Consider the following 121,896-nt stretch of genomic DNA (forward strand, 5'->3'; position numbering starts at 1 on the left):
TCTTCCTTCAAGTCTGAGTGAAGTCCTGGTGGCCAGCAGACTTTGAAACGGCCCTTTCCACCTACGAGAGAGGGAATCCTTTCTCATCGTCCTTACATACACCATGTCTCCTGGCTTAAAAAGGATGGGTGTTTTCCTCACCCGGCTGAGGTAGGGCTGCTTTCATTGTTTTTGTTTCTTCCTGAGCACCTCCCTAAGAGTCTTTTCCATTTCTAAAGTTTTCTCAACAGCCCAGATTAAGGGTGTGTTCTGTCCTTCTATGGGGAGGGGGGAACCTGCAGGTAGGGGTCATTCCATTATGACTTCAAATAGGGTTAACTTCGTGGTCCTGTTGACAGGGTTCCACAAGACATAGAGGACTTCTTCTTCGGTTGTCCATCGAAATTCAATGATGACGTCCACTCCTTTAACGATGTGATCTTTGATGACTATACAGTCCTATCCTGGACCCACAAGCTCTATTGTAGGTGGGACATGTATATATAGTAGTGGTGGCAACCATGGCTGCATTTCTCCTGGCTCTCTTGTGCCATCTTCTGGTTGTTCTTTCCATCTCCAGAATACAAACCCCATCCCTACACAGCTGTCACCAAGTGGACTACCGGCAATGTTCCCTCTAGTTTTTAGTAGTCAGTGTGCGCAAAAATCTTACGTTGTGCAAATTTTTTTCCTGTGACAAAAGTATGTGCGCACTGAATGCACACATGGCACAATTTAAGTAGGTTTACAAAATATTTGACATAAAACTGCACAGAATAACAACAAAATAACATACATATTTAAGTCACTCAGTTATTTTTTCTCTCTCCTGTCTTTGGCATTTACCCATTCTTTGTAAACTCTATCTAGACTAATAGAACTTCCATCCAATTGATAGCTTATGATTCTCATTAACATATCCAAATCACATTCACCTAACGGTTTCTCAGCTTGTTTTCGAGTTGATTCATTAGGCTAAAACCTCGCTCACAGTCCGCACTAAATGCAAGAAAGGTTCCCTTAATGTCCATTGTCATGTGTGAAGACAAGCAGGGCTGCAGAACGGATGCTGTTAATGAGAGAGAGATAATGAGGGACAAAGGAGAGCCATTCAAAATGCTAATAAGAGAGAAAAGAGAGATAACAAGAGAAAGACACATAATTCAGTATGTTGGCATCTGCCACAGACAGTTTGCTTTGAACCTGAACTGTTCATTAACAATCCTGCTGAGACAATAGGAAGTGTGAAGTTTGGTGGACAGGTGATACCCCATCGGGGGGGGGGGAGTAAAATAGCACAGGACGCACGCCACGAGACCCTGGAAAGAGCATTGTGCGCCACAAGTTGGTGGAGTTTGGAGGACCGATTCGCGGAAATCGGTCAGAGGCTCACAGGATGTAAAGGTACGACCGGTGGGAACCTGTTGTGTGTCCGCCCTTGCCTGGGTGCCGGGTTCACCACGGAAGAATGATCACATCTGGAATGGCGGGGTCACAGTCGGTACCACAACGGGATCAGAAGGCCTCGAAAGGTCTGCCTGAAACCTCAGCTGTATCTCTCACTCTCTCTCTCTCTCTCTCTCTCCAACGGTACAACAACAGCGATTACTTCGAACTACACTAGACTGAACTGAACTCTGCTTCACCTTAAGACCGATCATTTTACCCCTAGACTGCGATAGAGGTTGGCTGATTTCTATTACCCTATTTCTGTGTATATGTGTATACTATCATTGCTAACCTGTTACATTCATATCCTTGCGGTTAGTGTACTGTACTGTTTATTTTTTAATAAAACTTTATTAGTTTCTAGTAATCACAGACTCCAACGAGTGTTCCATTTCTGCTGGTTTGACAACCCAGTTACGGGGTACATAACATAAGTGGGGGCTCGTCCAGGATTTTGAACGCCAAAATTGGGACTGGTTAAATTGATTGGATTAAATTCCCGTATAAAAAAAGGGGCAAACAGCAGAAGTGGAGATTGAGGAATTTCTAAAGGCGCCAACCTTGGAGCCAAGAAATCAGAATTGGCGACTGTTGCAAAATGGTTGAATCTTTTGAAGGGGAAGCAGACAATGAGGGGAGCGGAGATGCACAGAGCCATCGTTGAGTATTATGTATCTGAAGATGTGTTTCCCCACGGGGAGCTGGAGATGGTGTCTATGAGTAAACCTGGTGGGGAGGCAGTGCAGCTGCAGATGGAAAGATTAAGGCTCGAGCATGAATTCCGAGTAAAGCAGCTAGAAAGGGAAGAGAGAGAAAAGCAGCTAGAACGGGAAGAGAGAGAGAAGCAGCTAGAAAGGGAGGAAAGAGAGAAGGAAAAGGAGTTTGAGCTGGAGAAATTAAAGATAATGCTAGAGGGGGGCCAAATGCCGGACCAAGGTGGAGGGTTCAGGGTGACCTAGGAGGTTAGGTTGGTTCCCCCATTTGAGGAAGCTGATGTTGATTGGTACTTTCTACATTTCGAAAAAGTCGCTGCAAGTCAGGACTGGCCGAGGGCTAAGTGGGCTGTTTTACTCCAGAGCGTGCTTAAGGGGAAGGCTCAGCAAACTTACTCAGCGTTGTCAGCAGAAGATGCACAGAAGTATGATGTGGTAAAAGAGGCTATACTCAGGATTTATGAGTTCGTCCTGGAGGCATACCAGCAAAGATTCTGGAATGTGAGGAAGCAGTGTGTATTTAGAGTTTGCCCGTGAGATGCAAATGTATTGTGAGCATTGGTGCGCCTCGAAAGGAGTCACTAGGGATTACGACAAACTGCTACAGCTAATACTGATTGAGCAATTTAAAGGTTGTGTCTCTGAGGGTATGAGGCCCTATCTAGATGAGAAGGAGGCAGAAACCTTAGCCGCGACTGCTAACTTAACGGATGAGTACGCGTTAACACACAAAGCAAAGTTTACCCCAAGTAAGAGCTACCAGAAGGGTAGTCGAGAGGGCAGAGAAGGTCCACCAGCAAAGCCAGAAAGTAAGCCGGGGACTGGTGAGAAGGTATAAGGAGGACGGGAAATAGTTTGGTAGGAAGTCTCCTGGTTTCGTATGCTATAATTGTGGGAAAGCCGATCACATTGCGTCCAGGTGTTTTGCCCCAAAGAAGGAGACGGGGAAAGGAAAAATGATGACTCTGACTGGCTGTATTGAGCCGGCAAACAAATCGCTAGGGAAGAAGAGGTCTGATAGAGTTCAGGAAGGACGTGAGAAGTTTACTTCGGCCGGATTGGTGTCGGTGAAGGAGGGGTCAACTCCAGCTCCAGTACGGATCTGGAGAGACACTGGGGCTTGTCAATCATTGATCTTAAGGAGGGTGTTAGAATTCAGTGCAGAGACCGAGAGTGGGGAGGTCAGTGTGATAAATGGCATTGGGAAAGGGACTGAAGCAGTACCTTTGCACCAGATATACCCGAAAAGTGACTTGGTCTCCGGACCAGTCACGATAGGGGTGAGGCCCAAATTACCGATAGAAGATGTGGAGGTCTTACTCGGTAACGACCTTGCAGGTGGAGATGTGTACCCAGCAGTAAAGCTGATGAGCAAACCTGCCAGGACTGAGGACCCGCCCATGGACTCATAGGTTTATCCCGCTTGCGCAGTAACTCGACGCATGACGAGAAAGGCTGCCGAAGCGAATGTAGATTTAGCTGAGACGTTTTTACCAGCCTTGTACCAGGAGGGATTAGAAAGTGAGAAGAAGGAGCATAGTGGAGTGGAAGGAAGTGAGGGAGTTGAGGCAGATTTATCATTAGTGAGGAAGGAATTTATACAGGCACAGGAACGAGACGAGGAGCTGATGGTTTTGACGGAGACAGCTCTCTCTGAAGCAGAAATAAAAAGGGAACTGGTGGGCTATTATATGAAGGAGGGAGTACTGATGAGGAAGTGGAGACCGAGTACCGTGCCCGCAGATGAGGAGTGGGGGGTGGTACACCAGGTGGTAGTGCCGGAAATTTATAGGGACGAGATTTTTAACCTGGCCCACAAGATACCCCTCGGTGGACATTTCAGGGTAAGAAACACAGTCGATAGAATTATGAAAGAGTTTTACTGGCCAAACATGAGGAAGGATATTATTGAATATTGTAGACGGTGTCACACCTATCAGGTGATAGGTAAGCCGAACCAGGTCCTGCCTAAAGTGCCCCTTCGACCGATACCCGCTTTCGAGGAACCTTTTTCCCGAATAATTGTGGATTTTGTCGGTCCCCTGCCCAGAACTGCGAGTGGGCGAGAGTATGTGATGACTATGATGTGTACCGCCATTAGGTTTCCGGAGGCTGTGCCCCTGGCAAGCATCAAGGCTCCCACAGTGGTAAAGGGCGCTTGTGAAATTTTTCACTACGGTGGGGTTGCCAAGGGAAATTCAGTCAGATCAGGGGAGTGTCTTCACATCTCACACCTTCCGACGGATGTTGGATGAGATGGGAGCAAAGCAGAATTTGGCCTCCACGTCCCACCCAGAGTCCCAAGGGGCGTTGAAGAGATTCCACGCAATGTTAAAGACCATGATTAAAACTTATTGTCATGGGAACACTAGAGACTAGGATGATGCCTTGCCTCTCTTGTTACTTGCCATAAGGGACACGGTTCAGGAGTCACTGGGGTTCAGCCCATTCGAGCTCGTCTTCGGTCATAGGCCCAGAGGACCTCTGACCTTACTGAAAGAGCAATGGTCCAGCCCGACAGTACAAGTCAATGTGATTGATTATGTTTTAAAATTTCGTGAGAGGCTTAAAAGGATCTGTGACCTTGCCAAAGGAAATCTACGAGACTCCCAAACAAAAATGAAACAGTGGTATGATAGATGAGCCCCAGAGCAAGTGTTTCAAGTGGGCGATAGGGTCTTAGTTCTGTTTCCAGTGGTAACCAACCCCCTCCAGACGAGATTCCACGGTCTGTACAAAGTGATTAAACAGATAGACTCTTTGAATTATGTTATTGAAACGCCGGACAGACATAAGCCGACACAATTAGTGCATATCAATATGCTAAAAGCTTACCACGATGAGAAAGCAGATCTAGTTGGTGCTATCACAAAAATAAATGAGGCTGTGGTGCCAAATGATAAGGGGAAAACACGTCTTGAAAAGATAAACATGGTGCCGACCAGATTGGAGAACTCTGTTGTTTTGGCCAACTTTGCTGATAAAGTCTCTCACTTAACCCCTGAACAGAGCGAGTCGCTGATAAAGCTAATTAACCAGCATGCAGATGTATGTCTAGATGTCCCGAGGTGATGCAAGGGATGTTATTGTTACGTCAGATCAGCCTATTAAGCAACACCCCTATAGGATGAACTTGGAGAAGGGCAAGCTAGTGGAGAAAGAAATTGAACACATGCTAGCCACAGGCATTATTAGGCCAACCAAAGTGGAATGGGCCACTCCCTGTGTGGTTGTCCCGAAACCCGATGGGAACATAGGATTCTGTACAGATTACAGAAGGGTGAACACCATCACAAAAACTGATGCTTACCCCATCCCAAGGGTAGACAATTGCATCGATAAAGTGGGGAGAGCTAAGTACATCACAAATATCGATTTGCTGAAAGAGTACTGGTGTGTTCCTTTAACCAACCGGGCTCGAGAGATCTCAGCATTTGTCACTCCATCTGGGTTATACGAGTATAACGTTTTACCTTTTAGTATGAAGAATGCCCCAGGGACCTTCCAAAGGATGATTAATTCAGTGATAAATGGGTTAAAGAACGCAGAAGCGTATATTGAGGATTTAGTGGTCTGGAGTGACACATGGGAGGAACACATTGTGGCAGTAGAGGAACTGTTTAAACGGCTGTCTGAACCCAACCTGACAGTGAACCTCGCAAAAAGTGAGTTCGGCCACGCTAAGGTCACAAATCTGAGGTATGTGGTAGGACGGGGGCAGCTGGCACCGATGCAGGCTAAGGTGTAGGCTATCTCTGAAGTTCCCATCCTGACAGACAAGAGGGCCCTGAGAAGGTTTTCGGGGATGGTGGGGTACTATCGGAAGTTTTGTAAAAACTTCGCGGATATTACCTTCCCTCTTACTAAGCTCTTGCCGAAGAATGAGAAGTTTGTGTGGAACGACCTTTGTCAACAAGCCTTCGAGAGTCTGAAGGTGATACTGTGTCACCACCCTGTATTGAGTGCGCCTGACTTTTCAAAACCCTTCTCCCTAGCAACAGATGCTAGCAATGAAGCGGCAGGGGCGGTGCTGCTGCAGACAGACACGGAGGGAATTGAACACCCAGTGGCTTATTTTTCTAAGAAGTTTAATGTCCATCAGAGAAATTATTCCACTGTGGAAAGGGAATTACTGGCAATCATTCTGGCATTACAACATTTTGAGGTTTATATTTGTCCGGCACGGAAACCGCTGATAGTTTACACTGATCACAATCCATTAGTGTTTTTGATCACATTGAAGGATAAAAAAAAACGCTTGTTAATTTGGAGTCTGATATTACAGGAATTTGATATAAAGATAAAACATGTAAAAGGAACCGACAATGTGATTGCTGATTGTCTGTCCAGGTGTTAAAATTTAAAGTTCTCTGTATTAGCCGAATAACTGATGACTATTTTGTATCTTGTAATATGCATTCATGCCCGTAATTTTTACCCCCGGTAAAAATTCTTTTAAGGGTGGGGGTGTCATGTGTGAAGAGCTGCAGAATGGATGCTGTTAATGAGAGAGAGATAACGAGAGACAAAGATAAGCTATTCAAAATGCTAATAAGAGAGAAGAGAGAGATAATGAGGGAGAGACACATAATTCAGTATGTTGGCGTCTGCCACAGACAGTTTGCTCTGAACCTGAACTGTTCATTAACAATCCTGCTGAGACAATAGGAAGTGTGAAATTTGGTGGACAGGTGATACCCCATCGGGGGGGGGAGGGGGGAATAAAATAGCGGGTTTGCTAAGGCACCAGGACACACACCACGAGACCCTGGAAACTATATCTCTCACTCTCTCTCTCTCTCTCTCTCTCCAATGGTACAACAACAGCGATTACTTCGAACTACACTAGACTGAACTGAACTCTGCTGCTTCACCTTAAGACTGATCATTTTATCCCTAGACTGCGATAGAGGTTCGTTGATTCCTATTACTCTATTTCTGTGTATATGTGTATACTATCATTGCTAACCTGTTACATTCATATCCTTGTGGTTAGTGTACTGTATTACTTATTTTTTAATAAAACTTTATTAGTTTCTAGTAATCACAGACTCTAACGAGTGTTCCATTTCTGCTGGTTTGACAACCCAGTTACGGGGTACGTAACACCATAAGCTGTGCGAGATCGCAAGACTGTTCATTTTGAAGTACAAATGCCACCATTTGAGCAAAGTTTGAAATCAGTTTGGATTTAATTTTTTCTTGCACGGAAAATTTGAAATCATTAATCTGTCTAACTATTACAGTATTTTCAGCTAGATAATCATGATATTTTAGACATAAGGCATTAAGTTGTTCATTGCCAAATGTGAAGTCGCAATCTGCAATTGTGGAAAAATCAAAAGCTGATCATTCTTGTACCTCATCTTCAGGAAACCTTTCTTCTAAATGAACACAAAGACTATTTATAAAAGTCAACTGTGAACTTGTATCTACTATGACATTTTCTTCATGTTGTTGGCTTAGCAAAACTTTAACTTTGTCACTCCACGAAACATTGTCTCCCAGATACTGCTTTCTTATCTTGTTAATTTTGCCTCGCACAAAATGAAGTGAATCAATCGGTGTCAGGCCACTCTTGTACAGAACCTTGCAGTGCGGCCAGTTCATCAAACACATCACTTAGAACCTGTAAAGCTACTTTGTATGTGATGCTTATCAATTTCTTGTGTCAGTATTTAGCCACAGGGTCATTTGACTGATCTTTTTCAATGAAAACTTAGTAAGCTATCTACAGGATTTGAAACAGATCTTTGTAAACTTTACGATATGAACACTGTCCGCCAAAGATGGCTGCCGCCGTGATGCAGCTGTATAAACCGGAACAGGAAAGGTGAGGTGACGTAAATTAGTGATGTGCATTGTGGTATTTAAAAACCGACTAACTAGTTAAAAGAAACATTTAGCTAAAAGATTATTTTCAATAAGTATGATTATTAATTACTACATTATTTTAGGTAACTAACCTTTTGTGCACACATTAATTTCCTTTGTGCACACGCGCACAGTTTAGAGGGAACATAGACTACTGGTAAGGCCTCAGGCCATTTTAGTCCAGTGTCCTGATAGGTTTTCATCAAGGTTTCTTTTAATACACCATTCATTCCTTCTACTAACCTGGAAGATTGGGGTTGCTATGGGAGATGATACTCCCAACTAATCCTAAGGCCTGACTCAATTCCTTAATCAATGTCCCCATGAAGTGCGTTTTATATCACTGCTGATCTGGTAGGGGACTCCAAAACAGGGGATAATCTCTCGCTTAAAGGTCTAATCTACAATCCTAGTAGCATTTCTGCGAATTGAGAAGGCTTCTATCCATTTAGAGAACATGTCCTCTATCACCAATAAGTATTTAAACCTCCCTGGTGTATGTAGCCTAGGTACGTAGCTGTTAATCGGCACTACTGAAGTTTAGATACAGAAGGAGTTTGGTGATTTGAATGATTGAGTCCTGTCTGCAAACATGCAGACTCATGAACGCCAGCAACAGGTCGTCGGCATACTGCAACCACACTGTTTCCTCTCAAAGAGGAAAATCAGATGAACAGCTGCCACATAAACTGCTGGACTTTCTGTGTATCCTTGGGGAAGACGCGCCCAGGTTTACTGCTGCCTGTTGTAGGGAAAAGCAAATAGATATTGGCTATCTTCGTACATTTCTCATAGAAGTAGAGGGTGCAATAGTTCAATCTAAAACCTGTGTATTATTCCTAAACAATGGAGACTACAATGGGATGAGGGAGGATTTGGCAAGTGTAGACTGGGAACACAGGCTATATGATGGGACAGTTGAGGAACAGTGGAAGACTTTCAAAAAGATTTTCTCAGTGCTCAACAAAAGTATATTCCATATAAAAGCAAGGACTGTAAGGGTGGGGAGAGCCAGCCTTGGATAACTAAGGAAATAAAAGAAGGCATCAAACTAAAAGCTCATACATAGAAAATCGTCAAGAGTAGTGGGAAACTGGAAGCTTGAGAAAACTTTTAAAAAGCAACAAAGTACCACTAAACAAGCAATAAAGAAAGGGAAGCTGATTATGAAAATAAACTAGCACAAAATGTAAAAACGGATAGTAAACGTTTTTATAATTATATAAATCGAAAAAGGGTGGCTAAAGTGAATGTAGGTCCCTTGGAGGACGAGAAGGGGGAATTGATATTGGGTAATCAGCCAGAAGTCTTGGTACACGTTGGTACCAATGACATAGGTAGAAAAAGGGAGGAGTTCCTGGAGAGAATTCAGGGAGTTAAGTAGGAAGCTGAAAGGCAGGACTAATCTCAGGTTTGCTGCCTGTGCCATGTGCTAGGGGTGCAAGAATAGCATGATCAAGCGTATTAATGTGTGGGTGAGAGACTGGTGCAGGGGGCAGGGATTCAAATTCCTGGATCATTGGGACCTGTACAAAAAGGACAGGTTACAGCTGAACCCAAAAGGGTCTAATATCCAAGCCGGCACATTTAATAGAGCTGTTAGGGAGGCTTTAAACTAATTTGGCAGGGGGATGGGAACTGGAGTGATAGAGCTGAGGAAGGGGAAAACAGAAATAAATCAAACATAGTGTGCAAAAGAGATGATAGGAAGAACAGGCAGGAGATGAGGCATAATCACAGCCAGTGGGATGAGTTACAGGGCAATAGAGGCATGCTGCAGTCAAAACAGAAAACAACAAATATTGTACTGGAAATGTTATATTTGAATGAACACAGCATAAGGAGTAAAATGGACAATCTTGAAATTCAGTGACAGATTGGCAAGTATGACGTTGTGGCCATCTCTGAAACTTGGCTAAAGGATGGCTGCCATTGGGAGCTGAATGTTCAAGGATATACGGTGTATCAGAAAGACAGTTTATTAGGCAGAGGAGGTGGTGTGGTTCTGTGTATAAGAAATAATATTAAATCATTGGAAAAAGATGATATAGGATTCGAAGGTATAGAGTCTCTGTGGGTTGAGTTAAGAAATGGCAAAGGTAAAAGGACCCTAATAGCAGTTGTATACAGGCCTCCAAACAGCAGCCAGGATGTGGATTACAAATTACAGTAGAAGATAGAAAAGGCGTGTCAGAAAGACAGTGCCATGATAATCGTTGGGGATTTTAACATCAAAGTGGATTGGGAAAACCAGGTCAGTTCTGGACCTCACGAGAGAGAATTTGTAGAATGTCTAAGGGATGGCTTTTTAGAACAGCTTGTTGTTGAGTCCACTAGGGATCGGCTGTGCTGGATTGGGTGTTATGCGGTGATCCAGAGGTGATAAGAGAGCTTAACGTTAAGGAACCCTTAGGGAACAGTGATCACAATATGATCGCGTTCACATTGAAATTTGAGAGAGAAAAAATACAAAGTAAAATCCAATGTGTCGCTATTTCAGTGGAATAAAGGAAATTACAATGGCATCAGAGGGGAACTGCCCGAAGTTGACTGGAAAGGGACATTTGCAGGAAGGACAGCAGAGCCGCAATGGCTGGAGTTTCTGCGAAAAATGAGGGAAGTGCAAGACAGATATATTCCAAATAAGAAGAAATTTTCAAAGGGAAGAAGGACACAACCGTGGCTGACAAGTGAAGTCAGAGCCAAAGTAAAAGCAAAAGAGAGGACATACAAGGAAGCCAGAGCTAGTGGGAAGATAGAGGATTGGGGAGCTTTTAAAAACTTGCAGAAGGAAACTAAGAAGTTAATTCGGAAGGACAAGATGAATTATGAGAGGAAGCTGGTGACTAATATCAAAGAAGATACTAAAAGCTTTTTTAAGTATATAAAGTGTAAAAGAGAGCTGAAGGTAGATATAGGACCAATACACAATGACGCTGGAGATATCGTAATGAGAGATGCAGAGGTGGCAGAGGAACTGAATGCGTATTTTGCATCAGTCTTCACAGTGGAAGACGACTGCAATAGATTTAGATTTAGATTATGAAGACACGCAGTCCTCTTTTATTGTCATGTAGTAATGCATGCATTAAGAAATTATACAATATTTCTTCTGGTGTGATATCACAAAACACAAGACAGACCAAGACTGAAAAAACTAACAAAACCACATAATTATAACATATAGTTACAACAGTGCAACAATACCATAACTTGATGAAGAATAGTCCATGAGCACAGTAAAAAGTTCAAAGCCTCTCAAATGTCCCACATCTCACGTAGACGGGAGAAGGAAGAAAAACTCTCCCTGCCATGCCCGATCACAGTCCGACTCTGAGTTGTCCGAAAACTTCGAGCCTCCGATCAGCTCTCCGACACCGAGTACTGAGCACCATCTCTGTCCGAACAATTCGACCTCAATTTCGGTCACCAACAGCAGGCAAACCTGGGGATTTTGAGGCCTTCCCTTCAGAAGATTCTCAATCGCCCAGTAACAATAGCAGTGAAACCTGTGTTTCAGAAATTTTTCCAGATGTTCCTCTGTGCTTTCACGTCTGTCTCCATCAAATCAGAATTGTCCACGGCCCCTATTTAATGGATACAATATCATTTTCACCGAAGGGCTGCGCACGCAAGGCGCACTGCTATATTCTCCTCCTGCCTTTTACCGGATATTCAAGGCTGTCAGGGAACTAAAGTTTGTGCAGTGAAAATTTTCAACTGAGAAGGTGCTCAGTAAGCTTAATGGTCTGAGGGTAGATAAATTTCTGGACCTGATGGAAGGCACCCTCGGGTTCTGAAGGAAGTAGCCGGAGGGATTACAGAGGCATTAACAATGATGTTTCAAGAATTAATAGATTCTGGCATTGTACCGGATGACTGGAAAATTGCAAATGTTACTCTGCTATTTAAGAAGGGTAGGAGGCAGCAGGAAGGAAACTATTGACCTGTTAGCCTGACATCAGTGGTTGGGAAGTTGTTGGAATTGATTGTTAGGGATGAGATTACAGAGTACCTGGAGGCACATGACAAGATAGGCCAAATCCAGCATGGTTTCCTGAACATAAAAACAGTACGGGGGGGGACTTCCGGGTCATCAAGGGAATGGCGGCATAAGGAAAAGGTCTCTCGACAAAAAAAGAAGGTAAACTGCCCCAAAATCGAATTTAGACAAATACTTAATATTGCATAACTATACTAATAAAAGGGGCAAGGATGATGTCTAAGAACAAGAATAAAAAGTCCGCTTCGAAGGCTGATAAACATAAAGAGATGCAGCAAGGCGACGGGCCTAGCTCCCCCACGGCAAGCCAGGACGGAGATAATGAGGGGGAATCGGCGACTCTGTGTTTGATTCTCGGAGAGATTCGCGAGTTCCGACAAGATAACAGCAAACAGCTGGAAGATATTAAAGGAGAAATAGTAAAAACTAACTCGCGGATAGATGAAGCCGAAGCGAGGATTGTTGGAATTGAAGAGAAGCTACAAAATGCAGAGGAGGTGATAGCAGAAATGCTGAAGCTACAAGACCAACTCCAGTGGAAACTAATAGATCAAGAAGGCCGCTCGAGAAGGGAAAATGTGAGGATCTATGGAGTTCCCGAAGGAACCGAAGGTAAACCCGGATTGATGATTCCCTTCGTGGAGAAGCTGCTTAGAGAGAACCTTGATATACCGGCCGCAAAAGACCTACAGATAGAAAGGGCTCACCGTGCGTTGGCGCCACAGCCCTCAGCAGGCGCCCAGCCCAGATCGATTCTGATCAGATTTCTCAGTTACAGAACGAAGGAAGAGGTGCTTAAACGGGCATGGCAAAAGAAAGGTTTCATGTGGAACAACTGCAAAATCAGTTTAGACCACGACTACGCACCGGGGATTCTTGCCAGACGGAAGGAATATAGGGAAACATGGAGAACCTGAAGGAAAACAACATCAGATTCCAGACCCTGTATCCAGCTCGGCTGAGAGTCTTTTATGACGAAGGGACAAAAACTTACGCTACGGTGGAGGAGGCAACGTCGGACCTGGCGGACCGGGGACTACCTATTAAAGTTATCACCCAACCGGAGTCGCTACTGGAGAGGATTCGGCAGAAGTCGTGGCAGTTAGTGGGGCGAGGACGCTCCACTCGAACCAGAGTGTCAAACTACAAGGAAAAGCTGCAAATATTCAGACACGAATGTACAGAGAATACAGATTAATTAAAAGAAATGACTGAAAAGAGTAAATCGGACTTAAAAGTAAAATGAAAACTGGTAATTGAAAATAATCTAGGCGGAATAACTTGAATGATAGCAATATGGTCGAGACATAAATAGGAGAAAATTCTCTATGATTATTCAAACTGCTGAGGTCCCGCTAACACAGGGTGAAGATAGAGGTTATCCCTCTGAACTGAGGCGGGTCGGTGCTCAGGCCTCACTGTGGGAAGTCGGGGAAAATTTTCAAATGTTATACGTTCAGAAATGTCTAGGGTGTGGTTATATGTCTTGGTTTACTGTTGAGAAGGGATTGCTTACTGTTTGGTTAGAAAAGGAGAGTGCTTTTTTTCTACTAGAGAAAAATGCAAACTGAATTGGTAAAAATAATTTCCTATAATGTTAATGGGGTTTTGAATCCAATTAAAAGAAATAAGATTATGTCTAAATTGAAAAAAGAGAGGGCACAAATAGCTTTCCTACAGGAAACACATATGAGCCAATCTGAACAACACACATCAAAGTTGCTGGTGAACGCAGCAGGCCAGGCAGCATCTATAGGAAGAGGCGCAGTCGACGTTTCAGGCCGAGACCCTTCGTCAGGACACTGAGCCAATCTGAACATGGAAAATTAAAAAGAATGGGCTTTAAGCATGTATTTTATTCATCATATAAATTGAGTCACAAAAGAGGGGTAGCTACTTTAATATCAAGTACTCTTAATTATGAACATATTTCAGAGACTAGAGACAAAGAAGGACGGTTTGTAAAAATCACAGGAAGAATAGAAGGTACAGAAATAACATTGCTGAATGTTTATGCTCCTCCAGGTAGTGAATGGTCATTTTATAGACGCATTTTTGACCTAATGGTCAGTTCTCGAGGGGTAGTAATTTGTGGAGGGGATTTTAATATTAGATTAAATCCTATATTAGATTCTTCAAGAATAGTTACTCAGAATAAACCTCTGACTCGGAAAGTGAATTCATTGATGGAGGAGTTGGGAATTATAGATGTCTGGAGGGAATTACACCCTACTAGTAAAGATTATACATATTACTCTTTCCCTCATTCAGCCTATTCAAGGATAGACTATTTCTTTATCTTTAATACAGATAGACTCAGGATAAAAAACTGTAATATTGCAACAATTGATCTGTCGGATCATAGCCCAGTCTCTATGTCTCTAATCCTGGAAAGGAAAATGAGGAAAACACTATGGAGGCTAAACTCACATATACTTAATAACCCAAAAGTAATGGAGAGATTAAGGGGAGAAATCAAAGAATATCTAGACCTTAATGACACGGGAGAAACATCACCAGTGATTTTATGGGATACATTGAAAGCTGTACTGAGAGGGAAAATTATTTCCATTACTACTCACATGAAAAAAATCAATGCACAAAAATTAGCAGACCTTCAAGGAAAATTAAAACAACTTCAAGTTGGAGATAGCAACAAAAGTAATTCAAATCGAAAACAGGAAATTAGGAAATTGCAAAGTGAAATTGATGATATTTATACGTTGGAAACTCAAAGAAATTTTCTTTACCTGAGACAAAAGAATTATGAAGTAGGAGGTAAATCAGCTAGATTATTAGCATATAAATTACGAAAACAACAAGCAGACAATACAATTCATAAAATAAGGAATCCAAAGACAAAGCTTGTGGAGAGTACAATAGGGAAAATTCAAGAGAGTTTTGAAACGTATTATCGAGAGCTGTACTCCCAACCCCGGGCCCCCAATGAGCCCTATATAGACAGTGTATTGAATTTTTTAGATCTACCTAAACTTACAGATTTACAAAATGAAAGTTTATTAGAACCAGTAACTGTCAAAGAACTGAACGTGGCCATCTCTAGGTTAAAGGCTGGAAAGTCCCCGGGTTCTGATGGGTTTACCTCAGAGTGGTACAAGTCCCTGAAGACACAGTTAGCCCCATTACTACTTAACACCTTTAATTGGATCTTGCAGAGAGGAGAAACTCCACCTTCCTGGAGAGAAGCGATTATTTCAGTTATTCCTAAAGAGGGTAAAGATAAACTAGAATGTGGCAATTATCGGCCAATTAGTGTTCTTAATTTAGATTACAAACTATTTACATCTATATTAGCGCGCAGATTGGAAAAGCTTTTACCTGGCCTAATCCATTTAGACCAGACTGGATTTATTCAACAAAGACAAACACAGGACAACATAAGGAGAACTCTGCACATATTAGAACAGGTTAATAAGAACGAGACAGAGACAATGGTAGTAGGATTGGACGCTGAGAAAGCTTTTGATTCGGTTAGTTGGGCATTCCTATACAGAGTGTTAGGAAGATTCGGCTTTCAAGAAAGGTTTATTAAAGTAATTCAGACTCTGTATGACAGCCCAACAGCCCGAATTAAGATAAATGGGGACCTCTCTGACTCCTTCATTTTAGAGAGAGGCACTAGACAGGGATGCCCAATTTCTCCTCTCCTTTTTGCGCTATATATTGAACCACTTGCCCAACTAATAAGACAGAGCGAAATCATAAAAGGTATCAAGGTGGCAGGGATTGAACAGAAAGTGGCGTTATTCGCAGATGATGTTTTGGTCTATCTGAGTGAACCAGAAAAATCATTTATAGGATTGTTTACACTGTTGGATGACTTTGGGAAAATATCAGGTTATAAAATAAATGTAAAGAAAACGCAGGTTATGTCCCTAAATTATACACCATCCAAAAAAATTGCAGGATACATACGATCTTAAGTGGGAAGCTAAATCATTAAAATATTTAGAAATAACCCTGCCGAAGGATCTTTCAACACTGTCACAGGTAAATTATGGGCCATTAATCTCAGAGATAAAAGCAGATATGCATAGATGGAATCTTATCCCCTTTTTAAGTTTAAATTCAAGGATAAATACTATAAAAATGAATATTCTTCCTCGGTTATTATATCTTTTCCGTACTTTACCAGTGGAGGTGGATGATAATCAATTCAGGGAATGGGACAAATGGATTTCCCGCTTCATTTGGCAAGGAAGGAAACCTAGAAGTCGATATAACACCTTACAGTTAGGGAAGGAAAGAGGAGGTATGGTTCTTCCTTGCCTGAGAAATTATTTTTATGCCTCACAGATAACCCCTCTGTTATATTGGTGTAATAGGGAATATAAGGCTAGATGGAAGGAAATAGAATTTGGATTAGTTGACAGTTTTCCTCTTCAGGCCTCAATAGCTGACAAAGGATTGATGGCCCAGTTGGAAAAATTTAATAACGCTTGGATAAATCTTACATTAAAAGTATGGCAGAAGGTGGTTAATTCATGTGGAATTAATAACATGCTAAAACTCTTTAGATGGTGTGCATATGATACCGAATTCCTTCCCAACAGAGGAGATAAAAGATTTGAGCTATGGATAAAGAAAGGTCTTACAACCTACCTCTCATTTATAGATAAAAGAGTATTACAAAGTTTCCAAATCCTGCAGGACAAACATGGCCTAGAACATAATGACTTTTTTAGGTACCTTCAAATACGAAACTATGTTAACCAGAGTTGTAGATATACAGACCTATCAACAGTAGAACTAGAATTTTTCAAGATTCTGAATTCGGCTTGCAGTTCAATACCTAGTAAATCAGTTTCTCGCCTATATAATGCACTCTCCCATGCTAAAAATGTAAATACACTGTATATTAAAGAGAAGTGGGAGAAAGAAGCGGGGTTGGTACTTTCAGAGGAGGCTTGGGGGAAAATCTGCAGCTTTCAATGGTCCTCGACTAATTCTTTGACTTGGAGAGAATATTGTTGGAAAAACATTATAAGATACTTCAAGACCCCATATCAGGAAAAATATAAAGATACAAATGTGATGTGTTGGAGAAGGTGCGGCTCTAAGGAGGCAGATCATTTTCATATTTTCTGGGATTGCCCTAAATTAAGTCTATTTTGGGAAGGTATTCATAGAATATTAGTTAAGGTACTTAGGTCCCAGATACCTCTGAACTTTGAGACGCTCTATTTGGGGCATGTATTGTTCCTTGAACAGAAGAAAGATATAAAGTTGCTGCAGGCCCTCTTAGCGGCAAGTAAGAAATCAATCACTAAAAAATGGCTAAATCCAATACCACCTACATTAGAAGATTGGTACGAAATTATCTTGGAAATATTTAAAATGGAAAAGTTGACCTACTCCCTGAGTACTCAAAAAGAAACATTTTATCAAATCTGGAATAAATGGATTGAATATATAACCCCAATGCGAGCAGACTTTAGATGACTCTCCTAATGATTTATATTGCTCTTCTCATCAACACAGTAATATTGCTAACGTAAGCACCCCTAGTCTAAATGTTTGTTGTTGTTTTTTTTTGGAAAATAGAGAATTAACACAAGTAAAGGGAAAGATTTGGGAAAGGGATAAAAAAAAAAGAAAAAATTAAGTAAATAAGTACATAGGGATTGGATAATTATGTCTGCGGGCAGGAACAAGCATGAACAAATTGGGATATAAACACCTACAATGGTTGGTATATAGGCTTGTATGCAACATTTTGGACCAGTGGAAATGGTCCAGAAGGGTTGTATGGAAACTATTATTACCATTTTTCTTAACAACTAATTTCATTACTTAGCCTAATAGGTTAGATTTACCACAGTACATAATTATCTATTTAAATGTTTATTTTGCTTTTATATCATCTCAATGTGTACTTAAGAATGTATAAATAATTGTAGTTTTATACATATAAAAAAATGGAAAAGGTTATATGTGTGAAAAAAGTACATGATAATTGTGAACTCCTTATCCAAATAAAAATAAAATTAAAAAAAATTAAAAAAAAACAGCACAACACAGGAAGATGCCTTTCAGCCCACAATATAGCATCAAACTAATTTAATTAATAACCAAATGATCAACTGAAACTAATCTCTTCTGCCTACACCAGGGGTCCCCAACCTTTTTTGCACTGCGGGCTGGTTTAATATTTGGGGGGGGGCCGGGGGGGGTGTAGGGTTGCCAACGGACAACAGCAGCAGTCAAATATGTTGCGTTTACCCAGAGAAAGGCTACAATGACCATGAAGCCTTGTGCGGGCACCAGTGCGCATGCGTGACCTGCCCACTTGTGTACCTGCCGATTTTTTTCCCCCTGCGAATCGATTTTGGCAATTCTGCTCGGGGGGGGGGTGTTGTTAATCACAGCCGGAATATAGGTGAGAAGTGGCTAATACACTCAATTTCGTTTGTAAAAGGGTTTATCTAACGAATTTAATATTAAACACACAGCACATATTTTCCTCGCATGAATATAGTGATAAGTCAATTATCGGGGAGGACAGGGGAGCTTGAAGTAAGTGTTGAACGAACTTCCAGTAGAAGTGGTAGAGGCAGGTTCAATATTATCATTTAAAGAAAAATTGGATAGGTATATGGACAGGAAAGGAATGGAGGGTTATGGGCTGAGTGCAGGTCGGTGGGACTAGGTGAGAGTAGTGTTCGGCAGGGACTAGAAGGGCCAAGATCGCCTGTTTCCGTGCTGTAATTGTTAAATGGTTATATAAGTAAGTCAATAGCATCATAACATTTTAAGTAACGTTTGGACATTAAACATACAGCACATATTTTCCCCGTATGAACATATAAAATCATTGCAACACACCAATATCGCTGAATCGGTGGGAGCCCTGGGCTTGTTTCCCTGCCACAAGGCGGTCCTATCGAGGGGTGATTGGAGACAGTGATACTTGAAGGGGGTTCCTTATGAAAACAGGTTGAGTGAATAAGGTTACTTATATTCTGCAATTTAGTTTTCGTTGCATTCATTGCAGAAAACTCCGCTTCGCAGAAAAATGTTGGAAATGGAAGCAACATTTTCAGTGCTTTCGTGGCAATCTCAGGATATCTAGCCTTGACTTTGATCCAGAATGCTGGCAGAGATGTTATGTCAAACATACTTTTCAGCCCACTGTCATTTGCAAGCTCGAGGAGTTGATCTCCTTCCCGCGCTGACATGGATGACGCGCGGGTCATGACCTCGCGTGTTAATGGCTCAACAGTGGCTGTGACAGGGAGGAGGAAAGGTGCAGCTGACTGATATCGCCAGTTTCCTCGCGGCCCAGTGGTTGGGGACCGCTAGTTTAGGGGAATTTTCCGATGATACGATGATAGGTGGAGGAATGGGTAGTGTTGAGGAAACAGAGAGACTCAGATAGTTCAGGGGAATGGGCAAAGAAGTGGCAAATGAAATATAATGTTGGGAAGTGTAAGGTCATGCACTCTGGTGGAAGAAATAAATGGACAGACTGTTATTTAGATGTGGAGAGAATTCAAAATGCAGAGATGCAGAGGGACTTGGGAGTCCTTGTACAAGATACCCTAAAAGTTAACCTCCAGGTTGAGTCGGTTGTGAAGAAGGTGAATTGTTGGCATTCATTTCTAGAGGTATAGAATATAAGAGCAGGGATATGATGTTAAGGCTCTATAAGGCACTCATGAGACCACACTTGGAGTATTGTGTGCAGTTTTGGGCTCCTTATTGGAAAGGGTTCAGAGAAGATTCATGAGAATGATTCCAGGAATGAAAAGGTTATCATATGAGGAATGTCTGGCAGCTCTTGGGCTGTATTCCCTGGAGTTCAGGGGATCTCATAGAAACATTCTGAATGTTAAAAGGCCTGAACAGATTAAATATGGCAAAGTTATTTCCCATGGTAGGGGATTCTAGGACAAAAGGGCATGACTTCAGGATTGAAGGACGTCCTTTTAGAACTGAGATGCAGAGAAATTACTTTAGTCAGAGGGCGGTAAATCTGTGGAATTTGTTGCCATGAGGAGCTGTGCAGGCCAAGTCATTGGGTGTATTTAAGGCAGAGGTTAGCCAGGGCATCAAAGGGTATAGGGTTGAAGCAGGGGAGTGGGGTTGACTGGAAGGATTGGATCAGCCCATGATTGAATGGCGGAGCAGACTCGATGGGCCGAATGGCCTACTTCTGCTGCTACACCTTATGGTTTTATGGTCTAAATGGTAGAAGCCTTGAATGACTATATTGTGTCAGTCTTCACAGTGGAGGACACGTCTAACATGCCAAAGAGAGATGTCAAGGATGCAATGGGAGGTGAGAATCTCGACACAGTAGCTAAAGAGCTAGTGCTGAGCAAACTTGTGGGCCTGAATATAGCTAAGTCCCATAGTGCTGATGGAATGCGTCCCAGGGTGCTGAACAAAATGGCAGAAGTTATAGTCGAGGCTTTAGTGATAATTTACCAAAATTCTCTGACTCTGGGCAGATCCTGGTGGATTGGTAGACCGTGAATGTCACACCACTGTTCAAAAAAGGATGTAGGCAAAAGGCAGGTAACTATAGGCCAATTAGTTGAACATCTGCAGTTGGGAAAATGCTTGAAACTATTATTAAGGAAGAAATAGCAAGGCATCTGGAAAGAAATGGATCCATCAGACAGATGCAGCATCAATTCAGCAAATGCAAGTCTTGTTTGACAAACTTACTGGAGCTCTTTGAAGATATAACAAATGCAGTGAATAGAGGGGATCAGATGGACATTATTTACTTGGATTTCCAGAAGGCATTCGATAAGATGCCACATAAGAGACTTATCCATAAGATATGGATGCATAGAGTTGGGGGTGATGTATTAGCAAGGATAGAGGATTGGTTAACTAATAGAATGCAGAGAGTTGGGATGCATGGGTGTTACTCTGGTTGGCAATCAGTGGTGAGCATTGTGCCACAGGGGTCAGTGCTGGGCACACAATTGTTCACGATATACATTAATGATCTGGAAGACGGGACCGAGTGTAGTCTATCTATGTTTGCTGATGAAACTAAATTGAGTGGAAAAGCAAACTGTGCAGAAGGTATGGAGAGTCTGCAGAAGGATATAGAAGGTTAAGTGAGTGGGCAAGGGTCTGGCCGATGGAGTACAATGTTGGTAAATGCGAGGTCATCCATTTGGAATGAAAAATGAAAAAGCAGGTTATTATTTAAATGGTAAAATATTACAGCATGCTGCTGTGCAGAGGGACTTGGCAGTGCTTGTGCATGAATCACAGAAGGTTGGTTTGCAGGTGCAGCAGTCTATCAAGAAGGCAAATGAAATGTTGGCCTTCATTGCTAGAGGGATTGAATTTAAGAGTGGGGAGGTTATGCTGCAACTGTACAGGGTACTGATGTGGCCGCACCTGGAGTACTGCATGCAGATTTGGTTGAAGACGAATCTACTGTTTTGGAGGTGGTGCAGAGGAGGTTCACCAGGTTGATTCCAGAGACGAGGGGTTAGACCATGAGGAGGGATTGAGTTGCCTGGGACTGTACTCACTGGAATTCAGAATAATGAGGGGTGGTCTTATAGAAACATAAACAATTATGAAAGGGATAGATAAGCTAGAGGCAGTTTCCACTGGGAGGTGAGACTAGAATGAGACTAGACCTGAGGAGAGCTAAGGTACCGGTGACCCCTGTTTCCATCCAGGGGGTCAGTGTGGACATAGTGGAGGATTACAAATACCTGGGGATACGAATTGACAATAAACTGGACTGGTCAAAGAACACTGAGGCTGTCTGCAAGAAGAGTCAGAGCCGTCTCTATTTCCTGAGGAGACTGAGGTCCTTTAACATCTGCCGGACGATGCTAAGGATGTTCTATGAGTCTGTGATGGCCAGTGCGATCATGTTTGCTGTTGTGTGCTGGGGCAGCAGGCTGAGGGTAGCAGACACCAACAGAATCAACAAACTCATTCGTAAGGCCAGTGATGTTGTGGGGATGGAACTGGACTCTCTCATGGTGGGTGTCTGAAAAGAGGATGCTGTCCAAGTTGCATGCCATCTTGGACAATGTCTCCCATCCACTACATAATGGACTGGTTGGGCTCAGCCAGAGACTCATTCCACCGAGATGCAACACAGAGCGTCATAGGAAGTCATTCCTGCCTGTGGCCTTCAAACTTTACAACTCCTCCCTTGGAGGGTCAGTCACCCTGAGCCAATAGGCTGGTCCTGGACTTATTTACTGGCATAATTTACATATTACTATTTAACTATTTATGGTTTTATTACTATTTATTTATGGTGCAACTGTAACGAAAACCAATTTCCCCTGGGATCAATAAAGTATGACTATGACTATGACTATGTTTACTGATGAAAATAAATGAAAATGAACATAGCTTCAAGATTCAAGGGAGTAGATTTAGGACGGAGATGAGGAGGAACTGCTTTTCCCAGAGAGTGGTGAATCTGTGGAATTCTCTGCCCAATGAAGCAGTGGGTGCTACCTCAGTAAATATATTTAAGACAAGGTTGGATAGTTTTTTGCATAGTAGGAAGATTAAGGGTTATGGGGAAAAGGCAGGTAGGTGGAGATGAGTTCATGGTGAGATCAGCCATGATCTTATTGAATGGCGGACCAGGCTCGACGGGCCAAGACCTCCACCTACTCCTATCTCTTATGTGCTTATGTAAAGGGATGGAGAAGAAGCCAGAATACAAGTGGACCACTGTGTACCAGCGACTCTGCAGGGGGACAGAAGTCCGTAGAATATTGACAGCCAGCACCACTGGCGAGGTGGGTTGTACTATCTGGTTACTACCCTGCAGGTCTTGGACGAAGAGCTGCGCTTCAGGTCACCCTTGTTTCTACACTGTCAATATGAGTGCCGTACTGGCAGGGGCTTTCTGTCCATCAGAGAACCTCTTGCTGGAGCAGGATCTCCTCCACTGATTTGATTCCGAATAAGGTTTCTGGTGACAGGCAGTACTGACGGATGGAAGGCGGGCGGCAGTTCCGCTTCAGGGCCGCTGACTAGTCCCACATGATTTTTCTGTTTTGCCCAAAGTTCCAGATTTTACCCAACTAAGGTCTGCTGGCTTCATCCACTGGCCAGTGGATGGGGGCTGTCGGCGCGAGAAGATTCCCTCTTGCCGCACCCCCATAGTTGTCACTATGATTCCAGAGTGAGGAAATGGACTCTGGGAGTAAGGCACCGACCGGGGTACATGCCTGCTTGCACTCTCTTTACCATCAGTCCCAGGTCTTTGGGTGAAAACAGGGGTTTCAGGGTGACGGACACATGCGGGCTTGAAATCTCTGCCTCGAGAAACAGCTGGAACTGAGCGTGTTGAAAGCCAGGGTCCATTCTGGACTGAAAGCTACAATTCCGCAGAAGATAACTGTCCCAAGCTTGCCCTCATGTCCAACAGCCAGTTTTCGATAATGGTCCTGTGGATTGGGATAGTGAGAGGTGGTGGTACAGTGCAACATAGTGGCCACACAGCCACGAACAAATTCCACCACATACATTTTCCCTTTTATTTGCGTTAATATGTCCTGCAACAACCAATTTCCCCACAGGACACCTTTTTTGTGTCAGGCGTATAACACAGTTAGGTACCTTGTAGTATGAAGCTCAGGGACCTTCTTATCAGGTAACGCAAGAAACAAGCCTTCGGGGGTGCAGTGGAAAACAGCGTTCAATTTACAAAGGGCCTGTCGGCCTGACAGATTTACAGGTGAGTTATTAGCAATGTCTTCCTGCTCCCTCCCCTCTACCCTAACTTCCACGGGATCAGACACCATGGAGACGCCGGCTATCCCCACAGTAGTGACCGTTTCCACACTGTTTTGGGAGTGCCACCGTAGGGCTTACAGACGATAAGGAGGTGTCGGAATCAAGCAGAACAGGTAGTCTGCTACCTCAGTTTCCAGGAGAGGGTACTCTTGGATTTCCTAACAGCCTGATCGTAGCCACCTGTATCGTCGGCCCACCTTGACTGCCCAATTGGGGTCCGAAGGGATGGTGGAGCATAAAGGGGGTACTCTGTCAAGTATTACTGTGGTCTGGGCCCTTGTCCTAGCCCCTATTATCCTTCTCTGTGAATGTCCCCTCCTTCCACACTTCCTGTAAACCCTGTTTCTGCAGTTCCTAGCCCAGTGTCTCTTCGCCCGCACTGATCCTGTGACCCTTTTGGTCAGGAACAAAACCCCTGACTACCATTCTTTGCACATATGGATCCTTTTCCATGGTCCCTTTAAAGAGTCCATTGCGCTCCATATTAATCAGAATTTGGGTCTTCTGGGGCCAGGTCTGGTTCTGCCAATTAAGATTAGTTAACTTTAAAGAGTGCGCAATCTTGGATCTGAGGCAGTCAAAAAAATGTCTGCATTGTCAGCTGGGCATTCTGAACACCAAGGGATGTAAGACCATAAGACCATAAGATATAGGAGCAGAAGAAGGCCATTTGGCCCATCGAGTCTGCTCCACCATTCAATCAAGGGCTGATCCAATTCTTCCAGTCATCCCCATTCCCCTGCTTTCACCCCATACCCTTTGATGCCCTTGCTAATCAAGAACCTATCTATCGCTGCCTTAAAAACATCCAATGACTTGGCCTCCACAGCTGCTCATGACTAAAAATTCAACAGATTTACCACCCTCTGACTAAATTAATGTCTCTGCATCTCAGTTCTAAATGGACGTCCTTCAATCCCGAAGTCGTGCCCCCTCGTCCTAGAATCCCCTACCATGGGAAATAACTTTGCCATATCTAATCTATTCAGGTCTTTTAACATGCAAAATGTTTCTATGAGATCCCCCCTCATTTTTCTGAACTCCAGGGAATACAGCCCAAGAGCTGCCAGACGTTCCTCTTACAGTAACCCTTTCATTTCTGGAATCATTCTTGCGAATCTTTTTTGAACCCTCTCCAATGTCAGTTTATCCTTTCTAAAATAAGGAGCCCAAAACTGCACACAATACTCCAAGTGTGGTCTCATGAGTGCTTTACAGACACATCCCTGCTCTTATATTCTATACCTCTAGAAATGAATGCCAACAATTTGCCTCCTTCACAACTGACTCAACCTGGTGGTTAACCTTTAGGGTATCCTGCACAAGGACTCCCAAATCCCTTTGCGTCTCTGCATTTTGAATTCTCTCCCCATCTAAATAATAGTCTGCTCGTTTATTTCTTCCACCAAAGTGCATGACCATACACTTTCCAACATTGTATTTCATTTGCCACTTCATTGCCCATTCCCCTAAACTATCTAAGTCTCTCTGCAGGCTCTGTTTCCTCAACACTACCCGCTCCTCCACCTATCTTTGTATCATCGGCAAATTTAGCCACAAAACCATTAATCCCACAGTCCAAATCATTGACATTCATCATAAAAAGCCGTAGTCCCAACACTGACCCCTGTGGAACTCCACTGGTAATCGGCAGCCAGCCAGAATAGGATCTCTTTATTCCCACTATCTGTTTTCTGCCAACCAGCCAATACTCCACCAATGCTAGTAATTTACCTGTAATTCTATGGGCTCTTATCTTGTAAGCAGCCTCATGTGCAGCACCTTGTCAAAGGCCTTCTGAAAATCCAAGTACATCACGCCTACTGCATCTCCTTTGTCTACCCTGCTTGTAATTTCCTCAAAGAATTGTAGTAGGTTTGTCAGGCAGGATTTTCCTTTCAGGAAACCATGCTGGCTTTGGCCTATTTTGTCATATGCCTCCAGGTTCTCCGTAATCTCATCCCTAACAATCGATTCCAAATCCTTACCAACCACTGATGTCTGGCTAACAGGTCAATAGTTTCTTTTCTGCTGCCTCCCACCCTTCTTAAACAGCAGAGTAACATTTGCAATTTTCCAGTCGTCCGGTTCAATGCCAGAATCTATTGAGTCTTGAAACATCATCACTAATGCCTCCGCAACCTCTCCAGCTACTTCCTTCAGAACCCAAGGGTGCATTCCATCAGGTCCAGGAGATTTATCCACCCTCAGACCATTAAGCTTCCTGAGCACCTTCTCAGTCGAAGTTTTAAAAAGCTTCCCAATCCTCTATCTTCCCAGTAGCTCTGGCTTCCTTGTATGCCCTCTCTTTTGCTTTTACCTTGGCTCTGATTTCACTTGTCAGCCATGGTAGTGTCCTTCTTCCCTTTGAAATTTTTTCTTATTTGAAATATATCTGTCTTGCACTTCCTTCATTTTTCACAGCAACTTCAGCTACTGCTGCTCTGCTGTCCTTCCTGCAAATGTTCCTTTCCAGTCAACCTCGGCCAGTTCCCCTCACATGCTATTGTAATTTCCTTTATTCCACTGAAATAGCGATACAATGGATTTTATTTTTTCCCTCTCAAATTTCAATGTGAACGTGATTATATTGTGATCCCTGTTCCTAAGGGTTCCTTAATGTTAAGCTCTCTTATCACCTCCGGATCATTGCACAACACTAAATCCAGCACGTCAACAAGCTGTTCTAAAAAGCCATCCCTTAGACATTCTACAAATTCTCTCTCTTGAGGTCCAGTACTGACCTGGTTTTCCCAACCCACTTTCATGTTAAAATCCCCAACGATTATCATGACATTGTCCTTCTGACATGCCTTTTCTATCTCTTGGTGTAATTTGTAATCCATATTCTGGCTGCTGTTTGGAGGCCTGTATACACTGCCATTTGCCTTTTACCCTTTTACCCTTTTACCCTTGCCATTTCTTAACTCAACCCATAGAGACTCTACGCCTGCCGATCCTATATTCTCTCTTTCTGACGATTTAATATTATTTCTTATACACAGAGCCACACCACCCCCTTTGCCGTATCTCCTTGGATGTTCAGCTCCCAATGGCAGCCATCCTTTAGCCAAGTCTCAGAGATGGCCACAACGTCATATTTGCCAATCTGTAGCTGAATTTCAAGATCGTCCATTTTATTCCTTATGTTGCGTGCATTCAATACAACACTCTCAGTCCAGTATTTGTTGCTTTCTGTTTTAACTGCACCACGTCTCTATTTCCCTGTAACTCATGCCACTGGCTGTGATTAAGCCTCATCTCCTGCCTGTTCTTTCTATAATCTCTGTTGCATGCTATCTTTGATTTATTTCAGTTTTCCCCTTCCTCAGCCCTTTCACTCCAGTTCCCATCCCCCTGCCAAATTAGTTTAAACCCTAGCAGTCCTAACAGATATACCGGCACTGGACTACGAAGTATCCTTAAAATGAGCTATAAAGTCCACAAGGGATTCTCCTTTTTTCCTGTAGTCGTCAGGTAACCGCTCCAAAATCTTCGTGTTGTTGAGCTGTCATTGCATTGGTTTCTGTTACCTTAACGATCCACTGTTCCATGGCTTGCCTTGTATCGCCCCCTCTTGCGGTTCCCAATCGCCTTCAGGGCCTGTCTGGGAAAGAGGAACACCCTGAGGAGTGTGCGCAAGTCCCCGGGCAGGGCTGGAAAGTTTGTCAAGTAAGTCTGTGTGACAGTGAGCCAATTATGGAATGCCACTGTTTTTTTAGCAGGTCAGGGGCATCACTAACCATCTTCCGTACTTCAGCCAGGCTCCAGGGGTTTCGAATTGGGATTTCTCCCACTATTATTCAGGGAAACTGACTGAAATCTACTGCAGTAGACTTGACGAAGGGTTTCAGCCTGAAACATTGACCTTACTTCTTCCTATAGATGCTGCCTGGCCTGCTGCGTTCCACCGGCATCTTGTGTGTGTTGCTTGAATTTCCAGCACCTGCAGGTTTCCTGGTGTTCCCGGTAGAGCTACCTGCTGCTTCAGCTCTCATTCCCTTTGATTCTGTTGCCTGTCGTGTCTGTCGCCGGCTAATAGGTGTTAATTCAGGGAACCGTTCCGTCCCGTCACCTCCGGGCACGAAAACCATTGCCGATGCAGAGGGTGCCCCGGCGGGTGGCTGTCGAGGCCGGTGTTGGACGGCTGCAGCTGCTTCAATGACCTCTGGAAGGTCTTGAGATGGATCATACGGGGGGGGGGGGGGAAGGGGAGGCAGAAGGAGTTGGCAACGTGGCGGGTCCTGGAGCCACGTCCATCAGTGTTTGTTAGAGGTAGTTTCTTCCTTAGGGTTCATTTTAGTTGATTGGTGTCGCTTGGCCACTTCTTCCCATTTATTAAACACCACATCGTCTAATTGAGGTCCCAAGTGGGATCCCGGTACCTGAATCAGTTGTCTCCTTCCAGTATTTTATTCTTACCTGGTTGAAAGAACCTCCATAAGGCCAATCTCCTTGACTCCAACCATACAAACAGGTTCAAGTCAGGGTTTCCTGATAAACAGGTGAAACGCTCCAAGCATTTGTGAGACTGAATAAAAGTAGTTTTTCACAACGAGCCCTGCAGCTGGGGCAGGGTGGTTAGTAATAAGCTCAGCGTCTTGCTGGAATGTTTTAGTAATACATATCTTTCCACACTCACTTTTATCATATCGACATTTTCTGTTCCTTTCTACTAGAACATTCAGCAGTCATGAATTATCATTAATCCTCTAAATTCCCTCACAAATTGGTTGTTGACGGAGTAGTGGACCTGACTTGGTCCAACCAAGCAGAGTTCACTGCCAAGAAGGCCCACCAGCACCTTTACTTCCTGAGAAAACTAAAGAAATTTGGCCTGTTCCCTAAAACCCTCACTAATTTTTATAGATGCACCGTAGAAAGCATTCTTCTAGGGTGCATCACAACCTGGTATGGAAGTTGTCCTGTCCAAGACAGAAAGAAGCTGCAGAAGATTGTGAACACGGCGCAGCACATCACACAAACCAATCTTCCGACCTTGGACTCAATTTACACCGCACACTGTCGGAGCAGTGCTGCCAGGATAATCAAGGACACGACCCACCCAGCCAACACACTTTTCGTCCCTCTTCCCTCCGGGAGAAGGCTCAGGAATTTGAAAACTCATACGGCCAGATTTTGGAACAGCTTCTTTCCAACTGTGATAAGACTGCTGAACGGATCCTGACCCGGATCTGGGCTGTACCCTCCAAATATCCGGACCTGCCTCTCGGTTTTTTTGCATTACCTTACTTTCCATTTTTCTATTTATGATTTATAATTTAAATTTTTAATAATTACTAATTTTTACTATTTTTAATATTTAATATTTGTAATCCAGGGAGCGGGAAGTGCAGAATCAAATATCGCTGTGATGATTGTACGTTCTAGTATCAATTGTTTGGCAACAATAAAGTATAAAGTAAAGTAAATGCCCATCAGAAGTCAGATTGCAGAAGGGAAGAAGCTGTTCCTGAATTATTGAGTCTGTGCCTTCAGGCTTCTATACCTTCTCCCTGGTGACAGCAATCATTAGAGGGCTTGTCCTAGGTGATAGAGGGTTCTTAATGATGGACGACGCCTTTTTTGGGGCATCGCTCCTTAAAGATGTCCTGGATGCTACGGAGGCTAGTGCTTGTGATGGAGCTCTCTAATTTTACGACTCTGCAGCTTATTTCGATCCTGTGCGGTGCCCTCCCCCCATGCCAGACGGTGAAGCAGCCAGTTAGAATACTTTCCACAGTACAACCGTAGAAAATGTGATGTACCAAATCTCCTCAAACTCCTCACGGAATATAACAGCTGTAGTGCCGTCTTTGTAGCTGCATCAATATGTTGCTTTCCTCAAGCAACACACACAAAATGCTGGTGACCACAGCAGGCCAGGCAGCATCCACAGGAAGCACAGTCGACGTTTCAGGCTGAGACCCTTCATCAGGACTAACTGACGGGAGAGATATCTCAAGAATGTGCTTCTTCCTATGGATAGTCATAGTCATACTTTATTGATCCCGGGGGAAATTGGTTTTCGTTACAGTTGTACCGTAAATAATAGATAGTAATAAATCCATAAATAGTTAAATAGTAATATGTAAATTATGCCAGGAAATAAGTCCAGGACCAGCCTATTGGCTCAGGGTGTCTGACCCTCCAAGGGAGGAGTTGTAAAGTTTGATGGCCACAGGCAGGAATGACTTCCTATGACGCTCTATACTGCATCTCAGTGGAATGAGTCTCTGGCTGAATGTACTCCTGTGCCCAACCAGTCCATTATGTAGTGGATGGGAGACATTGTCCAAGATGGCATGCAACTTGGACAGCATCCTTTTTTCAGACACCACCGTGACAGAGTCCAGTTCCATCCCCACAACATCACTGGCCTTACGAATGAGTTTGCTGATTCTGTTGGTTCTTGCCTCAAGCAACACACACAAAATGCTGGTGACCACAGCAGGCCAGGCAGCATCCACAGGAAGCACAGTCGACGTTTCAGGCCAAGACCCTTCGTCAGGATTAACTGAAAGCAGAGACATCTCAAGAATGTGCTTCTTCCTATGGATGCTGCGTTCCACCAGCATTTTGTGTGTGTTGCTTGAATTTCCAACATCTGTAGATTTCCTCAGCAATCAGGCTGTTTGTGACACAATAGATTCTGCAGATGCTCGATCTGGATGAACAGGAATTCAGGAGGAAATGGGGTGCTGACCAGGTGAAGGGGCTCACCCACACAGGCGGACTGCGCATGCCCGCCACCCGGCCCGGCCAGCACTCTAGCGTTGGTTGGGCGGGGTCAAGGCGGCGCACTCTGTGACGTCAAGTCGGCGTACATTGTGACGCAGATTGTGGGACCAGGGCGGCCGCTTTGCTCGGCGACGCCATTTTGTGAGGAGCGAACGGTCATCTGGAGCGGCTGCCGCTTGTAGCGAGGTACAGGATCCCGCTCCGCTGGCCAAGTGGTGCTGAACCTGCCCGGCCGTGCCCCAGCGGACAGCAACGAGGCCCCGGGCGGGACCCACCGGGCAGGGGCCCGCCTCAGCACAGGGCATCGATGGCGGCTGACGGCCGTGACGACAAAGGTAAAAAGAGTCGGCACCATGCGCAGGGGAGGGGGAACCGCGAGCGGTCCGAGGATGTGTGGGCCGCAGTCATCGGCCTAGGCCCGGAGGAGCCTTGAGATGGGCTCGGTGGTCTGGCCCCGAGGTTGTGGAGTGGTCTCGGCCCGGGCTTGGAGGGAGCCGCAGTCACATCTCGGCGGGGCCCGGGGATCCGCCCTGGCGCTGCCTGGCTCGCGTCCGCTTCCCAGTGATGGGCGGCTGTTGGTGTCTCCAGCCCAGGCTGTTTCCATGAGCGGAGGGGTGGGGTTTGTCGAGTTTTAGGTTTACGGTTGAAACACGGCAGCATTTCAGTCCTTTTATTTATTACCTGGATGTACTTGTGTATGGCATAATTTATCTGGATGGCACACAAAATATTTCCATTGTAGATCGGTACATGTGACCAATAGGCCAATGCCAAAAGTATTGTTTATCGATGTGGTAAAATACCATTTATTGTCCTTTAACAAACACAAAATGCTGGAGGAACTCAGCAGGCCAGGCATCAAGTAGATTTATTGTCCTTCCTCGGTTTGCTGATCCTTCTGCTGTAGGCTAGGGAAGTTCAAAGTTCATTAGTTCTAAAATTCTTGGGCTAACTAGATGTAGTCAATGATACATGGGTGCAATGTAAGATCTTTATGCCTCTGTGGTTCTTAGAACTAGGTAATGTTCTTGTACCATAAAGTTGCTCCTTGACCAAATAAACAATTTTTATTCTAGTTTCTAGCAGTCCATGCTCTAATTTGTTTCCGACCACTAAACTTAATCTTTACCTCCCCTGTGCATTCCCTTGTCCATTCGTCCCTCCCCACTAATATCCCTTCAGGCACTTATCCCTGCAAGTGAACTACTTGCTACATCTGACCATTCGCTTCCTCCTCACTTCTATTCAGCGGCCTAAACAGTCCTTCCAGGCGAGGCAGCACTTCACCTGTGAATCTGCTGAGGTCATCTATTGTGTCCGGTGCTCAGTGCTCCCGATGCAGCCTCCTTTACATTTGTGAGACCCATCGACCACTTCGTTAGCACCTTTGCTCCGTCTGCCAAATGTTTCAATATCAATTCCCATTCTGATGTGTCGGTCCATGGCTTCCTCTATGGCCACAATGAGACCACCCTCAGGTTGGAGGAGCAACACTTTATATTCCGTCTGAATACCAACCTGATGGCATGAATATTGATTTCTCCCTCCTTTCAACAAATCCTCTCTCCCCCCTCCCCACCTCTGGCTTCATGCCTTTTCTCACCTGCCTCCTTTCCTTTCTCCTATGGTTCACTCTCCTCTCTATCAGATTCTTTATTCTCCAACCCTTGACCTTTCCCATCTACCTGGTTCAACCTTCCAGCGAGCCTCCCCCAACTCCCCACCTCTTTTTTATTCTGACATCTTCCCCCTTCTCGGGCAGAAAGGCTGACTGTTTACTTTTCTCATAGATGCTACATGGAGTTCCTCCAGTGTTCTGTGTTTTTTGTTTTGTTTAGCCTACTCAATGTGAGGGATTTTCCACTTTCTGCTGTAAAAAGGAAAAGCACTTACTCTTCAACTGCTGTGAATTTTGGTAGTGTATTACAACATCTGTATGGATTAATGCCTGGAGGAAGCTTGGTGTGTGTCTCACTATTTAACAATTTTAATAGTGGGAAGCCTGACTCCATTTGGTGTTAGTTGGTTCCCACCATTCACATTTCCACGGGGACTTCCCAGCAGGTTGTTTTTTCTTAAATTTTCATCAGATTACTTAACCTCTTCAAGCACCTCTGCATCACCTGACCGTGTCCCCTCCAAAATGAATTGATCATGATTTTTCTAGAATCACTTGATTCTGGCATGGAGCTGGAGGACTGGAAAATTGCAAATGCCACTTCACTCTTTAAGCTGGGGGGGGGGGAGACAAAATAAATGAAATTATAGGCCAGTTAGCCTAAATTCAGTGGTTGGGAAAGTGTTGGAGTCTATTATTAAAGGATGAGGTTTCGAGGTAATCAAGAGACTACTGATAAAATAAGTGAAAGTCAGCATGGTGAAGGGAAATCTTGCTTGACGATCTGTTAGAGTTCTTCGAGGAAGTAACAAGCAAGCTGGACAAAGCAGAGGCAGTGGATGTCATTTACTTAGATTTTCAGAAGGCATTTGATAAGGTGACTCACATGAGACTGCTTAAAGATAAAATCCTTGGTGTTACAAGAAAAATACTGGCATGGATAGAGAAATGGCTGACAGGTAGGAGGCAGCGAGTGGGAATAAAGGGGGCCTTTTCTGGTTGGTTGTCAGTTACTAATGGTGTTCCTCAGGAGTCAGTATTGGGACCACTACTTTTCACGTTGTCAGTGATTTGGATAATGGAATTGATAGCTTTGTGGCAAAGTTTGCAGATGATATGAAGATAGGTGGAGGGGTAGAGAGTGCTGAGGAAGCAATGCAATTGCAGCAGAACTTTGACAGATTTGAAGAATGGGTAAAATAGTGGCAAATGGAATACAGTGTTGGGAAATGTACAATAATGCATTTTGGTAAAAGGAATAATAGTGCAGACTATTATCTAAATGGGGTGAAAATTCAAAATTCAGAGGTGCAGAGGGACTTGGGATTCTCATGCAAGGCTCCCAGGCTGTTTATTTACAGGTTGAGTCTGTGGTAAAGAAGGCAAATGCAATGTTGGCATTTATTTCAAGGGGAATAGAATATAAAAGCAAGGAGATAATGCTGAAGCTTTATAAGACATTAGTCAGGCCGCACTTGGAGTACTGTCAACAGTTTTGGGCCCTATATCTCAGAAAGGATGTGTTCTCATTGGAGAGAGTCCACAGAAGATTCATGAGGGTGATTCTGGGAATGAAGGGGTTAACACGAGGACCGTTCGGCAGCTTTGGGTCTGTACTCACCGGAATTTAGAAGAATGCGGGGTGGGGGGATCTCACTGAAACCTGTGGGGGGACTAGATAAGATGGATTTGGAGAGGATGTTTTCAATGGTGGGGGTGTTCAGAGATAGATGGTACAGCCTCAAAATTGAGGGGCATCCTTTTAGAATAGAGGTAAGGAGGGTTTTGTTTGCCATAGAGTAGTGAAACTGGAATGCTCTGCCACAGAATGTGGTGAAGGCCAAGTCTGGGTATATTTAAAGCGGAGTTGATAGTTTCCTGATTGGTCAGGGCACCAAGGGATATGGTGAGAGGGCATTTCTGGAGTAGTCCAGAAATGAGGTCCAACATCTATGTGTGCATTCGACTAGTTTAACTGTAATGGGCCTTTGAAAATTTAGTAAATATAATTTTATGCTGATGTATGATTTTCTGGGCTACCGATATCTGTGTATGGACCTTATTTACACAGCATTTGCTATTACCTAGGTTCCTTAATTGGAACATCCTAACCTCAAATCAAACTGACCCTGGATGTATATTTATGAAAGGTGGCATTCTCACTGGTGAGTCACATGGCTGTTAGCAGAGTTGGGTAACGAGCCAAGTTTATATATGAGACCTGGTGAGAGGGTTATGTCCTTAACTATATTTCCCCCTGGGATCAATAAAGTATGACTATGACTACTATATACTTTCTTTCCATTTGACCCACCAAGGTGTAGCACTTCACATTTGTCCAGGTTAAACTCCACCTGCCATTTCTCTGCCCATGTCTGCATCTCATCTATATCTTGCTGTATTCTTTGCCAGTCATCTACGCTACCCACAGCATCAATCTTTGTGTAAACTGCGAACTTACTATCCACCCATCTACATTTTCATCCAGGTCATTAATATACATCACACACAGCTGCAGTCTCAGTATAGGTCTCTGTGGAACACCATTAATCACAAACCTCCTGCTAGAATATGTCCTGCGACCACTACCCTCTCCTATGGGCAAGCCAGTTCACCATTGATCCCATGTAATCTCCCCATTAGGGACCTTGTCAAACTGCTTACTAAAATCCATGAACCCTACATCCATAGCTCTTAACTTCAATCACCCTTGTCAAAAAAAACTCATCAAGTTTGTAAGACATGACTTGCCTGCAAAAAGCCTTGTTTATTCTCCTTAATTTAGTCATGGTCTTCCAAATTTTCATTAATCCTATCCTGAAGAATTTTCTCCAATACCTTCTCTACTATTGTGCGAATCACTGGTCTATAGTTTTCCAAATTATCTCTGATTCCCTTCTTGAAGAAGTAGCTACTTGCTAGTCCTCTGCAACTTTGACCATTAACTGTGTCCTCTCTAGCCACAGGCTAGAAAAGCCCCAGCAATTTCTTTTCTTGCCTCTCTCGATAACCTGGTGTTTATCCCATAAGGTCCTGGGACCTTATCCATCGTAATGCTCTTTAAGAAACCAAACACTATCTCCTACTTTACTTCAAAATGCAATATTAATACTTTCTGCACTGATCTCCTTTATCTCCACATCCTATTCCTTGATTAATCCTGATGCAAAGTACTCATTAAGCACCTCACCCACTTCCTCTGTATCCAAGTAAATGTTCCCCCTTTATCCTCTTGCTCCTAATGTATGTATAGAATGCCTTGAGATTCTCTTTAATCCTACTTGTGAATAACTTTTCATGGCTGTTTCTGGGTTTCCTTATTCCCTTGAGTTATTTTCTGGCTTTATAATCAAGTTCTTTGTTTGATTATAGCTTTCTAACCTTTACATACATTTGGCATGGATGTCAGTGAGTTAGACCGGCGGGAAGAGTATAAAAAGAAGACAGCTTTATAGAGCAGGTGTTCGAGTAGAGGTAGCCAGAGTAGAAGGGCTTCGGTGATAATGGGTCAAGCCGAGGTAGGTTACCTGTGAAGAATAGAAACAAGAAGTATGTCTGTGAGGCTGGTGTTCTGTACTGGATATCAGATGTGGGAAGTCTGGGAGACTCCCAGTCTCCCAGAAGGCCACATCTGCGCCAGCTGTGTCGAGCTGCAGCTCCTTAGGGACTGTGTTAAGGAACTGGAGCTGCAGCTCGATGACCTTCATCTGGTCAGAGAAAGTGAGGAGGTGTTTGAATGGAGCTATAGTCAGGTAGTCACACTGGGACCTCGGGAGAAAGATAAGTAGGTAACAGTCAGGGTAGGGAAGGGCAAGGGTCAGATACTAGAGCGTACCTCTGTGGCTGTCCCCCTTAACAATAAATACTTCTGTTTGAGTACTGTTGGGGGAAATGGCAGTGGCTGCTCCTCTGGCACAGAGTCTGGCCATTGGCTCAGAAGGGTGGAGAAAGGAAGAAGGCAGCAGTAATAGGGGACTCTATAGTTAGGGGGTCAGACAGGTGAGTCTATGGATGCAGGAAAGAAACACGGATGGCTGTTTGCCTCCCAGGTGCCAGGGTCAGGGATGTTTCTGATCGTGTCCACAATATCCTGAAATGGGGAAGTGAACAGCCAAAGGTTGTGGTGCATATTGGTACCAATGTTGTAGGAAAAGGGAGGAGGTCCTGAAAACAGACTGCAGGGAGTTAGGAAGGAAGTTGAGGAGCAGGACCTCAAAGGTAATAATCTCGGCATTACTGTCTGCCACGTGACAGTGAGCAAGGAAAAAAGTGAGGTGGAGGATAAATACTTGGCTGAGGGTTTGGAGCAGGGGGCAGGGATTCAGATTTATGGATCATTGGGACCTCTTTTGGTGCAGGCGTGACCTGAACAAAAAGGACGGGTTGCACTTGAATCCCAGGGGGACCAATATCCTGGCAGGGAGGTTTGCTAAGGCTCTTGGGGAGATTTTCAATGAGAATTGCTAGGGGGTGGGAACCAAACCGAAGAGACGGTAGAAGAGGAGGTTGGCTCACAAATAGAGAAAGCTTGGAGACTGTGTGAGAGGTAGGATAGGCAGGTGATAGAGAAGGGACACACTCAGACAGATGGTTTGAACTGTATTTAGTTTAATACTAGGAGTATTATGAACAAAGCGGATGAGCTTGGAGCAGGGATCAGTACTTGGAGCTATGATGTTGTGGCCATTACAGAGACTTGGATGGCTCGGGCAGAAATGGTTACTTCGAGTGCCAGGGAGGGAGGCAAAAGAGGTGGGGCGTGGCACTGCTGATCAGAGATAGTGTCACGGCTGCAGAAAAAGAGGAAGACATGGAGGGATTGTCCACGGAGTCTCTGTGGGTGGAAGTTAGGAACAGGAAGGGGTCAATAACTCTACTGGGTGTTTTTTATAGACCAACCAATAGTAACAGGGACAATGAGGAGCAGATAGGGAGATGGATTCTGGAAAGGTGTAATGACAGGATTGTCATGGTGGGACATTTTAATTTCCCAAATGTCGATTGGCATGTCCCTAGAGCGAGGAGTTTAGATGGGGTGGAGTTGGTTAGGTGTGTTCAGGAAGGTTTCTTGACACAACATGCAGATAAGCCTATCGGAGGAGAGGCTGTACTTGATCTGGTATTGGGAAATGAACTGGTCAGGTGTCAGGTCTCTTAGTGGGAGAGCATTTTGGAGATGCTGATCACAATTCTATCTCCTTTACCATAGCATTGGAGAGGAATAGGAACAGACAAATTAGGAAAACATTTAATTGGAGTATGGGGAAATATGAAGCTATCAGGCAGGAACTAGGAAGCATAAATTGGGAACTGATGTTCTCGAAAATGTACGGAAGAAATGTGGCAAATGTTCAGGGGATATTTCTGTGGGGTTCCATATAGGTTCGTTCCAATGAGACAGGGAAAGGATACTAAGTTACAAGAACCGTGGTGTACAAAAGCTATTGTACATCTAGTCAAGAATAAAAGAAGAGGTTATGAAAGGTTCCAAAAACTAGGTAATGACAGAGATCAGGAAGATTATAAGGCAAACAGGAAGGAGCTTAAGAATGAAATTATGAGAGCCAGAAGGGGCCATGAGAAGGTCTTGGCGGACAGGAGTGAGGAAAACCCCAAGGCATTCTACAAGTATGTGAAGAACAAGAGGATAAGATGGGAGAGAATAGGACCAATCAAGTGTGACAGTGGAAAAGTGTGTATGGAACTGGAGAAGATAGCAAAGGTAGTTATTTAATACTTTGCTTCAGTATTCACTATGGAAAAGAATCTTGGCGATTGTAGGGATGAGTTACAATGGACTGAAAAGCTTGAGCATGTAGATATTAAGAAAGAGGATGTGCTGGAGCTTTTGGAAAGCAACGTTGGATAAGTGACCGGGACCGGACAGGATGTACCCCAGGCTACTGTGGGAGGTGAGGGAGGAGATTGCTGAGCCTCTGGCAATGATCTTTGCATCATCAATGGGGATGGGAGAGGTTCCGGAGGATTGGAGGGTTGCGGGTGTTGTTCCATTATTGAAGAAAAGGAGTAGAGATAGCCCGGGAAACTATAGACCAGTGAGTCTTACTTCAGTGGTTGGTAAGTTGATGGAGAAGATCCTGAGAGGCAGGATTTATTTGGAGAGGCATAATATGATTAGGAATAGTCAGAGTGGCTTTGTCAAAGGCAGGTGGTGCCGTACGAGCCTGATTGAATTTTTTGAGGATGTGACTAAACACATTGATGAAGGTAGAGCAGTAGCTGCAGTGTATATGGATTTCAGTAAGGCATTTGATAAGGTACCCCATGCAAGGCTTATTGAGCAAGTAAGGAGGCATGGGATCCAAGGGGACATTGCTTTGTGGATCCAGAACTGGCTTGTCCACAGAAGGCAAAAAGGGTGGTTGTAGACGGGTCATATTCTGCATGGAGGTCAGTGACCAGTGGTGTGCCTCAGGGATCTGTTCTGGGACCTTACTCTTCGTGATTTTTATAAATGACCTGGATGAAGAAGTGGAGGGATGGGTTAGTAAGTTTGCTGATGACACAAAGGTTTGAGGTGTTGTGGATAGTGTGGAGGGCTGTCAGAGGTTACAGCGGGACATTGATAGGATTCAAAACTGGGCTGAGAAGTGGCAGATGGAGTTCAACCCAGATAAGTGTGAAGTGGTTCATTTTGGTAGGTCAAATATGATGGCAGAATATAGTATTAATGGTAAGACTCTTGGTAGTGTGGAGGATCAGAGGGATCTTGGGGTCTGAGCCCATAGGACACTCGAAGCTGCTGCGCAGGTTGACTTTGTGGTTAGGAAAGCGTACAGTGCATTGGCCTTCATCAATCATGGGATTGAGTTCAGGAGCCAAGAGGTGATGTTGCAGCTGTATAGGACCCTGGTCAGACCTCACTTGGACTACTGTGCTCAGTTCTGGTTGCCTCACTACAGGAAGGATGTGGAAATCATAGAAAGGGTGCAGAGGAGATTTATAAGGATGTTGCCTGGATTGGGGAGCATGCCTTATGAGAATAGGTTGAGTGAACTCGGCCTTTTTTCCTTGGAGTGTTGGAAGATGAGAGGTGACCTGATAGAGGTGTATAAGATGATGAGAGGCATTGATCTTGTGGATGGTCAGAGGCTTTTCCCCAGGGCTGGAATAGCTAGCACGAGAGGACACAGTTTTAAGGTGCTTGGAAGTAGGTACAGAGGAGATGTCAGGGGTAAGTTTTTTTTACGCAGAGAGTCGTGAGTGCGTGGAATGGGCTGCTGGTGACGGTGCTGGAGGCGGATACGATAGGGTCTTTTAAGAGACTCCTGGACAGGTACATGGAGCTCAGAAAAATAGAGGGCTCACTGGTCTATAATTTCCTGGGCTATCTTTACTCCCTTTCTTGACTAAAAGAATAACATCTGCAACCCTCCAATCCTCCGGAACCTCTCCGGTCCCCATTGATGATGCAAAGATCATCGCCAGAGGCTCATCAATCTCCTCCTGTGCTTCCCACGGTAGCCTGGGGTACATCTCATCCGGTCCCGGCAACTTATCCAACTTGATGCTTTCCAAAAGCTCCAGTACATCCTCTTTCTTAATATCTACATGCTCAAGCTTTTCAGTCTGTTGCAAGTCAGCACTACAATCACCAAGATCCTTTTCCATTGTGAATACTGAAGTAAAGTATTCATTAAGTACCTCTGTTGTTTCCTCTGGTTCCATACACACCCACTGTCACACTTGATAGGTGCTATTCTTTCATGTCTTATCCTCTTGCTCTTCACATACTTGTAGAATGCCTTTGGGTTTTCCTTAATTCTGCCCGCCAAGGCCTTCTCATGTCCCCTTGTGGCTCTCCTAATGTCCTTTTTAAGCTCCTTCCTGTTAGCCTGATAATCTTCTAGATTTTTAACATTACCTAGCTCTCTGAACCCTTTGTAAGCTTTTCTTCTTGACTAGATTTATTACAGCCTTTGTACTCCACGGTTCCTGTACCCTGCCATAACTTCCCTGTCTCATTGGAACGTACCTATGAAGAACTCCACACAAGTATCCCCTGAACATTTGCCACATATAGAAACCATAGAAACTACAGCACAGAAACAGGCCTTTTGGCCCTTCTTGGCTGTGCCGAACCATTTTCTGCCTAGTCCCACTGACCTGCACACGGACCATATCCCTCCATACACCTCCCGTCCATGTATCTGTCCAATTTATTCTTAAATGTTAAAAAAGAACCCGCATTTACCGCCTCATCTGGCAGCTCATTCCATACTCCCACCACTCTCTGTGTGAAGAAGCCCCCCACTCAATGTTCCCTTTAAACTTTTCCCCCCTCACCCTTAACCCATGTCCTCTGGTTTTTTTTCTCCCCTTGCCTCAGTGGAAAAAGCCTGCTTGCATTCACTCTATCTATACCCATCATAATTTTATATGCTTCTATCAAATCTCCCCTCATTCTTCTACGCTCCAGGGAATAATCTTCCGTACTTTTTCCTGAGAACATCCGTTCCCAATTTAAGCTTCCAGTTTCCTGCCTGATAGCCGCATAATTCCCCTTACTCCAATTAAACACTTTTCTAACTGGTCTGTTCCTATCTCTCTCCAATGCTATTGTAAAGGAGATAGAATTATCACTATCTCCAAAATGCTCTCCCACTGAGAGATCTGACACCTGACCAGGTTCATTTCCCAATACCAAATCAAATACAGTCTCTCCTCTTGTAGGCTTATCTACATATTGTGTCAAGAAACCTTGGTGAACACACCTAGCAAACTCCACCCCATTTAAACCCTTTGCTGTTGGGAGATGCCAATCGATATCTGGGAAATTAAAATCTCCCATCATGACAACTCTTATTACGCCTTTCCAGGGTCTGTTTCCCTATCTGCTCATCGATATCCTTGTTACTATTGGGCAGCCTATTAAAAAAAATGGTACAGCTATTGACCCCTTCCTGTCCCTAACCTCCTGCCACAGAGATTCCGTAGACAATCCCTCCATGATGTCCACCTTTTCTGCAGCCGTGACACTATCTCTGATCAACGGTGCCACGCTCCCCACCTCTTTTGCCTCCCTCCCTGTCCTTACTGAAACATCTAAAACCCGGCACTTGAAGTAACCATTCCTGTCCCTGAGCCACCCAAGTCTCTGTAATGGCCACCAGTTCTGATCCACACTCTAAGCTCATCCGCTTTGTTCACAATACTGCTTGCATTATAATAGACACATCTCAGACCATCTGTCTGAGCGGGTTCCTTCCCTATCACCTGCCTGTCCTCCCTCACAGTCAAAGTCCCCCATGATAACTGCTGTTTCATTCTTACATGCCTCAGATATTTTTTTGTTTATTGCCTGTCCACTAATTTTATAATTTGGTCGCTGATAGACCTCTCCCACCAGTGATTGTTTTCTTTTACTATTCCTAATCTCTACACAGAATGATTCAACATTCTGCTCCTTGGATCTTATATCGTCTCTATTGCCCTGATCTCATCCTTATTGAATTGACTTTATTTCTTCCATCTTTCACATGCATGATGAGTAAAAATCTTTACATTATGTCTCCATCTAAATGTGCAGTGTGCAATCATATTAATTTATAATAAATAGAAAAGTTGATGAAACATAGAAATACACTCAAATCAGCATGAGTTAATCAGTCTGATGGCTGAGTGGAAGAAGCCTGTTGGTCTTGGCTTTCATGCTGCGATACCATTTCCCAGATGGCAGCAGCTGGAATGGATTGTGATTGGGGTGACTCGGGTCCTCAATGATCCTATGGGCCCTTTTTACACACCTGTCTTTGTAAATGTCCCGAATCATGGGACACAACTATAGATGTGCTGGGCTATCCGCACCACACTCTGCAGATTCCTGCGATTAAGGGAGGTACAGTTCCCATACCAGGCAGTGATACAGCCAGTCAGAATGCTCTTAATTGTGCCCCTGTAGGAAGTTCTTAGGATTTGGGGGCCCATACCAAACTTCCTCAACCATCTGAGATGAAGTGCTGTTGTGGCTTTTTCACCACACAGCTGGAGTGTACAGACTATGTGAGGTCCTCGGTGATGTGGATGCTGAGGAACTTAAAGCTGTTTACCCTCTCAACCCCAGGTCCATTGATGTCAGTAGGAGTTAACCTGTCCCCATTTCTCCTGTAATTCACAACCAGCTCCTTTGTTTTTCCGACATTGAGGGAGAGGTTGTTTTCTTGACACCACTGTGTCAGAGAGATGACTTCTTCCCTGCAGACCACCTCGTTATTGTTTGAGATTAGGCCAATCAATGTAGTGTTGTCGGCAAATTTAATTAGCAGATTAAGAGTTTTGGGTGGCAACACAGTCATAGGTATACAGGGAGTAAAGGAGTAGACTTTGTACACAGTCCTGAGGGGCTCCTGTGTTGAGTGTTGCCCCACCTCCCTTACCTTCCTGTCTATCCTTCTGTATTACCTGATACCCTTGTATATTTAATTCCCAATCTTCTCCACCCTGCAACCATGCCTCTGTAATGGCCACTAAATCATACCTCTTTGTACTGATTTGTGCCACAAATTCACTGACCTTGTTTTGAATACTACAGGTATCCAAATAAAGTGCCCTTACACTCATTGTGCTTTTAAAATTTTGGAATCTTTTACTCTTTTTCACTTGACTTTTCTTCATTCCACTCTTACTTTTCTCTCTTTTAACTTTTGTTTTTTCTTTATCTTTATCCACACTTTTCTTTTTCACTTTATCCATACTTTTCCAATCTGTTGAACCCACCCCACTACTATTTAGTTTAAAGCCCTATCCACTGCCCTAGTTATGCAATTCACTAGAATCCAGGTCCCATCATGGTTCAGGTAGAGCCCGTCCCAATGGTACAGCTCCCTTCTTTCCCGATAGTGGTGTCAATTTCCCATGAATTTAAACCCACTTCTGCCACACCTATCCTTTAGCCACACATTTAACTCTCTAATCTTCTTGACCCTATGCCAATTTGCACGTGGAGCAGGTAGTAATCCAGAGATTAATTACTACATTTTTGGTTCTGCTTAATTTAGCCCCTAGCTGCTCAAATTTTCTCAACAGTACCTCTTTCCTCGTTCTACCTACTTCGTTGGCACCCACATGGATCATGATAACTGAATCTTTCTTCTCCCACTGCAAATTCCTCTTCACTTAGATAAGATGTCCCGAATGTGAGCACCAGGCAAGCAACATAGCCTTAGAGATGCTCTGTCCTCATGACAGTGAATCCATTTACCACGTCTTTTCTCTTCTTTCCCCCTCTTGAATGGCTCCCTGAACTATAGTATTGTAATTAGGTTGCTCATCCTTCCTACTCTCATGCACACAGGGAGCAAGATTCTCAGACCTGTTGGATATGCTCAAGGGCTGAGGCTCCTCCAGCCCTCTCTTGGATCCCACTACCCACCTCACTCGCAGTCACACCCTCTTGTCCCTGACTACAGACCAGATTTGAGGCAGCTAATCTAATGGGTGCGACTACCTCCTGAAACAGAATCCAGTAACTCTCCCTGATGTGCTGCAGTGAAGCTCAGATTCCAGTTCATCAACTTTGAGCCTGAGTTCCTTGAGCAGCCAACGTCACTTCAGATGTGGTCACCAGGGACCACAATGGGGTACACCAGCTCCCACATCATGCAGCTACAGCACATCACCTGATCCTTCATCATCCTTACTTAATTTAATTAGCTGTAACTTAGTGACTTTTTATTCAACCATTACAAAAGCCTTACCTGCTACTTAGCTGTGCCTCCTCACCAAAGCCTCAAGTTCCCACTCCTACACTGGTCCACTCACATAATGGCCACTCTGCTTTGACCCTGCTTTACTTTATTTGCTTCTGCTAACGATTGGTCCGCCGCTAATGCGAGGATCCCCGCGAAACACTTTTTTTGGTGTGGTACAGGCAAATGCTTTCATAGTAATAAATATGTCAGTGTTTGCATGTATTCATTTCCACATGCAGTCTTGTGGTAATGAAAAGAGAGTTTGTTTTTGTCACATACACAATAGGCGGTATGCTTGCGGAAGGTAGATGGAACCAACATATTGACCCAAGTGAAAGTAAGTGACCAATTATCTTCCTTTGCTACAGTAGAACCTAAGTACCTTGATGTATTGATTTTAAGGTACCTAAGGTACCCCTCAAACTTGTGGTGAATACAAAATCAATATGGAGATTTGTATCTGGATGCTGAAATCTGGAGCAAAACGATAAATTTGTGTAAATAATCCCAGATTAAAAGATAAACTCATTTTAACCCTCTGAGTTCCTTCAGTTTGTCCATCCTTTCCTGTGGCTAAACCCGCTAATCCAGGTAGCGTCATGGTAAACCTCTAATGAGCCCTCTGTGTCCTTCCTGTAATGGGGCAACCAGAACACCAGATAATTACTCTCAAGTGCCACTATCTACTTAGTGGCATTGCTACTTCAAGGGAGATATGAAGTTGGATGCAAAGATACCTCTGTACAAAATGCTATAAAGAGATCTGTTGTTACTGTCTTATTAACTTGATTGAGTTTTTTTGACAAGGTAACAAGGGTGACTGATGACAATAAAGCTGTGGATGTTGCCTACATGGATTTTAGTAAGGCTTTTGACAAGGTCTCTCACGGTAGTCTCATCCAGAAGATTAAGATGTACAGGTTTCCCCCGCTATCCGAATGTAGAGTGTTCCTATGAAACCGTTCGTAAGCCGAAATGGCCTAAAGCGAAGAAGCAATTACCATTAATTTATATAGGAAAATTTTTTGAGCATTCCCAGACCCAAAAAATAACCTACCAAATCATACCAAATAGCACATAAAACCTAAAGTAACACTAGCATATAGTAAAAACAGGAATGATATAAATATACAGCCTATATAAAATAGAAATAATGTATGTGCAGTGTAGTTTCACTTAACAGAATCGGGAAGTTTGAGCCAAAATGGATTTGTTGAAAAAAATCGGCACGTACAAGCATGTGCACGTCATGCATTCGCACATACACACACGTCACGCATGTGCACACACCTGCCCGTGCAAGGCTTCATGGTCATGGTAGTCTTTCTCAGGGTAAACACAAGTTTAAAGCGAGCGTCTTTTTTCATAAAAGCAGAAATCCTGTTTCGGTTAACGAAAACAGGTACTAATGCAGGTCTTTCGTAAAAACGAAATGTCGTAACTAGAACGTTCGGAAAGCGGAGGACACTTGTATCGGATCCATGGTGAATTGGTCGCTTGGATTCAGAACTGACTTACCCATAGAAGACAGGGTAGTGGTCAAAGGGGCTTACTCTATCTGGAGATCTGTAATTAGTGCTGTTCTGCAGGGATCTGTACTGAGACCTCTGCTGCTTATGATGTATATAAATGTCCTGGATGAAAATGTTGATATGTGGATATAAAGTTTGCCGTCCTAATGCATGAATATGAAGATTGGTGGTGTGGATAGCTTAGGGGACTGGCAAAGAATACAATGGGATATCATTCAGTTGCAGATATGAGCAAAGAAATGGCAGATGGAGTTTAACCTGGCTAAATGTGAAGTGTTGCACCTTGGTATGTTAAATGCAAACAGGCAATACACTGGTAAGGGAAGATCCTTAACAGTGTGGATGAGCAGAGGGATCTTGGGGTCCAAGTTCATAGCTCCTTGTAAGTGGCTACAAGAGTTGATAGGCTGGTTTAGTAGGCCCACAATGTAGGCACATAGAATAGTACAGCAGAGTACAGACCCTTCGGCCCACATTGTAGGCACATAGCATGCTTGCCTTTATTAGTCAAGGCATTGAGTTCAAAAGTCAGGACATTATGTAACTGCAGTTAGGCTGCATATGGAGTATTTCATACAGTTCTGGTTAGCCTATTATAAGAAGGATGTCGAGGCTTTGGTGAAGGTTTAGAGAAGGTTTATCAGAATGTTGCTTAGATGAGTAAACGTGCAATAACAAGATGTTTTCTCTGGAGCGGCAGAGGCTGATTGGATATGTTAGATGTTATAAGATTATTATGAGAGAGATAGAGTGGACAGACAATATTTTTTCCAAGGGTTAAAATATCTTAATACCAGAGGTCATGCATTTAAGATGGGGGGGGGGTTATTTCAAATGAGATGTGAGGGGCAAGTGTTTTACATCGTATGGTTGGTGCCTGGAGTGTGCTGCCTGGGTGGTGGTAGAGGTAGGAACATTAGAGGCTTTTAAGAAATGTTTAGATACGCACATGAACGTGAGGAAAATGGAAGTATGTATGCATAGTGTAGGCTAGCGGTTTCCAACCACTGGGCCGCAAAGCATTTGCTACCGGGCCACGAGGAAACGATATGATTTGGCGATATGAGTCGGCTGCACCTCTCCTCATTCTCTGTCATGGGTGGCACCTTTCCCTGTCAACGGCACCTTTCCTCATCCCTGTCACGGCCACTGTTGAGCCATTACGCATGCGAGGTCATTACCCGCGCGTCATCCATGACAGTGCAGGAAGGAGATCAACTCCTCGAGCTTGCAAATGACGGCGGGCTGAAAAGTATGTTTGACATAACATCTCTGCCGGCATTCTGGATCAAAGTCAAGGCTAAATATCCTGAGATAGCCACGAAAGCACTGAAAACATTGCTTCCATTTCCAACATTCTTCTGCGAAGCGGAGTTTTCCGCAATGAATGCAACGAAAACTAAATTGCGGAATAGACTGGACATAAGGAACCCCCTTCGATTATCGCTGTCTCCAATCACCCCTCGATAGGACCGTCTTGTTGTGGGGAAACAAGCCCAGGGCTCCCACTGATTCAGCGATATTGGTGTGTTGCAATGATTTTATATGTTCATACGGGGAAAATATGTGCTGTATGTTTAATGTCCAAATGTTACTTAAAATGTTATGATGCTATTGACTTACTTATATAACCATTTAACAATTACAGCACGGAAACAGGCGATCTTGGCCCTTCTAGTCCCTGCCGAACACTACTCTCACCTAGTCCCACCGACCTGCACTCAGCCCATAACCCTCCATTCCTTTCCTGTCCATATACCTATCCAATTTTTCTTTAAATGATAATATTGAACCTGCCTCTACCACTTCTACTGGAAGTTCGTTCAACACTTACTTCAAGCTCCCCTGTCCTCCCCGATAATTGACTTATCACTATATTCATGCGAGGAAAATATGTGCTGTGTGTTTAATATTAAATTCGTTAGATAAACCCTTTTACAAACGAAATTGAGTGTATTAGCCACTTCTCACCTATATTCCGGTTGTGATTAACAACCCTCCCCCCCCCGAGCAGAATTGCCAAAATCGATTCGCAGGGGGAAAAAAATCGGCAGGTACACAAGTGGGCAGGTCACGCATGCGCACTGGAGCCCGCACAAGGCTTCATGGTCATTGTAGCCTTTCTCTGGGTAAACGCAACATATTTGACTGCTGCTGTTGTCCGTTGGCAACCCTACACCCCCCCCCCGGCCCCCCCCCAATATTAAACCAGTCCGCAGTGCAAAAAAGGTTGGGGACCCCTGGTGTAGGCAGAAGAGATTAGTTTCAGTTGATCATTTGGTTATTAATTAAATTAGTTTGATGCTATATTGTGGGCTGAAAGGCATCTTCCTGTGTTGTACTGTTTTTATGTTCCATGTTAACTTTATACAATTAACCACTCAAAGTGCAACATCTTATACTTTCCCAGAATAAACTTAGCCTCCCATTGCTTCTGTCATATCTGTAACTGATCTGTATCCACCAGTATCTTTGACAACCTTCTTCACTGTAACATCTACTAATTTTAGCTTTCAGTGGAGGGTCAATCCCCCAGGTACATGATCATTAACATTAAAAAAAAAGTAACCTACTTGCAAGCCCACCTTCACAAATCTTTGGAAGTATGCTGAGGTCTCTATTCCTCAATACTCGCTGAAATTTATCAGAGTATGTATATTCTAGCCTCATAGATACTGCTGAAGTGCATTGCCTCGTATTTATCTGGATTAAACTCCACCGATCGGTCTCTATTCCTTAATTTCACTGACACCTTTTAAGTCGGCCCGTGTTCTGCAAATGCTAGAGATCTGGAGCAATGCATATGAAATGCAGGAGGAACTCAACGGGTCAGGCAGCATCTATGGATGGGAATTACATCCATTGGAGGTTCCGGTCTGAGACCCTTCATCAAGAGTAGTAAGGAAGGAAGAGAGCAGAAACCAGAAAACAGAGGTGTGGGGAGGAGGAGTATAATCTGGCAGTTGATGGGTATGACTGGGTGATGGAACTGGTGGGTGGGGGAGTGCTACACCTGCCCCTACATCTCCATTGCCTCCATTCAGGACCTTAAACAATACTTCCAGGTGAAGTGACACTTCACATGCAAGTCTCTTGGGATCATGTATTGTGTCTGGTACTGCTGGTGCAGCCTCCTCGATATCAATGAGACCCAGTGCAGATTGGGGAGCTGCTTTGTTGTGCCACAAAAGGAATGATCTCCAGGCACCCTTCCTTTCCAGTCCTGAAGAATGGTCTTGGCCAAAGAAGTTGACATTTTATTCCCATGGCTGTTTTACCACATACTTGCATGTTTATTTTTTTTACTTCTCAATCTATTATGCCAAGGTTTGACTTATTTGCATTAATAATTGTTTTTCAATGCTTCTGAAAAAAGTTATCTCCACTTGTTAAACTGCATAAATTCACATTTTCCTAAAATAATGTTTGGAGAGCAAAAAATCTGAGCTCAGGAATGAGGAGACTTAGCATGAAGAAAGGAATGGGTGGTCAGAGAAAGCCGCCATATACAGGATACATTGAGTTTGTTCCTGCTGAGATAAGTAAAGTTAAATGTTTCAGGAGCAAAAATCAAGTGAAAATGTAACTTTTTCTAAAAGCTTATCATATTGTAAGACTCAGTAGTAGTTTTATAGCACCATATTAGCTGTACAAGTAGGAATATGACATATGAGAAGTACAAGGTAACGGATGAATTTCTTGTCTTTTAGATGGTGAAGTCAATGTTTTGGATGATATCTTGACAGAAGCGCCTGATCAAGATGATGAGCTTTATAATCCTGAGAGTGAACAAGACGTTAGTGAGAAGAAAGGTATGATGTAATAGTGATGGTGCTCGTGTTGCTTGCATTGACAGCACCGCCACTTAAAGCTTTGAGTTAATCGTGGCTGGGTCCAATTGGATTGTTTGTGTTGCAGATAATTTCTTGGTTTTGTATTAGACGAGATTGAGCTGGTTCTTGCAGGTTTATTCACCTTCACTATCTTAGTTCATTTTTTTGAAGAATTGTAGGAACTTTCAATTTATTTCATTATTAACTGTGATTTGAATAATTTATAAAGGAAATTGTTCTAGTTTTAGATTTTAATTGAATTGTCAGTCTTAACAGTTTTGTGTTCTAGTTTTCATTGCCATTTTGCTTAAGCAGTCTAGGGTTCAATAAAATTTTTGTGTTGAATTTGAGTGGTCAGTATGTGGTAAAAGACACTTTGTTCTTCTGTACAGTGTCATTAACAATTCTTTAAAATATTTGTTACGTTTGTCTTCCCTTGTGACACCTAGTACTTAATAACTACAGTGAGATTGGATTGGGTATTCTTACTACATATAATACAATGAAAGCAGTGTATTTAACAATGTTACATGTGTATTGATATTTCTACCAATCACTTGGAATTCTATTTTCACTTTGATTTTGTATTTAACTTTTTTGAGTCATAAAGAATATTCACCTTTATTGAACAGCATCAAAAAGAAAAAATGAAAAGGAGAGGGCTGACAGTGGTGATGGGAAAAGGCAGAAATCTTCAAGCCATTCAGCACGACAAGTTAGCAAAAGATCTTCCTGCCCTTCTGCAGGAGACAACATAAAGGCTTCCCTTTCAAAAGGTAGACATCTGCCAGCCTTTAAGAAGGATGAATACATGCGATATGAACGAAGCAAAACTGCAAGCAGTGATAGAAAGAACCTTGCACAGGGTTCTCGGGAGTCGCAGAAAGACCGAACAGATAAAGGGGGTAGCAGAAGAAGAGAGTCTGACAGAAAAACCAAATCAGCAACTCCTGATGAGTCAGAAACTTACAGCATGGTAAGGCAAAACTGGCTAGTTTATAAAATAGTAAATGTTTGCATTTGCATGTTTTCTTTGTATCCATGCCCAATCCTCCAGTCTACAATTGATCCTGGCTATTTAGCCCCTTGAATTTGTTCTATAATTCAATAAAATTCTCTGCTGTCCTTGGCAGGCTTTCAAATCTTTATATATCATGAATCTATGCACTCTTACCTTCAAATGCTATTGCCATTGCTTTTGAGTAAGTGCATTCCAAAGACACTCGACCCTCTGAGAGAAGTTGGTCACGAGAAAACAATCTTCCCACATTGCTTCTCATGTGAAAGCATTCTTCCCACATCCCCCCTGTCACGACCCCTCAGATGTTAATATATTAAAGTCATCCGCTAACTTGAGTGGATCTAAATCTGGTGCAACTTATGGTAAGAAAACTAGCACATTCTATTTCAGGCATGTCTTGTCAGAACTTTCCAATTTCAGATGTGTCCTGTATACTGGAGTGTAGTCTCTCACATTAGCATTCTGTTCTTTTTAATAAGTTGTAACATTGTTAGCATTTCTAATTACGCCTGCATATTAGCCTTTTGCATACAGGTCCTCCCCAGCTTATGAATGTCCATCTCGTGTACAATTGTTTGAGAGACTGCCGTGAATGGATTTGCTGTTTCTTTGAGTAATCTTCATATATTATACTTTGTTTCCAAGACCTTTGTCCTGTTACTTCACCTGTGTGTATTTCTTTTGTAGCAACATTCCTACCATCTTTGTATCACCAGCAGATTCAGCATCAAATCTCTGGAACCATTTTCAAATTTCTTCGATAAATGAAAAATTAACTGATGCCCCAATACTTCCCAGCCAGTTATGCATATTTTACTTTCTGTGCCAATATTTTGTTTCCCATGTAATGAACATAAATTTCTGAAATAATCTTTGATGCAGCACCTTATCAAATGCCTTCTATAAATACAGCTACATCACCTTGTTGAGCTGAAATAGTTTGGACAAGCATGATTGCCTTTTCACAAATTCACTTTTACTTCAGCTTGCAGCAAAGACTACTGACAGTAGCTGTGCAGAGTCCACTCTCCTGGGCCAGCCTTTCCTGGTTGTCCCAAGATGTAGCCTATCTTCAAAGATCCTTCCTCTCAGGGGTGAGGTCTTTGGAGCTCCTGCTGACGTTTCTCTGGCACTGGGTTTTTATAGAATGGGGCTGCTTGCCCCATGCCCAACCCTCCTTTCGCAGCTGGGCTTGGGGCCATCTGTGGTGGACTTACTTTAGATTTGAGTAAAGCTATTTATCAGTGGAACTGTTCCCGGATTAAAACCCACTTGTTTATCTCGAGCCATTTCTTTTAATGACCTACAATGGTCCATTGGGACCTGGACATGTAAGCTCCAATGTGATTGTAATTTCTTTAATCCTTCCTTCATCTTGTAGCTATTTGTGAGTATCACTTGTAATTTTTTATAGAGAGTGCCACTAACCTTTCATTCACCTTCCTATTTTCCATTATATACATTTTGGAAATCACTAATTCTCTATAAATGGTATTATTAGTGTAAGATTGTAAAATTCAATTTGCTGTGTATAGACTGGTCATTAAGGAATAATATGGCAATGTTAGAGATTTGTGGCTTTATTGTGGGCAGTGAACTTGCCCTTTATTGCATTCTAGATTGCAAGTGTTTATTTGACAGTTTGCATGTTGGGATTTTACTGAAGGAGTTTGTTTTGCCGTCTTAACATTTGAGTGGTTTAGAGCATTCAAATGTTTGTGCAGTAAGAGTTGCAGATATCAAAATAAGGTTATTAAAGCAGTTTTGCCATTGAGGTCACATCACTATTCAAACATTCCAGTGTAAGCTGGGAAAAGTATTATCCATACAATTAATAAACTTTTATTGGCTAAGGTTATTTTCCCTCCAATTTAAGTGCACCATGTGGCTTTTGTAATTTCAGTCCAGCTGAGCAATTAGACTACTCATAACTGAGCCTCACTATCTGTACATCAATGGATATACAGAGGTTAAAATATTGAAGGACACTTTTATCTTTTGATTTGTTGGTTCAATGATTTGCATGTGTTATCAAAGCCACCCATTCCTGTAATTTCTGTATTTCCACTGTTATGTAACCGGCAACAATGAATATCAACCGAGACAGGTTATATAAAAACAACCAAACATTTATTAAACACGGATAAACGATAAGGAAAAAAACAAACGAAAATTTTAACTGGAAGTTAGCCGATATGCAGCCGTTCACCAAGTCGTCACTCGGCACTGGTTCTTAAAGCGATAAAGTCAAATATAGTTCTTAAAATGATGAATTCAGAAGTCCAACAGACTTATACGTTCAATTGGGAGAGACTTCTCCGGAGAAGGATTTCTTCACAGATGCAACTTTCCTGCTGGTTCTGTCCACAGAATTCACGTGGCAGTAAATAAACAGTTTAAACCAACTGACCTTAAATTCTTTTACAGAGAGAGCAAACCTTTGCATGAACTCTTTGCTCTTTTTGGGAAGTGTTATCCTCGATGCAGGTCACTACTCCTTCCACGAAGACTCAATAAGGTCGATCCTTTATTAAACTGCCAAACGATGCCGACTCCTCTTGATTCTTCGGTTCTGTACTTCGGTAAATCCTTCACTCTCCCTTCTACTGTTGGAATTGAGTAAATCAGCACATCTAGCAAAAATTTCCAGTCCAATAATATGGTATTTTGCAATAGAACGCAATACTCAGTTTTAAAAATGAAACTGCGTCACAAAAGCAAACATGCAACAGAAACAGAGACACAGCACATTCTACCTGGAAATCTCCAAACTAAAAACCTACTGCGTCACCTGGGATCTCCCCTTATATACCCATGGTGCACGTCATCATGTGACCTCACATCGGCGGGAAAATCACATCATTGACCTCCAAAAGATCATTACATCATTCTCACACAAAAAAACAGGATCTCCTTGAGCATGTAACACCACATGAGCATTGCATAGCATTATTGCACAACCTAGTTAGTAGCTTTTGAGGAAGAAGTAGTCCCAAGAATCAAGAACATTGAAAATTTTCAGTCGTAGTATAAAAGCAAGGGAATGTAGACCCATGATTTGAATCAGTACAGTGAGTGGACTCTGATTCTCATGGGCCTTAGTCAGGGTTCGTGACAAAGCCAGTTTCAAAATGAGGTCTAGATTTCCTGCATAGAGATGGTATTTAATGCAGACAAACAAGTGTGATATGTTGCACTGCGGGAGGAAATCCAGGGTGGGACTGACACAGTGAATGGTAGAGCACTGAGTACTGCAGTAGAACAAAAGGATCTAGGAATATCGATCCATACTTCCTTGAAAGCAGCGTTCGTGGGTAGTTAGGGTTGGTGAGGCCAAATTTGGAGTATTGTGTGTAGTTCTGGTCAAGATATCAATAAGATTAAAAAAGTTCAAGAACCATAAGGTAATGTTACAGCTTTATAAGACCTTAGTTAGACCCCACTTGAAGTACTGTGTTTATTTCTGGTCACCCCATTACAGGAAGGATTGTGGATGCTATACAGAGAGTGCGGAGATTTACAAGGATGTTCCCTGGATTGAAGAACATGCCTTATGAATAGGTTGAGTGAACTTGGCCTTTTCTCTTGGAGTGAGGGAGGTTGAGAGGTGACCTGATAGAGGTATATAAGGTGAGAGGCATTGATGCTGTGGATAGCCAGAGGCTTTTTCCCAGGGCTGATATGGCTAACATGAGGGGACATAGTTTTAAGGTGCTTGGAAGTAGGTACAAGGAGAAAGTCAGACCCAGGTTTTTCACACAGAGAGTGGTGGGTGCGTGAAGTGTATTGCCAGCAAAGGTTGGTAGAGGTGGATACAATGGGGTCTTTTAAGAGACTCTTAGATGAAGCTTCAAAAAATACAGGGCTATGCAGTAGGGAAATTCTAGGCAGGTTCTAGAGTAGGTTACATGTTGGCACAACATTGTGGGCTTAGGGACCTGTAATGTGCTGTAGATTTTCTATGTTCTAATATAGTGAACATTTACAAGGATGTGGCCCTCAACTTGAGGACCTGAGTTATAGATAAAGGTTGAATAGGTTAAGACTTTATTCCCTGGAATGAGGGAAGATTTGATGGAAGTATACAGAATTATAAATGGTATAGGTGCTGCAAATGCAGAAGAGGAACCTGAGGGGTACCTTCTTCATTCAGGTGGGCGCGATTGTGGAGTGAGCTGCCAGCAGAACAGGTGGATACAGGTTCCATTGCAACATTTAAAAGAAATTTGGATAAGTACATGGATAGGAGAGGTATGAACACCGTGGTCCAAGTACAGATTTTAGGGACTAAGCAAAGTAGCTTTTGGCATAGACTTGGGCAACACATTAGCATTAAAATTAGTGTGATGCCATTACAGACTGGGTCGTCGGGAGTATATTTCCAGTGCTACCCATGGGGAGTTAGTACATCTTCTCCACAAACACGTGGATTTTCTCTGGGTGCTCCAGTTTCCTACCAAAGTCCAAAGACCTACCGGTTAGTAGGTTCATTGATCATTGTAAATTGTCCCGCGATTAGGCCAGATGCTGGAAATTTTGAGCAACACGCAAAGTGCGGGAGGAACTCTGCAAGTCATGCAGCATCTGTTGAGGGGTTCAGATTTCATCAGGACTGGAAAGGAAAGGGGAAGAAGCCAGAATAAGATGGTAATAAGAGTTGGGGAGCTTTATTTATCATGTGCATCAGAACAGTTGGTTAGAGAGACTGAGAAACACAGTGGATATGACAAAATTGTACTCAGTTGGATGGGTTGAAGTCTTTCTATTTTAATGTGAGAAGTTGCAGTCAGAGGTCATCCATGAATGAGGGAGAGTCAGATTTTTGGATTATTTGGCTCTTTTCAAGGGAAGGTGGGACCTGTAGAGATGAGATGGCGGTTTGCATCTGAACTGGAGGCGAACTATGGGGTCCTTTTCTGGTTGGCTGCCAGTAACTAGTGGTGTTTCTTGGGGGTCAGTATTGGGGCCGCTACTTTTCACTTTGTTTGTCAATGATTTAGATAATGGAGTTGATGGCTTTGTGGCAAAGTTTATGAATGATATGAAGATAGATGGAAAAGTGAGGAAGCAGTGAGATTGCAGCAGGACTTAGACAAATTGAAAGACTGGTCAAAAAAGTGTGCAGATGGAATACAGTGTTGGGAAATGTATGATAATGCATTTTGGTAAAAGGAACAATAGTATGGACTGTTATCTAAATAGGGAGAAAATTCAAACATCACAGGTGCAGAGGGACTTAAAATTCCTTGTGTAAGAAGGCATGAAGAAAAGAAGGCAAATACAAGGGACATAGATAAGTATGCTCACAGACTTTTCCCCAGGTAGAGGAGTCCAATACTCTATAAGAGTTCAAAGTATGTACGTTTATGGAGAGAGGGGAAGATTTAAGGTGGACCTGAAGGGCAAGTGGTAAAGAAGGCTAATACAAAGTTGGCATTTATTTCAAGGGGAATAGAATATAAAAAACAAGGACATAATGCTGAAGCTTTATAAGACATTAGTCTGGCTGCACTTGGAGTATTGTTAATAGTTTAGGACTCTATAATCTCAGAAAGGATGTGTTGTCATTGGAGAGAGTCAAGAGGTGGTTCACAAGGATGATTGCAGGAATGATAGGGTTAACATAAGAGTAACATTTGGCAGCTTTGGGCTTGTACTTAACTGGGATTTAGAAGAATGTGTGGGGATCTCTTTGAAACCTGCTAAGTGTTGAAAAGACTAGATAGGTGAATATGGAGAGAATGTTCCCCCAGTGGGGGTATCCAGAACTAGGGGGCATAGCCTCAAAATTGGGTGACCTTTCAGAACAGGTAGGAGGAATTAATTTTTTTTAGCCAAAGAGTGGTGAATCTGTGGAATGCTTTGCCACAGACTGGTTGAGTCCTAGTGTGTGAGGGTACTTAAAGTAGAAGTATAGATTGCTGATTGGTTGGAGCATCAAGGGATATGGTGAGGGGGCAGGTGTATGGGGTTAAATGGGATCCGGGATCAGCCATGATGAAATGGCGGAGTGGACTTGAATGGCTTAATTCTACTCCTGTATCTTATTGTCTTCTGGTCTAACCTTAGGAGGCAGTGATCACAGTATGATTGAGTTCAACTTTAAATTTAATAAGGAGAAAGTAAAGTCTGAGGTGTAAGTTCAAACTCGCCGGACCAATAACTACACCACAAACAGTTCTTTACTTTAACCGTTTCACCAGTTTATTTGTTCAAACTCAGCTGGCGAGAGGTGCGGAGCCGCACACCAGCGGGACAGATTTCCTCTCCCTCTGGGGGCTCATATCTGACTTCTGTCTAACATGCAGAAACGTTACAATTTATAGAACAGTGAGACAAGGAGCACTTAGTTCAACTGGTATTCCCACCAAGACTGTTGGAACAAAACTTAATTACTTAGATACGAGAGTCCACTAAATCAAGGTATTAATTACAGATGGATGTACTATCCAGCCCTTATCAGTTATTCCCTTTGCTAGGCCCTGACTTAATTAGGCCTCAGTTATTCCCTTTGCTAGGCCCCAGCTTCCCAGGAGGAGAGGAGAAGATGGCAGCGCGATGCAGCTCGCAGCGGCCACTCCGGTGGTGATGTCTGTTATTTGTCAAGTAGGGTACCGTGCACAATCCTGATTTGATGGAGACGGACGTGAGAGCATGGAGGAACATCTGGTGAAACTTCTGAAATGCCTGCTTCACTGCTGCTGCTGCTGTGTGATCCAAAATCTCTGGAGGGAAAGGCCCAGAGTCCTCGGCTTTGCTTGTTGCTCGGCGGCCGGGGTGGGGTTGAAGTGTTCGGGCAGAGGATGGTGTTTGGTGTCGAAGGGCTGGTCGGAGGCTCGAAGATTTCAGACGGACTCAGAGTCCGCTGCGGTCGGGTGCTTCCATGGTACTGCATCGGCAAGTTTGCGGCGCTTGGAGGTTCATGGCAGGGAGAGTTCTCCCTTCTACCATCTGCATGAGATGATGAGGCTATCGGGACTTCGAGACTTTTTTTTTTTACCGTGCCCATGGTCTGCTCTTTATCAAATTACGGTATTGCTTTGCACTGTTGTAACTATATGTTATAATTATGTGGTTTTGTTGGTTTTAGTCTTGGTTTGTCCAATGTTTCTTGTGATATCATTCTGGAGGAACATTGTATCATTTTTTTTAATGCATGCATTTCTAAATGACAATAAACGAGGACTGAGTGTCCTTATCTTAAAAAAACGGCGAGAGGAGAAGATGGCGGTGTGCCATGTGTGCGCAGCGCTCTGGTGAAAAATGATATCGTATCTGTTAAATAGGGGCCGTGGACAATTCTGATTTGATGGAGAATGGACGTGAAAGCACAGAGGAACATCTGGAGAAATTTCTGAAACGCCCGTTCACTGCTGTCATTACTGTGTGGTCGTTTATCTTTGGGAATCCCCGGCCTTGCCTGCTTTTGGCGACCGAGGAGGTCGAATCGTTCGGACAGAGATGGCGCTCAGTACTCGGTGTCGGAGAGCTGATCAGAGCTCGAAGTTTTCGGATGACTCAGAGTCGGATTGTGGTTGGCATGGCAGGGACAGTTTTCCTTCTCCCGTCTGCATGAGATATGGGACATTTGAGAAATTTTGAACTTTACTGTGCTCACGGACTTCATCAAGTTATGGTATTGTTACACTGTTTGTAACTATATGTTATAATTATGTGGTTTTGTCAGTTTTTTCAGTCTTGGTTTGTCCTGTGTTTTGTGATATCACACCGGAGGAAATAATGTATCATTTCTTAATGCATGCATTACTAAATGACAATAAAAGAGGACTATGTGTCTTCATAATCATCATAAGTAAATTACAGACATGTTCCTTCCTGTCCTTGTCAGTGAGTCCTCCCTTTCCCTAAACAAACGAGGGTGCTTAGCTCAATTCTTGCAAAACCATAAGGCAGGATGTGTTTGATGGATCAGCGGAACCCAACCACCAGAGCATAGCATTCTCAGGAGACATCTGCAAGGTTGTTAATCTGAAACCAGCCTCAGGCGGATTACTCAGAGCAGAATAAACAGAAGTTTGTACCCAATTTTTAACCTGTTATCTACAAGCGTCTAAAAATGATTTCCTACTTCCCCAATACCCTTGAAACTTCATCATTTCCTCCTTTTTTTTATCATTATATGATAACCTTTTACAATCGATTGTCTCTTCTACAACAGGATGCAAAACCTGGCTAAAGGCACTGTAGGATACAGACAATAATCAAAATTAATTCAATCAGACTTCTGAAATGCCAAAACGCCACTATCAACCAATATGTTTTCCTTTAGTCCAAGAGAGTTTTTCTCCTCAGTTCCTTCAGTAACATGTTTGCAGTCCGTTCGATGTATCCACCGAGATTGCCCCTTTAGTTTCACAGCTGTGGGAGTGGTCAGTAACACCGGATATGGTCCTCTCCACTGAGTGTCCCTCGATCCCAGTTCTTGATCAGGACAAAATCTACAAGTTCAATTGTGGGATAGTCACCTTTGGGCTGGGTTTCGTCTTTCCGATACCCCTGCCACACCTGTGAATGCAAGCTTTGGAGAGTTTTAGTTAATTTGCATAAGCATTTTCCCATCTCCTCCCCCAAGGTATGCATATCTAATTTGGTAGGTAAGCTCTTAGGGAGGAGTGGCAAACAAGGTTGGGGTCCCCTTGGGGTTCTTATAGGCTTCCCGTAGATAATTTCTGCAGGTGATAACCCTGTCTTGATGGCGTGATTCTCATATGGAATAGGGCTAAGGGTAAAACCTTCAACCAGGTCAATCTAGTTTCTTGCGTAAGTTTGGTCAACTTATCTTTCAAAGTACCATTGGCTTGTTCCACTATGCCAGCTGCTTTCGGATGATGGGTGCATTGGAACTGCTGTTTTATAGCAAGTTCTTACAGACTTCCTCATTTATTTTGGCAACAAAATGTGGTCCATTGTCCAAGCTTATCATTTCTGGAAGTCCGTAGCGAGGAATTATTTCTTTAAGCAATATTTTCACAACAGTCATAGCAGTATTATTAGTTGTGGGAACAGCTTCAATCCATCTGCTGAATACATCTACTATCACTAAGCAATACTTATAACAATGTACTCTAGGTAGTTCTGTAAAAGCAAGTTGCAAACAAGAAAAAGGTCCACCAGGCAAGGGGGTAGTTCCGGAAACACAAGGCGTTCCCTTTCCAGCATTTGTTTTTTTTTCCACAAATTAAACATACTGTGGCTCGCTTTTCAGCTGCTTTCTGGAAACCTGGGTGCCACCAAGATTGTAATAATGTATTAACCATTCCCTCCTTGCCCACTACTACTACGTCGACTCAGGCGTAGGGGGCTGGCGTCGGGCACGATGACGGATTCTCCACTTCTCCCTCTCCCTCATCAGTGTGTTCAGTTCATCTACATTAGCCGCGCCGCTGTCTTCTAGGAGTGTGTTGACCATAGTCTTGGGAGGGCGCCCAGGGTTCATCCTCCCGTGCTTGGGCTCCCATATGATGACTAGGCTGGCAGGTAGCTCGGGGTGGCGTAGACAGTGCCCCGCTAGTTGCAGTCTTCTCGCCTCGATTTTAGTGGAGAGCATCGGTAGGTTGTTATAGAGCTCAACGTTCGTCATGTGCTGTTGCCAACTCACATCAAGAGCCTTCCGGAGCATTCTTGTATAGCAACTATCTAGAGACTTCCACATCGTTTTGGTGAGTGTCCACGTCTCGCATCCGTACGTGAGAATGGACTCTATGACTGCTATGAAAATCCTCTTTTTAAGCCCTCTGGTCAGGTTTGACTTCCAGATTTCCTTCATGTTGTTCATAGCCCTCCACACCAGCACCTTCCGTATCTTTATGTCCTTCTCCGAACTCATCATTCTTGACCCGAGGTACATGTAGTCAAAGACTTACTGGTATCATTCTTTACGGTCTTCAGAGTACCATCATCACAGCTAAACGCCATGTACTCTGTCTTTTTAGTGTTTAGGTGAAGTCCAACTTTATTGCACTCAATTTCCACTTCTGTCAGTAGCTGCTGTGCTTCCTCCATCTGGTCGGAGAGCAGGACTATGTCATCTGCAAAATCTAGATCTGTGAGTATAACTGGTCTGACACTTTTGGTTTGTCCTGATTTTATGGTAAAACCAAGCTTGTCATGATCTTTGGTAGCTTGACGCAGAGCGTAATCAAGGACAATTATAAAGATGTAGGGTGCCAGAGTGTCTCCTTGCAGCTCACCAGTTAGGAGCTCGAACACTGCTGTTTCTCTGTCTGGTGATACAACTTTCACCATAGTTTTGGTATAGCTGGACTCTATTGCTCTCAGTAGATGGTCTGGCACTCCGTAAGCTTTCAGGATCTTCAGCATTTTACCTCGGTGAATGGAGTCAAAAGCTTTGCGAAAATCGATGTAAGTAAGCAACGGCTGGTCGGTTGTTCTTGACTTCCTCAGTGATCCTACGGAGAGCAAGTATTTGCATTGCTGTTGTGCGCTTCTGCCGAAAACCATTCTGATTGCCTAAGTGTATACAGTTATGTACATAATCTATCAAAATAGGTAAGAACACAGAGGGAACACAGACCTGTCCTGCAGGGGTCACCCATAAATTGGTCTGAGGTCCAAGGTGGCAACCCATTTGGGACCATAGTTTGTGCTCTCCTTCAGGGGTGTCCCCCTGGAACGCACGCATTTCCCCCATATCTGGCATACCCTTCCGTGGTCACGTCGACTAGAGGCCTGCTTATTTCCCAAGGGGATCAAAAGTGTGGGGTTCAAGGCTGTCTGTTTGGCCGCTGCATGAGCCCTAGTATTACCCTTAGATATCTCATCAGATTCCCCAGTATGGGCTGCACATTTAATAATAGCCAAAACTCGAGGTAGCTGTCGAGCAGTGAGTAAGTTGTTTACAAAGGTAGCATTACTAATGGGGTGGCCAGAGGAAGTCAGGAATCCCCAAAATTCCCAGAGAGCCCCGTAGTCAGTGCATAATGGAAATCTGAGTAAAGGTTTACACTTTAGTCTGTTGCTAGGATACAGGCATGAGTCAGAGCAAACAGCTCAGCCTTCTGGGCAGAGACAGCTGTTTCAAAAGAGGCCTGCTCAGTTACTTCACTGTCAGTCACTATCGCATAGCCAGAACATTGTTTCCCTGCTGGATCCACAAAGGAGCTTCCATCCCCATAAAACAGTGCCTCGGGAGGGGGTATTGCAGAAGGGATGGGAGAGTCTGTCTTTCTTTCATGGTGATCCGAACGGGGGGGGGGGGCAGTTGGTGCGGCCAGCTTCATGGCCTGAAATTGCCCAGAGATGGGGTACAATGTCTTGGGTTCGGTCATTATTAAAAGAGTGTCTTTCCAGATGTCCCGTCTTCACCTCTGACTCCTTCCAGTATCGGAATTGATCCGCGGCCAAGTCTTGCCAGTCTCCCTCAGTGCTTGAGGCTTGTTTCGTCAGGGTGTAGGCAAGGAGCCCTCAGCTCTTTGGCTGGAGCCCAGGGCAACCCCTAACGGTGGTATGGGGAACCACCAGTCCTGTCTGTCGCCAAAGGAAATCTGGAACTTTGACCAGTAATGCACTGCCCTCTTTTCCTTTAACCTCTCCAATCACTGTGACTGGGAACTTCTGTCCCTCGAAGGGTGCATAATATTGGCTTTCCTCAGTTGAACACCCCATAGGATCATAGCACAGAGTCACATGAGGGTCGGCCACTGGCAGAGGGGATTCAAACACAGTGGAGTCCAGATTAAGTGCCCACCACTGGGGGATCGTAAATTGGAGAAGCTGTTGGTTGTTCGCTAGTCCCAGGGTCATACCCTTGTCTGTGCATAGAATCTCGACTTCCAACGAACCGAGCAAGTCTCCCTCCTAGATTACACACCAGACTGGTGGTGATTGTAAATGAAACCTCACACTGATTCCCGTGGAATTCCACCTGCGCACGTACGTTCTGTGCCTTCGAACCCAAGTCAGAGTGATTGTAGTGTCTGATAGCTGTAATCCCTGTTCCGATACTATTTCCTGATTGAGAGTGGATATGGTTGCCCCCGTATCAATCATAAACGGAATTGGAATTCTAGCCATTTGTAATATTACATTGGGCTCTTCCTGAGGGGTGGTATTCACGGTAGGGAGCATCCTTGCTTGTCAATTTCTAAATGGGTTGTTGTCCCCACCCGTCCCTTGGTAGGTTTTTGTTCCCATTTCTGATCCCCAGATGTATCCCCCTCGTGTCCTTCTTCCTGCTGAACATATTCTCCTTTAATATTAGTTTCCTTCGGGGTTGGTAGATATTCGAAAACCGGGTCCCAGTAATATGTCAAAGCTCGTCGCATTCAATTTCGGTCATTGTCAGGCCAATCCATATTATTAGTTTTAATCATGTTGGCTAACTTAATTGGTAAGTATTGGAGCAGTAAGGCATTAAACTGGGGGGACAGATTCCCATTAATAGAGGCTTGGTCTCCTGCGAAAGTGCCATAGCAGGCCACAAATCGCTCCCAATAGTTTGGTCCCGATTTCCCGGGCTTAGGTTTGCATTCAAGTACTTTAGTGATATTTACAGGTTGTTGGAGAGCCCTCTCCAGGGCTTGAATAATCTGGTATGTCTGTTCATTCTCATTATGGATTCCTGCCTGTAACTCCTGATAGGTTCGTTATCTTAATTCTGCCTTCCATTTCCGCCCCTCATCAGCTGAGAGAATCATGCAGCAGAGACCAAATAAATCTTGCGGGGTCTCATTTTGCATTTGTATAGTACTGCGGACATACTGAACAAACTGTGCTGGTTTTTCTTTTCTATCTGGGGCCTGATTCATGATCATTATCATTTCTTAAGTCTTCCAGGGTGCATACACAGGAATTACTGAGGGCTGTCCCTCCTCGCAATTGTCTGTGTGGAGCCATTAACTCTGGGGTTTTATTGGATTCTTCCCTCCCTGTCTCGGAATAATTCTCAGTATTCCCTTCCTGGATCTCAGGATATAGAGAGCCTCCCCTTCCCTGCTGCCGCTGTTTTACCCGAGCGGCCACCGTATCTATGAGTACTGGGAGGACTGGGGTTTGGAAGCACTGGTGCACTTGGCCCCTGGTAAGGTGGGGGATATGGTGGGTGCCCAATCCTCATCACGGTCACTGTCCTCAAACAGGGTTGGTATGCCAGACATGGGTTCGGGATCCCATATTGGCCCTGGATCTCGCGTGCGGCACTGCCAATCCAAACCTTCCTGTCTGTCCATATCTGCCTTTGCCTATTTCTTCTTCACACAGAGAGTGGTGAATCTGTGGAATTCTCTGCCACAGCAAACTGTTGAGGCCAGTTCATTGGCTATGTTTAAGAGGGAGTTAGATATGGCCCTTGTGGCTACAGGGGTCAGGGGGTATGGAGGGAAGGCTGGGTTCTGAGTTGGATGATCAGCCATGATCATAATAAATGGCGGTGCAGGCTCGAAGGGCCGAATGGCCTACTCCTGCACCTATTTTCTATGTTTCTATTTACTTTGTTTCTCTCGTTCTCTTTTTCTTCTCCCATCTACCCATTCTCACTCTGCCTTTAATGTTTCCCAACTCTTGATATTTCCTTCTGATGTACATACCTCTACACCCCTTTATCACAGGTGTTGTTCCTCCAACTGGCCAGTAAAGTACTATTCCATTTGGTATCAGCTTTATCTTTCCATTCTTTAATCAGTAATTTCCACTTTTTACCGCAATTCTTCTTCCAAATTAAATTTGCTGCTCGTTCACAAGGGGTTATATCCCAAGCTCCCCCTGGTGGCCACACACCGTTTCCCAGTTTCTTTGTTAGTGCTGCACTTAACATCCGGATAGACTGCAGGGGAGCCCCTTTCCCCTCTGTTTGGCCAAACATCTGTCCCACCCTGTGCTGGTTAATTTACCGGGTCAACCGCCTGTCGCCCAATTAGTTACTTAAATTTACCAGGTCACTAGCACCAGCCCCCACATCAATTAGAATAGACCAGGTCAATTACCCCCTTATCTAGTTACTGGGTTGCTGCCACCAGCCCCAAAATGTAATAAGTTACTGCCACTAACCCGCTGCCCAATCGCTGTGTTCAACCCAAAAGAAAAATGTAATAGATCACTGCCACTGATCCACTGCTCCACTGCCCAATTCTTCAGCACCCGAAGACTTTAATACTCATAAAAACAACTGCTTACCTTATTCTCCTGGTCCGGGTGGTTGGTTGGATCCCGTCAAGGTACAGATTCCTTGGGGCGAGGAGCAGGAGTTTCAAATGAGTGGAAGGGACGGTCAGAGCTGAAGTACCTCGGGGCACCCCTACTGCCCATTCACACTCACCTGGAAACCCCCCCCCCCCCCGGTCAATTATTCAGCCCATAGGGACTTTCCCTATGTTGGGATCCGAGTCACGGCACCAAATGTAGACTTAAATTTGCCGGACCAATAACCACACCACAAACAGTTCTTGACTTTATCCTTTTCACCAGTTTATTTGTTCAAACTCAGCTGGTGAGAGGTGCAGAGCCGCACACCGAAGGGACAGATTTCCTCTCCCTCTGGGGGCTCGTATCGGATCTCTGTTTAAGATGCAGTAACTGGTATTCCCACCAGGTCTGTTGGAGCAAAACTTAATTACTTAGATAAGAGAGTCCACTAATTCAAGGTTTTAATTACAGATGGATGTACTGTCCAGTCCTTATCAGTTATTCCCTTTACAGACAGTTATTCATTCCTGTCCTTGTCAGTGAGTCCTCCCTTTCCCTAAACAAACGAGGGTGCTTAGCTCAGTTCTTGCAAAACCATAAGGCAGGATGTGTGTGACCGATCAGAACCCAACTGCCAGAGCATAACATTCTCAGGAGACATCTGCAAGGTCGTTAGTCTGAAACCAGCCTCAGGCGGATTACTCAGAGCAGAATAAACGGAAGTTTGTACCCAATTTTAACCCGGCCAAATGTTGGGCATGTGGCCAAGTGGTTAAAGCGTTCGTCTAGTGATTTGAAGGTCACTAGTTCGAGCCTCAGCTGTAGCAGCGTGTTTGTGTCCTTGAGCAAGGCACTTAATCTCACATTGGTCTAGTCTGTGCGAGGAGTGGTGCCCCACACAGACTTCCAATCTGCGCCTTGTAAGGCATGAAAATGCCTGATGCAGGCCTCTCATGGTCTGAGTCAAAGTTCCCTTTAACCCGTTATCTACAAGAGTCTAAAAATCATTTCCTACTTCCCCAATACCCTCAAAACTTCATCAGAGGTAGCTGTATTTCAGTGAGTAAAGGAAATTACAGTGTATTTCCGTGGAGTAAAGGAAATTATAAAGAGGAGTTGGCCAGAGTAAATTAGAAGGAGATGCTGGCAAGGATGACAGCAGAGCAGCAGTGGCATGAGTTTCTGGGAAAAATGAGGAAAGTGCAGCATAGACGTATTCCAAAAACGAAGAAATACTCAAATGGCAAAATAATAGAATTGTGTCTGACAAAGAAAGCCAAAGCAAGAGGGCATGCAATAAAGCAAAAGTTAACAGGAAGATAGAGGATTGGAACGCTTTTTAAAAACCTATAGAGAGCAACTAAAAGAATCATTAGGAGGGAAAAGATGATGTAAGCAAACAATATCAAAGTGGATAGTAAAGGAATTTTCAAGTATGTAAAAAAAAAAGAGAGAAAGATGAGAGTTAATATAGGACTGCTGGAAAATGAAGCTGGAGGAATAATAATGGGGGGCAAAGAGATGGGAGATGGACTAAATGAGTGTTTTGCATCAGTCTTCACTGTCTAAGACACTGGCGGTGTGTCAGATGTTGAAGGATGTGAGGGAAGAGAAGTGAGTGCAGTTACTATTACAAGGGAGAAGGTGCTCAAAAAGCTGAAAGACCCAAGGGTATACAAGTCACCCGGACCAGATGAACAGCTAGGGTTCTGAAAGAGGTAGCGGTAGAGATTGTGAAGGCATTGGTTAATGATCTTTCAAAAATCATTGTACTCTATGCCGCCAGAGGATTGGAAAATTACAAATGTCACTCCACTCTTTAAGAAAGGAGGAAGGCAGCAGAAAGGAAATTATAGACCAGTTAGCCTGACCTCAGTGGTTGGGAAGATGTTAGAGTCAGTTGTTAAGGATGAGATTATGGAGTACTTGGTGACACAGGACAAAGTCAGCATGGTTTCCTTAAGGGAGTATCTTGCCTGACCAATCTGTTGGAGTTCTTTGAGGGGATTACAAGTAGAATAGATAAAGGGGATGCAGTGAATGTTGTATATTTGGACTTTGAAAAGGCCTTTGACAAGATGCCACACATGAAGCTGCTTACCAAATTAAGAGCCCATGGTATTGCAAGAGAGTTGCTGGCATGGTTAGAGCATTGGCTGATTGGTAGGAGGCAGTGAGTGGGAATGGAAGGATGCTTTTCTGGTTGTGTTGAGCACGTGGCCAAGTGGTTAAGGTGTTCATCTAGTGATCTCAGGGTCGCTGGTTCAAGCCTCAGCTGTGGCAGCGTGTTTGTGTCCTTGAGCAAGGCACTTAATCACACATTGCTCTAGTGTCTGTGCGAGGAGTGGTGCCCCACACAGACTTCCAATCTGCGCCTTGTAAGGCATGAAAATGCCCGATGCAGACCTCTCATGGTCTGAGTCGATGTTCCCCCTTTCTGGTTGGCTGCCAGTGACTAGTGATGTTCTGCAGGAGTTGGAGTTAGAGCTGCTTTTTATGCTGTATATCAGTGATTTAGATGATGGAATAGATGGCTTTGTTGCCAAGTATGCAGATGATACGAAGATTGGTGAAGGGACAGGTAGTGTTGAAGAAACAGGTAGGATGCAAAAGGACTTGTTCAGATAGGAGAATGGGCAAGAAAGTGGCAAATGAAATAGTGTTTTAGCATGGTCATGCACTTTGGTAGAAGAAATGAATGTGTGGACTATTTTCTAAACGGGGAGAAAATCCTAATTCTGAGATGCTAAGGGACTTGGGAGTCCTTGTGCAGAGCACCCTAAAGGCTAACTTGCAGGTAGAGTTGTCGGTGAGGAAGGTAAATGCAATGTTAGCATTAATTTCAAATGGTATAGAATACAAGAGCAGGGATGTGATGCCAAGGCTTTATAAGGCACTAGTGAGGCCTCACCTTTAGAATTGTGAAACGTTTTGGGATCCTCTTCAAAGAAAAAGTGTTTCTGGCGTTGGAGAGCTTTCAGAGGACGTTCACAAGGATGTTTCTAGGAATGAAAGAGTCATCATATGAGCAACGTTTGACTCTGGGTCTGTACTCACTGGAACTTAGAAGGGTGAGAGAGGAATCTCATTGAAACTTTTTGAATATTGAAAGGCTGAGACGTGGAAAAAATGTTTCCCATGGTGGGGGAGTCTCGGACAAGAGGGCACAATCTTAAGATAGAGGGGCGTCCATTTAAACAGATGCAGAAAGATTTCTTTAGTCAGGTGGTGGTGAATTTTTGGAACTTATTACCACAGGCAGCTTTGGAGGCCAGGTCATTGAGTGTATTTAAGGCAGAGATTGATAAGTTCTTGATTGGACTTGGCTTCAAAGGTTAAGGGGAGAATGCTGGGAATTGGGGCTGAGGGGTGGGAGGGGGAAGGATCAGCCTTGATTGAATGGCAGAGCAGACTTGGCCAAATGGCCTAACTGTTCTATGTCTTATGGTCTATTCTAAGGGACCAGATATGAGTATTTGGATCGACCTGGACTGATTAGGGATAATCAGCATGGCTTTGTGCATAGTAGCTCATATCTAACCATTCTTCAAGGAAGTTATCAAGAAAGCTGATGAAGACAAGTTAGTAAATGTTGTCTACGTGAACTTCAGCAAGGCATTTGATAAGGTCCTGCTTGGGAGGTTGGTCAAGAAAGTTCTGTCGTTTGCCATTCAAGATGAGGTAGTAAACATTGACTTTGTGAGGGAAATCAGAGATTGGAAGTAGATGGTTGCCGAGTGGAGGTGTGTGACTCAGTGAGTGCTGCAGGGATAGTACATGGGGTGATGAACTACGACATTGTAAGCATTACCGAGACTTGGTTGTCACAGGAGGAGGAATGGCTGCTGTATATTCTGGAGTTTAGATGTTTCAAATGGGACAGGATTGGAGGTATGAGGTGGGGGAGTGGTATTACTAATCAGGGATAATATGACAGCTTTCGAAAGGAAGATTGTCAAAAAGCAGTTGTCTAATATGTTAGTATAGTTGGAAGTTAGAAATAGGAAAGGAGCAGTCACTCTTCGAGGAATATTCTATGGACACCCCCAATAGCAATAGGGATACTGAGAAACAGATCAGGAGGCAAAGTTTACAAAGCTGCAGAAATCAAAGTTTTCAAAGGTACATTTAATGTCAGAGAAATGTATACAATATACATCCTGAAATTATTTTTCTTCGCAAACATCCACAAAAAGAGGACTGAATGAATGACAGTTAAATGTTAGAACTGCAAAGATCCCCCACACACGCATAAGCAGCAGAAGAGCAATGCCGTCCCCCCATCAGTAAAATAAAAGCATCAGTGCTCCCCCCCCCCACAGGAGCACTCAGGCTTGCAGCAAAGCATCAATAAAGACACAGACTTGCAGTACCCCAGACACTACTTTTTCACCCAGTAATTCAACATAACACAGACTCTCCCTTCCTAATAAGGGAAAAAGAGGTGTCCCCATTTCACAGTGAAAGCGGAGACAGAACAAACAATTCGCTAATTTATGATGTTATAAGGCCGTTGCGTTGTTTCTTCTGCCCGTCTCCAGGGCCACGAAATCCCGGAATCCTAAAGGCGCGCTAATCTTCTAGACCACGTCCTTGGCATATTGAATAGTGGCCAGTCATGAAACCCTGAGAGCGGGTCCCATTCCTGCAAAGAACCGAAGCCAGCATGTAACTCCAGATCAGGGTCTTCAAAAGAACCCTGAAAAGGAAAAATAGAGATATTGAAGCTAGAAATAGAGCTGTTTCCAAAGATGCAAGCAAAGGAGTCGCCATTACGCACCATTGTTCTCCTAAGCTCCTCCTCCAATTGTAAGAGGATTAACAGGGTTGTTGCCTGAGAGATTTCAACTTGCCTAATATTGATTAACACCTTAATGCAAAAGGTTTAGCTGGGGTGGAATGTGTTAGGTATGTCCAGTAAGGATTCCTTACCCAAAATGTTGACAGGCCAGGCCAGCTGGAGGTCACACTGGATCTGGTATTAGGCAATGAACCTAACAAGGTGATAGACCTCTCAGTGCATGAGTATTTCGGAGATGCTGACCACACCTCCTTGACCTTTATACCATAGCCTTGGACACGGATAAGAACAGTTAGTATGGGAAAGTATTCTAATTGCTGGAGGGTGAATTATGCTGGGAACTTGGGAGCTTAAACTGGGAGCAGATGTACTCTCAGAAATGCACAATAGAAATGTGGAGGAGAGTGGGAGAGCATTTTGGAGATAGTGATCACAATTCTATCTCCTTTACCATAGCATTGGAGAGGGATAGGAATAGACAAGTTAGGAAAGCGTTTAATTGGATTAAGGGGAAATATGAGGCTATCAGGCAGGAAACTGGAAGCTTAAATTGGGAACGGATGTTCTCAGGGAAATGTACGGAAGAAATGTGGCAAATGTTCAGGGGATATTTGTGTGGAGTTCTGCACAGGTACGTTCCGATGAGACAGGGAAAGGATGGTAGGGTACAGGAACCGTGGTGTATAAAGGCTGTTGAAAATCTAGTCAAGAAGGAAAAAAGACCTTACAAAAGGTTCAAAAAACTAGGTAATGATAGAGATCTAGAAGATTATAAGGCTAGCAGGAAGGAGCTTAAGAAAGAAATTAAGAGAGCCAGAAGGAGCTATGAGAAGGCCTTAGCGGACAGGATTAAGGAAAACCCCAAGGCATTCTACAAATATGTGAAGAGCAAGAGGGTAAAGTGTGAGAGAATAGGACCAATCAAGTGTGACAGTGGAAAAGTATGTATGGAGCCAGGAGAGATAGCAGAGGTACTTACCCCTTCTTACCCCATCCCTAATTTATTATTTATTATTATTTTTTTCTCTCTTTTTTCCCTTTCACAGTAACTCCTTGCCTGTTCTCCATCTTCATCCCTCCCCTTCCTGGCTTCTCCTATCATTTCGGGTCTCCCCCTCCCCCTCCCGCTTTCAAAGTCCTGACGAAGGGTCTCGTCCAGAAACGTTGACTGTACTTCTTCCTATAGATGCTGCCTGGCCTGCTGCGTTCCACCAGCATTTTGTGTATGTTGCTGGAGGTACTTAATGAGTACTTTGCCTCAGTATTCACTATGGAAAAGGATCTTGGCGATTGTAGAGATGACTTACAGCGGAACGAAAAGTTTGAGCATGTAGATATTAAGAAAGAGGATGTGCTGGAGCTTTTGGAAAGCATCAAGTTGAATAAGTCACCAGGAACGGACGAGATGTATCCCAGGCTACTGTGGGAGGTGAGGGAGGAGATTGCTGAGCCTCTGGTGATGATCTATGCATCATCAATGAGGACGGAAGAGGTTCCAGAGGATTAGAGGGTTGCAGATGTTGTTCCATTATTCAAGAAAGGGGGTAGAGATTGCTCAGGAAGTTATAGACCAGTGAGTCTTACTTCAGTGGTTGGTAAGTTGATGGAGAAGATCCTGAGAGGCAGATTTATGAACATTTGGAGAGGCATAATATGATTAGGAATAGTCAGCATGGCTTTGTGAAAGGCAGGTCATGCCTTACGAACCTAATTGAATTTTTTGAGGATGTGACTAAACACATTGATGAAGATAGAGCAGTAGGTGTAGTGTATATGGATTTCAGCAAGGCATTTGAGAAGTTACCCCATGCAGCGCTTATTGAGAAAGTAAGGAGGCATAGGATCCAAGGGACATTTGTTTTGTGGATCCAGAATTGGCTTGCTCACAGAAGGCAAAGAGTGGTTGCAGACGGGTCATATTCTGCATGGAGTTCGGTGACCAGTGGTGTTCTTCTGGGACCCCTACTCTTCGTGATTTTTATAAATGACCTGGATGAAGAAGTGGAGGGATGGTTTAGTAAATTTGCTGATGACACAAATGATGGAGGTGTTGTGGATAGTGTGGAGGGCTGTCAGAGGTTGCAGCAGGACATTGATAGGATGCAAAACTGGGCTGAGAAGTGGCAGATGGAGTTCAACCCAGATAAGTGTGAGGTGATTAATTTTGGTAGGTCATATATGACAGAATCTTGTATTAATGGTAAGATTCTTGGCAGTGTGGAGAATCAGAGGGATCTTGTGGTCTGCGTCCATAGGACACTCAAAGCTGCTGCGCAGGTTGACTCTGTGGTTAAGAAAGCATACGGTGCATTGGCCTTCATCAGTTGTGCGATTGAGTTTTGAAGCAGGGAGGTAATGTTGTAGCTATATAGGAACCTGGTCAGACTCCACTTGGAGTCTTGTGCTCAGTTCTGGTTGCCTCACTATAGGAAGGATGTGGAAACCATAGAAATTGTGCAGGGATGTTGCCTGGATTGGGGAGCATGTCTTGTGAGAATAGGTTGACTGAACTCGGCCTTTTCTCCTTGGAGCAACGGAGGATCAGAGGTGACCTGATAGAGGTGTGCAAGATCATGAGAGGCATTGATCGTGTGGATAGTCAGAGGCTTTTTCCTAGGGCTGAAATGGCTAGCACGAGAGGGCATAGTTTTAAGGTGCTTCAGGAGATGTCAGGGCTAAGTTTTTCATGCTGAGAGTGGTGAGTGCATGGAGTGGGCAGCCGATGATGGTGGTGCCGGCGGATACAAGAGTGTCTTTTAAGAGACTCTCGGACAGGTACATGGAGCTCAGAAAAAGAGGGCAGTGGGTAACCCTAGGTAATTTTTAAGGTAAGAACATGTTCGGCACAGCTTTGTGGGCCGAAGGGCCTGTATTGTGCTGTAGGTTTTCTATGTTTCAGGAGCATCTGCATGATGTTCTGGATAGGTTTGTCCATTGGGTGAGCGAAAAAATGGGAGGGTAAAGCAACCATAGTTGACAAAATATGGAACATCTCGTCAAGAGGATAAAAGAAGCGTACTTAAGGTTTAGGAAGCAATGATCAGAAAAGGCTCTGGAGAGCTTTTTAGCCCATGATTTTCTCCTGACCTTTCAATCTACTCTAAGATTATTCTAAGCCTTTCCTTCCACATAGCCCTCCATTTTTCTTGGAGAGTATGCATTTTAAGGATAGTGAGCTTGGCCTTTTCTCTTTTGACTGAAGGAGGATAAGAAATGAATTGATAGAGGAATACATGATAATAAGCATAGATTGAGTGGATGGCCAGTCTTTTTCCCAGGGAATAATTGGCTAATACGTGGAGTAATTTTAAAGTGCTTGGAGGCAAGTATAGGAGGTGATGTCGGAGGTAAGTTTTCTTTTACACAAATCAGAGCATGGAAAACCCTGCTAGAGGGTGGAGGTGGTATTTGATACATTGGGGAGATTTACGAAACTTAGATGAACATACAGATGATAGAAAAATTAATAAATATTTATTTAAAGGATGAGATTGATCTTACAGTAGTTAAAAGGTTTGCACAACATTATGGGCTGAAGGGTCTGCACTTTGCTATAATATTCTATGTTCTAGTATTTTGTATATGGTGAGATTTAAAGGAGTTGGTGTTCAGGCAGCATAACTTGGAAATTCAGAATAGATGCGAAGACATTTCTTCACACAGATGAAGTTCATTTGCACAGTACGTTATGGAGAAGGATTGATGTATTTTAGGTAATAAGGAAGTAGAAGGAAAGTGCCAGAATTTTTTAAATTTTAAAAACAAATTTTATACATAATAAAAATTGCGCAAACATCTTCTGTTCTTGCTGTCATTTGTTCAATATATTCAGTAGTTTTAATATTTTTTAAAACATAAGACCATTGCCATTCATGTGCCTTGCCATCCTAGTCCCACCTACTGGGTGATACACCCTTTAAGTGTGAGGGACCTTTCTACCTGTTCAATGGTGGTTGGAGCTAAGTGAATCCAATGAAAAATGCATAATAGAGAATTAGATGGGTTCTGTGCCCACTCTTACTGAATTAGCTTTGTTCCCCCTTTTTTTTTCAGGGGGTCTCTCTTTTGTACCATCATCATTATTTCGTGCCACGTCGTGTGGTGACCCCAGCCATTATTAACAGTCTTCAGGGATTGTGTGGCACCAGTGGTCATACAACTAGTACTTGTTATGTGCATCAGCTGCTCATACAAACAGCTGCCACTTGCTCCCAAGGCTTCATGTGACCCTAATCAGGGTGGGAGAGAGGGTGTCCTAAGCTGGTTCTACACCTTGCCCAAGGGTGAATTGCAAGCTAGTGAAGGGAAGGAGCACTTTAACCTCCTTTGATAGGGACACAAATCCACCATGTTACACATCTCTTGTATACGTTTGGCTTTTTCTTTGTTTTGCATTGCACAGCGTTTGCCACCATGATGTTGTGTGAAATAAGTCAGTCATACAGATTTCAGAGTGCATGACATGCATGTTGACTTCGGTTGAACCAAGGAGAAAAATTGAAAGAATAATTAAAGGATTGTGATCTTTAACATTCATTTGATTAATTTTCCTCTGTCTTGATGCTTTCAAACTGTTATTTTCAGTTCTGCAGTATTTAACAACTTTAATCAACTTGTATTTGAAAGTAATATACTGATGATTAGTACTTAATCTGTATAAATACATAATCTGTATTTGCTCATTCTTTAATATGAAGATGTCTATTTAACCAAAATTCTATTTATTTTAATGCAGAAGACTTTGAGGAATATCGACGAGGGTGTTAAAATGCATCGATCAGGCCATTCTTCTAAGGAGGAGACTCATTCTGATTATCAGTCAGAAGTTGAGATTGATTCTGATGGCAATGCTTCTTCTGAAGACCATGACAATCAAGATGAAGCTGTAGATGAGATTAGAGCTGAAGATGATCCTGAGGAAGAGAAGGAGGGAGAGGAGGAGGAGGAAGTAGAGGAAGAAGAATATGAACAGGATATGTGTGAACAAGATGATTTCAGAGAAAGAGATCCCAGAGAAGGCAAGGAGGAAGGCCATGAGCAGGATTATGATACAAGGAGTGAAGCCAGTGACTCTCAGTCAGAGTCTGTCTCATTTTCTGATGGAGAATCTGCCACCAGATCTGCTTCTCTTTCTGATGCATCAGGTAAATTCTGTTTGGTAACCTTATCCTATACTAGTCACTTATAAGATAATGTACTTTTCCAATATGAATGCAATGTTATGAATGTACTTTTCCAATATGAATGAATATTATAGTTTGAAATCCAGTGTATAAACTACTTCCTTTACCATTTGTATAAACCACTGCTCATAACTAATATACTAGAAGTGATATTTAATAGCATCAAAATAAATAGTTTAATATTTTGTTGTTTTGATGCTAATAGTCTGTTGTGTTTGGGCATTTTAGCATTTAAGCAGCCTGATGTTCTAAGACTGAAGAATTACTGTGCTAATACTCTCGATCAGTAAGCTGGTCAAATATTCTGATCTAGAGTACTGGACAGTTATATTAGGATAAATCAATCAGCACAGATTTAACTGTACATGTTTGGATTATTGCTGAGAAATTGAATGTTTATGCATTTTGGCTGAACTGTTATGGAAGAGTGGCAAGTTTCCTGCAGTTTGAATTTGCAAAAAAGATAGCCAGAAATGTTACAGTGGCAATTTAAGTGAACAATGTTTGGTTTAAGTGTCTGGTTAATAATGTCCCAAATTCACCTATGCTTCTGAATCATCATGCAACACTTTTTCAAACAGCAAGAAGACCATAACTATTTATTTTAACTTTGTAAGTTAGACTTACTTTCAAGTACCTTTTTATTGGTGTTCTGGTCGGTTGGGAATTGGAGGCCATCTGGCATTAATTTCCCCCTCCCCAGAAATTATTCCAGTGTGATTTTGTAATAGCTGTGCTTCGTGTTGCACTTGACATGTTCATGTAACCATATGAAAGGAGATTATTAGAAATGGAGAAAAGAGTAGACTGTTGTAAACAGATCTGGGGAAATATTAAAGTTGTAGTACAGCTGTCTGTTTCAACATATCCACTTCCTAATCTATATAATTCACTTTGATAATCATTTTCTCTGCTATTAAATTGTGAACCCTTCAATTTTTTAATTCCTCCCCACTGTGTTAGACTACAAAACATTCCAAATTAGTGGTAGGCAGTTAGCAGACAAAAACCAAAGGGATGTTATTAGATAGGCAAGTAATGAGGATTTATCAAATGTGTAATGATTTTAGGGGGTTGAAAATTTTATTCCGGCTATACAGATCATAGCTCTACATTGGTACCATAGTAGTAGTCAAGGCTACACATAAAGTTGGTCACTTTAAATTTAAGACACACAGATGCACACACTTGGGGTAGCTTGACAATGATATGAAATGGAATTTTTTTTTTTGCGCGAATTGAGAAGTCACAAAAATAAAAATTTGGCTGGGTTGCAGTTGCCTCTCTAAATGATTCATTAAATTTCACCAGCAAGCTATCAGATTTGATTTCTTTAGCCATCTAAACCACACTGTTTTAGATTTTGGCAATATTTCTTCATTTTCCTTCCAGATGTTTTCCCCTATTCCTTTAAAGGTGTTTGTTTCTTTTTCAAAAATTATAGAATCCTCATATTCAGGAATGTCATAGTTTTGCATAATTACCTTTAACCTTTAATTTCATCACATTGTTAAATACTTCACTTCCTACAACAGCGACATGCTGCTTTTTATGTTGGGCCACTTTAAAAAGCATTTAAACACTCAGCTCTAGTGGAACAATGAACTGGTAGAGACAAGTACCTTCTTTAGACATACATGCACAGGCAGGAAGTTGAAAATTCTGTCACACTTGAAAATATACCATATCAAAGAAAAAAAATGGCTATAGGAATGCTAGAATTAAATGAGAATTGCAGTGAATTTTTAATGAAAAGGTATATTTGACTCTCTTTAATGCACTTGTTAAGGTTTCTAGCTAAGTGGCTATGCTGACTGCTTGGTGACTGAATGTAGAGCACTTTTGATCCAGTATTAATTGTGGCCAAATTTTATATCCTCAGTCTGCAGTACAGTTGACTTCAGATTAGTGAGTAATGTCCAAGTCGAATTCTCAATTAAAAGAAAAATCTTGGGTGTAAAGTCAAATAATCTATATATTTTTCTGTAAGGCATTAGCTCTTGTGTTGGTTCTAAAAGATTTGTATAAATTCAGTGTTGGTCCAGTTGTGAGAATTGGGAATGGAATAATTTTTATATTGCCCACAGAGTATTGGCATGATCATTGAAAGGTATAGCTCCCTCTACCTAGCTCCATCTAGACGCTTCATCTGAATACTTACTGTTGTGCAAGTTCGATGCCTTTTCCACATGCCTCCCATTATAATAAGATGGTTTTGTGTTGTGGTTGAATGCCCACAGAGAATGAGATCAAAGATGTTCCTTGCATTGTAGTGGATGGTGAACTTTCATGTTAATTGTTCTTTGGTATGAGAGCAAAAGATGTTGGGGAAATTTTACGGAGCAGTGCCTGGGTAGCAATTATTAAATTGACCCTGGAACCATATTTAACACTCAAAGGATCTAGTATGAGGCATGCTTCCATTCTATTCTACAAGCAGTGCTGTTTTTCACACTATTTAAAAAATTATTGATACAATATTGATAGCAACATTTATCATTGATCTTTTTAACTTGAGGACATTCCACAGGTATTGCAAAGGTTGATAAATTATTCCTGAGTGTACAATTTTGCTTCAGATCACTTATCTGGATTCAACTGTACTTTTACAAAATTTTGATGTTGCTTCATATGTGCTTGTTAGCAGAGAATGGATCCCAGAACAATATGGTTCAGATACACTCATGCTGCTGTATAACAGCCTTCAGCTGGTTCAGACTAAATATACTGAAATTTTCAACCCCCATCATTCTTACTGCAATCTCAATTATTTCCAGAGTATAATTAAATAGAATTGTTACAAATTAAATTTTCTTCAGACAATGAGACAGATAAAAAGGAGAAGAAAAAGCGGTCTAGAGACATTTCTCCAATTGTATTTGATAGGAGTGAAAGTTCAGCATCCGATTCATATGCAGGTATGTTTTGTGTTTCATTTGGAACTTGTTGTGCTTGGAGCTTAAATAACAAGGGTCTAATGGGTTTTGTATACTGTAATGCAGGGTCTGAGAAGAAACATGAGAAGCTGTCATCATCTGTGCGTGCAGTACGTAAAGGTATGGAATCAAATAGGTTGGAGGTTAACCTAAGGTCGCACACCCTCAGTGTGCTGTTGAACAACTTGAAAAGCCACTGTTATTTTGAGTGTGCACTTAATACTCTAAGCTTCAAAATAAATATTGTCTGCCTTTATTAGCTTAAAGCTGCAGTGCTCCATAATCTATAAAAAGTTTCACCTGAAAGCCAAGTAATATTTACATTAATGGTGAAAGGAAGTATTATTAAATTTGAATGGACTTGTTTGATAATTTTAATGTCATAACAGCAATTCTCAGGCAACCTTAGCAGTCCAGATCTAACTTTCTATATTTTTTGATTGATATTTCAGCTGAGATGTAATTTACTGGGGAAGCTTATGTATTTCAAAATAGTCTGCAGATTTTCTTTCCATTTGCTTAATTCTATTCTGATGTGTATTGTTAGCTTTAATCACATCTACTACGCTAGTGGTCGCCAACCTTTTTAAGTCCAAGCCTAAGCCTAACCCTACCTCAGCCTTAGTGAAAGGCAAGATCGACCTACTAAATCGTTTAGTCACACGCATGTGTACTGGGCAGAAAAAACCGGAAGTAAAACCCCGCAACCCGGAAACAATCTCTCTTTACAAACAGCTTTCAGTAGCTGGAGTATTACTATATTACCATTATCTTAATTAGTATTACTTATTTTTATAATGCTCACATTACAACACCTATGTTTCATTATTTAATTTTATTTCAACACGAAAAATAAATGAATAAAAATTGACTGTTGCACTCAGTGTGGTGACTGGGGCTGAATACATTTCGCTAGTTCCCTGAAATTTGGCTCATAACTACAGACAGCCAGTCTGAGACAGTCTGTGAGGTTTCTTATCAGTAAGACAGCTCCTGTACTTAGATTTCATAATTTTCATCTGTTGCAGCACAGTGCCCTGGCAAACCTCCTGACAGACTGAATATTTGAATGGACAGTTTCCTTTGTTAGACTGAACGTTGAATCTGCCACGTTTTTCAGGTGTTTTGTATTGGTAAACTTACTGAGACACCAGTATAAGTTTCAGAGGTACGCAAGATAATGACACCATTGTTTTTTGTTTCTCAGTTACTTACACTTGGGGAAAGTTGGAATTTAAAGGGGGAGAAGTGTTGTAATGTGAACATTATAAAGATAAGTTAATACAAATTAGGATAATGGTAATATAGCAATTCCGTAGCTACGTGGCTATGGAAAGCTGTTTGTAAAGAGGGGTTGCTTCCGGGTTGCGAGGTTTTACTTCTGGTCTTTTCCGGTGCATGGCAGTGGAGCTATTCACACATGCTCACTGGGCAGAAGGAACGGAACTGAAACCCCGCAACCCGGAAGCAATCTCTCTTTACAAGCAGCTTTCAGTAGCTGGACTATTGCTATATTACCATTATCCTAATTGGTATTACTTATTTTTATAATGCTCACATTATAACAGTACTTGTGTATTTATTTATTTTTCATTTTTTTGGGGATCTACTGGGAAAGTCTCAAAGATCGACCAGTTGGCGACCACTATACTACACATTCTGCGCAGTTCGTTATTGACTCAGCTGCTTGAGAGTGTTTTTCCTGTAAATTTTGTTCCTCTAAGCCTAGGATCCTTCGGCACAGTGAGCTGCTCTGGGAATGATTATGCAATGTAAATGTGTCAGTTTGTGGTCTCAAGGAACTCTCTGGATCTAGCAGATGATGATTTGGACTTTTAGTTGGGGTGAGAGAATTGAGAAATTATGTAGCATTGTAACTTTGTGTAAATTTGGACAATAACTCATGGAGTAGGATTCAAAGTGAGAAGTACAGAAAAAAGTTTAAACACTTCAATAGGTCAAGGTTAAAATCCTGTTTGTTTCTTTAGCTAGCAGTTGATTACGCTGGAGAGAAATACATTTTCCACTTAATGCTATTCACAGCAATTCTTAGAAGAGGCTACTGGAAGCAGAATCAACTTGAATTTTTTGTTGAAGATTTCTGGCAAAGCTTTTAACTTGTTTAAAGTGCATTATATTTTAATTTCCTTAAATGGGACACACAGTTGGCAGGATGCTGAAATACAGCAAACATTTCTTCTAATTTACTGTGCACCATTAAACACTAATTTGGCATCTCCTGGGGTCCAACATGTTTTGCAGATTTCCTATGCAGATTTAAACTCTAGTCCGGCATCTCCCAATGTCCAGCGTGTTTTGCAGGTTTAACCTCTTTAGTTTAGCATCTCTTGGTGCTCAGCATGTTTTCAGTCTGTACATGGATCTGTACTATTTAACTGATTCTCAGTAAGGTTTTAAAATTAACAAGATTGTACTAATTTGTATCCCATCAGTGCAGCTTTTGCCATTTCAGCCAACAGCAATTCTAACTTGAGGAAGACATGAGTTACAGGCAACTCTCGTAATATCTGACCCAGAAAGTGTCTGTACGTAATAGTTCTTGTGCTGTAGTTCATTCCTTCTTTCAAAGACGATTACTAATGTTGAAGTAATTTTTCCTCATGTTAAATCCTTGATCAGACCATAGCAACACGTTTACCTTCCATTTTGTATTGTGGGAAGTCCGTCATGCACAATCTTACAGGCCTTTCTTTCCAGTTGGCAGTGACCAATCATTTCCTGCTTGCGACTCAACTTGTAATCACACTTTTACTTTTAGCATTTCAACATTTCAGCTTGAAGGTAAAACCATAAGACCTTAGGCCACTCGACCCATTGAGTCTGCTCTAACTTTCCATCATGGCTGACTTATTATCCCTCTCAACTCATTCTCCTGCCTTCGTCCTGTAACCTTTAACACCCTAACAAACAAGAACCTATCGACCTCCATTTTAAATATGCTCAGTGACTTAGCCTCCTGCAGCTGTCCATGGCAATGAATTCCACAGATTCACCATCTCTGCCTAAAGAAATTCCTTATCTGTTATAAATGACACCCCTCTATTCTGAGGATGTGCCTTCTGGTCCCAGACTCCTCCACTACAGGAAACATCTTCACATCCACTCTATCTAGCCCTTTCAATGTTCAATAGGTTTCAGTGAGATCCCCCCCCCCACCCCCCGCCAATACTTCTTCTAAACTCCAGTGCATACAGGCCAGAGACATTAAACACTCCTTATATTGTTATCCCTTACATTCCCAGAGTCATTCTTGTGCACCTCCTACGGGCTCTTTCCAATGCCAGCACACCTTAAATAAAGGGTCCAAAACTGCTAACAGTACTCCAAGCGTGGTCTAACCAATGCCTTGTGAAGAAAACCTCAGCATCAGATCCTTGCTCTTGTATTCTAGTTCTCAAGAAATGAATGCTAACGTTGCATTTGCCTTCCTTAACACTGACTCAATCTGCAAGTTAACCTTTAGGGAATCCTGAACATGGAGTCCCAAGTCCCTTTGTACCTCTGATTTTTGAATTTTCTCCCATTTAGAAAATAATCTATGCTTTTATTCCTTCTGTTAAAGTGCATGACCGTACACTTCCCTACACTATATTCCATCTGCCATTTTGTTACCCATTCTCCCAATCTGTCTGTTCTTCGGCAGATTCCCTGCTTCCTCAACACTACCTGTCTTTGTATCGTCTGCTAACTTGGCCACAAAGCCATGAATTCTGTCATCCAAATCATTGACATATAACAGGAAAAGAAGTGGTCCCAATACCGACCCCTGTGGAACCCCACTAGTCACTGGCAGCCAGAATAGGCCTCTCTGTTCTGACTCTTTCTCTCCTACCAGTCAGCTAATTTTCTATCCATGCTGGTACTTTTCCTGTATACTATGGGCTCTTATCTTGATATAACCATATAACAATTACAGCACGGAAACAGGCCATCTTGGCCCTTCGAGTCCGTGCCGAACTCTTACTCTCACCTTGTCCCACTGACCTGCACTAAACCCATAACCCTCCATTCCTTTCCTGTCCATATAGCTATCCAATTTAACTTTAAATGACAACATCGAACCTGCCTCAACTACTTCTGCTGGAAGCTTATTCCACACAGCCACCACTCTCTGATTAAAGAAGCTCCCCCTCATGTTACCCTTAAACTTTTGCCCTTTAACTCTCAACTCATGTCCTCTTGTTTGAATCTCCCCCACTCTCAATGGAAAAAGCCTATCCACATCAACTCTATCTATCCCCGTCATAATTTTAAATACCTCTATCAAGTCCCTCCTCAACCTTCTACGCTCCAAAGAATAAAGACCCAACTTGTTCAACCTTTCTCTGTAACTTAGGAGATGAAACCCAGGTAACATGCTAGTAAATCTTCTCTGTACTCTCTCTATTTTGTTGACATCTTTCCTATAATTCGGGGACCAGAACTGTACTCAATACTCTGATTTATAAAGGCCAGCATACCAAAAACTTTCTTCACTACCCTATCCACATGAGATTCCACCTTCAGGGAACTATACACCATTATTCCTATATTCCTCTGTTCTACTGCATTCTTCAGTGCCCTACCATTTACCATGTATGTCCTATTTTGATTAGTCCTACCAAAATGTAGCACCTCACATTAAACTCCATCTGCCATCTTTCAGCCCATTCTTCTAACTGGCCTAAATCTCTCTGCAAGCTTTGAAAACCTACTTCATTATCCACAACTCCATCTATCTTAGTATCATCTGCATACTTACTAATCCAATTTACTACCCCATCATTCAGATCATTAATGTATCTGACAAACAACATTGGACCCAGTACAGATCCCTGAGGCACACCGCTACACACTGTCCTCCAATCTGACACACAGTTATCCACCACTACTCTCTGGCGTTTCCCATCCAGCCACTGCTGAATCTATTTTACTACTTCAATATTAATACCTAACAATTGAACCTTCCTAACTAACCTTCCATGTGGAACCTTGTCAAAGGCGTTACTGAAGTCCTTATAGTCCACCGCTTTACCCTCGTCAACTTTCCTAGTAACCTCTTCAAAAAATTCAATAAGATTTGTCAAACATGACCTTCCACGCACAAACCTATGTTGACTGTTCCTAATCAGACCCTGTCTATCCAGATAATTATATATACCATCTCTAAGAATACTTTCCTCGAATTTACCCACCACTGACGTCAAACTGACAGGCCGATAATTGCTAGGTTTACTCTTAGAACAGTTTTTAAACAATGGAACAACATGAGCAATATGCCAATCCTCCGGCACCATCCCCGTTTCTAATGACACTTGAAATAGTTCTGTCAGAGCCCCTGCTATTTCCACACTAACTTCCCTCAAGGTCCTAGGGAATATCGTAACTTCCCTACCTGCTTCCCTTATCTTACGCAATTCAATATCCTTCTCCTTAGTGAATACCGAAGAAAAGAAGTTGTTCAGAATCTCCCCCATCTCTTTTGGCTCCATGTATAGCTGTCCACTCTGATTCTCTAAGGGACCAATTTTATCCCTCACTATCCCTTTGTTATTAATATAACTGTAGAAACCTTTTGGATTTGTTTTCACCTTACTTGCCAAAGTAACCTCATATCATCTTTTAGCTTTTCTAATTTCTTTCTTAAGATTCTTTTTACATTCTTTATATTCCTCGAGCACCTCATTTACTCCATGCTGCCTATATTTATTGTAGATAGCTCTCTTTTTCCGAACCAAGTTTCCAGTATCCCTTGAAAACCACGGCTCTCTCAAACTTTTAACCTTTCCTTTCAATCTAACAGGAACATAAAGATTCTGTACCCTCAAAATTTTACCTTTAAATGATCTCCATTTCTCTATTACATCCTTCCCATAAAACAAATTGTCCCAATCCACTCCTTCTAAATCCTTTCGCATCTTCTCAAAGTTAGCCTTTCTCCAATCAAAAATCTCAACTCTGGGTCCAGGCCTATCCTTCTCCATAATTATATTAAAACTAATGGCATTGTGATCACTGGACCCGAAGTGCTCCCCAACACAAACCTCCGTCACCTGACTTATCTCATTCCCTAACAGGAGATCCAACACTGCCTCTTCTCTAGTTGGTACCTCTATTGCTGTAAAAAGCTATTCTGTACACATTTACAAACTCCAAACCATCCAGCCCTTTTACAGTATGGGCTTCCCAGTCTGTGTGTGGAAAATTAAAATCTCCCACAATCACAACCTTGTGCTTACTACAAATATCTGCTATCTCCTTACAAATTTGCTCCTCCAATTCTTGCTCCCCATTTGGTGGTCTGTAATACACCCCCATATGTGTTACTACACCTTTCCTATTAATTCCACCCAGATAGCCTCCCTAGACGAGTCCTCTATTCTATCCTGCCAGAGCACCGCTGTAATATTTTCTCTGACAAGCAATGCAACACCTCCCCCTCTTGTCCCTCCGATTCTATCACACCTGAAGCAATTAAATCCAGGAATATTTAGTTGCCAGTCACACCCCTCCTGTAACCATGTTTCACTAATAGCTACCACATCATACTTCCAGGTATCAATCCATGTTTTAAGCTCATCCACCTTTCTTACAATGCTCCTAGAATTAAAATAAATGCATTTAAGAAATTTTCCACCTCTTAACTCTCTGTTTATCACGAACGGTGCAAACAACTTTACTATTTTCGTTTTCTTCCTTCTCCCCTACATTTGTTCCTACACTCTGGTTCCCCCTCCCCCCTTGTATCTAGTTAAATCCACTGGAGCCTCTCTAGCAAACCTACTTGCAAGAATATTTGTCCCCCTCCAGTTCAGATGTAAACCGTCCCACCGGAACAGGTCCCACCTTCCCTGGATAACTGCCCAATTATCTATAAATCTGAAGCCCTCTCTCCTGCACCATGTCTTCAGCCACGTGTTGATCTGCGCTATCTTACTATTTCTAAACCCGCCTGCACGTGGCACTGGTAGCAATCCTGAGATTGCTATCCTGGAGGTCCTGTCTTTTAACTTGACACCTAACTCCCTAAGCTCACCTTTCAGGACCTCCTCACTCTTCCTACCCACGTCATTGGTCCCTTCATGGACCACGACATCCGGCTGCTCACCCTCCCTCTTGAGAATACCGAGAACTGGATCCGAGATATCGTGGACTTTGGCACCAGGGAGGCAGCAGACCATCTGGGGTTCTCGATCTCTTCCACGGAATTTCTTATCTGTCCCCCTTACTATCGAATCCCCTATCACTACTGCTCTCCTCTTTTCCCTCCTTCCCTTCTGAGCTGAGGGTCCCGTCTCGGTACCAGAGACGCAGCCACTGCAACTTGTCCCTGTTAGGTCGTCTCCATCAACAGTATCCAAAACGATGTACTTATTATTGGTGGGAACGGCCACAGGGGTGCTCTGGTCATTCTGTCTATTCCCCTTCCCTCTCCTGACAGTCACCCAGCTACCTGTCTCCTGACTCTTAGGGGTGACTATCTCCCTGTAACTCTTGTTTATTTCTGCCTCTGCCTCCCGAATGATCCGAAGTTCATCCAGCTCCAGCTCCAGTTCCCTAACTCGGTTTGTCAGGAGCTGCAGCTGGATGCACCTTTTACAGGCGGTGTCATCAGGGACGATTGTGCTCGCCCTGACTTCCCACATACTGCAAATGGAGCACTCAACTGCCCTAACTACTGCCTACATTGCCTACTCTTAAGGTAATTAGATTTATTAAAGGAACTTACCCGGCATTACCTCACTTGGAGTGAGCTCTTCCTCAGCCTCTGATCGTCGAAGCCTCAGGAGCCAAAGCCTTCCTACTGTCTCCCTCTACTCTGTCGCCCGCTTTGTTAATCTTCTCACTTCTAAACACTCCGGCTGCCTCACGGTCCGACTTACACGCGCTTGCGCAGTCATGCCCTGTTCAACTGCGGAAGATATGTAGACGCACGTGTGGCACCTGGTGAAAGGCCTTCTGGAAATACAAGTAAACAACATCCACTGACTCTCCTTTGTCTATCCTGTCTGCTATTTCTTCAAAGAATTTCAACAGATTTGTCAGGCAAGATTTGTTGGGGAAGTCATGTACCTCTGAACTTCTGGAAGCCTCATCCGTAATAATGGACTTCAAGCATCTTCCCAACCACTGAAGGCAGACTAACTGGTCTATAATTTCCCTTCTGCCTCTCTTCCCCCCCTTAAAGAATGGAGTGACATTTGCAATATTCCGGCCTTCTGAAACCATTCTAGAATCTAGTGATTCTTGAATGATCACTAAATGGCAACCTCTTCAGTTTTCTCTTTCTGAACCTTGGGGTGTAGTCCATTTGTTCCATCTACCTTCACATTTTTCAGGTTCCCAAGCACCTTCTGCTTAGGAATAGCAAGTACACTCACATCTACCTCCCCAACACTCATGAACTTTTGGTGTACTGCTAGTGTCTTCCACAGTGAAGACTGACACAAAATACTTAAGTTTGTCCACTATTTCTTTGTCCCCCATTACTACCTCTCCAACGTCATTTTCCAGTAGTCCAATGTCCTATCTTTCCTCTCCTTTGCACTTTATATATTGTCACGTGACCGGCAACAATAAATATAGAATTGAGTCAGGTTTTATAAACAAGTGAACATTTATTAAACTCTGCTCAATATTAAAAAATATAAACAAAGGAAAAATCTCAACCGGAAGTAAACTGCTATGCGGCCATTTAACAAACTGTCACTCAGTACTAGTTCTTAAAGTGGTAAATGCAAAAACAGTCTTAAAGTGGTAAATTCAAACACAGTTCTTCGAATGGTAAATTTGAAAGTCCAAGAGATTTATACAGTCAATTAGGAGAGACTTTCCTGAAGAAAAGAATTCCTCGAAGACATGACGATAATGTCGATCCCAGCCGGAACTTGCCTTGTCCACAGGATTCACGATGATGGAAATAAAACGGTTTAAAGGCACGGACCTTTTTCCTCTGTAGAATAGACTAGATACTGCACAACCTTTTCTGCTTCTTTTAGCAGAGGTTATCTCATGCAGATCACTCTTACTTGAACGAATTCAATAATGGTCGATCCTCTTCAAAACCGCCGAATGACTCCTTCAGGCTCCCGTCTTCACTCTCCAATATTACTGAAAAGGTACATCAACAAATCTGGCAGCTGTTGGTGAAACTACTGGCCCAACACTTCTGTACCTCACAATAGAAAGTAAAACTATACTGCGTCATGAGATTAATAAGCAGCGTAGCAGAGTATCTGACTGGCGATCTAACTGAAAACTAACTGCGTCACCAAGGGTCTACACTTATATACCTGGTGAGAACAGGTCATCACATGACCTCACATCAGTGGGAAAATTACATCATGTGACCTCCGCAAGACCATTACATCATTCTGATAAGACAATCACAAGATATCCATGAAGTATGTAACAATATCTGAAAAAGGATGGCATAGAAGGTGAAATCCAGGACTTTTAGTCTGGATGAGCAGACTTATAGAGTACCCTATAAGTTGCTGTGCCAGTGAATAGGAAAGATAGCGTTAGAGAGGGTGGAAAGGAGATTTACCAGGATGCCTGGATTAGAGTATATCATTGGAAAATTTAAGCAAGCTATCGCTTTTCTGTTTGGAGTGGAGGATGGGAGGCAACTTGAGAGAGGTATGTATTCTATCAGACATTGAGTGGTCAGTCAGTGCCTTTTTCCCAGGACAGCAATTGGTGAATACCAGAATTTTTCAGTTTTTAGTTGAGTTGGAGGAAAGTTCAAGGGAGATGTCGGACAGGTTTTTTACAGAGTGGTAAGTATCTGAAACACACTGCTGGAATTGGTAGATGCTGAAACATTAGAGACATTTAAGAAGCTCTTAGATTGTAACATAGATTAAAGAAAATTGAAGGATTATGCAGGAGGGAAGAGTTAAATTGATTGTGGGAGTAAGTTAAAAGGTAGGAACAAGACTGAGCCAAAGGGCTTGTACTGTGGTCTAGGCTTAATTGGTACAGCCTGAATGTTGTTATTGATTGAATTGATAAGCAATTTTTGGTTCAGACTTGCATGTAATGCATTATTTATTTGTGTTTATGTTTATAAGGAAGCAAAAGTATTTAACATGTTAATTTAGGAAGTGTAAGGGTTATTTCTCTTTAACTTATTAGGTAAAATAGTTGATTAAGTTAGTTCAAGCTTGATACAGGACTTCTGCATTTATATTTGCTTGGAGCAATTGAATTTGGAAATGTTACTGAACTGTATGTCACATTAATTTCTTCAGTGTTCAATGCCACCTGGGGAGTGGGATGTGCTGCAAGATGGTTTTATTTCTCTGCAGTTAATAATCGACTTCTGCACTGAAGAATGCTTTTGAGTGCATTGCTAATCTGTTCTCTGGGATAATTCTAAAAGGGCATTGTATTAAATGTTCAATTTGACCTGATCAAACACTTTTCTTGATTTCTCTAAATAACTGTAGTTCTACACAACCACTACACTTCCTCAGCCTGAAATGTCAAAGGTTTTTTCCTGTCCATAGATGCCCCTGACCTGCTGAGTTCCTCCAGCATTGTGTATTACATTGCTGTTTTGCACATCTTCAGCAAAATCAAGAGTCAGACAGCTTTGTTTTTTGTGAATATTAAGCACACACTAGTCAGTCTTCTCCTATCATTTTGGATCTCCCCCTCCCCCTCCCACTTTCAAATCTCTTACTATCTGTTCTTTCAGTTAGTCCTGACGAAGGGTCTCGGCCCGAAACGTCGACTGTACCTCTTCCTATAGATGCTGCCTGGCCTGCTGCATTCACCAGCAATTTTTATGTGTATTGCTTGAAATTCCAGCATCTGCAGATTTCCTCGTGTTCAGCTATTCCAGTGTTCCTCTGCCTTTTGCTTCCTAATGTAGCAATGTGAAGTTTCACTTTCTAATTGGATGGTCAGTGTCATTGGGAGACACTACGGGGAACCAGTTTGCTTCATTGAGCCTCTGTATATTTGAAAGAGTAGTAAGTTTATTTTTACGTGTGTCTGTGAGTACGCATTTGCGTGTGTAGATGGGCAGCATGGCTGTAAGAGCTGGAAGGGTTTATTACGTGCTATATTCCAATTGTGTCATTGTTAAGCTAACAGGCATACTTTCCTGAAGAAGGCTCCCAGCCCGAAACGTCGACTGTACCACTTCCTATAGATGCTGCCTGACCTGCTGTGTTCACCAGCATTTTTTGTGTGTGAGGCATACTTTTGGTTTGCTTTTATGTACTGGAATTCCAATGGGATTATCCAGTTTTTCCTTTGGACTTTTAGGCAGTATTTGTCAGCTAACAGTTATGACTCAAGATTAGAGATAGTGACTTGCTTGATTAGTTGCCCTGCACTTTTACTACTATTTGTTACCTGAATGTTTGTGTACTTGGTACAAAGTTGCTGAAATCATAAACCAAAAAGTGCATTACGGATAGTTATTTGTATTATTTGCAGTTTTCAACTAATTTTACATTTGTTTTTCAGATCAAACTAGTAAACTGAAGTATGTTCTTCGAGATGCACGGTTTTTCCTCATAAAAAGCAATAACCATGAGAATGTATCTCTGGCAAAGGCTAAGGTATAGAACTAGTTCTAAGAAAGTATCTTAACTATACATTGCTTAGTACATGTTGCTGTTTCCATTTTATTAACTTAATACTACTTTGTAGGCAATGTCTACTTTCCTACCCCTGTCAATCCTCTTGGTTCCCTCTTTGAAATATATCAGTCATATTTATGAGACCGTTACTATGCGCAAAGCCAGGCTAACTACCCTAATTAGTCTGTTTTTTCCCCAAATACTGGTAGATCCTGTCCTGCAGAATCCCCCTTTGATATCCTTCGCACCACTCAGGTTAGGTTCATTGGTCTGTAGTTCCCTTGCTTGTTTTAGTGCCTTTATTTTAAAAAGGGCTACAACATTCAACACCCTTCAGTCTTCTATTATCTCACTTGTGACTATCTGTCAGGGACCCTTCAATTTCTTTTCTAGCTTCCTTCAATGTCTTAATATACACTTGATTAGAACCGTAGAACACTATAGCACAGAAAACAGGCCATTTTGCCCTTCTAGTCTGTGCCGAAACTTTATTCCGCTAGTCCCATTGACCTGCACACAGTCCATAACCCTCCAGACCTCTCCCATCCATGTATCTATCCAATGTATTCTTAAAACTTAAGAGTGATCCCGCATTTACCACGTCAGATGGCAGCTCGTTCCACACTCCCACCACTCTGAGTGAAGTTCCCCCTAAACCTTTCCCCTTTCACCCTAAAGCCATGTCCCCGTGTACTTATCTCTCCTAATCTAAGTGGAAAGAGTCTACTTGCATTTACTCTGTCTATACCCCTCATAATTTTGTAAACCTCTATCAAATCTCCCCTCAATCTTCTACGCTCCAAGGAATAAAGTCCTAACCTGTTCAATCTTTCCCTGTAACTCAACTCCTGAAGACCTGGCAACATCTTAGTAAATCTTCTCTGCACTCTTTCAATCTTACTGATATCCTTTCTATAGTTAAGTGACCAGAACTGTACACAATAAACCTTATTGACTTGATTTATCCACTTTACTGTTCTTGAAGACCATCAGAGCCTCCTCTTTAGTATTGTTGATATGTTCTAAGAATCATAGTTCATTTCCCTAAATTCCTTCGCATCCATGTCCTCTACAGTAAATACAGCTGGAATGCATTCATTTATGACCTTGCCCATCTCCGGTGGCTCCACACATGGATGACAGCAACGATTGTTTTTGGAAACTATATTCTGCCTAGTTACCCTTTCTTTTTGATTTCCTTGTAGTTTTGAACATAAAACATTACAACACAGTACAGGTCCTTTGACGCATGGTGTTATGCTGACCTTTTAAGCCTTTCATGCTATGTAGCCTTCTATTTTTCCTTCTAAGCCTGTCTAAGATTTTCTTAAATATCCCTAATCTGTATGCCTGTACCACCATCCTGGGAGTGCATTGTGACATCTCTCCTAAACTTTCCTCTACTCATCTTAAAAGTATGTTCTCTAGTATTAGCCATTGTCACACTAAATCCCTTCCTACTCTGTGCATTCTCTCTTCACCTCCTGTTCGTTGGGCAAAAAGGGCAAATTGTTGAGAACAAGTACTACCAGACTAAGTGGTGGTTTCTATCATGACTTTTGACCTTACAGTCTACCTTGTCATGGCTCTTGCACTTTGACTACTTGCATTATACTTTCTCTGTAGCTCAGGGGTTCCCAACCTTTTTTATACCATGGACCCCTACCATTAACCGAGGGGTCCGTGGACCCCAGGATGAAAACCTCTGCAGTAGCTAATTATAACCCGATACCCTGCATCTTGTTAATGGTTTTCCCTTTGTATTACCTTAATGTACTTCTGTTTAGAAATAATCTGTATGGACAGCAGTATGCAAAACAAATTTGTTCATTGTATCTGAAACTGTAGTAAATACGAAATTACCACCTCCCTCAATCTACTCTATGATGCTCTCACCCTTTTTCATGCTTCTAGTGTGTCTAGCTGCCACTCCAGCCAATCTCACAGGCGACGCAGCTGGATGTGTTTTCTACAGATGTAGTCATCGTGGACTCTAGCCTATCCCATGATCTTATAGACCTGGTAATAAGAGGATTATACTGACTAGACTTTAGTGCACCTTTCATAAACTAGCAAACTTGGGGATGAAGAAGAAACAAAATCTCACCTTGCCCTTGTTGCTGATGGGATGTACAGTAGAAAAAATACAGCTTGCACCTGAACTGAGAGAAGTTCTCTAGTGCTTCTGTGGCAGGGGAGTGGGGTCCAAAGTCCACAATTTGAGCACCAGTAGCACTTCAACATCTCAAAGAAATCCTTCTCCAAATAGCCACTGCTGCCTTTTTATTCACTGCATGGGGGTTGCTTGTTCTGGGGTGGTTGTTAGTGAAGTAACCTTTTCCTCATTTTACTTTTAGGGTGTGTGGTCAACATTGCCAGTAAATGAGAAGAAGCTGAACACTGCATTCCGAGATGCTCGGAGTGTTATACTGATATTCTCTGTTCGAGAGAGTGGGAAATTCCAGGGTGAGAATATAGTTTGAGGAAATAGAGTAATGTTGCTTTTGTTGTACATATTTCAGATAATTGGGTATGGAAACTTGTCTCTACAGAATTATTCACAAATCACCTCCAAAAAGCCCTTGCTCTTACAGATTTTATGTGGGGTGAGAAAAACAAATACAAGTCATTTTTTTTGACTCGTGCACAAATGATGTGGCTTTGCATTATGAAAAATCATGATTCGGCAATTTTTTTTTGGAATGCACTACCCCTGCACCTCTATGTATGGATCCCTGTATTTTAAGTTTTGTGAAAAAGGAATTTGGGTAAAGATGTAAAGTTATGCTTTTTTGTATGGCTGTATTCATGAGTATTCATGTATGGTTGAATGACAATTAAACATGAATTTATGCATATGGAGGTCTTCAAATGTCCCTGTTAAATACACTTCCTTCATTTCCTACATGAGACCAAGATGAGATTGTTGGTTCATTTCCTAGACAGTAACGGTTGTAAATATTTAAGGTGGTATCTTTTTAGCTGTGCAGATTTCTTTTAACTTCTGCAAAACCTATAATTGAATTTAACTATTTGATATTTGCAGTATTCGGACAGTATTGCTAAAGCTCAATGAATAAAACTGAAGTTACTGTTCTGTCTTGACACTTAGTGTTTAAATCATCAAAAAGTCTGAAAATAGAAAATTAAATATATGAATATGCACATGAATGAAATACATATTTGAAGGGCATCCATTAATTGTGTGTACTTTTAAATAAAATTTATTTGCAGGATTTGCTAGACTTTCATCAGAATCTCACCATGGAGGCTCTCCAATACACTGGGTGCTGCCAGCTGGGATGAATGCAAAAATGTTGGGTGGTGTCTTTAAAATTGACTGGATTTGCAGGTACAGTGTGTGTTTGGAGGCAAAATGAAAATTTTAAAACACTAGACACTATTTTAAGTGCACCTTGCAATGGAATGACCAACTATGGCAGAAAAACTGCTGGAGGAACTCAGCTGGTTAAACAACATCTGCAGAGGCAAAGGGGTGATTGATGTTTCTTACATTGAATTTTCCATTTTTGGGTAATCCACACCTCCCAATGCCCTTGTCCCACACCTGGTCCACCCTGATTCTTTCTCCGTTTGTTCATATTTTATAAGACGTTGAACAGTATAACACAGTATAAGCCCTTCAGCTCACGATGTTGTGCCAGCCTTTTAACCTACTCGATGGTCAGTCTAACCATCCCTCCCCAGAGCCCTCCATTTTTCTTTCATCCATGTGCTTATCTAAGAGTCTTTTAAATGTCTGAACCACAGCCCCTGGCAATGCATGCCACTTAACACCCTCTGTAAAAATAAAAATCCTACCTCTGACATCTCCCCTAAACTTTCCTCTACTCACCATTGCCAGCCTAGAAGAAAGGTGCTGGCTTTCCACTCTATCTATGCTTATCGTGTACACCTCTAATAATCGTACACACACCTTTGTCAAGTCGTCTCTCATCTTTCTTCACCCCAAAGAGAAAAGCCCTAGCACATTCAACCTACCCTTATAAGACATTATCTAATCAGGCAACGTCCTTCCAAATCTCCTTTGCACCCTCTCTAAAGCTTCCACATCCTCCTTTTATTTAGCCAACTGTAACTGAACACGCTACTCTAAGTGTAGACTAATCAGTTTTATAGGGTTTCAATGTTGCCTCTCACAGCTCTTGAGCTCCAATTCTGTTCTCCAATTCTAACCCTAATCCTAATGAAGGCCAACACAGCATACGCCTTCTTAACCACCCTATCAACTTGCATGGTAATTTTATTGACTTAATATAACATCTGTGGACCCTGAGATCCTGATTGTTCCGTCACACTGCTAAGAATCCTGCTATTGAGTTTGTACTCTTCTTTCAAGTTAGACCTTCCGAAGTCCATCTGCCACTTTTTAACACCGCGCTGCATCCTGTGACTTTGGTCCACTGTTTCACTCCTCCATAGTCTTGATTTGTGGCGCTTCACTACCTGGGTTCAAATGCCCAATCATGCTATCACCTGTCTCACCTGTATATTGGGTATCCTCACTCGTTATGCAGGGTCTCAGCCCTGAACATCAGCTATCCTTTTGCCTCCACGGATGCTGTTTGACCTGTTGAGTTTCTCCAGCTGTTCTTTGTTCTAAATTTTCCAACATCCGTAGTTTCTTGTGTCTGCTCCATGTACTGGTGAGTTTCTGTCTAATTGACTTCGTACAATCCCGTCTGATCCAAAAAAGATTACTGTTGGGAATGAAGGGAGATCTAAGCATTTCTTGTTTATTGAAACATGCTAAAACCATTTGTGTACAAAACTTCCTTCAGTTAGTCCTGACGAAGGGTCTCGGCCTGATACGTCGACTGCACCTCTTCCTATAGATGCTGCCTGGCCTGCTGCGTTCACCAGCAACTTTGATGTGTGTTGCTGTGTACAAAAGGGATAGTTTCCTTGAAGATGTTCTGTTAATTGAATTTTGTGGTTGTAATGTTACATGGTTGTAGTGGTTCTTGTGATTTTATTGCAAAATGTGGCTTAAAGTCAAAAACATGCATCCAAAGAATCAGTGACGTTATGGTGAAAATTGGAGCATTGCATGTAAGTGGAGAAATGGCCATAGTAGTAAATATTGACCTTGTAGCCTCTTAGAACTGCAGCAGTCTGGTTTCCACATTCCAACATTACAATATGATTCTCTAATAATTTTGAATCTCTTAATTCAACAATTGTTGACACCAGTATATTTGTCGAAATTTGAGAGTGTCTTTTGTGACATACCAATTCTCAGACTCCTAATGAAATATAACCACTCTCATGCCTCCTTTGTTGTTGCATCAATATGTTGGGCCCAGGATAGATCCTCAGATGTTGACACCCAGGAAGTTGAAACTGCTCACCCTTTCTGATCCCTTGATGAGGACTGGTATGTGTTACCCTGACTTCTCTTTCCTGAAGTCCACAATTTGCTGTGACACCACTCAACCAGCTGCTCCTGTATACTTCCTTGTCACCATCTGAAATTCTGCCAACAATAGTATGTCCTCAGCAGATTTATTGGTTACGTTTGAGCTGTGCCTAGCCCCACAATCATGGATGTAGCAAGTGTAGTGCAGTGGGCTAAGCACACATCCTTAAGATGCGCCAGTATTGTCAGCGAAGAGGAATTATTTTCAAACCACACAGACTGTGGTCTCCCAGTGATAAAGTCAAGAATCCAGTTGCAAAGGGCCAGATTTTGGGGCTTGTTTGGAGCACATTCTCTCTACTCTCTCAAGGGAAAGATCCCTTTAAACTTACCCATCTCATTTTAAACCTCCAATTTTAGACTTCCCTACTCCAAGATCATTCACATTATCTATGCCCCTTATCATTTTATTTGCTTCTACAAGCTCACTCCTTGGTCTCCTACACTCCACAGAAAACAGCCTGAACCTATCCATTCTTTACTTGTAACGTGAGCAGGTAACATCCCTATTAATCTTCTCAGCATTCTTTCGAGCTTAATGATATCCTTTATATAATGTGGGCAACCAAATGCAATTTCTCCAACATCTTGTTCTGATTGCTGACAGTCAACACTGGTGCACCTGAGGGGTGTGTGCTTAGCCCACTGCTCTACTCTCTCTATACCCATGACTGTGTGGCTAGGCATAGCTCAAATATCATCTATAAATTTGCTGATGATTCAACCATTGTCAGTAGAATCTCAGATGGAGATGAGAGGCCATACAGGAGTGGTTTTGCAGCAACAACCTTGCACTTGACGTCAGTAAGACGTAAGAGCTGATTGTGGATTTCAACAAGGTTAAGACAAGGTGGAGAGAGTGAGCAGTTTCAAGTTCCTGAGTGTCAAGATCTCAGATGGCCTAACCTGGTCCCAACATATCAACGTAGTCATAACGAAGGCAAGGCAGTGACTACTTCATTAGGAGTTTGAAGAGATTTGTTATATCAACAAACACACTCAAAAACTTCAGTAGATGTACTGTGGAGAGCATTCTGACAGGCTGCATTGCTGTCTGGTATGAGAGGGGGAGGTGGCGGGGAGGCTACTGCACAAGACCAGAAGAAGCTGCAGAAAGTTGTAAGTTTAGTCGGCTCCATCTTGGGTACTGGCCTACAAAGTACCCAGGACATCTTCAAGGAATGGTGTCTCAGAAAGGTAGCGTCAATTATTAAGGACCTCCAGCACCCAGGGCATGCCCTTTTCTCACTGTTACCATCAGGTGGGAGGTACAGAAGCCTGAAGGCAGACACTCAGCGATTCAGGAACAAGCTTCCTCCCCTCTGCCGTCCAATTTTTAAATAGACATTGAACCAGTGAACACTACCTCACTTTTTTAATATATATTCTGTTTTTTGCACAATTTTTAATCTATTCAATATACAGTGGCATGGAAAAGTTTGGGCACCCCTGGTCAAAATTTCTGTTACTGTGAATGGCTAAGTGAGTAAAAGATGAACTGATTTCCAAAAAGCATAAAGTTAGAGATGACACATTTCTTTCATATTCTAAGCAAGAAAACTTTTATTTCCATCTTTTACAGTTTCAAAATAACAAAAAAGGAAAAGGAAGCCCCTCACCTACCTGATTCCAGACTGTATCTCTCCAAACCAATTGCATCCATGTACCTATCCAAACTTCTAAGTATTACAGTTCAGCCCAATGTACCATTTCTGCTGGCAGCTCATTCCACGCTCTCATCACCCTCTGGATGAAGAAGTGAATAGCGAAGAATGCAGTCCTTAAATTCTAAACTGGAAATTGTAAATGGAGTAAGAATGCAGTGTTTATCTGAATGGACAAACAAATGCACCAAATGTTCTTAGTTAACAAATTTCTGATGTTCTGTTACTTGTTTTCAGCTTTATTAAAATAACTATTTCTGAATTATTCTTTCACTGTCCATTTTAAAACTCTCAAAACAGTCCCCACTGCTTATTCCCCATCTTCTCAATTATTAACAATAACAGTGTACGATTTATGAAAACCGAGCACTTGAGAGATATACTGAGAGTTGTAGAGTAAGTGTTTTCTCCCCCTTTAAAAATACTTGACACCCAAGGGAAAGATCAGTCAGATGAGAGACTAGTTAAAACTATTAGAGCCCATAAAATCCAAGACATGTTGGTAACTAGATCCAGAATGGCTTAGAGTAGAAGACAGTGGGTGATGGTAGAGTGTTGATTGGATGTCTGTGACTAGTGGTATCCCACAGGGATTGGTACTGAAACCCTTGCTCTTCATAATATCTTGAATCAGTAAATAGACAGATGACAAAGATTGGTGGAGTTGTGGAAGGTAGTCTTTATTTGCAGAGAGGCATTGATATGTTGGTGAAATAGACTTAAAAATAACAAATGGTGTTTAATTCAGACAAATGTAAGATGCACTTTGGAATTACTGATGGGGCTAAGATACCATGAATGGTACAGTTTTAAAGATCTTTAAGAAACAGAAGGACTTTTGAGTATGGCATAGATCATTGAAGGTTCATTAGTCAGGGTTGATGCAAAAATGGGGAGGTTATGCTCAAACCTGTAAATCCTAGGTCAGACCTCAGCCTAAGTACCATGTGCAGCTGTGGTTACCACACTTGAAAGATGTGATTGCTCTGGAGAGGATGAAGAGGAGATTCACCAGCATGTGTCGTGAAATTTGTTAACTTAGTAGGAGCAGTTCAATGCAATACATCATAATATAGAAAGGAATAAAAATAAATTAATTTTAATATATATATAATCTTATCTGGCCCACAGAGGAATTTGCAGTGGGAGGGGAAAGATCCAGTTGTCATGGTCCATATGGGTATCAACGACATAACAAGGAAAGAGGTTCTGCTGAGAGAATTTGAGCAGCTAGGGACTGAATTAAAAAGCAGAACGGAAAAGGTAGTAACCTCTGGATTACTACCTGAGCTACGTGCAAATAGGCACAGGATCAAGAAGATTAGAGAGTTAAATGCGTGGCTGAAGGATTGGTGTGGGAGAAGTAAGTTTGAATTCATGGGAAACTGGCAACACCACTCTTGGTGTTGAAGGAGGGAGCTGTTCCATTGGGACAGACTTCACCAGAACCGTGATGGGACCTAGATTCTGGCGAATTGCATAACTGGGGCTGTGGATTGGCTTTAATCTAAATGATGGGGGTGTGTTCAACAAATTGAAGAAGTATGGATAAGGTAAAAGAGAAAAAGTGTGGATAAAGGTAAAGTAAAAACAAAACAAAGAGAAAAGTAAGGGTGGAGTACAGAAAAGTCAACATAAGAAGTAGGAGCAAGAGTAGGCCATCTGGCCCGTCCATCCTGCTCCGCCATTCAATAAATTCATGGTTCATCTGGCCATGGACTTGTCTCCGCATACCTGCCTTTTCCCCATAACCCTTAACTCCCCTACTATATTGAAAATTTTCTCCAACCTTGTCTTAAATATATTTACTGAAGTACCCTCCACTGCTTCATTGGGCAGAGAATTCCACAGAGTCACCACTCTGGGAAAATCAGTTTTTCCTCATCTCCATCCTAAATCTACTCCCCTGAATCTTAAGGCTATGTCCCCTAGTTGCAGTCTCACCTACAAGTGGATACAACTTTGCTGCCTCTATCTTAACTCCTTTCATAATTTTATGTTTCTATAAGATCTCTCATTCAAGTGCAAAAGAGACAAAGATTTACAACATTTTAACAGTGCCATGAGTGCAAGGGCACTTTATCTGAACGCCTGTAGTATTTGAAACAAGGTCCATGAACTTGTGGTACAAATCAGTATACAGGGGTATGATTTAGTGGCTGTTTCAGAAATGTGGTTGCAGAGGATTGGGAATTAAATATCCAAGGATATCGGGTAACACGGAAGGATAGGCAGGAAAGTAAAGTAGGTGGGGTTGCGCTCTTAATTAAGAATGAAATCAAGGTGATAGTGAGATATAAAATCTAAGGAGCAGAATGTTGAATCCATCTGGGTAGAGATTAGGAATGGTAAGGGTAAAATCACTGGTGGGAGTTATCTATAGGCCACCGAATAATAACATTGCAGTGCATAGGCAATAAACCAAGAAATATCTGAGGCATGTGAGAATGGAACAGCAGTTATCGTGGGGGACTTTAACTTACTCGAGATTGGATGAATAAAGTTGTTTGAGGCGATCTTGAGGAGGCCTTCAGAGAATGCACAAGTGATAGCTTTCTTGAACAGCATGTTAGTGAACCTACAAGAGAATGTGCTGTCTTGGATCTGGTCCTATGCAAGTGATCTTGTAGTTGGAAAGAGTGATCGCAGTATGATTGAGTTTCCTGTACAAATGGAGTGTGTAGTAGTTCGATCTAAAGTCAGTGTTTTATGCCTAAACAAGGGAGATTACAACAGGATGAGGGAGGAGTTGGATAGGGTAGACTGGGAACACAGGCTATATGGTGGGACGGTTGAACAGTGTAAGACTTTCAAAGACATTTTTCCTGGTGCTCAACAAAAATATATTCCAGTTAAAAGCAAGAACAGTAAGGGTTGTGGGAGCCAGCCATGGATACCTAAGGAAATAAAGGAAGGCATCAAACTGAAAGCTCATGCTCACAAAGTCACCAAGAGTAGTGCGAAACTGGAAGATTGGGAAAACTTTAAGAAGCAACAAAGAATAACTAAGCAAGCAATAAGGAAAGGGAAGATATTTTATGAAAACAAACTAGCACAAAATATAAAAACGGATAGTAAAAGTGAAAAGGGTGACTAAGATGAGCATATGTTCCTTAGAGAAGGAGAATTGATACTGGGTAATGAGGAAATGGCAGAGGCTTTGAATCACTATTTTGTCTGTCTTCACGGTGGAGGGCGCTCTTAAGGTTCCGAAGAGAGATGATATGGATGTGATGGGAGGTGAGGACCTCGATACAACAACTATCACTAGAGATAGTGCTGAGCAAACTTGTGGGCCTGAAGATAGACGAGTCCCCGACCTTGATGGAGTGCATCCCTAGGTGCTGAAAGAAATGGCAGAGGCTATAGTAGAGGCTTTGGTGATAACTTGCCAAAGTTCTCTGGACTCTGGGAAGGTGCTGGCGGGTCAGCGCTGTTCACGATGTACATTAATGATCGAGAAAAAGGGACTAAGTATAGTGTATCTAAGTTTACTGATGACACTAAATTGAGTGGAAAAGCAAATTGTGCAGAGAATATGGAGAGTCTAGAGAGATATAGATTGGTGAAGTGAGTGGGCAAGCATCTCTCAAATGGAGTACGATGCTGGTAAATGCGAGGTCATCCACTTTGGAAGGAAAAGTGGAAGATTAGATTATTATTTAAACGGTAAAAGATTGTAGCACGCTGCTGTGCAGAGGGACTTAGTGGTGCTTGTGTATGAACCACAAAAGATTGGTGTGCAGGTGCAGCAGGCTGTCAAGAAGGTAAATGGAATGCTATTACATTGAAGTCTACAGCACGTTACAGGCCCTTTGGCCCACAGTGTTGTGCCAGCCATGTAATCTACTCTAGAAACATAGAAAATAGGTGCAGGAGTAGGAACAGCTGAGAACTTCCCTACTGCATATCCGTCTGTTTTTCTAAGCTCCATGTACCTAACTAAGAGTCTCTTAAGAGACTCATTTATACCTACCTCTAGCACCATCCCTGGCAGTGCATTCCATGCATTGGTAACCCTAACTCTGTGCAAAACTTACCTCTGACATCCCCCTTATACCTACTTCCAAGCACCTTAAAACTATGCTGCCTTGTGTTAGCCATTTCAGCCCTGGGAAAAAGCCTCTGACTAGCCATACAATCAATGCCTCTCATCATCTCTATCAGGTCATCTCTCATCCTCCGTTACTCCAAGGAGAAAAGACCCACTTCTCTCAACCTATTCTCATAAAACATGCTCTCCAATCCAGAAAACATCCTTGCAAATCTCCTCTGCACTCACTCTCTATAGTATCCACATCATTTCTGTGGTGAGGTGACCAGAAATGAACACAGTACTCCAAGTGGGGTCTAGTTAAGGTCTTCTATACCTGTAACATTACCTCATGGCTCTTGAACGTAATCCCTCTGATGAAGGTCAATACACCAAACGTCATCTTCACAATACTGTCAACCTGCACAGCAGTTTTGATTGTTCTCTGGACACAGAGCCCAGGATCTCTTACCATTAATATTATATTCTGTTAATGAACCACTTCATACATTTCTAGGTTGAACTCCATCTGCCACTCCTCAGCCCAATTCTACATCCTATCAATGTCCTGCTGACAACCCTCCAGACTACCCACAACATCCCCAACTTCTGTGTCATCAGCAAATTTACTAACCTACCCTTCTTCATCCAGGACATTTATAAAAATCACAAAGAGCAAGGGTCCCAGAACAGATCCCTGCAGAAGACCACTGGTCACCATCCTCCATACAGAATACAAACCCTGTACAACCACCCTTTTCCTTCTGTGGGCAAGCAAATTCTGGATCCATATACACTACATCCACTGCTCTGCCTTCATCAATGTGTTTTGTTATATTCTGAAAGAATTCAATCAGGCTAGTAAGGCATGACCTGCCCTTGACAAAGTCATGCTGACTACCCCTAATCAGATTATGTCTTTCCAAAGGCTCATAAACCCTGTCTCTCAGGATCTTCTCCAACAACTTGCCTACTACTGAAGTAAGACTCACTGGTCTTTAATTTTGTTTCTTGAGCCAGGGAACAGCATTTTTAACCCTCCAATCCTCTGGTACTTCACCCGTTCCTAATTGATGATGCAAAGATCATCAAAGATCATCGCCAGAGGCTCAGCAATCTCCTCACTCGCTTCCCACAGTAGCCAGGGCTATATCTCATACAGACACAGCAACTTGTCTTAACTTAATACCTTTCAAAAGCTCGAGCACATCCTCTTTCTTAATGTCTATATACTCAAGCATTTCAGTCCGCTGTCAGTCATCCCCACAATTGCCAAGGTCCCTTTCCGTGGTGAATATTGAAGCGAAGTATTCATTATGTACTTCCGCTACCTCCTCCGATTCCATGCACACATCTGCACTATCACACCTGATTGGTCCTATTCTGAAATGGCTTATCCTCCTGCTCTTCACATACTTGTAGAATGCCTTAGGGTTTTCCTTAATCCTGCTTGCCAAGACCTTTTCCTGGCCCCTTCTAGCTCTCCTAATTTCATTCTTAAGCTCCTTCCTGGCAGCCTTGTAATTTTCTAGAGCTCTGTCAGTACCTAGTTTCTTGAACCCTTCGTGAGCTTTTCTTCTTGACTAGACTTTCTACATGTTTTCTACACTGTGGTTCTTTTACCCTACTATCCTTTTCCTGCCTCAATGGAACATACCTCTGCAGAATGCCATGCAAATATTTCCTGAATGTTGCATTTCCCTGAGAGCATATGCTCCCAATTTCTACTCCCATGTTTCTGCCTAATAGCATCATATTTCCCCTACCTGAATTAAATGTTTTCACAAATTATCTGCTTCTATCCCTCTCCAGCGCTATGGTAAAGGAGGTAGAGTTGTGATTACTACCTCCAAAATGCTCTCACACCTGACCAGGCTCATTTCCCAATACTAGATCAGGTACAGCCTCTCCTTTAGTTGGTTTATCCACATATTGTGGCTGGCTACCTTCCTGAACACACCATCCAAACCCCTTGCTCCAAGGAGATGCCAGTCAATATTTGGGAAGTTAAAATCGCCCATCACAACAACACCATTCCAGAATCTGCCTCTCTATCTGCTCCTCGATGCCTGTTACTGTTGGGCGGTCTATAAAGAAACACCCAGTAGAGTTATTGCCTCCTTCATGTTTCTGACTTCCACCCACACTGACTCAGTAGACAATCCCTCCACGACTTCCTCCTTTTCTGCAGCCGTGATACTATCTCTGATTAGCAATGCCACGCCCTACCTCTTTTGCTTCCCTCACTGTCCTATTTGAAACATCTAAAGCCCGGCACACTCAGCAGCCTTTTCTGCCCAAGGTCTCCAAGTCATCAACGGCTGCAATATCATAGTTGCACTTATTGATCCATGCTCCATGCAAACAAGTTCATGCACCTTGTTTATGATACTCTTTGCATTAAAATAAGACGCATCTCAACCCATCTGGTTGAGTGCATCATTGCTCTATCATCTGCCTACCCCTCCTCACAAACTCCCTACAAGCTATCTCTGCTTGTGCGCCATCCACCCCATCCTCTGGCTGTTCACTTTGGTTCCCATCTCCCTGCAAATCTGGTTTAAACCCTCTCCAATGGCATTAGCAAACTTGCCTCCCAGGATATAGGTTCCCCTCCAGTTCAGGTGCAACCCACCCCATTTGTACAGGTCACCCCTTCCCCAGAAAAGGTTCCAATGATCCAAGAACTTGAAACCCTGCCCTCTGTACCACCTCCTCAGCCACTCATTCGTCTCCGCTACCTTCCTGTCTTGTGGCACCGAGAATAATACGGAACTCCCTAAGCTTCACAGGACCTCTACCCCTCTCCTGCCTATGTCATTGGTACCAATATGTACCATGACCTCTGGCTGCTCACCCTCCCCTTCAAGAATATTCTACAACTGCTCAGAAACAACTTGGACCCTAGCAACAGGGAGGCAACAGACTATCCTGGTGTCTCTTTTGCAGAGTCTCCTATCTGTCCCCCTAACTAGCGAGTTGCCTATGACTTGCTCCGCCTGACTTCACATTACTCTTCTGACACTCAGAGCTGACCGCAGTGCTATTGATCTGGCTGCTGTTGCTGAGGGGAATGGTCACAGAGGGACCCTGCACTGACTTCTTTCTCCCTTTACCTCTCTCGGTGTTCACCCACCTACTTCCTGAATTCAGCACTCTGGGTGTATCCACCTGCTCAAAAGTTTTACCTATCAATTGCTATGCCTCCTGGATGACCCTTACTTCATCCAACTTCAGCTCCAGCTCATTAATACGGTCTTTTAGAGCTGGAGTTGGCTGCACCTCCCACAGGTGTAGTCATCAGGGAGACCATCAGGTTTCATGAATTCCCACGTCCTGCAGGAGGAGCATTCCACTGCCATATCTGCCATCCTGGCGCCACTGGACTTCGGGCAACCAAAACCAAGTCAGTAATAATGAAAGGAGAAATCTACCATTGATACCTGTTTCTTTCGCCTCTGCCTCTCCTCCTCAAAGCCTGAGTCAAACACACAGTTCCCACTCTGACTAGCCCACAATCTGATGATTGCCGCTCCACTAGACCCTATCTCTCTTTCATGGTTTTAAAAAAACATGGAAAGGGAAAGGTGCTCCGTCTGCTTCCACTGCCGCTGATGTCCTCGATGCTTTCCGCACCTGCACACTGGCCTTCCGTGTTAGAAGGATTGAATTTAAGAGCAGGGAGGTTATGCTGCAACTGTACAGGGTCTTGAGGTCATGTCTGGAGTATTTTGTCTCCTTACTTGAGGAAGGCTATATTGGCTTTGGAGATAGTGCAGAGGAGGTTCACCAGCTCGACTCCAGAGATTGGGTGGGTACAGGGGTTACCTATAAGGAGAGATTGAGTTGCCTGGGACTGTACTCACTGGAATTCAGAAGAATGAGGATATCTTATAGAAACATATAAAATTATGAAAGGGATATACAAGATAGAGGCAGGAAAGATGTTTCCACTGGTAGGTGAGTCTCGAACTAGAGGACATAGCCTCAAGATTTGGGGGAGTAAGTTTGGGATGAAGATGAGGAGAACTGCTTTTCCCCAAGAGTTGTGAATCTGTGGAATTCTCTGCCCAATGAAGTAGTGGAAGCTACCTCAGTAAATGTACTTAAGATGAGATTGGTTGATTTTTGTATAGTAGGGGAGTTGAGGGTTATGAGGAAATGGCAGGTTGGTGGAGATGAGTCTATGGTCAGAGCAGCCATGATCTTATTGAAGGGTGGAGCAGGCTCAATGGGCCGGATGGCTGCCTCCTGCTCCTATTTCTTATGTAAGTGTTTTGCAAGCAAATAAAACTGAGAATCAAATAACTGCATAAATTCAGCAAATTGTTCTCTGATCTATAGAAGATACTTTTAAGAGATGTTTAGATAAGCACATAAATGTGAGGGAAATGGAATAATATGGACATTTCCATGGTTTGACACGACATTGTGGGACGAAGGGCTTGTTCCTGTGCTTGTCTATTTTTTATCACCAGAATATTTTACGATGTATGTCAATGATTTGGTCTATGGGATTAATGGATTTGTGGCTAAATTTGCCGATTATACAAAGATAGGTGGAGGTACGGCTGACTTAGATAGTTTAGGGGAATGGTCAAAGAAGTGGGAAATGAAATACAATGTTGGAAAGTGTATGGTCATGCACTTTGGTGGAAGAAATAAACAGGAAGACTATTATTTAGATGGGGAGAGAATTCAAAATGCAGAGGTGCAAAGGGACTTGGAGTCCTTGTGCAGGATACCCTAAAGGTTAACCTCCAGGTTGAGTTGGTGGTGAAGAAGGCAAATTCAATGTTGGCATTCATTTCTAGAGGTATAGAATTTAAGAGCAGAGATGTGATGTTGAGGCTCTATAAGGCAATCGTGAGACCACACTTGGAGTATTGTATGCAGTTTTGGGCTTCTCATTTTAGAAAGGTTATACTGACATTGGAGAGGGTTCAGAGAAGATTCCTGAGAATGATTCCAGGAATAAAAGAGTTACCGTGAGGAGCGTCTGGCAGCTCTTGGGCTGTGTTCCCTGGAGTTCAGGAGAATGAGGGGGGATCTCATAGAAACATTCAGACTGTTAAAAGGCCTGAACAGATTAGATGTGATAAAGTTATTTCCCATGGTAGGGGAGTCCAGGACAAGAGGGCACAACTTCAGAAGGACGTCCATTTAGAACAGAGATGTTGAGAAATTACTTTAGTCAGCGGGTGGTAAATCTGTGAAATTTGTTGCCACGAGCAGCTGTGGAGGCCAAGCTATTGGGTGTATTTAAGGCAGAGATGGATAGGTTCTTGATTAGCCAGGGCATCAAACGGAGAAGGCAGGGGAGTGGGGATGACTGGAAGAATTGGGTCAGCCCCTGATTGAATTGGAGCAGACTCGATGGGCTGAATGGCCTACTTCTGCTCCTATATCTTATGGTCTTAACAGTTAGCTGTTTGTAATATTCTAACTTTCTTTTCCAGACGCGAGTTGCCATTTACAAAAACAGGGCATCTTGTCAACCTTTGGAATGAGAATAAACCAGTCAAAATTGGACGGGATGGGCAGGTATATCAGTTAACTTTTCTGATTTATTGTAGACTTGAAATGTGGTGCTCTTTATTCATTCAGTCATTTATTTGTGTAGGAAATTGAACCTGAGTGTGGCACACAGCTTTGTCTCCTATTCCCACCGGATGAAAGCATTGACTTGTATCAATTCATTCATAAAATGCGGCACAAGAAAAGAGTGCATTCTCAGCCACGATCAAGGGGGCGACCTCCTCGCCGTGATCCTGTCCGGGAAGTGGGAAGGTTAGAAACGTTCTTTGGACTGATAGTAGGCACTTGTAATGGAATAACATGATGGAGCACTAAGAGTCACCAATTCATGGTACCAGCGATACAGAAGATCATTTTAAAATCCTCATGCCAAGCTGCATGGACTAGTCTGTGGCTTCAGTGAGGATTACACAGCGTGTGGTGCTTTCGCATTGGCTTTTCGTCTTCGAGTAAAAGAGGAGCCATACATGTCTAAAGCATTAATGTCCACAATGAACTGTAATAAAAAGGTGTATTTATATTATTTTGAATGCAACGTTAGAGTAGTACATCCTGTATGCAACCTGCATGGAGAGAGTGAGGTGTTCTGTAGAAGTAATTAAATCTTGGTGTGGTAGGTGGAGTGTAAATTATATATTTTTAATGGTAAACTTGCTTTTGTAATATCTTGTGAAAGCCTTTTTTTTCCAGGTATATTCCTGTGGATAATAATGTGGCCTGGGACTTAAAGGATCAGTATCTATTAATTTTGCAGAAGATGACATCTCATTTTGGGTTAAGTTATTTTATCTTGTTCAAGAAGAGCATTAAATATGGGACTGTTTCACTTGGTGCTACACCGTGGTCACCGTGACGCATACACCTATTGAAAGTATTCCTTACAGTTAGTCACAGTGAATACCTATCCATCAAGCTGCTGAGCTTCTGAAAACATCCACGTGGTTAGGGTTTTTTGTAAAAGGGAAAATCGATGGCCCTTGGAGACCTGGCAACAAACCAGACAGTGGATGTTGCTGAGTCCGTGTGCGTTCTTCCTAGATGTCCACAGTGCCACTGGACCTGTACAATTTGAAGCCACCTCATTGAGCACTGAGCACTGAGCACTGCTTATGAACAGTATGCAGTTTCCCTCCTGACCCTGGGGGGAGAAAAGGGGTGTTCACACTGTGAAAATGCGGAGAATTTCAAAGAACTGAGATGTAACTACTGTGCTTAGTGCTTTTGCCTGTAGCCAACTACCAAACAACAGATTTAAATCTTTCAATACCCTCCACACTCTGTCAAAGGACTATGGATTGTTGTAGTTTGCTGGGATACAGATGTTTCCTTTAATGAAAAGCACCTGTGGTAGGTAGAAAATAATCAACAGTGGCCCATTTCTTTGATCTAGTGGACTGTCGATTTAGGTAGGAGGAAACCTGGCAGTACCCTTCCCTTTGGCTTTCATGGACTATGCGGCCAGCTGTCTTTTCAAGTTATAAGCCAAGGGGTACACTGTGCTATTTTAAAGGTCTTTGTGAATGGAATTTATTTTTTTGCACTGGACTGCAATAGCATTGCTACCACAACACCTGCTCAACTTGCCAGGCCCTCCTTTTATGTTTGTGGCTCACGCATCATAAGTCATTAGTTTGGACTGCTTTATGAACTTTACTGTCAAATTAAAATCTTCGTTTGCGTGGTCAAAAAGCAACTACAAGAAGCGGTATGTTCCTCCTTTAACCAGCATTTTATATAAACTTGCTGTTGTTTCCCTTGTTTTGTTTTAAGTAATAGGGTGAGAAAAATCCAGTTTTCTTAATTACTTGTGTTACTGGGCTGAGGAATGATAATTTATTACGATAAGCCAGTTTTTCCAAAGTATCTCACTCATTTCTGCCTAGACAAAACTGGGTAACCCAAATGGACATGGTTTAAACAGCTTCTCTGCTACAAATGCATAGTGTCTCAGCTTCTATTCCAGTAGTTAACAGCTATTTTACTTCTGTAGTATCAGATTGGGTAGTTGGACATTATCATTTCAAAACTTCAATACAATATGAAATTGGAATCCGGGCTGTAACTGCTTGCACCTCAGCTCAGTAATAAGATTAGATCTCGAACTAATGAATTTTTCTCACTGTAAATAATTTTTATGCCATTTTTTATTTTAAATACCGAAAACCTTTGCAACAGAAAACTGGTGTAAATAATTCAGTATAAACATAACCGGTCATCGTTTTTCCTGTTAACTTTGAACGAACAAGGCTTGCAAGTTTCTTTGTTTAAGGACTCTTGTTTTCACTGTTTTATCCCCATGAAAATAGGAAATTGTGATTTTGCACCTTGGTATGAATCACATCTGAAATAGGTTTCACTTTTTGATCTCTACCCATATTTATTCACTTGTCGCATTGTCAATACAAGTGTGCACGTTTACTAGAAAGGATAGGGAAAGTTGTTGGATACTTAAGCTATGTTGTGTTATAATTTGAAAATCTGGTTGCAATGTCTTAATCTGCTGCCTGATACTTTTCAACTGTTGTTTCAGACCTTGTGTGCAGTATTTGAATATTTTTAGCTATTAATGCAAGTTTCAAAAAAAGAAAGAAAAATGCCATTGTGTCAACATTATAACATACTGTGCATTCCAATTTAATGAAAGTTAGTTTTTTAAAACTTTGTTGCTTTATTAAACGTAATGTGAGGTGTAACAAATGCAGCTTTATACATGTGTACCCACTGTGTTTCTAATATCAGATCCAATTTGGGCATCTTTTTACACATTTTAAAAATGCGTAATATAGATTCTTTTCTCTTTTGTTTTAGTTTTAAAGTTTTAGAAAATAAAAATTATGTACACTAACTCCAAATATTTTAGTAGGATAATACAAATATCATCCAACTTATTTGATAAAACTGTCATTGACAGTTATTTCTGATCAATGAATTGCAAGGAAACATCTGTTTAGCATTTCTTGATTGCTAACTTCAATTTTTGCATTGGTCGGCTTTTCAATTGTATTCATGGTTTTTTGGTTTCATAATGATTCTGTTTACCTAATTTACGTAGGCGTCGACCAGAAGATTTTGACTCATATAACACCAGAAAGAGACCAAGGATTGACTACCCACCAGAATTCTCACAAAGAACAGGTCAATATCTTGCAGCATATTGAAATGAGTTAGAAATGTGGCACTTCTATGAAGTCAATGTGCAGAAATGCTTTTATTTTCTACCCGTTCAAGAATGACATTGTTTAGTTGGTCTTGAGTCTCTGAACACAGTAGTTTGCTGCTAGATTTATGCTTTATGGAGTCCTTGTGTTTCCTAAATAAAATCTAACCAAAAAACTGTTTGGTTTCCACTTCAGGTAGGTGTTCTGTTAACCAATTCAGCCAGTTACCTGTGAAGGTTTGTGTTGAGCAGATGTAGGCAATAAACCAACGAGTAAAGACAGGTTGGGCCACATAACAAATTGAATAACCGATCTTTGTAGATGCAGCATACCAAATTCTAAAGCGGATACAGTTTGTGTGGTTTGAATAGTGCAATGTTAATTAATTTTTGAATAACACTAATGACTGGGTAAATAGGCTAAGTGCTGGTGTTTAACTGTCTGCATTTTCACCTTGTGGTGGAGGATAGGCGATCGATGCTTCATTTTAAGTTAGTGAAATTGAGAGTCTACAATCCAGGCATCAAATTGGTTGTTACTAACCCAATGAAAGCCAAAACTGCACAATAATAGAATTGAATGAGCACAATAAAAAGGTCCATGTGTACAATAATTAAGTTTCAATTAAATTTGTTAGTATTTATATATTCTAGTCAATCTAGCAGTTTAATATTAATTAGAACATTTTAGAACATGCAAATGCATAATAATGTAGCACAGGCTATTGTTGCTGTGCTGGCTCTTTCACAGATGTTTAATTACTCTTCCTCTCCTTTAAACAGTCACATTTTTCCTTTTCATCTATTAACCTAGTTACCTTCCCTTTTTAGAAAATGTTCTTGGGCATCAGACTGAAAACATTCATAACTTTGCATCTTTATGTTGTTCAGAAGGGCTTATGTATGGCTCATTAGTTTTGTTACTCAAGTGCCCAGTTGCTTGGGTGGACAGAAATGGCAGCTGATTAATTTTAGAAGGCCTGAAAGTTCACCTTCACATGAAAAGTAATGCCACGCTCTAGCTATTTAGTTTTTGAATTTTTCTGTGCATTTTGTGGTAGGGCTTTCTACCTTGTAGGGGAACACAGTTTAATATAACCTTTGGAATCCAGCTGTAGAGTTTGTGTCCTGTGTCATCTTCCACCCATTTATCTCGGCCCATATTCCAGAAATTTTCCACTGCTCTGAAACTGCTGCATTGTAAGTACTTAAAACAACAATATTCTCAGTTCACTCAAAGTACATTGCCAATGAAGTGTTCTCCCAAATGGAGAATATCTCAACTTTATTTCTAGAAAGTATTTCAGGATGTTGATGGTAATTGCAGAATGCTCACATTCCATAGAAATAAAGATTTTGTGGTTGCATCGTTTATATTTTTAACATTGGTCTTTCAGGCAGAATAAAATCTGCTTAAACTAATAACACAAATAATTGTAAACAACAGGAATTCTGCAGATGCTGGAAATTCAAGCAACATACATCAAAGTTGCTGGTGAACGCAGCAGGCCAGGCAGCATCTATAGGAAGAAGTGCAGTCGACGTTTCAGGCCGAGACCCAGTCCTGACGAAGGGTCTCGGCCTGAAACGTCGACTGCACTTCTTCCTATAGATGCTGCCTGGCCTGCTGCGTTCACCAGCAACTTTGATGTATGTTACACAAATAATTGTACTTTTCATGTCTTTATTGAATGCATTGTTTAATTATTCACAGTCTAGACTGGAAAAAATATGTGAACCCCTGTAGTTAATAACTGGAAGAACCTACTTTAGGAGCAATAACCTCCACCAAACATTTCCTGTAGCTGTTGATCAGATTTGCACAACGGTGGGGAACTTTAGATTATTCCTCCATACAAAACTTTCAGTTCATTGATATTTCTGGGATACCTTACATGAACAACCCTCTTCACGGCATGTAACAGCATCTCAATTGGTTTAAGGTCTGAACTCTGACTTGGCCATCCGAAAACATAGATTTTCTTCTCTTTAAATCATTGTTGTTGATTTACTCTTGTGTTTCGAATCTTTGCCTTGTTGCATCACCAACTTCTGTTAACCTTCAGGTGACAGACTGCTACCCTGACATTCTCTTGTAAAATGTATTGATACAATTTTGAATTCATTGTTCCCTCAATGATTGCAAGCTGTCCAGGTCCTGTGGCAGCAGAGCAGCCCCAAACCATGATGCTTCTTCCACCATGCTTCACATTTGGCATGAGGTTTTGGTGTGCAATGCTCCTTTTCCTCCAAACATAGTGGTGTGCATATCTGCCAAAAAGTTCAACTTTTGTTCCATTTATTCACAGAACATTGTCCTTGAAGTATTGTGGAACATCCATATGATGTTTTGCAAACTTCAGATGTGTAGCAATGTATTTGTGTTTTGTTTTTATTTTGGAGAGCGGTGGTTTTCTTTGTGGTGTCCTTCCATGAAAGGGTTTCAGTGATTTTCTTATAGTGGACACATGAACAGAGACTTTAGCCAGCTCTAGAGATTTCTAAGTTGCTGGTGAACGCAGTAGGCCAGGTAGCATCTCTAGGAAGAGGTACAGTCGACATTTCGGACCAAGACCCTTCGTCAGGACCAGCAACTTTGATGTGTGTTACTTGGATTTCTGCAGGTCTTTTGCTGTGAACCTTTGGGTTCTTTCTCACCACCTCCAGCATTGCACGTTGTGCTCTTCGCGTGATCTATGCAGGATGCCCGTTTCCTAGGGAGAGTAGCAACAGTACTAAATTTCTCCATTTGTAGACAATTTCTCTTACTGTGGGCTGATGAACATTCAGGTTTCTAGAAATGCTTTTGTAACTTCAAGCATCTCTACAATCCATCTTCTAAGGTCCTCTGAAAGCTGTTTTGGTTGAAGCATGGTATGCATAAACAGATGTTCATTGAGAAGAGCGGGCTTTGTCAGTAACTTGACTTTGTGTTCCTTTTTTATAGGGCAGGGTACCTCTACAACCCTCATCTCCTCCAATCTAATCTCATTGATTGGAACACCTGACTTCAAATAGTTTTTGTAGAAGACATTATCCCAAAGATTCACATACTTTTTTTGAACCTAGACTGTGATTGTTTAAATGGTGTGCTCAGTACTGATGAGGAGAACTGCAATTGTTTGTGATACTAGTTTAGGCAGATTATGTTTGTCTATTATTGTGACTTAGGTGAGGATAAGACCACATTTTATGAGTAATTAATGCAGAGGGTTCACAAATGTCTTGCTACTGCGTAAAAACACTTCAGCTGGTCATGATTGAATCAAGACAACAGAGGTGAGCATGTAAGAGTGCTGCAAACATCTTGGGCACATGTAAAAAAAATTCTAAGACAAAGATGATTTCAAAAATAATGAAATTAAGTTTCTAAATATTAAAAAAATTACTGAAAAGAGCAGAAAACAGTAAAAAAAAAATCAAGTCAGTGTTTGGTGTATCCACCCTTTGCCTTTAAAATTGCATCAGTTATCTTAAGTATACTGTTGTGCAGTTTTATAAGAAAATCGGCTGGTAGGCTGTTTCACTTCTGTCTCCAGGTAATCCCAGACAGCCTCTGATGTTGAGAGCAGGGCTTCATGGAGGCCATACCATCTGAAACGATATAAAAGGTGCTTAAGACTTTTGCACAGTAATGATGTATTTTTTTTGCACCAAGCTCTCCAGTCATGGTATTTGGTCCTGCTTGTTTATCAGGAGCCAATCTGCAATCACCAGGTAGCAGATGAAACATTAATTTTTCTACTTTATATAAATAACAATGTAATATTAGACTGGCTATGAGTAGTGTCATCTAAAATCAGTTTTAAAAAAATTATGGGTATATTAGCCAAAAGTGCAGTTGGCGTTTAAAAAGGCCAGTAGTTTTTGCATTTTTAAATGGGACTATAGTTTTCTATTTGCATAAAACCACAGCTGATTTTATTCTGTAATTATAAGACCATAAGATATAGGAGCAGAAGTAGGCCATTCGGCCCATTGAAACTGCTCCGCCATTTAATCTTGGGCTGATCTAATTCTTTAAGTCATCCCCACTCCCCTGCCTTTTCCCCATACCCTTTGATGTCCTGGCTAATCAAGAACCTATCTATCTCTGCTCTAAATACACCCAATGACTTGGTCTCCACAGCTGCTCGTGGCAACAATTAAATATGAAAAATTATGCAGTCTGAAACTGTCCACTCTTTTCCCTAACAGATTCAGTTATTAGCTTTGAGAAAAGTAATTAAACTTGCCAGGTCCAAACAAACTACTGGCTCTAGGTAAATTTTGTAAAACAAATGCTTCAGCAGATTTTTTGGGGGCGTATTTCAGTGTTATAGATTACTGGGTGTTCCAGTAGCATTTGGCCATGTTGATTTGGCAGTGCTAAATAGGATACTCAGACATCTCAGATGATTGATAAAATGTTGATTTAAAAACTAGAATTGGCAGCAGCAATTGTGTGTAACCTCATTTCTTGGGTGTATTCGAAATGTTTAAGGCTTTATTTATAGATGCAGCCTATTGTAGTTTGGTAAAGTGTATTTATTGTTCCACACTTCAGTTAAATAATATAATGTTTTAATGTACATAGGAAATAACAGCACGGTATGAACCCTTCGGCCCATGGTGTGCCAACCTTTTAATCTACACTTCAGATTAACCTAGCCCTTCCCTCCTACATAGCCTTCCATTTTTTGTCATCCATGTGCCTGTAAGAGTTTATTAAATGCCCCTAATGTATCTGCCTCTATCACCAGCCCTGGCAGGGTGTTCCATGCATTCACCAGTCTGTGTATAAAAAAAACAATACTTAATCTTTGCCCGCCCCATACTTTCCTCCAATCACGTTATAACTACACCCCTCATATTAGCCGTTTTCACTCTGGGGAAGTGCTGGGTATAGACTCAATCTGCGCCTCTTATCATCTTGTACACCTTGATCAAGTGACCTCTCATTCTCCATTGCTCCTCACTCAACCTATCCTCATGACATGCGCTCTATTCCAGGCAGCATCTGGTAAATCACTGTACCCTCTCTAAAGCTTCTGCATCTTGCTTTAATGATGTGACCAGAACCGAACATAATACTCCGTGTGGTTTTTATAGAGGTGCAACATTACCATGCAGCTCTTGAACTTAGTCCCACATCGACTAATGAAAGTCAATATTCTACAGCCTTCTTAACAACCCTGGCAACTTTGAGGTCTCAGTGGCTGGGGATCGTTCCTTCACATGTTAAGAATCATGCCATTAACCCAGTATTTTGCCAATGAATTGTAGTGCTAGTTGTGTTAATGAATTGGTTTCCTGTCTAAATACTCATGCAAAGCTTTATTTGCTAATGTATTCGTGTTTGGGCAGGGTACATGAAGGATCCACGATACCAAGAAGTAGAGAGGTAGGTTATTGAAATTAAATTACACATTTGCATTATTTTTCCTTGAATAAACTCAATCATCATTTTAAACCTTTATATCCCAACAGGCGATTTTCCGGCATTAGACGTGATGTGTTTTTAAATGGAGTAAGTGATCTTCACTCAGTCTGTGAAATCAAAGCATTTATTGTAGTGTGTTGATAAATACAGTTGAAAGCTTGGTTTCAATTGACAAATCTCTCTTTCACAGTCCTACAATGATTATATGAGGGAATTTCATCACAGCATTGGTCCACCTCCACCTTGGCAGGGAATGGTGAGTTAGCAAACCTTTAATCATTTTGATTAGTTACATATTTAAAACTAGTGCTGTCTATAAACACTTAGATGATTGTAATACGTTTTTACGTTGATCTTTTTGCCTGACCATTCTGCAAAGTTGTCAGTGCAAGACTAAGTGAAACACTTCAAATGATTTGCTTTTAGTAACACCCCAGCCCATGTGAATTGTAAACATTGATCTTGTGTCGTAGCTGAGTGTTTTCCCTTTGCCACAGTCAAATGCAATGAAGACAGTAATTTCTATCCATAATGTTTGTAGCTGTTGTACCATCCTTTCAAGATTTGCCGATTGTATATCTGGATGGATAATAACACAAAAATCCCTGATTTTCTTAGAAGGTATTGAGTTGAGTAGCCAAGTTTTATTGCTTCGAGGACAAGCCTTGGACATGTTGGTCTGGAGTACGTTTTTGTAAATAATAGTCCGTAATTTATAGTTTATAGAGTTGCACAGTTTGAAAAAGACCCTTCAGCCCAAGAGTCCTCACCAATCATCGAGTACCCATTTTAACTGTCCCCATGTTAATTCAGTGGTTCATAATTCCCCTATGTTCCCATCAGCTTCTAGATTTAATCACTCATTTACAATAATCAATTAACTTACTAAGCAGCAGGTCTTTGGGAGAAAACCCACATGGTCACAGGGAGAATGTGCAAATTCCAGATAACAGCTCGAAGTTCAGGATTGAACCCATGTCACTACTAGCATTGCACATCAGTTTTTGTACATTTTAGTTGAGTTAAAAGTATGAACACTTGAGTTGAGTATAGGATATAGTGGCATTTTCTACAGCTGCTTCAAAGAGCTTTCTAAAGAAATATTAACATCGACATGTTTTAAATTTCCAGCCACCTTATCCTGGTATGGAACAGCCGCCTCATCATCCTTATTACCAGCATCATCCCCCACCACCTCAGGCACACCCCCCTTATTCTGGACATCATCCAGTCCCACATGAAGCCAGATACAGAGACAAGAGAGTGGTATGTATTAACTAGAGAGCCATTCCAGTTAACTTATCAGTAGTTGTGCTTAGATTAGATTAATTCCTTTTAAATAATGTTTTATATGGCTTATCATGATTGGAAAAAGTATAACTTCACCAGAGGTCAAGGAATTTACTGTTAGAGAGTCATAGAAAACAACTTGGAGAAACAGGTGCTTCAGCCCATCGACCTGCATCCAGACCATAGCCCTCCATACCTCTCTCATCCAGGTACCTTTCCAAACTTCTATTAAACATTGAAATCAAAATCACATTCACCAATTACGCTAGCAGCTCAATCCACACTCTTACCAACCTCCTGAGTGAAGAGGTTTCCACTCACATTTCACCTTTCACCCTTACGTTGTAGACCTCCAGTTGTAGTCTCACCCAACATCAGTGGAAATAGCCTGCTTGCATTTACCCTCTCTAATTTTGTATACCTCTATCAAGTCTCCCTTCAATCTTCTACACTCTAAGGAATAAAGTTCTAACCTATTCGATCTTTCCTTTTAACTCCGGTCCTCCAGTCCTGGCAACATCCTTGTAAATTTTTTGTTTTTACTCTTTCAATGTTATTTACATCTTTCCTGTAGGTGGGTGACCAAAACTATACACAATACTCCAAATTAGGCCTCACCAGCATCTTGTATAACTTCAACATAGCATCCCAACTCCTGTACTCAATCCTTTAATCTATGAAGCCCAACATGCCAAAAGCTTCCTTTACGATTCTGTCGACTTTTGATGCCACTTTCAATGAATTACGGACATGTATTCCCAGATCCCATTGTTCTTCTGCTCTCCTCAGTGCCCTATCATTCACTGTGTAGGATCTACCCTGGTTGGTCCTCCCAAAGTGCAACACCTCACACTTACCTACATTAAATTTCTCTGACATTTTTACTCATTTTTCTTGCTCATCCAGATCCAGCTGCAAGCTTGATAGTCTTCCTCGCTGTCCACTACACCCCCAACCTTGGTGCCGTCTGCAAATTTGGTGATCCAGTTAACCACATTATCATCCAGATTGTTGATATAGGTGACAAACAACAGTGGACCCAGGACTGATCCCTGCGGCATTCCACGAGTCACAGACCTCCAGTCAGAGAGGCAACCATCTACTACCACTCTGACTTCTGCAGAGCCAATGTTTAATCCAATTTACTACCTCATTTTGTATGCCAAGTGGTTGAACCTTCTTGACCACTTCCCATGTAAGACCTTGTGAAGTCCAAGTGGGCAACATCCAGTGCCTTACCTTCATCAACTTTCATAGACCATAGAACAGTACAGCACAGGAACAGGCCATTTGGCTCACAATGTTGTGCCAAACCAACTAAAAAGCAAATTAAAAACACTCAAACACTAATCAATGTTCATATCCCTCCATTTTCCTTGCATCCATGTGCCTATCCGAATGTCTTTTAAAAGCCTTTAATGTATTTGCTTCTACCAGGCAGTGCATTTTAGGTATCCACGACTATCTGAGTAAAAAGAATTTGCCCCTGACATCCTTCTGAACCTACCCGCTCATCTTCAGTGCATGGCCTCTGATGTTAAACTCTTCAACCCTGGGTAACAGATGCTTTCTGTCCACTCTATCAGAGCTCCCCTCAGCCTCCGGTTCCCCAGAGAAAACAACCCAAGTTTATCACGCCTCATGATAGCACATGCCCTCTGAACCAGGCAGCATCTTGATAAACCTCTTCTGCACCCTCTCCAAAACCTCAACGTCCTTCCCGTAGTTGGGTGACCAGAACTGTACCCAATTTACCCAATACATGGCCTAACCAGAGTTTTATAAAGTTGCCACATAACCTCCTGACTTTTGAACACCTCGACTCATAAAATCAAACATTCCATAAGCCGTCTTAACCACTTTATCGACCTGTGCAGCCACTTTCAAAGAGCTATGAACTTGGATCCCTAGATCTCTCTGCTCAGCAACACTGGTAAGAATCTTGCCCTGAACAGTGTATAGTCTCCTTGTTTTTGTCCCACTGAGGTGTAACATCTCATTTATCTGGGTTAAACTCCATCTGCCATTTCTCACCCCTTATCTGCAGCTTGCCTATATCATGCTGTATTCTGTGCGAGTCCTCTACATTGCCCACAACTCCACCAACTTTGGTATCATCTGCAAATTTACGAACCCATCCATCTATATTTTTATCCAGGTCATTTATATAACAAACAGCAGAGATCCCAGCACAGATCCCTGCGGATCTCCACTAATTATAAATGGCCAGCTCAAATAAGTCCATTTAACTGCTACCCTCTGTTTTCTATGCACAAGCCATTTCTGAATCCAAACAGCCAATTTGCCATTGTCCCCATGCATCTTAATCTTCTGGGTTAGTCTCCAGTGAGGGACTTTGTCAAATGCCTTACTAAAAATCCATGTAGATAGCATCCACTACCCTACCCTCATCAACCTTGCTCATCACCTTGTCAAAAAACTCAATCAAGTTGGAAGACATGATGTGCCACACACAAAGCCATGCTGGCTCTCCCTAATGAGGCCAGGGGTTTCCTGATGCTCAGATATCTACTTAGGGTGCAGCTAATCTGGTCCAGGTGGCTTATGCAGTCTTAGTCTTTCAGCTCTTTCTGCACCTTCTCACTTTAACTGCATTCACTTTTCTTCCTTCACGCGCCTTGCAAATTCTGGGGCACAGTTAGTGTCTTCCACAGTGAAGTTCATTTGCCATCTCCTTGTCCCCCGTTATTATTTCTGCAGCCTCATTTTCTAGTGGCCCTATATCTATTTTCATCTTTTTTTATATTCTTGAAAAACCTTTTTCTATCCAGCTTGATATTGTTTGCTAGCATGCTTTCATATTTTATCCTTTCTCTCCTGATTGTGTTAGTTGTTCTCTATAGGTTTTTAAAGCTCCCCAATCCTCTTTCTTCCCACTAATTTTTGCTGTTGTATTCCCTCTCTTTTGCTTTTTACTTTAGCTTTGACTTCCCTTCTCAGCCACAGTTGTTCTATTTTGCCATTTGAGTTTTTTTAATTTTTCGAAATGCACCTATGCTGCACCTTCCTCATTTTTCCCAGAAACTCAAGTCACTGTTGCTCTGCTGTTATCCCTGCCAGCATCTCCTTCCAATTTACTTTGGCCAACTCCTCTCTCATACCACTAATTTCCTTTAATCCACTGATATACTGCTATGTCACTTTCTCTCTATCAAATTTCAAGTTGAACTCAATCATATTGTGATCACTGTGTTCCTTTACCTGAAGCTCCCTAATCACCTCTGGTTCCTTACATATTAGCCAATCCATTATAGCTGATCCCCCAGTAGGCTCAACAACAGCAACTCTTAAAAAGCCTTCTCATAGGCATTCAACAAATCCACTGAGTTCTGTTATCAACCTGATTTTTCCAATCTTCCTGCATGTTAAAATCTCCCATGACTATCATAACATTGCCCTTTTAAAATGCCTTTTCTATTTCCCATTGTAATCTGTAGTCTATATCCATCCCAGGCACTGTGTGGAGGCATGTATATAACCACCATCAGGGTCCTTTTACCCTTGCAGTTTCTTGACCTACAAGGATTCAACATCTCTTGATCCTGTGTCACATTTTTCTAATGATTTCATATCATTCTTTACCGGCAGAGCCATGCCACCCCCTTACCTACCTTTCTATTCCTCCGATACAATGTGTAACCTTGAACATACAGCTCCCAACTACAGTCATCCTTCAGCCACGATTCAGTGATCTCTGCAATCTCTGCCTCCACGGAAATGTTCCCCACCCTTTATCCTTGAGTGGTCCCAGGTTATCCTATATGTATAGGATGCCTTGGAATTCACCTTAATCCTACCTGCCAACGACTTTTCATGGCACTTTCTGGCTTTCCCAGTTTCCTTCTTTAGCTCTTTTCTGGCTTCTTTATAATCCTCGTGCTTGATTTGATCCTAACTTTAGAAGCTGAAGTTTTCCTTTTTCTTCTTGTCTAAATTCTTCACCTCTCTGGACATCCAAGGTTCTTTCTATTCCCATTCTTCCTTCTAAAAGGAACATTTCTTTCTTGGTAACTTTCTTGAAAAATTCTATAAGGTTGTGCGTGGTCAGTCATGTCTAACCAAAGCCATGCTGTGACTATCTCTAATCAGTCCCTGTCAATCCAAATACTTAACATCTGATCCTTTAGAATACCTTCCAATAACTTTACCACCACTGATGTCAGGCTCACCAGCCTATAATTTCCTGGTTTATTCTTGGAGCCTTTCTTAAACGGTGGAACAATAGCTATGTTCATAAATAGTATGGATATTATTTTACTAGCCCATTGTCTTTTTTAGCTTCATTGCAAGATTCTCCATTGAATTGTATTGCTCAGACTCCTGGCTGCTGCTGTTGCTGTCCTTGAGATGGAGATTTTTTACATGTTTAATGTGGGAGCACAACCTGGTTTCTGATGCTGAATGTGCATAAAATTGTGATTACTGCAGTTTCTCTTGTGCACCCTAACTGGGTTCTATTCATCTGGACAACTTTGTGTGCATTTCAAAATGAAGTGCACTTGTTTACCTGCACTGCATCTTCTTTTCAACTGTAACACTATGCTTTGCACCCTGTTTCTTTTTCATTACAAAATGTATTTGTGCATGGAATCATAATGGATGGCATGCAATCAAGTTTTTCCACTGTATCTCCATACATGTGCCAGTTATAAACCAATTACCAATTAAGGACTATATCAAGCCACTTTCATGCTTTACATTGTATTTATTTCCTCCCCCAACACTTCAAATTCTTAACATTCTCACAATTAAAAATGTTTAGTCAAACTTTAAAGTGGGGATATGACTTGATTAGTATGTGTTTAACTCGTGACAGAAGTGCATTGATCTGAAATAGTTTCTGAGTAGGAAAAGGTTCTACTCGGACCCTCTGGGTTCAAACTGTGGCACTTTGTTTAGGTCCTTCAGTTACACCTAATTCTTTCCAACAGCATGACTATGATATGAGAGTAGATGATTTCCTTCGTCGCACACAAGCAGTGGTTACCAATCGGCGAAGTAGACCACGGGAAAGAGAGAGAGAACGTGAACGATCTCGAGACATCAGAAGAGACAGAGAACGTGATCGAGGTAGAGAGCGTGAGAGGGAAAGGATGAGGGAGAGAGACAGAGAGAAGGAACGAGGAAGATACAGGCGATAGCTCAATCGCTGAAGCACTCAATTTTTGTTTACCATGGCTGGAAGATGTTTGAATCTGTTCCTTTTTTATTTTTTTTTTAAGTTAAATTACATATTCAGACTTAATCTGACCTTTGTATGTCTATTGCTTTCATGCATGTGGGACTATATCAACTGAATTTTGATCTCAGAAGCACAGGTTTTTCTAGAGCTTTATTTTGGGGGAAGGATAGTTTTCTGGATACTTCCATCTGTGAATGTCAATGTCTAATCAGTAATATTTACCCTCCGTTCAGTTGAAAGCTGTAAGAAGAAATCTGCACTTGGCATAGACTTTGTTGTATGTAGTTGCACATGGATTAATGAGGAAAAAAATTGCTGCTATAAGTATGCAACTTAAATATAATGGGCTAATTGTGTGACCTAATGTTGTAGCAAGTAACTTTTTTAAAAACTCCATTTTGATTTCAGTTTTTTCAGTGTTAATGATGAAAGCAATATTCCAAAACATATTTGCAATCCAGTTTTAACTTTTTTTTATAGAAATCCCTTGCTTAATAGCATTTAATCGATGCTAAAGTTTATTATTTTTCTCCCAAAATTAAAAAAAAAAGCACGCAGTGGCCTGGATTTACTGTAAGTTTAGAATAGAAATTGTTACATTGCCTTTAACTGCAAACTTTTGTACAAAATAAATGAGAGAAATAATGACTTTCAGCGTGTTTCGCTTTATTACATTAACTGGTGTTGAAGGTGATTCCTCCCTTTGTACTTTCTGATGTAAAGTAAAAATTCAGATAATGTCATTTGGTATGAAACTGTTTCATGTAGATAGTCTGGACCAAGCCTCAATTAATAAATTGTTAAATATCATTGGTGGTTTAGATGTTTTCATTCACTAAAGCAGAAATTTCCATACACATTGTTCATCCTAGTTTTTTAATGATGGTGTTCAAATTGTAATCTTAACTCTTCAATTAATAAATTTATAAAGCTGACTATTCCCTTTCTTCCATAAATGTGTTTGTTTCTTTAAAATATACTGTCCAGTTGTACCCTGAGGAAGCATTTAGAAAAGTGCTTCTGGCTTGTAGGGTAATTTTACATTCCTGTTGGAGGTATGCTATATTGATCATATTCTGTTTAGTATTTGTTCCATGGAGACATCCTTTCCCTTATGTTCTTGTAATAATGTTACTGTTATCAACTTCAAATTATTGAGTGTAGAGCTGCTCCTTCTAGTCCTTCAATATGAGAAACCAAAGTCCACAAAATGCTTTGCAGAT

General features: G+C 42.2%; 1 protein-coding gene across 3 annotated transcripts; it reads left to right on the forward strand.

Moving 5' to 3' along the window:
• The first annotated feature begins 30,630 nt into the window (after positions 1–30,630).
• Positions 30,631–121,603, forward strand: ythdc1 (YTH N6-methyladenosine RNA binding protein C1). 3 transcript variants are annotated; one of them, XM_063069247.1, is made up of 17 exons: positions 30,631–30,866; positions 49,103–49,204; positions 49,858–50,201; positions 73,943–74,351; positions 77,210–77,308; positions 77,393–77,446; positions 88,811–88,905; positions 91,284–91,392; positions 92,161–92,278; positions 105,523–105,607; positions 105,687–105,853; positions 108,654–108,736; positions 114,105–114,141; positions 114,228–114,267; positions 114,371–114,436; positions 115,312–115,446; positions 120,423–121,603. In XM_063069247.1, the coding sequence occupies exons 1-17, from the start codon at positions 30,839–30,841 to the stop codon at positions 120,630–120,632; spliced, it is 2,181 nt and encodes a 726-aa protein (XP_062925317.1). In that variant the 5' UTR covers positions 30,631–30,838; the 3' UTR covers positions 120,633–121,603. The 3 variants fall into 3 exon arrangements, with proteins under 3 accessions (XP_062925317.1, XP_062925318.1, XP_062925320.1); XM_063069248.1 differs by lacking the exon at positions 77,210–77,308; XM_063069250.1 differs by lacking the exon at positions 49,858–50,201.
• Positions 121,604–121,896: the final 293 nt, after the last annotated feature.

This window comes from Mobula hypostoma, chromosome 16 (assembly GCF_963921235.1).
Source record: "Mobula hypostoma chromosome 16, sMobHyp1.1, whole genome shotgun sequence".
NCBI lineage: Eukaryota > Metazoa > Chordata > Chondrichthyes > Myliobatiformes > Myliobatidae > Mobula > Mobula hypostoma.

Bases quoted from the DNA above. Each gene is read 5' to 3' on its own strand.
- ythdc1 (XM_063069247.1), top strand. From the start codon at position 30,839: ATGGCGGCTGACGGCCGTGACGACAAAG. The intron at 77,309-77,392 runs GTATGTTTTGTG...ACTGTAATGCAG, and splicing joins AGCATCCGATTCATATGCAG to GGTCTGAGAAGAAACATGAG. The intron at 92,279-105,522 runs GTACAGTGTGTG...TTTCTTTTCCAG, and splicing joins AAAATTGACTGGATTTGCAG to ACGCGAGTTGCCATTTACAA.